Genomic DNA, 144179 nt, shown 5'->3' with positions numbered 1-144179 from the left:
CAGGACACCGGATCTTATGCTAATACGATAGTATGTAATACTTTACTGACATAAGTTTGTTTTTATAAAAAAAAGAGAAAACGTTTGCTTCGTCTTCCTCAAACTGATTTTTGCTTTTTTTTTCCTCCAGAATTCACATTCATGATAAATCGGATATATTTTGAACGTGCATGGAGGTCATTCCATTTCTCGAAAACTGGATAAGGTGGTCAAGTTTCTAAAACAAATGTCTGGTAACTATGTATCTAAGGCACTCTTTATGATATTAAAATTTAATTCAGTTACGTCTTCCCATTTTAAAATAAAAGATTAAGAAGTTTGAATTAAATAAATTGACCATTCATTAAAGTTGCTTTGCGATGGTTGTTTGGAGACACTTTCCCTCAACGTTGGCGAAATCTTATTGCGCGGCAACCAACAAAATATGGCACTGGATTTGAATTGGATTCTTTCCCCGAAGGGGATGATGCGGTTAGAGTGGGCAGATACGTTTAAAAATATGTATTTGAACCCAACCTCTCTCAGATCGGATGACCCATAAACACGCAAATATTCTCTTCTCCTGGCTCTTCCAACGAGAAATGCATCCGAAACAGAGTTACTAAGCTCGTTTTAAAATGCGTTCTCTCAGGCTTGTACGCAATTCCTACTACTAAGAACAACAAACAGACAACAGGGTTTCCCCTCTCAAATCCTGCGAAAATAAATATTGAAGTAGAACTTGCGATTCGTTAAAGGAAAAATGAAAGATAAAACAGATGAGAATGGAGAAGAAAATGTAACTTTTACTTGTTTCGAAGGAGGACACGAATTTCTAAAAAAAGTGGGAGGGTCCCTCTATTACAAAACAAATTAGAGAGGAGAGGAGCGGCCATTATCTGTTGGACAAGAAGCGAAGAAAATCTGATTGAAAAGGGGTTGCAGCCGAGGGAAATCCCCACGTGCGCAGCCATTTGGAATGTTGATACATTATTAAATGTTGCAAACTTTGGATACAATCGCTGCGAGATTCCAAAATGGAACGTTTGGCGATCCAAGCGATTCCCACGTGGTTGTCTCCCGCAACTGCTGCTAGGATCCCGTCTCCTAGTTTAGCTCTACTGCCAGTTTCCTTTCTTTAAAAAAAAGGAACCAATTTTTTTTCCAGCTGCTTTTCTGCATTCTCGCTTTACAAAAACTTGGCCCTTCCCTCCGGCGCAACGCTCTGGGATTTCCCCCTAACACCCATCCACGTGTAGGTGGTTTCTAAACGTCTCCCCCTCCTGATGTTTCTCCATTGATACATTGTTTATTTCAGAAACAAACTGGATACAAACCTGCATAAGCCTCCAATCACTTCTTTCTCCGCCTTGCGGAATTCTTGCAAGGTCTTCTGCCCCGCGTAATAAGCCATCGAACCCTTTGCATCCAGTTTCCAAAACACACACAAAAAGAGCAAAGCTGTTGTTGGCAGACTCGCGTGTTTTTATTAAAGTACGTACGCTGTTGTAGTAAAAACATTCAGCAATGGCGGGAAACAGCTGGGACCTCGTGGTCAGCTGGAGCCGCAGCACCGCTTTCTGCCTCCGCACAGCTTTGCCTGGGTTGACAGCCGCTGGGTCTTAGCGCTCGCTGGCTTCACAGTGCGTTTCCCCTCGGGCTGCTTTAAGTCGTCCCCACCGGGAAATTGCTGAACGGGTGACTGATTCATCGCCTCGGCAGCGGCTGAATGGAATTGTATTCAGGGTGGTGTATCCGGAGTATGTTTAAACGGATCAATTCATTGGAAGAAATAATCGTAATTTGTTTGATGGTTGTTGCGGGGGGAGGGGTTTTAAAATTGGGGATACTACCAGAAGTGTTGGATATTTTGGTTGTGTTGGCAACGTAGACTATTCTCCGTGCTCCACCGACGTTTCCAGCCACTGTCGCCAGAGATAAGGGTGCACAGAGTAGGCCCGGCAATGCTTTCACTGTCGTCTTGTTAGCGGTGTTCTCTGAATTTATTATCGCTGCTGAGGGTGATGCAGAGTTTTCCGAAGCTGATGTTTCCGGAGTTATTTCGATGTGAAGATGACTGGGGCAATAGTGAGTAATCCCCCCGCCCCAGGAGTGAGCTAGATTTAAATTCAGAGATAGCATGAACTGCCGATGCTGGAGAATCCGAGATAACAAGGTGTTGAGCTGAATGAACACTTTTTTTCTCCCTGAAGAAGGGTCCAGACCCGCAACGTCAGCCTCCCTGCTCCTCTGATGCTGCTTGGACTGCTGTGTTCATCCAGCTCTACACCTCGTTATCTTAGATTTAAATTCAACCCAGATTACAGGCCACATGCTGGTGAATTCCTGAGAGAAATTGTACAGTCCCAGTATAGTGTAGAATATCAGAGCAAGGAATTTATAGAGCGTTAGTCAGGCCACAGCTTGAATACAGTCTGCAGTTCTGGCCACCCCACTACAGGAAGGATGTGATAGCACTAGAAGGGTCACAGAGGAGGTTCAGCAGAATGTTGCCTGGGATGGAGAAGTTGAGCTATAAGGAGATAGATAGGCTTGGATGGTTTTCTTTAGAACAGGAAAAACCTGAGGGGGTCATGACTGAGGTGTAGAAGATTATGAGGGGTAATGATAGGGCGAATATGGAGCCGCTGATCCCCTTGGCTGAGGGCTTAGTCACGAGGGATAGTTTTAGGGTACAGGGCAGCAGATGCAGAGAGGATTTAAGAGAAAACTTTTTTACTCAGCAGCTGGTGGGAATCTGGAAAGCCCTTCCTGGGAAGGTAGTGGAGGCCAAAAACCTTACAACCTTTTTTTAAAATACTGGATCAGAACTTGAAATATCATAATATGCATAGTGCCTTTAGTGGTAGTTATTGTCAGTGCAGACTTGGTGGGCCTAAGGGCCCTTTCTGCTCTCTGTGACTCTATATCCATGATCTATAGTGTGGGTGGTGTCCCTACCTTTGAATCAGAAGCCCCAGGTTCAAGCCTTGGAGCTGAGGGCACAAGAAATGTGCGTTTCTTAACATGACCAAACTGGTTTGCTCAATCTGGAGTGGCACCTCTCTGGCGACAGACCAGCGACCTATTCCAGGGACAAAAAACCTAGACATTGGGAATGAATTGTCTGAATCCAGCTTGTTGTGGGTCAGCAGCACCAGCTGGCATTCTCATTGAGTGGGACTACCAGGATGGAGACTGGGAGCTACGGGAGCTTTCCAAACTGCCTGTGCTGGACCTGACCTGGGAGTGTCTACAGCATAAATGCACTCAGCAAGCCATTGCATTCCTGGCAGCTTCTGTTTCTGCTTTGTATTTGCACTGTTCCCCACTTGGACTGACAGACAGACAGTTTTGGTGTTGATTGTAGGAAAATGTGTCACAATTGGAGATTTTCTTTTCGTAGTGTGGATCAGGACTAAAATGTTGTACACGATCGAAGGAACAATATACACCTCTTGACATGTTTAAAACAGTTTGTTATTCTGTCATGGGATGTTTTTCTCCTAACTATGAACAGGTTGATTTTAAAAAAAAATCTAAAATGTTGGTATCACTGGCAAGGATGACATCGATTACTCATGTCTAATTGCCCTTGACTTGAGTGGCTTTTAAAAGTCGAACCATATTGCTATGGGTCTGGAGTCACGTGTAGACTTGACCAGCTAAAGGCAGCAGGTTTCCTTCCCTAAAGAACACGAGGAACCAGATGAGCCTCTATTTCAATGATATTCTCAAAATCACTGAGACTAGATTTCAGTTGTGGATTTCTATCAATTGAATTTGAACCCCTAAAAACCAAAAGAACTGTGGTTGCTGTAAATCAGGAACAAAAACAAAGTTTCTGGAAAAGCTCAGCAGGTCTGGCAGCATCTGTGGAGGAGGAAACAGAGTTAAGGGTCTCCGGACCCGAAACGTTAGGTCTGCCAGACCTGCTGAGCTTTCCCAGCAATTTTGTTTTTGTTCCTGAATTTGAACCTGTGTTCCCCAGAGCATTAGTCTGGTCCTCTGGATTACTGATCCAATGAGATTACTGCTGTGCCTCTGACATCATCACTTTGTGACATACACATTGCTGTTGCTGGCGGCCTGATTACTGTTTAGAGGAGTTTGGGAATGTAGAAGTCAGTTTCCACAAAGCAATGTTAAAACAGTGCCTACACCTCTGACATACTTTAATTGGCTATAAAAAACTTCAGGATGTTCTGAGGTTGTGAAAGCCATGATTATAAACATAAATTGTCCTTTTGGTTAGAACTATCAGCCCCTTCAAAACACTTAATGTGTAAGGCTGGTTCTAAACTGCTGCCTTCCCAAACAACTATTTGAGACATTGGCGAGTGCTTTCTGGAAGATTGCTGGGAAATTAACACACTTAATAAAATTCTACAGCATATTTGTTTCTTGACAGAATCCAAGTTGAACAAATAAACAAAAATATTCTTGAACCTTTATGGCACAGAAGGTGACCTGACTGAAGATGCCTGTGCCAAATCGATCTAAAATTAATCTTGCTGCTCAGCCTGTGTTTTCCTCCACTTCAAATGTACACCCATTTTTCCCTTTAAAAATGTAGTGATCCCTGCCTTAATTTTCCTCTGCATTGTCCTTCAAAACCTTGACTCCCTTTCGACAATGTGATGGCCAGAGTTGGATGCAACACTTCTGTTGAGCTGACCAGGAGTTTGTAAAAGTTTACAATTTTTTTTTGTTTTTACTTACAAAGTCAAAACCATATTGGCATCTTCAACTGTACCAACTTGGCCTGCCTCTTCTGAAGATTTGTGATGTGCCTCTGAAAAGAACTGACTTTGCCTGTTTATTGCTGAAGAGAGAACCATGTTGCTGAAGATTTTAGTTTTGTCTTCATCCGGACAAATGGAAAACCAACCATTTGGCAATCTGATATACTGGTGAGCAAAGGTGGGTGAGAATGACTGTGGAAATGAGGCAGATGTAGATGAGCTGCTATTCTGGTCAAATCGATCAGTCCGTTTGCCGCATCCATCTGGCAAGAGAGCCCAAACCAACCAAGTCACCAGTGCCACCTGCGTGCAACATGGGCATTGCATGTAACTATGTTGTGACCGAATAGATGTTTTTTAAAAATGAATTACTCTGATCCAGAGTGGATGTTTCCCTTTGTGGGGAAGAGCACCAGCAGAGGCCATTTAATATAAGACAGTCACCAGGGGAATTTAGAAAAAAATTTTTCCTCTAGGAATAGTGAAAATGCTGAATACTTTACCACATGTAGAGCCTGAAGTGAGTAATCTGGATGCGTTGAAGTTCAGAGTGAATGAGCAGGAAGGGAATATGAGATGTGGTAGATGACAAAAGATAGAAGGGGCTTGATTGGAGCATAAATGCCTGTATAGACGTGTCAGACTGAATGGCCTGTTTCTGTGCTTTTTATAGAAAACCAAGATTGAATCTGCTTCCACCATGCTCTCAGACAGTTCATCCATCTTCAATCCGCCTCCGTCCCTCCCTATTTATTTCGGAACCCTCTTCCCCTCCGCCTTTTCTGATGAAGGGTCTAGGCCCGAAATGTCAGCTTTCCTGCTCCTCTGATGCTGCTTGGCCTGCTGTGTTCATCCAGCTCCACACCTTGTTATCTCTCATTCCAGATCCTAACCACTTGCTGCACTAAAAGAAAGGTTTTACTTTTGTTTCTGTTAGGATCTTTTGCTCATCACCTTACACTGGTGTTCTCTAGCTCTTGGCCATAGAATCCCTAAAGAATGAAAGTAGGCCATTCAGCCCATCAAGTCCACACTGATCTCCAAAGAACATGCCAGCCAGATCCACTCCATTCCTGTAACATTGCATTTCCCATGGTTAATCCACCCAGCCTGCACATCTTTGGACTGTTTGTGAAACTAGAGCACCGGGAGGAAACCCACGCAGCCACAAGAACATGCAGACTCCACTCAGTCATCCAAGGGTGGAATCCAACCCAGATCCCTGGTGCTGTGAGGCAGCAGTGCTAACTGCTGAGCCACTGTGCCACTCATTGATGCATTATTAGGAACAGTTTCTCCCCATGTACTCTGTGAAGACCCTTCAAGATTTTAAACATTTCTAGCTCTGCTTCTATTCACATAACTGAAGTTCATCATCCCTGGCATTTTTCTCTTAATCTTTTATGTAGCATCCCTAAAGCCTTCACCTCCTTCTCAAAGTGTGGTACCTGTGTATTCCTATGTAAAACCACATGCAACTGGCTTGGAATGAACAGCAGGGGAGCAGATCGTTTTTTCTACCTAAACTATTACTGCTGTTTGAGGAGCCTAGGAGTGGGGACTGTAGTCTGAAAATTAGAACCAGGCATTTTAGGAAATTAAATACTTAAGTACACAATAGTGATAATAATTCAAAATTCTCCTGGAAGTGAACATTGATATTCCATTTTTAGTTTTAAATCTGGGGTAGACAGATTTTTGGTAACCAGAGGTATCAAATAATATGGAGTTCAGTCAAACACCAGCTTTGACCTTATTAAATGGCATGACAAGCTGGAGGAGCCACTTGTACAATGGTCTGGCGGTGAGCAAGAGTGAACGTCATAAGACAGCAAGATGCAGGAGCAGCAGTAGGCCATTGAGCCTGCTCTGCCATTCAATGAGATCATTGCTGATCTGATAATCCTCAACTCCACCTTCCCGCATTCTGTCCATAACTCTTGATTCCCCTACTGGTTCCAAAATCTGTCTGTCTGTCTCAGCCTTGAAATGTGTTTAATGACCCAGGCCTGATGGCTCTCTGTGGTAGAGAATTCCACAGATTCACTACCCTCTGAAAGAAGACATTCCTCCTCATTTCTGTCCCTTACTTAGATTTTGCCCTCTGGTCCTAGACTGTCCCACGAGGAGAAACAACTTTGAGGAGGAATTTCTTCTCTCAGAGGGCTTTGAATATTTGGAATTCTTTGCCACAGAGAAGTGGAGTAGAGTCCTTGTGTATTTTTACAGCTGAGGTAGTTAGCTTCTTGATCAGTTAGGGAAGCAAGGGTTACGTGTGAGGGTGGGAAAATGGACATCAGGAATGTCAGATCAGCCATGATCCTATGGAATAATGGTGCAGTATCAAAGGGCTGAATGGTCTATTCCTGTTCCTATTTCTTAGTCTTATGGTCTAGATGCTTAATATCTATCCAGTCAAGTCCTGTCAAAATACATAATAAATATTTGTGTCCTTAGCACTGATCCCTGTGGCACTCCACGGGTTACAGGTTATCATCCTGAAACGATTGTAGGTTTCAATAAAGTCAGCTCTCATTCTTCTAAACCTCTAATGAGTACAGGCCCAACCTACTCAACCTCTTGTCATAAGAAAATCCTCCATACCAAGTATCAGCCTGGTGAACCTTCTCTGGACCGCCTTCAATGCCAGTGTATTTTTCCTTAGATAAGGGAAGCAAAGCTGTTCACATTTAAATATGGAAAGACTACAGAAAGCTACTGCACAGAGGGATTTGGGGTCCTTGTGCATGATTCTCAAAAAGATAGCTTCCAAACTGAATGGGTAATAGGGAACAGTGCAGGGACTGTTGGTCTTAATTTCAAAGGGAATGGAGTAAAAAAAAATGCAAGTATTGCTCAAACTATACAAAGCACTAATCAGACCACAACTAGAATACTGTGAACAGCTTTGGTACCCTTCTCTAATTTAGCTTGGCCAATTCACTTAACCTGCAGATCTTTGGCAATAAAAACAGAGCTTGCTGGAAAAAGGTCAGGCAGCTTCTGTGAAGAGAAATCAGAGTTAACATTTCAGGTCCAGTGACCCTTTCCTGAGGAACATCTTTTGGAGCAGGGGAGGAAACCAGAGCACCCAGAGGAAACCCACGCAGACACGGGGAGAATGTACAAACTCCACACAGACAGTCGCCTGAGGCTGGAATTGAAACTGAGTCCCTGGTGCTACGAGGCTGCAGTGCTAACCACCGAGCCACCTTGTTGCCCTGAACACATTGTCCTCACACCAATTTTTGTGTCATCTGCAAACTTAGCTTTCACACATTCACTTTCCTCACACAGGTCATTAATATATAAAAAAATTGTCTCCTTAGCACTGATCCCTGTGGCATTCCACTAGTTACAGGTTATCATCCTGAAACTGCCCCTTCTCCCATCCCCCCATTCCACTCTGTGAGTTGGCCAATCCTCTATCCGTGCTCATACATGACCTCAATTTTATAGAGCCAAAAGTTAACTCTGATTTCTCTCCACAGATGCTGTCAGACCTGCTGAGTTTTTCCAGCAATTTCTGTTTTTGTTCCTAATATTAGGGAAGTATTAAGGAGCCTTATTATCGTAGTCCTCACTGAGGGGATTGGGAGAATCTCCTCTCGCCTCTGGGTTCTGAATCCCCATTGATGGAGGAAAGGTACGAGTGAATGCATGTGCCACACACAGGATACATTTAGCAGCAAGCAATTGCACAAGAGGTAAGGAATGTGCAGCTGTGACGGAAGCCATTCTGCCCGTCGTGTCGGTGGTCTCGATTGCAGCATAAGCTCCACAAAGTCTTGCCTATCTTCCCTGTCGGTTGCTGAACCAGAGGGGTCACTGTATCTAAACCTTCGGAAGGTTCATGACCCGGACTGAAACAAAAGGGATAGGGGAAACCAGACCATATGTCCAGGACTATGAAATACAAGACACAACGCTGCGCTCCAAAACAAGAAGTCGTTCAATTTGTGCAGCGTATACACACAGTTCCAGAAAAATTGCTGCTGTGGGAAGCACTTGTTATCGCCAGCGCCACCTTGTGTAAATTATTTCTCTCCCAACCACCCCTCGTAAGATATTTATCTCTGGGGAATCGGAAGAAATTGTGCAGCACTGGTACAGCGATGGTAATTGATATTTCTGACCCCCTCACACAGATACAACCCCACGCACAGCAGCTCTCTCTCTCTCTCTCTCTGTGATAGCAAGAACTGCAGATGCTGGGGTCAGAGACAACACAGCAGGAAAGCAGACGTAACATAAAGTGTGGGGCTGGATGAATACAGCAGGCCAAGCAGCATCCTAGGAGCACAGAAGCTGATGTTTCGGGCCTAGACCCTTCTTCAGAGAGCCTCATTCTCCAGTATCTGCAGTTCCCATTATCTAGGAAAGCTGACGTTTCGGCTTCAGAAGAAGGTTCCCGACCCGAAATGCCAGTGTTCCTGATGCTGCCTGACCTGCTGTGTTCCTCCAGCTCCACACTGTGTTAGCTCTCTCTCTCTCTGCAGCGTTTCTGTCTGTAGCTCACTGCAGCTGCGATCCACGCAGCTGACCGCAGACATTTTGTACAGATTCTCTTCCCCCGGCTGTTGTCACAGGAGGTCCCTCCTCCTCTCGACTTCTGATGTCATCCAGAAGGGGGAATTCCACACAAAATGTCTGCTTGCAGCCTGAAAACCGAGCAGGAGATAGCCAGCCTGGGTGTACAGGAGCGAGCAGGCAGCCTGGGCGTACAGGAGGCAGGCAGGCTGGGTGTACAGGAGCATGTGGACTGTGTGTACAGGAGACAGCCAGCCTGTGTGTACAGGAGCAGGCAGATTGTGTGTACAGGAGCAGGCAGATTGTGTGTACAGGAGCAGGCAGATTGTGTGTACAGGAGGAGCAGGCTGGGTGTACAGGAGGAGGCAGCCTGGGCGTACAGGAGCAGGAAGTCTCAGTGTACGGCAGTGAGCTGATTGTGTGTATGGAGCGGAGAGCCTGAAAAAGCCAAGCAGCGCAGGAGCAGTTAGCAGTGTGCAACGTGACACTAATTTCAGGAAACCAAAAACCCACAGAGTCTATGACAGGGGATGAGCAGCTCTTAAAATATCACACTCTAGCTTTAGGCTGCAGAAGTTTTGATATCACAAACTTATTTGTAAACCCAATTTTCTGATAGTTTGCAATATGGCTCTGATAGAGATGTCACCTTGAATTGAGATGCTGTTTAGTTTAAATAAATGAGTAATAGGAGCAGGAGTAGGCTATTCAACCCCTCAAAATTATTATAAGATGCTATAAGAATCTTAGCTGATCTGATTGCTGCTTTAGCTCTTGTTTCTCATGTCTTTTCCATCATAACCATTGTCGATCAAAAATCTGCCTAACTCAGCCTTGACTGCATTCAATGTTGCCTAAAGCCTTCACTGTTTGGGGAATGGACTTCAAAGATTAACAACATTCCCTCTGAGGGAAGAAATTCCTTCTCATCTCCGTCTCAAATGGGAGGCGTCTTATTTTGTTCCACTGTTCTGGATTCCTCCAGCAGTGGAAACAATTGATGCAGGTGTACAAGAATCTGAAGGAGTTAATGTTGAAATTACATTTAGTTCCACCCAATCTGATGATGTCACATTGTTTTCGGTAGAGAAATCAGGCCCCGTGGACAGAGACGTGTCATCTCTGGCTCCTGGATAATCTTTGTAATTATACCCCACAGGTCAAAGTAAGTTGTACCTATTACCATATCTTATTGTGGACACAAGTGCGTCTTCTGTCTGTGGCTTTAAGAGTTATTTTGTGCTGGTTTCTTGTAGAGGCAGATGGGGGGAGATGTGTTGTTATAAAGCGGAGGTCAACCCCCCCCCACCCCTCTGACAACTAAAACCAAAAAACCCAAACAGGGTGTCCCCAGCCTGTTATAAAGGAGTGGTTAAATAGAATAAACTCCTGACACTCTCTTTATAATCAACAAGTAACAATTAATCAGCACGTAACAATTTAACTAACTGTTAATAAACCAAATACTTTCCCTTTTAACTACCAACTATTCACAAATAAAACAAGATTCTAATGGTATGCTGTTCCAATAAATACAAGTTACACTTATATAAACCAAAATGAAAAAAAAAATAGAATTTAGTCTCTCAAAATTACTGCCAGGTTATGTCTTCTGGAAAATGCTGTGTCTTCTCTGAATAATTCTTCTGTCAGGAACTCTTTTTTGGAGAATCCTTCTGTCAAGAACACCTTCTCCGTCGAATTCTTTTGTCAGGAACATTAATTATTTGTACTAAAGGTACACTCAGTTTAGATGGAACTTACTCTAAGGCTTACAGAATTCTGTGAGAGCCACTGATTCCTTTTAGAGCTGAGAGCTGCTCTCTTGGCAGATGGTAGTTGGCTCTCTGAAAATTTTCCAACTACCCTCATCTTTTATACTCTTGAAGACATATCAATTTCTTACAATAGGATTGGACTTATGTTGTGAAAACCATCAGATTTAAAATTAATTGTTTTTTTTTGGTATCTAAGTATTTGGTTTAAATTAATTGGCTGAATTCATAAACTTGTTGTCTTGGTAAAAATGCTGCTTTGTCTGCTAAAAGTACAGCCTTTTGATACAAACGTTTCAATTCACGTGCGCTGTACATGTACAAACCCACAGGCATTCTTTTTGAATCCCTAAGCGTACAAAAAGCACATAATCTTTTAAAGGAACCGTGCAATGCTTTCCCCCTAGCATTTTACAAACACCAAATTCTGACATCCTGCTTCCCCTCCGTAAGTACTCTACCCAAGCTCACAGCGGGGATGAGGGGTCTTTGAGAAGATAAGCAACTTGTGAGGCCTTTTTTGCAGGTTGGAACAATAGAAGCATCCAGGATAGGCGTGGCCAACTCTCAGACAAGGATTTCTAGTTTTTAGTCTTTTAGCTTTGAGATTCAGCAGCAGTTGCTGTTGGGTTCTCAACAGGCTTAAAAGCTGCAGTAAATGTCTCCTGTCTGCTACTTTGAGTTTTCACTTGATATTTTTTCTCTCTGCTGCTGGATTGCATGTGATACAATCTGGTTTTGACTGCCTTTTTGCCAAGGGGTGTTTTTTATAGGAACTTACTATATTGGAACAGTTAATTAGTAATAGGCACTGTATCTGATATTCTGTTATGTTTTCCAATGGAGTTAAATTATTCTAAATTCTGCTTTCTTTTGTTGTATTTTAACTATTGTGTTTGGATAGATGGTGTTTTGCTCAACGTCAAGTAGTTTGACCAGTCAAATTACATCTGGAACACAGGACTATATATTTGCCTTTAAAGTAAAAAACAAGGATCCAGGCTACCTTCTTAAAATATTTTGAGAGGGTTTGGTCTAGTCCATAACATCTCCACCACTTCTAAATTACACAGGGCCTTAGTCCAGGGAGAAGAATTAAGGAAACTTGTGGCATAGTGGTAGTGCCTATGCCTATGGTCTAGGTTCAAGTCCCATGCAGTACAAAGGCTTGTCATCATGTCATCAGTGGAAAGTATGAGGCTTTATCCCTGGGTTGCAGGGTCAATGACTAGTGGACACAGTTTCAAAGTGCCTGGGAGGGGAAGTTGAATAGAGATGTGCGAGGTGCTTTTTTTCACAGAAAGGGTGAGTGCCTGGAACGCACTGCCAGTGGAAGTAGTTAAAGCAGGCACGATAGCAGCATTCAAGAAGCACCTGAAAGGATACATAAATAGGAAGGGAACAGCTCCTGCAAGTGAAGACAGTTTTAGCATGGAAGGGCAAAATGTGTCAGGCTGAAGGGCCGAAGGACATGTTTCTGTGCTGTAATGTTCTTAGTTTTTTGTCTCTGCGAGGGTTGGTTAAAATACATGGAAAGCAGGATTGGACACATTGGACGCAGCACACTATACCCTCAAATCAGCCACCTACAGTTGGTACTGCAATATACAACATGGCGATCAGTGAGATCGATCGGGTGGGGGGCGGGGAGGGGTTAGTTGCAGCATAAATATCTCAAGGTAACGATCACGGGGGCAAAGGAATCCATTCCACCCAGGCAGAAAAAAATTTCTGTAGGAACTGAGTTTAGTCCCTGAAGGGGAGTCAGCTTTGAGTGTGTTATTAAAGGGAAGCAACAGCACCGCTAAAATAAGAGCCGGTAGGAGGTGTAGGAGAAAAAGAACAGCGTGGTCTAGGAACAGAGTAAAAACTGGGCACAGTAGGAAGCAACAAAGTCCTTATGTACAAGCAGTGTTGGTATCTTGTCCTATTAATGTGATGGTAAATATCTAGGAATTAAAGGTAACAAGGAGTTGTGAACCGATTAGTTAACTGTATTCGAATATACATAAAGAAGAACTATCCAGAAGGTGCCACGTTTTATGGTGTGTGCTTTGGTTGAAATAAAACTCCAATTACAAGCATTTCACTTTTAATGTCTAACATTGGTCTGATGATTGAATCAGAATGTAATCTTTCAGGGTATAATTATACACCCTGTTTTCTGAATGGGAACCGTTTGACCAGTGCAAGAATGAAGTTACAATGTGGACTTGCGTTACTTCTTTACTAAAGAGGAAACAAGGTATCACCTTCACACTCATTGTGATTCAGAAGCAGGATAAGAAACAAAGCTTTTTTCAGAGCTAAAGTCTGACAATTTGAACATGGATGAAGGTTTGAATAGATTGTTGACTTTCATGAATAAAACTGATCAAAAAGATGATTTGATGAATGTTTCTGAAAGTAGGGACAGATTCTGACAAAGTTAAGAAGAGTGAATGAAGGTAATTCCATGAAAGAGTATGACTTGGAATTCAGTAGATTGTATGTAAGACCATAGAAGTTTCATTTGGAAATTCCCTAGTCTGTGCTTACATTTTAGTTATTAGACTGTGCCAAAGAATTGATATGGACAGACTTTAATTTCTGGCAGGAATTAAATTTGCAGAAAAACTCGGACTGTGTGATCAAACGTTGGAAGTACTAAGAAAAAAAGTCCTTGGAAAGCATACCTGTCTGTGGTATGAAGGGAGCAGTCAGTGATGTGTGAGAATTGGAAGACAATCATAAAAAAACTGCGACTGTTTTGAGACAGTCACAGGCAACAGTACGAAAGGAGAATTGTAACTAAAAAAAAATGAAGACAGAAATGCTTTTGATAATTTTGTAAAGCGAAGAAATTTAAGAATTGACAATAAATGAATGAGCCTCAGGAATGCCCAGGGCATAGTCAATCAATGTCTCAGGTATGATTTAAAGTACCATATGCAAAATATTCAAAACTAAAAATGAAATTGAATCTTCTTGGAGGAAGAAGGTGGAGATCTGCATCGAAATAGGCAATGTATTGGTTACAAGAAGTTTCAGCTCAGTTATGAATATTTTGATGACGGAATCTTTCAGTTGTGCAGTGTTATGCGTTCTACAGTGAGTGGTATATTCTGGCTAAAATTCTGTTGAGATTCTCTGACAAAGTTGAGCAATTTGAGACTGCTACTAGTTTCAGATTTGGGGATGATAACACACTAAAACCCTTAAAAAAGTTGTCATTCCTTGCAAAATAGCTGAATTGACCATTTTATTAGCATGGATGTAGTATGAAGTGAAGTAGATCATTGATAAAGAAATTGATGGAACTGGATATGAAAAACAACAAAACTATTGCATTTCAAATCTCTCTAAATTAGCGTTTCAGGCCTAGACCTTTCATCAGAAGAAGGGAAAGGGGAGAGGGTTCTGAAATAAATAGGGAGAGAGGGGGAGGCGGATTGAAGATGGATAGAGGAGAAAATAGGTGGAGAGGAGACAGACTGGTCAAAGAAGCAAGGATGGAGCCAGTAAAGGTGAGTGAAGGTGGGGAGGTAGGGAGGGGATAGGTCAGTCTGGGGAGGACATACAGGTCAAGGGAGTGGGATGAGGTTAGTAGGTAGGAAATGGAGGTGCGGCTTGAGGTGGGAGGAGGGGATAGGTAAGAGGAAGAACAGGTTAGGGAGGCAGGGACAAGCTGGGCTGGTTTTGGGATGCAGTGGGGGGAGGGGAGATTTTGAAGCTTGTGAAGTCCACATTGATACCATTGGGCTGCAGGGTTCCTAAGTGGAATATGAGATACTGTTCCTGCAACCTTCAGGTGGCATCGTTGTGGCACTGCAGGAGGCCCATGATGGACATGTTGTCTAAGGAATGGGAGGGGGAGTTGAAGTGGTTCGCGACTGGGAGGTGCAGTTGTTTATTGCGAACCGAGCGTTGGTGTTCTGCAAAGCAGTCTCTAAGCCTCTGCTTGGTTTCCCCAATGTAGAGGAGGCCACAACGATACAGCAGATGCAGTATACCACATTGGCGGGTGAACACCAACCTCAAGTTTACCTGGACCATCTCCAACACATCCCTCACCTTCCTGGACCTCTGTCTCCATCTCAGGCAACCACCTAGAAACCGATGTCCATTTCAAGCCCACCGACTCCCACAGCTACCTGGAATACACCTCCTCCCACCCACCTTCCTGCAAAAATTCCACCCCCTATTCCCAATTCCTTTGCCTCCACTGCATCTGCTCCCAGGATGAGGCATTCCACTCCTGTACATCTCGGATATCCTCGTTTTTCAAGGACCGCAACATCCCCCCCCGCAGCGGTCAAGAAGTCCCTTGACTGTATCTCTCGCATCTCCCGCAACTCATCCCTCACACCCCGCGCCTGCAACAACTGCAAAAAAAGAGAATCCCCCTCATCCTCACATACCACCCCACCAACCTCTGGATCCAATGCATCATCCTCCGACACTTGGGCCGTCTGCAATCCCACCCCACCACTAAAAACATTTTTCCCCTCCCCACCCTTATCTGCTTTCCTGAGGGACCACTCTCTCAGTGACTCCCTTGTCCGCTCCACACTCCCCTCCAACCCCACCACACCCGGCACCTTCCCCTGCAACCGCAGGAAATGCTACACCTGCCCCCACACCTCCTCCCTCACCCCCATCCCAGGCCCCAAGAAGACTTTCCACATCAAGCAGATGTTCATCTGCACATCTGCCAATGTGGTATACTGCATCTGCTGTATCCGTTGTGGCCTCCTCTACATTGGGGAAACCAAGCGGAGGCTTGGGGACTGCTTTGTAGAACACCAACACTCGGTTTGCAATAAACAACTGCACCTCCCAGTCTTGAACCATTTCAACTCCCCCTCCCATTCTCTTGATGACATGTCCATCCTGGGCCTCCTGCAGTGCCACAATGATGCCACCCGAAGGTTGCAGGAACAGCAACTCATATTCCGCTTGGGAACCCTGCAGCCCAATGGTATCAATGTGGACTTCACAAGCTTCAAAATCTCCCCTCCCCCCCACTGCATCCCAAAACCAGCCCAGATCGTCCCTGCCTCCCTAACCTGTTCTTCCTCTCACCTACCCCGTCCTCCCACCTTGAGCCACACCCCCATTTCCTACCTACTAACCTCATCCCGCCCCCTTGACCTGTCCGTCCTCCCCAGACTGACCTATCTCCTCCCTACCTCCACACCTACACTCACCTTTACTGGCTCCATCCTCGCCTCTTTGACTTGTCTGTCTCCTCTCCACCTATCTTCTCCTCTATCCATCTTCGGTCCGCCTCCCCCTCTCTCCCTATTTATTCCAGAACCCTCTCCCCATCCCCCTCTCTGATGAAGGATCTAGGCCCGAAACATCAGCTTTTGTGCTCCTGAGATGCTGCTTGGCCTGCTGTGTTCACCCAGCGCCGCACCTTGTTATCTCGGAATCGCAGTGGGGCCAGTGAAAGTTGTGTGTGGCTATGGGGTGGGGGGAACTTCAAAGCATCTTCATGTTGCATGTTTCCTATGTGGTGGCAATAGGAATTTGAAAACACGGTCATTAATGGGCTTAAAGCAGAATTTAAAATGGAAGTCAAGCCTCAGAAGTGTTTAAACTCTGGAATTGGATGTCAGATGATGATGGCCTAGTGTTTTTATCACTGTACTGTTAATCTAGAGACCCACATAACATTCGGGGACCTGGGTTCAAATCCTGCCATGGTGGAACATGAATTCAATAAATGTCTGGAATTAAGGGTCTAATAAAGACCATGAATCGGTTGTTAATTGTTGGGAGAAAATCCCATCTGATTTGCTAACGTCCTTTAGGGAAGGAAACTGCCATTCTTACCTGGTCTGACCTACATGTGACTCCAGATGCACAGCAATGTGGTTGATTTTGAACTAACGTCTGGGTGACTAGTGGTGGGTAATAAATGCTTTGAGTCCAAATAAAAAAGGGACTATTTTGGGAATAACATTAAATTGACAGTCTTGTCTAGACAACACTTTAGGATCCCAATAAATTGGACTAGATTTAGTTGTAAAGACTTATAACATGGAAACAGACCCATTGATCTAACGTGTCCTTGCCGACCAGATATCCTAAGTAAATCTAGTCCCATTTGCTAGCATCTCACCCATATCCATCTAAACTCTTCCTATTCATGTACCCATCCAGAAGCCTTTTAGATGTTGTCATTGTACCAGACCCCACCACCTCCTCTGGCAGCTCATTCCAAACATGCACCAACCTCTGTGTGAAAAAGGTGTCCCTTAGATCCCTTTTAAATCTTTCCCCTCTCACCTTAAACCTACGCCCTCTAGTTTTGGACTCTCCCACCCCGTGGAAAAGACTTTGTCTATTTATCCTGTCCATGCCTCATGATTTTTTAAACCTCTATAAGGTCATCCCTCGGCCTCCAACGCTCCAGGGAAAATAGCCCCAGCCTATTCAGGCTCTCCCTGTAGCTCAAACCCTCCAATCCTGGCTACATCCTTGTAAATCTTTTCTGCACCTTTGCAAGGTTCACAACATCCTTCCTATAGCAGGGAGACCAGAACTGCATGCAGTATTCCAGTATTGGCCAAACCAATGTCCTGTACAGCTGCAACATGACTTTCAATTCCTATGGTCAATGCATTGATCAATACAGGCAAGCATATTAAATGCCTTCTTCACTATTCTGTTTACCTGTGACTCCACTTTCAAGGAACTATGAACCTGCACTCCAAGGTCTCTTTGTTCAGCAACACCCCGGGGACCTTACCATTAAGTGTATAAGTCCTGCCCTGATTTGCCTTTGAAATGCAGCACCCCACATTTATCTAAATTAAATTCCTTAACCCTATTTACTAAAGATATCTCATGTCCCCTCTTTGCCCTCCTGATTTCTCTCTTAAGTATACTCCTACCATCCTTATACTCTTTAGGGATTCAATTGATCTCTGCTGTCTATACCTGAAATTCTCAGAAAAGAAAGAGTCTACAATGAAGAAAGAAGCAAACCAGGTGAGAAGTTTATTTGGGCAATTAAAAAGGTCGTGCACACAAGCTGGATGATCTTGTGAGTATAAAAGAGATATTAGAAAGAAATTTCAGAATATAATGCATTGATATAAGTAGCCAGAAAACTTTACAAAGGAAATACTTGTTCAAAAAAATTGTTGGGATGTCTTCAAACAGGAATGCCTTTCATTAAACTATTTGTGGGAACAAAGAAATATCCATGTTGCAATTGTGTTGTGTTTTTTTTGCAAAATGGGGTAGAATGTAGGGCTTTTTTTTCTACTTTATTAAAAGAGTGGTATCAGTTAGAATCTCTTTCTGTTAATTAGATACTAAAAACCTCAGAGTTGAAACTCACAAGGCAAACTGATTTTATGATTAAATGAATTAGTCATGAACAAACAGAAATAAAGTCAGCCAGGACTTGTCTGGGGTTTTATAGTGTGTAGTTTGCTGAAATAAAACTTGAAGTGGGAAGAGTTTAGCTGGACATTGCTAAATAGTAATGAGGATGTGTAGGAACAATTTGTAGCCTGGTCAGTAAAGTTAGAAATCCCTATGGGAAAGGGAGGGATGAACATTAAAATAATGACACAAAAGATCAGGCTGGGAGAGATAGAAGTGAAAAGGAATTCTGACACTTCAAAATAAGCGTTGCTGCTATTGCGAGCATGCTCCATGTAGCATGGCTGCAGTAGAGACAGAGCACATAGCTAGAGAATTAATTTAAATCAAGGCTGCAGCATCAGAAAAGTTGCAGAGTACACTTAAACTGAGGTAAGGCAATTTAAATTATTTTGAACTTAGAGTCTAATGGAAGAATTTGAAGACAAACGACATATTCATAACATAAAATTATAAATTAGTCTAGAACAATTTGTTAAGGAAACTGCGTTTATTTTTAAGGAATGTGCCAAGGGATATGCGGTTTGGTATAGATGGTGAAAGGTGGGAAAATGTCCATTTACCTGTGAAGAACCAAGAGCACCCCCCCCCCCCCCACCAAACAACCTGACGCTAGAAGTTGGGATATTTTCCAGGAAGGGAAAACTAGCATTTTGATCAGAATAAAAAACTGAAAATCACCAGTAGGCAGAGCAGCAGAGCATAGATGCAGTGTTGCTATGTTTAAAATGAAAATGTAACTTAAAATTATAGTGTTAAAGTTTTATTGGAAAAGTAGTGCAGCATTGCTGTAATACAGATATTAAAAGCTTGCAGACCAAGTATATTATTATACAAAAAAACTACAGTTTGAACATTTGAAGAGAATTTAAGAATTATTAGAATAGAACAGCATTGATTTAATGCAAGATTACATGCTTCAAAATCATAAGCATTTATCTATTGCAGACTCATTAAACCTTTGACAAAAATAGAAAAGAAACAGCATTTAGATATGACAGAATTTAAAACAGCTTTAAAGCAATAAGAATAAGTAATCATATTAAGAAGAAATAGCAGGATAAAAATAGTATTGCCATCAAGATTTAATTCAGAGTGGACCAGAAATAACAAAGGAATGGGTATTTTGAAGGAAACAGTTTCTAAGATATAGAATTATTTCAAAATTAAATATTAATTCTCAAGCTGAACAAAAATTACTATTATAATCAATAGGTCTTATAGTTAATGACATTATATATTGCCAAAATATTAAATATTATGTAAGGAAATAGGATGCTAAAACAACCTTGAAATCATGTAATGGAGCCGTACATCACTGAGTTTCAATACCACAGTGTGGTTAGAATTAGCACATTTTGGAAGAAGACTAGGTGGAACACTGAGACATAAGTGAAACTTATTTGAAGAAACACAGAGAGTGGATGATCATGAACACAAAAGGCAATTAGTCTTGACTTAATGTGACTATAAGTCAGAGCCTGGTATGTCTATATGACCATAAACAGCAGTATTCAGTATTAATGTATGATAAATAGTGTTACTTTTAAGTCTAAGCCTGAAGACAGTCCTTGACTTTGCCTCCTCCAGTCTGTGAAAAACTCAAACTCAGTATGGTGTTAAAGAACATGATAAGAGAAGGCACATGTACATTGGAAGAAGTTCTAACAAACAATTACATTCTTGAAAGAGTAAGATTTAACCAAAGTGTTCAGCATACAGGGAAATCTGTAGGTAATTTAATAGATTAGAGGAAATTTGTGACTATGGAACAGAATTCATAAAGTGTTGTTGGAATTAGTGATGAGCCTTTCAGATCTATCATAGATCAAAGAGGATTAGACTTTGAAGGAAATTACTCCAATGTGCTGGAAGCAGAAACCAGCAAAACAGGAAAAGTCCTGAAATGAGAAGGACAACCTTAACATAAAAGAGTAACAGAACATATCCATTCCATAAAAACCCTACAAGACACATGACAAATACTGAGTCAGTGTTAGCACTATGGAATAGCAAAGCCTCCACAGTCAAAGGTAATGCCCAGCTATGACTATAGAATGCTATATCAATAAAAGTACACATCACCTCAAGAAGATCTGCAGAAATGAAATACATTCAGCGGCAAAAAAAAAATGCTTACTCATATAAAGAGGTTATTATAGTAAAATCTTCTCCTTTGGAAAATAAACTATTATATACTATACCCACTTTAGAAAAGGTACCAAAGTCGTTCTAGAGGAAACTGGTGATTTAACCTCTCAAAGTTGACTGAATATGTGTATGTTCATACCATCCTGTTCATCTGAAGTTTGATATAGATGTGTGTGTCACTGTCCTATCAGATTAAGTTCTGAAGATGCAGAGTTACAACTCAGAGAGATGAAACTACATGTTGCAAGTGATGTAATTCCTAGGATTAAACATATATTACAAGTAGCTCTGTGACACAAAGAGAAAGAGAGTTGAAAGCATATAGATAATTCACAATCAACACTCTTTAACTTTGAGCCTACCATAGAAGAAAGCTTTCAACTAGTTCTAAGAAAATATCTGGTTCAGAAATACATTATTGTTAACCAATCAGTTAAGGGATAACTGGTAGAAAATTTCATTGGGCTTCTTACACTTCTGTTGGAGCCCAAAAAGAAAGAATCAATTGAAATTACATATATTGGAATGAGAGAATTGTTTCATACTGTCAAGAAGATGCAGACTTTACAAGGGTTGTGGAAATGTTTTCAACTCCTACCATCACTGAAGATAGATCAGAAGATAAAAGCCACCAAAGTTTGCCAGAAGAAGCAAATGCTGACAACAAGAATAAGCAGTACAACCCACTTGAGCATCTAAAGTTGTTCAGACAATACAACAGATCAAGCAGTTTTATCTCTGATGCTGGATGATAAGCCAACCCACGTTAGAGAGCAACATTGCAAACCTTTGTCTTTCAAGGACAAATGATCAGTATCATGAGGCTGATGGTGGCAGCGGCAGCGTCAGATAACACTCCTGTGATTAAGGAGAGAGGTCTGGAAGCCAGTGGTGACAGCAAGTTAGCAGTGACTTGTGGCTCCATGGATGGGGTCCCACTAACCTTATGGAAATAACAAACAGATGAGAGGTAACAAAGTGTGGAGCTGGATGAACACAGCAGGCCAAGCAGCATCTTAGGAGCAGAAGAGCTGACGTTTCGGGCCTAGGCCCTTCATCAGCCCGAAACGTCAGCTTTCGTGCTCCTGAGATGCTGCTTGGCCTGCTGTGTTCATCCAGCTCCACACTTTGTTATCTTGGATTCTCCAGCATTTTTATCTCTAAGAAACAGATGTCTCCCTTTCTTCTTGACTCTGTTTCTAATGCTTTTTTTAAAAAAATCTGCTTTTTGTATCTAAAATGATTGTTTTAATTTTGTATCTAAGATGGTTGTTTCTGTTAGTTTGATTTTTTTTCAACTTAAGATGGCGGCGTGAGTGGCAAATTTGTACGCTTTTCACTATACTCCTATATCCTTGAATAACTTGAATATACATGACAATAAAGCTAATTCTAATTCTAATGGATCCTTTTGTGCCATGACTGAGGTGGTAAAAATGTCTTGTTCACCAGAAAGGTATACATGGAGGACAACTGAAGATGTTCGACTTACTCAACATATTGAAGAATTCACATATGACAACGCAGATCTATCTCTCAGCAGACTGCGAGGAAAGATTTGCTTGAACAAAATGGAGATGAGCTGAACGTGACGCGATGGGAGTCAGATGTTAAAAAGAAGAAATTGCCTGGCCTGAAAATCCAAGATCCAAGTATTTGCTTCAACAGAGCAGCCATTTTCCACAGTGGACATTTATGAGAGTATTGGTCCCAAGGTGATATTATGGGAGAATTCCTAGAATTGGCAGGGGAGGGTCCAACCGGGAAGGAGAAACGGGAGATTAAATGTCTTCCAAAGACCGGTCCAGCAGAAACAGCGTTCAAGAGATTAAAGATTTTCCAGTGAAGAAAAGGTGTAGATCTATCAAGGTCATATCAGAATCAAGTTCAATAATGCTCACAAAAAACATCTACTGATCTTCCAATGCAAAAGAAAACCCATTCAGGATATCTCCAGATCCACCTACATATCTGAAGTCAGAGACCTTGGCTTAGATGAAATAGGGTATTATATAATTGCATGTATCATGTTAACTGGAGTGAGGAAAACTTGGAGGAAGATATTGTATAAGATAATGCTTCTGAAAGGGCTAATGTTAAAGTTGCGGTAAGCTTCACTCAAGCAAACACAGAATGCTGGAGAAAGTCAATAGGTCTGGCAGCATCTGTGGAGAGAAAACAGTTTATGCTTTGATCCCGACATGACTTTTCTTTGGAATTGAAGTGGGGGGAAGAGAATGGGAAGAGATGGTGGGAAAGCCTAGAGCAAAAGACAATGGGGTTACTAATAGTGTTGAAAAAGATGTAAAATGGTTGTAAATTAACATGTGGAAAGGGAGATGAAACGGGTCCTGTCAGCTGACAGCAAAGTCAATAAGGCACTATAATGGGGTGAGATTGTAAGAAAAACGAAGGACAGACATCATGTGATCAAGCTCTGAAGTTGTAAAATTCATTTTCAAGTCCTCAAGGCTATAAAGTATCTAAGTGAAATATAAGGTTTTGTTCCTCGACCTTGTGTGCTTCATTGCAGTAGGCCCAGGCCAGAAATGTTAACAGGAGAGAAAGATAGTTTATTGAAGTGGTAAGCAACTGGGAGGTCAGGGTCAGTGAGGAAGTGTTAGGTGTGATGGAAGGGTGGACCAAGTTGTCACAGAGGGACTAGTCCCTGCAGAGTTCTGGCAGTAGAGAGGTGGGGAAGATGTGAATTATGATGGTATCCCACTGGATGTGGCAGAAATGGCTTTGACTTCTCAAATTTAGGTGATCTGGAAGTTTTGCAATTTTTTCCAGCATGTGTTTCTACCCAATCAGTCTCTATATTCAAAAGCTGTCACTTGCACCACGTCTATGAGATAGAGTGGATCACAACAGTTTCATCTTATCTGGCAAGTGCACAACATTAAAGCTGACGTTGATATTCAAATGGAAATCTACCTCCAAAGAAAAATATTGGAAAAGAGATGTCATCTATGTTTGCAAGAAAGCCTGGATGGATGAAGGTAATTTGCAAGAAATTGTTCCTAAAATTGTGGAGTTTGAGACCAGGAGGATTAAGCATAGAATCAAATTTATTCATCTGGGATGTGCTCAAATCCCACCTTGTTGACATTATAGCCTGTGGCATGAGATTGACCATCATCATGGCACTCATTCTCAGTGGTCATCCAACCCTTTTGTGTGGGCATCAATAAGGTCTTAAAAACAGCTTTTGAAAGATGTGGGGCCATTAACTCTGGGGAAATGAAGGAACATTCGCTAAAGCTGGAAAAATGTGTGAGCACCTTCACTAGAACATTGTGTTAATGCCTATTGACATATGGAATAAACTTATAGAGTCAGAGTCATATAGCAGGGAACAGACACTTTGGTCCAACCAGTCCATGCCGAACATAACCCAAACTAAACCAGTCCCACCTGCCTGCTCCCAGCTCATATCCCTCCAAATCTTTCATATGTACTTATCTAAACTTGATCCCAAAGTTTTCAAAAAAATTATTTCCAAAGGAAAGAATATTGAAAGTGGGGAGTGGTACTGTGGACAATTACATGTGGAATGATAATGTCAAAATTACTACTAATTATAGTGATGATTATAAAGATGAGGATGGTCCATCCACTGCTTTTACACAGGCATTTAGAATCATAGATGAACAACACAGAATCAGACCCTTTGGTCCAATTCGTTCGTGCTGACCAGGTATCCTAAATTAATCTAGTCCCATTTGCCAGTATTTGGCCCATATCCCTCTAAACCCTTCCTATTCATGTATCCATCCAGATGCCTTTAAAATGTTGTAATCGTACCAGCCTCCACCACTTCCTCTGGCAGCAAATTCCATACACGCACCACCCTCTGTGTGAAAAAATTTGCCTCTTTGTTCATTGGGATGCATTTGTGGTGATTTTGAAGTAATGTGTTGCAGTTAATTTATATGGTGGGTTGGATGAAATGTATGTAGTTTTGTAGAATGACAAAGGGTTAGGAAATTAATATAAATTATTTAGTTCTGTGCGTTTGCATTTTAATCTTAAATTAACATCCTCAAGGACAAGCTGATCAGAATATGGAGTGCTGCTTCCTGCAGTGCAGCAGATTGTTCAATAGTTTATAATTTGGCTTAATTCTGCTTTTGGACCCTCGATAAGCCTTGTAGGATTTGTTCAATAGTGACACAATGAGGATGATTTACTATTTCTACAAAGCAGCTTTTCATTCAGCCCCAGTGGCCTAATGGATAAGGCACTGGCCTCCTAAGCCAGGGATTGTGGGTTCGAGTCCCATCTGGGGTGAGGTAACTTTTTAAAATAACTAGCATGGTGAGAGGGAACATCGACCAATTAAAAAATAGATGTAACAAGAATCTGCATAGGTTTCTGCTAGCATTAAGAGGAAGCAAGAAACACAGGATTGTGGTCTTCTAAAATGTCAACATTCCTCATTCTCTGATGCTGCCTGTCCTGCTGTATTCCTCCAGCTCCACACTATGTAGTCTCACATTCTAAACAATGTTCTCTCTAAATTTCTGTAGGTGTAGAGCTTTTACATGTTTTTGGATGGCAGCACCATAAAAAGCAAAGCCAATGTGGCACTTACCAGACTTTAGAGCCACGCACACAAGTAAGTTAGCAGCAGCCCTGGCTCTGAATTGCTGCCTTCAGGTTCAGTTTGACCATATGGGAATATGGTTCAATATTGCGACCTTCAAATAATATAGGCCACAAGCTCAGAGGGCCATTCATGAAAATGGCAGCTGTCTCCACGTCAGAAAGTCATTACCTAAGAAACAAGGGAAGGGATAATTTCCCGTTCCAGCTGGCTCTGTCATTCAGTAGATTGCAGTAGATTTTAAACCTCAATTTCATCTTCTACAATATTAATGTATCCCTTAAAATCTGTGGAATATACTCAATGACTGAGGATTCATAGCTCTTTTGAGGTGGGAAATGGAAAAATTCACAGCCCTTTGAAGAGATTTATCCTGCTCTCAGCCCTGACCTTCTAAAACTGCAAAGGACTTCCCAGCAGGATAGGAGCCTCCCACCATTGTTATTTAGAATTCAACCTCACCCATGGTGGGACTTGAACTCACAGTCTCTGGTTTAGGAGGCCAGTGTCTTATTCATTGGGCCACTGAGACTATATAGGGACAAACTTTGTAGCGATAGTAAATCATGCTTCCAAGTGTAAGTTTCATTTTTCCAGACACTGGGGAATATAGGCCTGGCCTGTTCAATCTCTCCTCTTATAAAAGATTCCTTTATCTCAGAAAACAATCCAGTGAACTTTTGTTGCATTTTCTAAAGGTGAAAGGTTTTTTTCTCAGGGTGACCAAAACAGTATCTTCTAAAAAGGAATTAGAGTCATTATCCTGAAGGAAATGTGAGAAAAGATGTTGAAGCACATCCAGGAAAGTTATCGCGGAATTGAGTCCAGTCTGAGGAAGGCATGAGAAGTGCTCTACTGGCTTATGTAAGCAATGAGACTTGGGACCACACAAGCTAACACAGGGTTTGGAATGAATACAAAACTAAACAAGCTAAAGAGTGGTTTGTGACACATTGCATCCCATAAATGTAGCTGGGAGTAGAGCTCTTCAATTTTAAAGAAACCAATTATCTTGCCTGTGCTGACGAGAGGGAATCCTCATTTACTGCCGCCCATTTTAGGGGTGTCATTAAATAAATAGGTCTGGAAAGGTTGTGAGCATCACGAGATTTGTTTTGACGTTGTTGACTGGGAGATGCTACATTCCTGAACCAACTCCCACCATTTCTCTCTCTCGCTCTGACTTGACTCCACTCTATGTTTTCCAACCTGTGGCTACACCACTGCTCGAGCTCCTCGATGGGGAGTCTTCACCCAATATCATTCGCCTAGAGATAACGCAGGTCACCACTGACACCAGGACACACCCAAACATGACAGAGCTACATTTACTGGTCCACAGAGAACTGTTCATCTCCACGTTTGGCAGCCCCACCTTCCTCCTTCTGCCAAGAGCTGGTGGCCAGAATTTTGGGACTCCTGCAGCAGACTGCACCCTATAGCTGATGGAACAATGCAGGAGAGTTGCCAAACTCTGTACAGTCATGAGCAGGCACCACCCTCTCTTTACTCATGCCAGAACAAAATCCAGGAGCTCCCAGCATTCCCAGTATGCACACCAAAAACACACTGTCACCCCGGCCCCCTTACAGTCAGGGGAGGAAATGCCACTGACCCCAGCTATAACCGACCACACCCAAGAGCCAGAGGAAGGCCATGACCGGACAGTTAGCCAAGAAGCAGAGCCCCACCACATGGTGTTCTGAGCAGACCTTGGAGTCAGTAAGAATAACAGTGACCCACAATAAAGATACAGTCATGCCTGGGTTATGGTGGAGCCAGGAATCAGTGACAGCTCCAGCAAGCAGCCTGGGAGCTTAATGAGCAAAGAACTGTTCCTGTACAAATCCTGAACAGCCTCCCAGCTCCACTTTCAGAGGGCCCTCAATGGGAGGTTCTGTAAATAAAATGGTCCATTCTTTCTTTTCATTTTAGAATTTATTTTTGCAGCTATTTAATTTACCAGTATAAGAATTTAGCCGCTTTAGGTACAGATTGTATTGCATTTCAACTTACGGTGCAGTTATAATGTTTAATGCTTTTTTCTCCGCTAAGGAGGGCTCTATGGAACCCAACTCTGGTTTTTACATTAATTTTGTTCAGGAATCAATGCTTGACTTAAAGACTTTTTGTCTAAAGTCACAGGAACTCAACCTTAACTTTAAGTGAGGACACCTTCTACTGGAATTGCATTGACATCAATTACTCCCAGTAAAATTGTAGAGTGCCTCAAAGTAGACTTCATTTATTATTGCATTTCAGACTTTGTGACGAGTGACAATGGCCCTCAATTCACAAGTGAAGAATTCAGAAATTTCATAAAAGATTGGGAAATTCAACAATAAACATCAACTCCATACTGTCCCCAGTCAAATGGAAAGGCTGAGGATCATGAAGTAATTAGGCAGATCCAGTGCAGACCTGTACAAGGCAGTCCTTAAGTGGACATATTCACTGACTGAAAGCGAGGAAAGTAATCCAGTTGAAGGATTAACGTCATATTGCACCCAAACTATTTCTCCAACAGCAAAAAATGAGTGAAGCCAGAAATAGTAACAAGACCTCAGTGTCAAAATCGAGGTGAAGTGACCTGCAATAAGGTTGGGTTAGGAAACATTTTGGTAAAACTGCAAAGTTATTTCCAGAGATAACAAGGTGTGGAGCTGGATGAACACAGCAGGCCAAGCAGCATCAGAGGAGCAGGAAGGCTGATGTTTCAGGCCTAGCAGGGATGGTTAAGAGTTAACACTTTGTGTTAATGAATGATCATTTTCTTTGTGACCATGTATATTGAGTAATTTGTAACTGAAAACAATAGAGCATGCAATTTTGTTTGCCATGTTTTCTGAAAAGTGGACACGTTCAGAGAAACGCAATTACAGTCAATGTACTCATTGGCATGATGTAGTCATGGGACCTCTAATGCAAGTGCCTTCATCTGAGCTGTTAACCACATGAACTTAAACAGCTACAATAATCAATTATAGGTGTTACAGTCACCACTACTGACATTACTTTGACATTTCAGGTTAATTACCAAAACTCAGCTATCATGGGAATGGGAGTAATTTGTACTCATGCCCTCAAGTGTTCTAGTCTGGACCCCTGGATTATCAATCCACTAACATGTATGTCCCCTACACCACCATCACCCCACAATGTTTTGGTGTGTTATTGTTCTGTGCTCTGCACTGATCCAAATCTCCAGGCATTCCAAGTACGGAATTGCCAAGAACCTCTCTGTTTAGGAGATTCTGTTAGATCTGCTTTGAAGTTTTAAAAAAACCTGCAGCCATGTCAAGCATGAGCCCTGTTGAGTCACCTGGAGTTCCAGTGGTATAGCATGCTTGAAGAACTGAATGACCTCATCCTATAGCATGGCCTCTAACAGGAGCTGGTTCTGTTATCACAGAAACTGCACATATTCTTGAGAGGCTGTTGGAAACAAGTTTATTAGATAATAGTTTCCACAGTGAGTAACACAGACAAAATAACCCTGTCCAGCTTTATCACTGTGCTCAACAAGATACCTTCGGTTCCCAAAATATGGGTGTGAGAATAATTGGATTAAGAACACATCTAGAGCTGCATTAACTGTATGTTAATTCATGGTGGTGCCACAGGTCAGTATATTCGCACCCAATGCCTACGGTAGGAAGGAATTATTTGTAATTACCTAGCATCATCTGAAATCTCAAAGTGCTTTACAGCCAGTAATGTGCAGCCACTAAAACAGAAAGCTGCAGTGAATTTACCCACAGCAAGAGCATAGAAATTAAATGGCCCACTTTCCTGTTTCAATAACATTGGTTGAAGCTGGGTTCTTGCACAACAGCAAAAGACAACTGGGATACTGAAAGAAAACACTGGTGGAAACTGGCATCAGATCAGGTAGCAGCTGACGGGGAGAGAAGCAGAGCTAAATGGCCTTGGGTGAGAGGCGGGTGTGTGTGTGAGGTGGTGGGAAGGTGCAGGTGTGTCCCTGACATCTTACTGCCACTCCCAATTTGCCACAGTAAGGAAGGCTTGCCCACTTAAGCAGTCAACTAAGGGCCCCTTTTCCTACCTCTACTGGTATATTGCCAGCTGTGGGAGGGCAACTGCACCATCCTGTGTAACTTGTACTTACTCATTTGTAAGGTCCTCAAGCTGCCTTCATTTTGCCCATGCAGTCCCAGCCATGATGGTTTCTTGTGACCACTGCTGACCCTCTGATTGGAAGGCCAGCTCTCAGAATTCAGCAAGCCTCCTTTAATAGAGGCAACTATCACTTGATTGGCCATTGATGGGAACATGGGAGAAGGAAACGACAGAAGATTGGTCCAGAGCAGGAAAAAAATCAGAGAAGCTGCGGTGCAGAAGAAACAGAGTGGTGGTGATGCTCTGAAATGGTTGAAATTATTATTAAGAACAGAAAGCTTTAAGTGTTGAATTAACAATAAGGTCAGAGTTGAATAAGAATACAAAATCAAAATGGCAGGCAGTGGGATGCCTATGGAATTGGTCAACAAAGCCATCTCCTCCACGTATAGGAGATGATTTCATGAGCAGGGAATACAGGAAAGATGCACTTGGAAACCAATGTTTCATTTAGGGTCCTGGATTGTTAGGAAGTGTAAATGAGCAGGCACATGAAGGTGCCATGAGATGGGGAGTCAGCACAGGGGAGTTATTGAAGCCCATTGTGTCTTAGATGAATCTTTCCATTGGAATACTAAAAGGGAAGGGGACAGGTTGACAAATTTGCTGGTGACATCATGGCAGGAGTCAATTGATGCCCAGGACATGCCAATCCTGTAAGAGCTATCAGCATTATCAGACCAGTCAACTTTCATGGTCCCGATGTAAAAGTACCAATCCCGTTGTTCATTTAACTATTGCTAATCCTCCATGATTGTCCAGCTTGGACCATCTAGGAATTGAAAACTATTCCCTGGGCTCTAGTGCAAGTAACTTTATATATTAATCTGGTTGAAACAACCCTGGAGAATAGGGGTTAGCAAAAAGGCTGTTCAACAGAGTTGGGTAGTTGGAACCAGGTGATAAAATTTCGAGAACTGTTGATGACATTGTTTTGTACAATACTACAGTATAAGGAGGTGAGATGTTGGAGTAGATGAGTGGGAGAGAATGAGAATAGTACATGGTGCAATGAATCCTGGGGTATTTATCCATTAATCTACATTAATCCAAAATAGATTAACTGGCCACATCTCATGAGCTGTTTGTGAGAGCGCGCTGTTTGTAATTTGGTTCTGGCATTGAAGCAGTAACTACCCTTAAAGAGTAATTAATTGGTAGAGGTGTATTTTGGGAAATCTTGTGGTCATGAAAGATGTTTATAAATAAATGATTCTTTCCAACTTACAACATTTTGAGGATGGAGAGAGGAAGGTTTAGAAGTTCAAAGTTATGAGTAAGAGTCATATTTGATTTGAAATGTTAATGCTGTTTCTCTCCACAGATGCTGCCGGCGTTGTTGAATTTCTCCTGTCTTTTCTGTTTTGTTTTAGAATCCCAACAACTTCAATTTTTTGCTTTAATTCAGGCTTCTAAAGACCACAACCTATTGTGTCTCTCTGCTCCAGGTTAGGGACAGTCATTTCTTTTGGTTTTCACACCCTTCCCTGTCATTGGATTTCATTCCTCAAGAATCTAACTGTAAAACACAAAGGCTTGTGTGTCTGTAAACTGTCTATGTAGATTAAATCACATCTCTTCCCCTCAACCAAAGTGCAGTACCCTTGAAAAAATACTGACAATTATGGACGACCCCTTGGAAATTTCTTTCTGAGACAAATTGATCAGCTGATGTTTTCTGATTTTTTTTGTTGTCATAGTAACCAGCATCATCAGCTAGGTGCTAAGTGGTTGCAATGGCCTATCCCAATTGATACTAACTGGGAAGATCATTGCTCCCTCTGTATGAGAGTAGTTGCCATTGGAGACTCATTCTGGGGCTTTTCCTGGTCACCACAGGGACAACTGTGAAGACATGGAGGTAATCTCAAACAGTTCAATCTTCATGGGTTTGGTCACTCACTTCACCCAAATGATGAATGACCCAATTTATATTTTCAGTTTTATTGTGATCATATTGTTTATTGGCACCATCATCTCCATCATTGTGTTGACCTTGTGCTGCAGTTATCTGGAATGCTTTGATTCTCCAACACATCGCAATGTCTCACCACCAGCGGAAGTCACAAAGGAAGTGTAAATGAAGGGAAGCAATGTTTGGACAAGGCAAGAAAAATGGGCAATGCCAATGCTCTATGTAACAGTATGACAAGTTAAGATATTGTTCAAGCTGCTGAACTTTCCTGAAGCATCTTAAAGTAAACATAAATACAATGCCTTCTCATTGGTCATGATTTTGAGTTTGTGCAGTGTGGTTGAAGCTCATTCCCACAATCAAACAATTTCAAAATTTCTTGTGAGCCGTTTGCCTGTTAAAACATAATCTCAGTGCAGTCATGAGCAAGTTCAGCTCTGGGCTCCCAGTTACAATACCCCAACAACGGAGTAACATCATGGTGACACTGTGACATCCAATGATGTCATAGCAATTGACCTGACATTACCGAGACAATCTGTTGGCATGGCAACTGCATGATATCAAAGCTAAGTTCTAAAAGCTTTCCTCAGGACAGATAAGGATTAACAAAAGATTGTATTAAAATTCATTCTTGTTGCAGCTGAGAATCTAAAGTACCCATTACAGGTAGATTATGATGAGAACAATATTCACACTTAGAACCTGAGCTGCAAAAATAGTTTGTCACTGCTCTCCACTATGGCCTCCTTGCTTGGGGGGCTGGGGTTTGTTACACAGGGCCACCCTGTGGTCTGCACCAAGTGGAAATCACTGTGAATGAGTTGAGGCATTGATGAATATTTTATGAATTTCACGGGCAGATCTATCCTCCAGTACCCTGCCTAAGCAGCTGTCTCATGTGCAGGCAATGAGTTATTAGTAGACTATTTGACGATAGGGTGTATCACAGCCAGTTCTAATCCTTTTGTTTATCTGCAGTTACAATGTTCACACAGGAACTAATGGGTAATGACTAGATTTATTTCTGGTAAGTGCAGCTCACTTCCACGCCAGATAGCACAGTATGCTTCGGCTACCACGACTTTCTGATGCAGTTAGCACAGCACCTCTCAGAGAAAGGACTTGTAACTGGGCATTTACAGACAATTTCACCTTATGTTCGAAAGTCAGATGGATTGAAGAGATTGATGGTTGCATCAGAATCCTCTGCATTGAAATGACTAATGTAAACAACAAGTGATTTTCAGGCAACGCTGCGCTCTCTGAATATTGTGTTAGTGACTATGACGTCCTGATCCTTTAAGGGTTCCTTATCCCAGGCAGTGTAATGGCAGGTGGCAATAATTTGACAATAGGAGATTATCATTCTGTTTCATTTGGGGTCTGAACTGTTCCTGTGTTAGTGATTGAGGATAGATCATAGAGGCATAGAGTTGTACAGCAGGAAGACAGACCCTTCAATCTAACTCATCCATGCCAACCAGATATCCTAAAATAATCTAGTTCCTTTTGCCAGCATTTGGCCCACATCCCTCTAAGCCCTTCCTATTCATGTATCCATCTAAATGTTGTAATTGTACCCACCTCCACCACTTCCTTGGGCAACTCATTTCAAACATGCACTGCCCTCTGCTTAAAAAAGTTGTGTCTTTTAAATCTTGCCCTTCTCAACTTAAACCTATGCCCTCTAGTTGCAGACTTCCCTACCATGAGGAAAAGACACTGACAATTCAGCTATCCATGCGCCTCATGATTTTATAAACCTCTATAAGGTCACCCCGAGCCTCTGACACTCCAGGGAACATAGCCTCAGCCACCCCCATAGGATAACTCTTCCAATCCCAGCAACATCCTTGTAAATCTTTTCTGAACTTTTTCGAGTTTCATCACACCTTTCCTATCACAGGAGAACAGAATTGCGCACAGTATTCCAAAAGTGATGGGTAGAAACCAAACAATATATTTCAGTGCAGTGGAAACTCATTGGTAATGAACATAGAATCCTTACAGTGTGGAACCAGGCCCTTTGGTCCAACAAGTCTATACCAATCCTTGGACCATTCCACTCAGACCCATCCGCATGTAACCCACAAACCCCTGAACAAATGCAGGCAATTTAGCATGGCCAATCCACCTAGCCTGCACATCTTTGGACTGTGGGAGGAAACTGGGGCACCCAGAGGGGGCCCACACAGACACGGGGAGAATGTACAAACTCTGCACAGATAGTCGCCTGAGGCTGGAATTGAACCCATGTCCCTGGCACTGTGAGGCTGCAGTGCTAACCACTGAGCCACCATGCCACATAATGATAGGGGCATTAATGAGATATCTAGATATTAAAGATTTCAAGGGATGTGTTGTTAATAAGGAGAAACTGGTATTGAGGGAGAAGATCAGGCATGATCCTTGTAGAAGTGTTGGCTAACAAGAGATCTGGTTGTAGGATTCAAAATCATGAGTGGTCTTGAGAGAGTAAAGGGGGAGACTGAGCCTCAAAAATGAGGGGGCAGATTTTAATTAATTTGTTAGAGAAGCAAGAGTGATATGAGAGAAAAATCTTTCACGCAATGAGCGGATGGAGTCTGGAATGCAGTGCTTAAGTGTGTGGAAGAAGTAGGTTCAATAGAGGCTTTCAAGAGGGTATTAGGTGGTAATTCGTAAGGGAAGAAGGTGCAGGGTTAGAGAAAGAGAATGCAGGGGAATGGCACTAGGGCAGGTGCTCATTTAGACACAATAGGCAGAATGATCTCTGTGATTGTGAATGCCATAAACGGACTCAAGGGGCTGAATACCTTATTCCAGCTTTTGTTTCCTATGAGCAGAGATTAACTTATCCCATCATACACATTTAATTGTCCCAAAGCCACACATTAACTAATGCTGGCAATGCTAGGTGGCTGGGAGGAGACCCATTCACAATTTATTAGCCAACACTGCAACAAGGATAGGACACAAGCAGGATAAAGTGTAGCTGACAGTCTGACTGCAGCCCTGTTAGTTGGGGCTCTTACACCTAGGATCAGATCACATTAAGTGTAGTCACTAGCATGAAACACTTAAGAAAATAAGAAATAGGGTAAGTCATTCACCGAAGATCCTTAGACAGCACTTCCAAACACATGACCACATCCACCTGCAAGGACAAGGGCAGCAGATACATGATAAAACCACCCCCTGCAACTTTCCCTCCAAGCCACTCACCATCCTGACTTGAAAGTAGATTGCCATTCCTCCACTGTTGCTGGGTCAAAATTCTGGAATTCCCCAAGGGCACTGTGGGTCTACCTATAGCACATGGGCTGCAGTGGTTCAAGAAGACAGCTCACCACTACCTTCTCAAGGGGAACTAGGGATGGACTATAAATGCTGGCCAGCCAGCGATGCCAATGTCCCAAGAGTGAATGAAACAAAAAATTCAAGCTATCAAGCTCGCACCGTCATTCCTTATGGTTACATTCAAACTCAGTTACACATTGTATTACTATCCCTATTAAATGAAAGTAACAGGGGTCCTGTCTGTCTGCTGGAGAGCTGGTGAGAGCCCCACATTACCGCTTGTGGGTAAGTGCTGCTGGAATGGCATGTTTCTCAGGTTCTTAGCCAGCCAGCAGTGAACCTTCTCTAAGGCCAATGAGTCTCAACAGCAGAAATACCAACCGACCCCTACCCATCCTGACAGCTGTTGGACAATCAGAGGTTGGCAGTTGTGCACTGCGAGCAGTGCCAATGGGAGCAGTGGTAACTACCAGGGTTGCTGAGGGACCCAGGCTGCAGGCTGGGATGGGGATTGTGAGGATGGGGTCATGGTAGAGCAGGAGGGTTAAAGGCATTGGAGGGAGGATGGCTCACAGTCAGCTCCTTCCTGTTGTCAGTTCCTGCAGACACCATGCCTTCGAATAACCTGAGTCTACATACAGTGCTGACAGGATTTGCTGAATGTCGACTGGTTTGCTCACTGTTAGCTGGACACCAATTATCTCTCCTTTTGTACTCACAACCGTGCAGCCAGATTCTGCCCCAGCTCCATTTACAGGGTCTGTTTCCATGCTGTACAACTCTAGGAATCTATTTAGCATGTGGTTTGGATAGCAATCACGAAGCTTTATTGTTGAATTTAGTTTCTGACTTCTGATATTCCCTGAGCAGGATTTCCTTCCTTTCATTTCCAGCTTTGGTTCTAATGCAGATCACAGTAATTGGCTCATCCCACGCTTCTTCCCTCTCCTTCCACCCTCTACTTCCAGGTTCCTCTTCAGTTTCTTTGAGATATCATTTAACTAGAAGCAGTAGATAAAACAATACTTTGGACTCTTTGGGAATTAAGGAGAAGTATTTTGCTCCCAGAAGTTGATGGAGGTCTGGAACTCTTAACCAAAACCCTCCTCAGTTTAAATAAAGTACCTGGATATGCACTTGGACAACCAAAAATGACAACAAAATCAATAAAGAGGAAAACAATTTAAAGCATGAGGGAAACAAAACATAAGAACAGATAGTAAGAGTTTCTATAAATATTTGAAGAGGAAAGGAGTTAACAAAATGAGGATTAGTTGAACAGGTATTTTGCATCAGTCTTCACTAGAGGACACAAGTAACATTCCAGAAAGAATGATAAATCAAGAAATGGAAGGGAGTGAGGTACTTTAAGAAAACAGCAATCACCAGAGAAATGGTGTGAAGTACATTCTTGAAGCTGTGGGCTGACACATGCCTGGGTCCTGATGGAATATCATCTTAGGGTCTTAAAAGAAATGGCTAGTGAGGTAGTTGATGCATTAGTTCCAATTTTCTAAAACACTTGATTCAGGGATTAAATTGAAAGATAATGAATGTATTTCCTTTCTTCAGAAAATAGGAGACAGAAAACCTTTGGGATACTGTGTACAGTCCTGATCACCTGGCTATAGGAAGGATATAATTGAATTGGGGAGGATGCAGAAAATATTTACAAGGATGTTACGGAGACTGGAGGTTTGAGTGGATAAGTTGGGACTTTTTTTTTACTGGAGTACATGAGGTTGAGGAGTGACTTATTAATATTTCCAGGGGCACAGATTAGGTGAATAGCAAAGGTCTTTTCCCTAGGGTGGGGGAGTTCAAAACCAAGGGGCATAATTTTAACGTGAGAGGAGAAAGATTTAAAAGGGACCCGCGGGGCAAGTTTTTCACACAGAGTATGGTTCATATGTGGAATAAACTGCTGGAGGAAGTGGTAGATGCAGGTACAGTTACAACATTTAAAAGACACTTGGACAGGTCCATAAATAGGAAAGGTTTAGAAGGGTACAGTCAAATCCAGGCACGTGAAACTAGTTCAGTTTGGAAAACTTGGTCGGCATGGATGAGTTGGATCGAAAGGTGTGTTTCCATGCTGTATAACTCTGTGACTCTAAATTTGCTAACGACACCTCTGTTGTAGTTCGGAGCTCAAACAATGATGAGATTGAATGCAGGTAAGAGATTGAGTGGTTAGTGGCATGGTGTAAAAACAACAATCTCTCCTTCGACATCAGCAAAATGAAGGAGCTATTCATTGACTTCAGGAAGCAAAGTCAACAATATGACCCATTCTGCATCAATGGTGTTGAGGTGCAGGTGGTCGAGAACGTCAAGTTCCTGGGAGTGATGATCACCAACAACCTGTCCTGGTCCACTCAAATTGATGCAATGGTCAAGAAACCACAACAATGTCACTACTTCCTCAGGAGGTTAAGAAAATTTGGCATGTCCATAAGGATTCTTACCAATTTTTATAGATGCACCACAGAAAGCATCCTACCTGGATGACAGTAGGGCAACTGTAGGCCCAAGACCACAAGAAATTACAGAGTCGTGAACTCAGCCCAGTCCATCACACAAACCAGTCTTCTATCCATTGCCTCCATCTATGCTTCCCATTGCCCCAGGAAAGCAACCAACATAATCAAAGACCCCTCCCACCCCAGTTATACTCTCTTCTACTCTCTTCCGTCAAACAGAAGGTATAAAAGTTTGAATACATGTACAAATAGATTCAAGAACAGCTTCTTCCCCACTGCGATCAGAGTTTTGAATGGACCTCTCAAATGTTAATTGTGATCCCGACCTCTGTGCACCTTCTCTGTGGTTATAATGCTGTGTTCTGCATTCTGTTCTGCTACCCTGATGCAGTTTGTATGGTACAATCTGCCTGTACTGCATGCAAAGCAACACTTCTCACTGTATGTCGGTATATATGACAGCAATAAATTAATCAATTGGTCCACAGTCATAGACTAACAGTGCTCCAACACTGGCCTTGTTCATTACTTAGTCGAATAATAAAACATGATGCTGTGCAGTTTGTATCTTTCAAAAAGAAATCCTCTGGTTTGTTCCCTTTTGCTATAAAGATATTTACTCCCTACGAGGTTCAGGATGTCGGTTGTTCTGAGCTCCAAACAAGCATTCTTTACATGTGCATTTGTTAATGTGTAGCCAGATGGCTGTTGGGGCTTTGGCCAACCAACCTGAATGGGATTTAAGCGAAATTGGCTAAAAATCTGCCAAATATACTCTATGCAGAATCCAGACAAGACGCAGATTTGATTAGGCCACAACACAAGGGTGCTAACGAGGGCTTTCTAACTCAAGCATGTGTTAATGGACAGACATGATACATGATCTTGATAGATACTAACAGCACTTCTACATTTGAACCCTTCCTCAGGACAGAACAGCACGTGGCCTTCATCATCTATGCCATGATCAAAGGAAGGAATGTAAACGATTAAAGACATGATTGTTATCCCTACACTGAAACATCAAAAATATCTCCGACAATTAAGGACTGTGCTCTGAGTGGAGGGTTTGACAGAACTTTCTGCGAATATTCCAGAAAGGTATATAACCCTGGATTTGGCCTTGGGAAAGCAGCAGAAACTCCACCAACAGAGGCACTACACCAAAGATAGAAAGTCACCCTCTATCTAAACAGCTCAGGTGGTATGAGATCACTTCTGCAGAGAAAGACACAGAGAGGGAGAGAGAGAGAGAAGACACAGATACTGAGAGATTATTGAACCTTGCAAGCTTCGCCAGCCCATCCCGAGTTCAAGCAGACATGGGAAGTATTTTTGGGGAGTTTTGGACGACACTGATTAAATGTTGAGTGAGCTACTTACTTTAATTATTTGTTTAATAACATTTGCAACTGTTTTACCGGTTATTTGACTTGTATTCGTCTGTTGGTCTCGATACTAAGATACCTCGGTAACGCGTTTAAGTGACATTTTGGTCAAAGTGTTTGCATGTGTGTGTTTTGCACAGACTATGAATGTCAGTATATTGCATTGAATGGGAACTCAGTTCTAGTCTTCGAAAAATAAACCATTTCTGATTTGTCTTTTGTTTTCCTTCTAATAACCAACCTTACCACACTGAATGCTGACTTGGTAACTAGCTCTGTGCACAACCAGGATTCAATCAGACTTTCAGGCTGAAATTACTATGTTCTGCACTGGATTCTACACTGCAAGTCTTGATCTGGGATGAGTCATTCCTATATTCATAGAATTACATAGAATTTGCTGCACAGGAAGAGATCTTTTCATCCAAAGGTCACAATGCTCCATACAAGCCACCCAACAATGTTCCTTTACATTTCCTTTGTGGTGCCAGCTTGATTGGTTCCTTTAAGATCCTAAGGGAGATGTTAGTTGTGTGTCACTTGTTTGTTACATTGTGCAGTACGTTTTGGATTACACACCGCGTGGATTACACACGCAGCTCAAAAGGAGCAGTGACCTCCCATCTTTATTCAGCTATCAGCATGTCCTTCTATTTCTTTCTCCCTCATGTTTTAATATAGCTTCCTTTATAGCATGGCCTCTTGAGCTGTGCAGTCATTAATAAATCCAACAGAAAATTCAGGAAAAACTGCTTTGTACAGAAAGTGGGTGAGAATGTAGAACTTGGAACCACAAGGAATGGTTGAGGTGCCTCCACGTTTTCAACATCTAAAATGATAGAACAGGATGTGGGTTGGAGAGAAGAAGAATGCTTATGAAAATAGTGTGGGGTAATATAAAAATCAAAAAATGAGGCTAAGTGTGTAGGCACCATTCTCAATGTCTGCCAAAGTGTTGCCACAGTTCATAACCATGACTTTCTCTTCATCCATGCATTCTTCCCCATCGGAGAGGCTGAACAGATGAGCTCCCTAACAAGCAACTATCTTCTACAAGAAAGGAGTGTACTAGTAACAGTCTCAGGAGGTGCTTGGTGAATGTTCCTGCTGCTCTCAAATAATTGGCATGTAGTTGGTAAAGTTGGAGAGGGGACTGGGAAAAGAAGATAGCAATATTAAGTTTGTGAAATGGAAGAAATGGAATGAAGTGTATGCTGATGACAGGAGAGAGAAGAAAAACAGTAGATGGGGGGGTTACCACTAGTATTGACGTTGTAGAATCGTAGAATCCTTCTCGCATAGAAGCAGGCCCACACCAAACCACCGAAGAGCATCCTATCCGGACCCATCCCCCTCCACTATCCCTTTAACCCTGCATTCCCCATGGGTAATCCACATAGCCTGCACATGCCGGGGTCATGATGGCCGTTTTAGCATGGCCAATCCACCCAACCTGCACTTCTTTGTACTGTGGCCGTAAACCGGATTACCAGGGAACCCCAGCAGATAAAGAGAGAATGTGCAAACTCTACGCAGACAGTCACCCGAGGGTGGAATTGATTCAACTGTAGGTGATGATTGTGTGAGCAGAGATGAAGACAGCAAGATTTAAGAAAGCAACATGAAGTTACTGCATGCAACCTTTGCATTGCAACCAATTCGTAAGCACTGTCCTCCTCTGCAACCATTTCTTCTAGGAAAATTGTCTGTGCGGAGTTTGCACATTCTCCCCGTGGCTGCGTGGGTTTCCTCCGGGTGCTCCGGTTTCCTCCCACAGTCCAAAGATGTGCAGGCTAGGTGGATTGGCCATGCTAAATTACCAGTAGTGTTCAGGGGTGTGTGAGTTATAAAGGAATGGGTCTGGGTGGGATGCTCCAAGGGCGGTGTAGACTTGTTAGGCCGAAGGGCCTGTTTCCACACTGCAGGGAATCTAATCTAAACTAATCTAAGTACTTCCCTATAATCTTCCTGCTCTTGGGTAAGCCAGAGTCCTAAGATTTGGGGCTCCCTTCCTGTCCTTCTTCCAGCTACTTCTATTCCTGTTTGCAGAACAAACCCCTTCCTGACATGAGGTGAGTGAAATTCAATTTGTCACTGCACACAGGTGTGGTACCAATGAATAGCATGGCCAAAGATGGTTACTGTCCTGAATTATTATGTTGTATTATGTCAGGTTCCATTTGCAATGAAACTTCTCTTGCAAAGATAGCACAGTAGGAAGCCATTTGGCCCAAAGTGCATGTGCTCACTCTTTGGCAGTGCTCTCTAATCAGTTTCCTCTTCATTTTGAATAGCCCTCAACCTTATTATTAGATAGTTGACTATCAACACTATGCCATTGCTCCTCCCTGTTTATCTATTGACTTGTTGAGGCATCTGAGGGCAATCCTGTGGCATAATCTCAGAGACAGAATCTCTGAGTTCAAGTCCCACCCCAGGACCTGACTGAGGAAAGTATGTTTACAACATGGCCGAATACATTCAGGATCAACTTTCAATCCTTCCAACACATGTCAATGACAAGTGGTAAGAGGGTCAGTTTCCTGGTCAGCCATTGGGTGGAAAGAACAATAGACCAATGACCACCACTGTCCATGGTTCCTGATCACAAGGTGCCTCACCAGGGAACTGGGTTCAATTCCACCCTCAGGCGACTGTCTTTGTGGAGTTTGCACATTCTCCCTTTGTCTGCATAGATTTCCTCCAGATGCTCCAGTTTCCTCCCACAGTCCAAAGACCTGCAGCAGGTGAACTGGTCAAGCTAAATTGCTTGGAGTGTTCAGGGATGTGTAGCTTAGGTGGGTTATAGGGGGATGGGTCTGGGTGAGTTGCTCTGAGGGTCAGTGTGGACTTGTTGGGCTGAAGGGCCTGTTTCTACACTGTACGGATTCTATGATATCGTTATATCTAATATTTGCTTTATATACTGAGTGCAGGGTGCCACCGAAAACAAAAACAAGGGCATGTTAATACAGCAATGCAGAACTCCCCGAGTGGTTCTTTAACACACAATAGCTGATGGGTGTTTATAAATTAAGCCAATTAAAGCCAAGTAATGTGACCAAAGTGGTTCAGTGAAAGGCATCTTGGCTGTAAGATTGTGCATCAAGATCCAGTCCAGAAACCGCACAGACAGCCCCAAGATCGTTGTGCAAAGCCCAGAGAACCCCACACACAGAACCAGAGAACCACATGTGGTGATAAACTGTACATAATTGGTCATAAACATACAAATTGCAAGAACTGGAGATGCTGGAGTCAAAGATAACACAGTGTGGAGCTGCAGGCACACAGCAGGCCAGGCAGCAGTTCTCAATGAACTACAGGCAAGAATGTTCAAGGTTTTAGAAAAAACAGGAATTGAGCTTTCCTGGTCTACTCTTTGCTCATTTTACATTAACATTATCTGAGCCCTGCAATTGGATATGTGCCACTTGAATGGGCATCAATATGTGCTGTGGAGAAAAATTACTATCCAACATCAGCTGATTATGCATTCCTGAAGAGCTAAATGATACAACCAAGGACTTATGAAGTTTATAACTGAATTGCCATGATCTTGGGGCACTAAATAAATAAAGCTTATTGTTGTTGCTAATAAGCATTCTGATTTATCCACCAATGAAGACAGAGCATTAATCCTTCCAGACCTCCAGGCAAAATGTGAACCAGCAAAAAGGAACAAATACAAAAAAGACTGAGGAGCCTGGGTTATGAAGGTATGTTGTCAGGGTTCATGGTTTGCAGGCTCCAAATCCCTCTGCCAATATTAAATAACTGGTAAATGAGTCACAGCCAACATGAGGGCTAATCGATTTGTGGATCTGGAACACGCTGCCTGAAAGGGTAATGGATACCCGGCATATGTTGTGATAAACTGTACGCAATCTGTCATACCCCTTAGATGGCTTGATATACCTGTTATAGACTGATGTATCTTGATTCAATTTATGCAATCTGACACATCTGCACAAGTTGTTGATCACTGTACAATATGTATGTTCTTGTATGAAATGATCTGGCTGTACTACACACAAAACATAACTTTTCACTGTACTTAGGTACATGTGGCATCAATGAATCAAATCGAATCAAACAATGGATGCATATTCAATAGAACTTTCAAAAGGGAATTGAATAAATATGGATAGGTTTGCAGGGCAATGGGGAACATACAATCAGTGTGGGACTAACAGGAGAGCTTTTATCAAGGGATAATACAACACAATGGGCTGAAAGGCCTCCTTCATTGCTGATTGTTCTACAATTCGATGACATTAAAGAACAGACGTACCACAAACGCTGGGGATTACTAAATAATTGATAAATCAAACTGCTGGCAGAATTTTGCTGTTCAAACACTGATCATCTTGATTCCTGTATGATCTATTGCTCCTAAAACCATGTCCATTTCCCTTTGAAAACTTGGCTAGACAAGGAGCTAACCTCATTCAAATCCATCCCACAAATAAGCCTCTGTTCCCAACTTGAGAAGAAGGTGGGTGTGATTATTTCCACTTGCAACAACTACCAACCTCTGCCTTTTACAGTTCTGACTGAGGTGTCCCGAGTAGACCTCCCACACTCACCTAACCAACAGACAGAGGAGCCTGACTCCTTCTATCTGAACTGGACTGCAGGTCTCAGGAACACAGGCTAGTATCTAACTCACTGTAATGTCCGGGTGATCCCTCCACACTTTCCAAAAAACACCTTAAAGATACTGTGAGACTCTTTACTCAGAGTTGGAAATAATTTACATCGGAATGGTGAGTCCATCTTTAAGGTAATAGGATTTTTAAGTCTCCTGTGACGTCTTGATCCATTCAACCAGGCTGCATTCAGGTAGACTGATGTGTTGGACAATTTCACTGGTGAAACTGTATGGTCCTTCACGATCAAACTCCTCGGTGCCTTCATCCATTGATCCTGGCTGTGACCAGAACTTGTAGACGCTGGCTTCCTTCAGTGTCTGCTCTGTAAATTCCAGACTCCCAGTTGAATGGAACTCTCTGTCAGCTCCCTTGTACCTGTGTTGTCCTCTGTGGAGATCTACATGCTGCAGTGGGTTTTTACTGTCTGTGTCCATCACAATGCTTGTCCTGGAGTGATGGTACTCACTGCGCTGGGGGTCCATCCAGACCAGCTGATCAGAGCTCAGGGACAGTTTCAAATCACAGTCTCTCTCCATTGGCCAGAAAACATCATCTTCATCTGTAATTTCTTTACAGTCTGAAGAAAATTGGAGACATAAATCTGATTAAGTCATCCTCCAAGTTCTGAAATTAAGAAGAATGAGAAGTGACAGCACTGAAACATACAAGATTCTGAAGGGGCTTGACTGGGCAGAAGCTGAGGTGCTGTTTCTACTGAAAATCTAGAACAGAAGGCACAGCATCAGGGTAAGGGGAAGGTAATTTAGGCTTTTGATAAGGAAAATCTCTTCACCCAAAAGATTATGAATCTTTGGAATTGTTTAATCTCAGAAACTGAGATGCTCCATTGTTAAATAGTTCTAATGCTGGGAAAGACAGATTTCTGCTGTCTCAGGAATCAAGGGATAAACAAGTGAGAAAGTGGAGTTGATGGCAAAGAACAACTATGATCATAGTGAATGATACAGCAGTGTCAATAGGCCAAATCATCTAACTTGTGCTCCTATTTTTGGAGTAATTCTTTCATAGAATACACAGAATATGCAGGTTGCTGTCTAACTATATATACTTCACATGAACCTTCACCCATCCTACGTTATGTCACCCTATCAGTATGTCCTTCTATTTTTTTCCCCATAGATCCTCAACTAGCTTCCTTTTCATAGAATCATGGAAAGCCTACAAGGGCCATTCAGCCCAACAAGTCCACACCAACTCTTAGAGCTTCCCACCCAGATCCATCCCCCTGTAAATCCACCTAATCTACACATCCCGGAACAGTATGGGCAATTTAGCATGGCCAATCCTCATAGCGTGCACATCTTTGGACTGTTGGAGGAAACCCATGCAGACACGGGGGAATGTGCAAACTCCACACAAACAGTCACCCAAGGGTAAAATTGAACCGGGGTTCCCCCATACTGTAAGGCAGCACTGCTAACCACTGAGACACCATGCCTTAAAACATCTATATTATTCATCTCAACTACATATGGTAGACAATATCAAATTCTTACCTATCTCTTGGTGAGGAAATTTCTCCCATGTTACCTCCTGGGTTTATGAGTATCCTGGCCTACATTTTGTTTTCCTCATCAAATTAAAACATCTTCTTTCTACCTACAGTATCAACCCTTTCATAATTTTAAAGGTTTCTATCATGTTATGTTTTTATGTTAATAAGGGGATAATTGATTAATTCTTAACTGGGTGTATGTGGAGACAAATAATCACTGGAACTGGATTTTACCACTGTGTGATCTGAAATAAAATTTTGACTAGAAAAGTATATGCAGGAACTCTGTTCAACCAACATTTTAACCAACATCCTCTTTTTGTATATTTCAAATTCGCCCTCAGGTTAAAAAAATAAGCAAATTATGCTGAACTTTCATAGAATATTGGTTAGACGTATATCGGAGTATTGTGCCCAATTCTAGGCGCTACAGTTTGGAAGCTTCTCAAAGCCATATAGAGGATTTAGGGGATATGTGGTACCAGTAGTGAGGCACTTGAGTTCTGTGGAGAGGCTGCAGAGAGTCCTATTATCCTACTCTAAGATCAAACTAATCTTTTTACCCTTCATCTTACTATCATCCATATCCCTATCCAAGAGCCGCTTAAATGTATCTGACTCCACTACCACTGTTGACAGTACATTCCACACAGTCACCACTCTCTGTGTCAAACTTGCAGATTATTTGATAATTATCACATTGCTGTTTTGAGAGAGCTTGATGGACACAAATTGGCTGCTGTATTACCACAATTACAACACTGACAACACTTACCCTGATCTAACCTACAGATAACATTAGACCCACAGCAAAGTGGTTGATCATCTGAAGAGACCTAGCTAGCAGGCCACTCAATAAATCAAGGGTAGGCCAGACTTGCCAACAATGCCCACATCCCACAAATTAATAAAAATAGACTTGGGCCACTCCAGTCTCTATCTGCTTTATTCAATTGAAGCTCACCTGGATGTTCCCTCTTCCTGTCATCAACTGGAGGACAGGCAGCAGGATTCACATGGTCTGTGACCGATTCTGGTTTCTCATTTACCCCCACGATATTCGAAATCTCCAGGATCCAACAGAGAGGTGTGCCAGTGGGAGGTTGTCTGTACCGAGCATATTGTAGTACATCTGTAATCCAACGGACCTCCCTCCAAATGTCATCCAATTGCTAATATTGAAAGATTTATTTTGTTAGCAAGTATAGCTTCAAACAGGGATGGAGTGATGAAAAAAGGGAGAGAAGGAATGGAGAAGGGATAGAAAGAGAGAGAGGGGGGGTTGAGGGAGACAGAGGATGGATAAAGAGAGAAGTTGAGGCAGAGAAGGAGGGAAGAATCAAAGAGGGAGGCAGGTGCAGGAGAGGCTGGGAGAGAGAGGGCAAGGAGAATGAGAAAGTGGGAGAGAGGGGCTGGCATAGAGAGGCTGGAAGAGACAAAGAGATGGAATGAAGGAAGGAAGAAGGGGGGAGGGGAAAGATGGAAGAAGGGAACAACGGCAAAGAGAAAGAGGGATGAAAGGAGGGATGGATAAAGGGAAAATTCAGTGAATAATTCAGGAATGACAGGGAGACGAGCAGATCTCATCAATCTAAGGGCTGTGTGATACCTATAACGACATTACTGTTTCAAGAGATGGAATGCGCTGTTTAAGGTACCATTTACCTGAATAAGGTCTGTAACTTGTCCGTGTTTCTCTTTTGCTTCAATTAATTCAGTGTCATCTATAGCTTCCCTCAAAGCTTGTTGTGACAGCAATGAGTCAAGTTCCAATAAAATTGAAGTCTGGCAGTACTTTGAAAAGAGCTCCTGCTCATAGGTTGAGAAGTGTACTGTAATAACCAGGAGGTTAATAGGATGGATTTTCATAGATGAACAAAAAATTGAACAAAAGATTGATTAGAAATATCTGTGTCCTCTTGTTTTGCAAACACTCACCAGTGCTGATGGTTCTACTGTATAACATCATAAAATGGTACAGCATAGGAAAGCATTCAGCCAGATATGTGCAAAGGTGAGTAAATGGAATTGACAGATGAACTATGATTTAATTGAAAAATAGAATAGACTCAAGTGGCCGAATGACTTAATCCCGCAAATTGTTATTTTTCAACTCTGATTATCTTAAGCACTTCAGCTGGATCACCTTGTTTTTAACCTTCTATATGCTAGGGATTACAAAATAGTTTATGCAACCTTTCCTCGTAATTTAATCCTTGTGGCTGGGTATCTTCCCAGTGGATCATAGCTGATCCTCTACAGTGACACCATTTTCTCAACCCATCCCTTATTTTCCTGACATCCCAAACATGAACTGTTCTCTTGAATATATTCATTGACTGAACATACACAACAATTTGGAATATAGAATTCCAAATTTTACAACCCTACGTGAAAAAGTCTCCTCATCCCAAAATGGCTGGCTCCTTACCCCGAGAATGTGGCCCTATCTCTATACTTGCCAGGGTCTAAGTAAGGAGAACAACAAATCTATTATTACTTTTGGAGTGTTCCTTCAATTTTTTTTTCAGAAAATGGAGTCAGTGGTACTAATTTGAATGTTGTTTTCCTCAATTTTGAGCACCCCCGATCAAAGATTAGAAAGGCTTATATTTATATCGAACATTTCATGACCTTAGAATGTCCCCAAAATGCTTCACAGTTGGTCAATTAATTTTGCACAAAAGTGACCTTTATAATATACCATGATTATTTGTAGTTTAAAACGCCACGTGTCCAATTAACAAATGTGTCTCACGCCCCCATCTTAGGACTGCATTCCCTACTGAGTCAGAATGACAATTGACTATTTTCAGACTGTGACGATACTGTGGCTTTAAGAGGTGTATTTTGTCCTAGTTTTTTTTGTGAAGAAAGGCTGAGTCAGAGGTGTAAAACAGTCTGTTCAAAACCAAAAATAAAAACAACTTGTGAGGCCAAGCTCCCACAGAACCAGGTTTTCTAGTTTTAGCCTTCAGCAGCAGTTGCAGCCGACTTGAAGCTGGATGTGGAAGCTCCGTTACAGCCAGAAGCTGGAGATCTCTTCCTGATGTTAGAATTGCATGTGAGACAGATCTGTTTTACTGACTTTGACTTTGTCAAGGGTGTGTTTATGGGATGTTACTAAATCAGAGCAGTTAATAATAGTAGAGACATTATTTTGACACCAAATCTTGTCATTTTGTTTTGTGTATATTTTAATTGTAGTGTAAAAGTAAACTATGTTTTGCTTGAAGTCAAGTAGTTTGACCAATTGAATTACATCCAGGATGCAACGCCACTTACCTTTAAAATAAGAAAAAGTTAGGGTCTAGACTATCTTCTTAATATATTTTGAGGGGATCTTATCCGGTCCATAACAAGACAAAGGCAGAATTTCTGGATGGAATGTGAAAATTAGGGCATTTGTTTTGCAAAAGGCCTATACACACCAGGCCCAAAATGTCAGCTTTCCCGCTCCTCTCATGCTACTTGGCCTGCTGTGTTCATCCAGCTCTACACCTTGTTATCTCAGATTCTCCAGCATCTGCAGTTCCTACTATCTCATCTAAAATCTTCCTGGTTCTGAGAAGAAGTGAGAAGTGGAACCTACAGGTGAGGAAGATTGTGTGTTGATCCCAGTGTTACGTTAACTGATCTCAGCTTTATGTTAGACAAGGGGGTAACGAAGATTATGAAACCAAGGTACATACATTGAAGACAAGCAGATTCTAACAGAATGTGGAACAGGCTTAATAGGCTGAATGGTCTCTTCCTGTTCCTATACTTCACATGGATGTAGATCAGTTCCCAATGGCCTTACCCACCAAGCTCAAAGATTTGAAGTGGCAGGGTCAGAAACCCTGTGGGATGTCCATCCTGTCCTGGGGCTGAACACACATCGTCCGAGGGAGGCAGCAACAGGAGGAAGGAGACTTCATGTCCAAACTCCAACACTTCCTGTGTGTATATGCGAAAATCCGCAGCCTAAAAACAGAGAAAATTTTCAGGCTACAATTTGGTGCTGACGTCTCCGTACCCAAATAAAATGAGTTGAATGGAAGTGACTCATTAATGCAAATGGAAAATAGGAGGAGTAGACCATTCAGCCCTTCAGGCCCGCTCTGCCAATCAATATGATCATGGCTGATCATCCAAACCTGTTCTTGCTTTCTACTTCTATCCTTTGATCCCTTTAGCCCTAAGAACTATATCTAACTCCTTCTTAAAATCATTCAATGCTTTGGCCTCAACAACTTTCTGTGGTAGGGAATTTCACAGCCTTACCACTCTCTGGGTGAAGAAATTTCTTCTCATCTCTGTCCTAGATAGCCTACACCATATCCTCAGCCTATACCATATTCTCAAATTGTGACTCCCTGGTCATCAGGAACATCTTTTCTACGTTTACCCTATATAACCCTTTTAGAATTTAATAGGTGCCTGTGAGATCCCCTCTTCATTCTTCTAAACTCCAGTGAATATAACCCTAACCAATTCAACTTCTCCTCATGTGTCAGTCCTGTCATCCCAGGAATCAGCGTGGTAAACCTTTGTTGTACTCACTCCAGAGGCACAGCATCCTTCCTCAGATATGGAAACCAAACTGCACACATTATACTCAAAACCTCTTACAATGAAGGGTGACATGTCATTCATCTGCTGCACCTACATACATACATTCTGGCATATGAAAGTAAAAGGACATCCAAGTATTGTTGCACCTCCACCTACTGTAATCTATCACCATTCAGATAATAATCTGCCGTCCAGATTTTTCTAACATAGTGGATAACCTCTCACTTATCCACATTATACTTCATCTGCCATGCATTTGTCCACTCACTCAACTTATCCAAATCACAATGAAGCATCTCTGAATCCTCCTCACAGTTCACCCTCTGCCCCAGCTTTGCATTGTCTAACAACTTGGAGATGCTATATTAATGATTTAGCAAACTAAATACATGTTGTGAATAATTTAGGTCCAACTGACTGTTGTGGTACCCCACTAGTCACTGCCCTGCCACTTGGGAAAAGGCCTATTTATTTCTGCTGTATATTTCCCATCTGCCAAACAGTTCTCTATCCAAGTAAGTACATTACCCCCAATTCCATGCACTTTAATTTAAATGCTAAGCTCTTATGTAGGACCTTACCAAAGCCTTCTGAAAATCCAAGCAGCTCACATCCACGAGCTCCTCCTTATTTACTCTACTAGTTACATCCTCAAAATTCCAGTAAATTTGACAGGCATGATTTCCCTTTCATAAATCCATGCAGACTCTGTCCAATCCTGTCAATGTTTTCCAAGTACTCTGCTTTTGAATCTTTTAGAATAGACTGTAACATTTTTCCCACTACTGACATAAGGCTAACCAGTCTACAATTCCCTATCTTCTCTTTGCTCCTCCATTTTTCAGCGGTGAATTTACAATAGCCAAACTTTAATCCCTTCGAACTGTTACAGAGTCTATGGAATCTTTAAAAATGACCACCAATGCATTCACTATTTCTATAGACACTTTCTTAAGTATTCTGGAATGTAGATTATTGGGCCCTGAGGATTTATTGACATTTAATCCCATTAAGTTCCTAATACTATTCATCTACAAATACTGATTACTTCATTGACTCCATTTCAGTACATCCTGTGTTTCCCAATATTTTTGGTGCATTATTTGTGTCCTTTGTGAAGATGGATCCAAAAATTTATTTAATTGGTCTGTCATCTCTTTGTTTCCCATTGTAACTCCCCCTGTCTCCTACTGGAAGGGACCCACATGTGTCATCACTAACCTTTTTCTCTTCACATACCTGCAGAAGCTTTTGAAACTAGTTTGTATGTTTCCTGCAAGCTTACTTTTCTACTCTATTTTCCCCTTCATAATCTATCCCTTTGTCCTCCTCTGTCAAATAGGCATGATTGACTGGAGTTGACCAGAAGCTCATTTGGACCTGCAAAACAAAATTTTGGCTACAAGAGCAGGTCAGAAGCTGGAAATTCTGCTGTGAGTAATTCATCTCTTGACCCTCCCCCAAAGACTGTTATCATTTACCGGGCATATGTGAGGAATATTGTGGAATATTTCTCAGATAACATTGTGTGAAGCTGAATGAACACAGCAGGCCAAGCAGCATCACAGGTGCAGGAAAGTTGACGTTTCGGGTTGAGACACTTTCTGAAGAAGGGTCTCGACCCGAAATGTCAACTTTCCTGGTCCTCTGATGCTGCTTGGCCTGCTGTGTTCATCCAGCTTCATACCGTGTTATCTCAGATTCTCCAGCATCAGCAGTTCCTACTATCTCTGGAATATTTCCCACTTGCCTAGGTAAGTGCAGCTCCAACAACATTGAAGAAGCTCAACATCATTCCGGATAAAACAGCCTGCTGGATCAGTGCCCCAACCACTGCATTAAATATTCCCTCGCTCCACAATTGATGCTCAGGAGCAGCAGTATATATAATTGAAAAGATATACTGCAGCACAAATCAAGATTTCCTCAGTAGCGACTTCTAAACTCATAACATCTACCATCTGGAAATGCACGGACTGAGGAGGCACTGCGACATCACCAGTTGCAGTTCTCCTCTAGTGAATATAACATCCTGACTTAGAAATATATCACTGTTCCTTCAATGTAACTAAGTCAAACTCCTGGAACTCCTTCCCTAACAGCACTGGGGGTGCACCTACACCATATGGATTTAAGCCATTTAGAAAGGCACCTCATTAGTACCACAAGGGCAAATTGAGGTGGGTGATAACTTGTTAAAGATGTCCTCACTTAAAGACTATTTAAGAAAAGCAGAGGTTCTCTTTAATCAGCAGTGCTTAATTTCAGAGATGGGTTCTCCCTCCTGCTTCAGTGCAACAATTCCATTGCCCACACCTGATGACCACACTGGATCAGATGGCCAACGTGGTACCTGTGTGTACCATAACTGTGAGGTTGGCTTAGAATAATGTCTCAGGTCAATTGTTAAAGAACCATAAGAAAGAGAAGCAAAAAAAAACATTTTAGATGGTAAAAACTGGAAAATAGAATATTCTGTAAATTCAGAACATGTTAATCAACACTTGAAAGGAACAGGAGGCCATTCTGCCCCCAAGTCTTTACTGATCAACCATTTAGATCCCGGCTATCTTTCGCATAATTTCATCTGTCCACTTAGATTTATAAACCTTTAAACCCTGCTCTGTAAAGATAGTTTGAATCAATTTGGGTGAAGTTCAATACTTTGTGCCACTTCTTTATCTTAAGGAAGCATTAAGGTTGTTTATCTTCTTTTAGAGATGGGAACAGACCTACTATGTATTTCCAATCAAAAAAGAACAAGCTTTGAACTAGATTTTCCATCTAGTGCTTACTGATAATAGGTTGGCTGCACAGATGAAAGTTGTTGCTTCAATGTGAAAATTATACACAGTGGAAGTTACCTGACCAAGATCCATGTCCAGTTGTTGGAGGAGGCTTTTCACAGCTGTACGTAACCCGTCTAGGAAAGAATACAGTGAGCTCTCTGTGTTCCCCTCTGTGGCAATGGAATCGGTCAAGGATGACACATTTCGCAACCATTCCCACTCCTCCCTGCAACCAACAAAATGAGGTAAGGTTTGTCACAGCAGCCTGGACTGAGACGGCCTGTATATTGTCTGGCACCACGAAGCCAGGCACTTTTTGGACTTGATTGAAATTGTTGTTTAAATGGTCGATACACATAGCCTATTGCTGTTTATGACCCTGCTTTATTTATGCCTCTCCAAGCACAGTACTTGTGATGTTTCTGTCATATACTGGACTGCCAGTCTGATTTGAAGTGCTTTGGAGAGAGATCACAGGGCTCCCCAAAAGGGCAATCTGTTTGTGAATTTCGTTGTCTGGAGTTACTTTGGTGGGTGACTGGTGTTATATATTGGTCTGAGAGGGTGAATAATGAGGAATGCCATAGGCAACACCCACTATGATGATGTCATATGGAATTTTGGGCAGCACAACTTAGGATCCTAATATCTGGTTTTCCTCAAGACCTCTGAAACAAGTGTCCAAAGTATCAATGTAATCCATAACTAATTGCTGATATGCAATGAACTACATCTTGTTAATTACACAACAGTCTTCAAGTTAGATCAGGCAGTGGTTATCCTCTACCACATTAAAACAAGCAGGCTCTGTAGTTTTCTGCTTTGAAAAGGATGGTGGCAGTATCTTCACCATTAGCAGCAGCTCACACAGTGTACAGAGATGGCATGTCTGTAACCACAGTGGGATGGAGAAGATCAGCAGGTAGGGACAGTCTGTGGGCTGGGTTGATTGGGGACAGACACAGATACATTATTTTATGACAGTATTAAACAATATTAAGAGGAGTGTCTGTCAAAGTTCAACCTGTGAGTTAACCTGTGATAAAATTTACAAAAAGATCAATGGGGATCTTTCTTCTTTATGTGGATATGGACATAGCTAGCAAGGTCAACATTTGTGGACCAATCCTACCCACCCTTGAACTGAATGGCTTGTTCATCTATTTTAGAGGATAGTGAAGAATCAATGGCATTGATTGGGGGTCTGGAGTCACATGTAGGCCAGACTAAGTAAGGACAGCAAATTTCCTTCCCTAAGGGACATTAGTGAAGCAGAGGCACATATACAATAATTGGTAATAGCTGTTATGGTTACCATTACTGAGATCACCTTTGAATTTCAGGATGCTAATTGAACCCAAATCGCACCCGCTACCACAGTGGGTATTTGAGCTAGTGTTTCCTTGAACATTAGCTGAGGCAAATGGATGACTAGCCACGATGTCACCGTCTCCTCACAATATGAACAGATACCATTGACAATCCAAACAATAGAATAAGATAAAGATTGGGGAAAGTCATTAGGTCCATCTTGGCTCATTTGTCTAAAATAACAAAAACATCCCCAAGTGTAAGATCCATTGTCCCTTAAATTATTCCAGGGAATTTTCCTCCATCATTACATCTGTGACTCTTTTCCACGTGTTGGTTGAATTTGAATGAAGATCTTCCTCATGTCAGCCCTTCCTTTTACTGGGTCGAAACAATGGTCTTTGCCTTACCCTTGTAATTTAACTTAAAGCAGTCTTACAGGTTCTCAAATCTCCCAGGTCTTACATTACAGACCAGAAAACCTCTACTTTCACATATCATGAACACTAGGAGCTCTTACCATCTGGAAGCAGAAATCCATCAGCCAGAAGGTGCCCAAGTCACTGAGGCGATTTTAGCTGTGGCTGGTTGTATTCCTGGAGGTAATATCACATGACCCTCCTGTCTGCTAACCACTCTGTCCCCATGTGCTCCCAAAATTGGTTACTTAACACGGCCATCCATTCAGACCAATCCCAAACAAGTAGCCCTCTCTATTAGCCGATTAATGGATTCTGGTTGCAGGGAGTGCTCTCCATGTTTTCTTCAGTTCCTGGAGTCTCCGGATCTGTTGGTAACCTTAGGCTGGAATCTTGGGTGGGAAACACCATTTAGACAATTGATACGAGCTTACAAGGAGAGGGACGGGGGACTTTGGGTGAGAGAGGTAATTGAGCTGGGGGCATGAGGATCAGACTCATTGTGGGACAAAGTCTAGTGAAAACAAAGTGGAAGTAGGAAAAGAGAGAGCGAGTTTGAAGAGCTGGAGAATATAAAGAGGAAAATCCTGAATATTTTCCATTACCTGGATACGTTCTTGTTGTCCCGTATCTTGGTGTGACAGAGCACATTGGGCACCCTGTAAGGGACAAGCACTTTAATCTGATCCACAGAGCTGTAGAGCTTTACATAACCGAGGTAGAGGCCTGGGGGTAAGGCCTGTTTGACTCTCAGGTGATAATCGAGTTTATCCTGAAGAAGAAAAATAAAAGGGTCAAAGAGGTTTCTTTTCTTGTTAACAAATAAACAAGAGATCCCCTCATCCTACGCATTCCAACAAACCAGATTTAAAGGTGGAGCAATAGTGATGGTTATGAAAAGGAAGGGGGCATGCTTTGTGTGACAAGACAATGGATTATCGTGAGATCCAGGGTAAGACATTGGGTACTCAGGAGTTCAATGAGAAGGAGCTCGAGGGGGCAGAATGTACATCTCATAGCCAGGACACAGTCAGAAGATGGTTAAAGGGCAAGGAAAGTAGAGTAGAGAGACCAAGAAGGAGACCCAGTTTCAGGGCCAGCACAGAAGGAGCCTTAGGCGTGTTGGGTTCAGTGAGCCATGGGTGGGTTAGAAGGAAACGAGAGGAGCGACAACGGTGTACTGGTAATGTCACTGGACATGTGATCCAGCAACCCAGATTAATACTCTGAGGACACAGGTTCAAATCCCACCACAGCAGTTGGAAGAATTTTAAATCACTTAGTGAAATGTGCAACATTTGGGGCAGCACAGTGGCTCAGTGGTTAGCACCGCTGCCTCACAACACCAGGGACCCAGGTTTGATTCCACACTCGTGCAACTGCCTGTGTGGCGTTTGCATGTTCTCCCCTTGTCTGCATGGGTTTCCTCCAGGTGCTCTGGTTTTCTCCCACAGTCCAAAGATGTGCAGGCGGGGTGGATTGGACATACTAAATTGCCGGTAGGTTCAGGGATGTTTAAATTAGGTGTGTTATAGGGGGATGGTTCTGGATGGGATGCTCTGAGGGTCAGTGTGAACTTGTTGGACCTAAGGGCCTGTTTCTACACTGCAGGGGTTCTATGATCTCATGATCATAAAGCTAGTCTTGGTGATGGAGACCACAAAATACCATTGATTGTTACTAAAATCCATCTGATTCACTCGTGCCCTTTAGAGAAGGACATTTGCTGTTCTAACCTGGTCTGGTCCACATTTGACTTCAGACCAGCAGCACATGTGGTTGACTCTTAACTACCCTCTAAAATTGACTAGCGAGCCACTCAATTCAAGGGCAATTAGGGATGAGCAACAAATGATGCCCTTATCAGTGGCACCCACATTTCAGGGAAGAATAAGGAACTCAATTTTCATGTTGTAGAAGTCCGTGAGGGGGTTCACATTTATGAATTAAGTTTGGTTTATCCATTATAACAAAGTGGAGCTGGATGAACACAGCAGGCCAAGCAGCATCTTAGGAGCACAAAAGCTGACGTTTCGGGCCTAGACTTTTCATCAGAAAAGACCCTACTGATGAAGGGTCTAGGCCCGAAACGTCAGCTTTTGTGCTCCTGAGATGCTGCTTGGCCTGCTGTGTTCATCCAGCTCCACACTTTGTTATCTTGGATTCTCCAGCATCTTTGGCTTATCCTTTGTTCTGTAACTGGGAACGGACAGGGAAAGCATTTTCTCCTCAGCCATCCTGGGGTGAGGTCAAGTCTGCAATGGAGTAAATTATATCATATCAATGGCTGAAAATGTGTTGAATTATTAGTTATTGATCCAGAATTAGAGGAGGTGGGAGAGAGGCGATTTTTTTCTTTGAGATCTGTACAATAAAACTGTAAATCCTCTAACACAGGACAAACATTCCTGAAAGGGGTTAAAGGGGGCAGAGTGACCATCATATACGGCATATGTATTTATATAAAACAGATAATATAACGCTTGCTGCTGCACTAGCTTTAGCCTACTGAAATTAATGGGGATGTTGTTAAGAGTCAGAGTGGAATTGAATGTTTGTACATCTTTGTGATTCAAGTCCACGCTGAAATAGGTCTGGAAAATGAGGGGTTAAGTGAGAAGATAATAAGGATTATGAAGCAAAAGCAGTGAGGGATGTAACAAAACTGTGGGCAAGATTTATTCATCTTAATGTCCTTTTAAAAGAGAAGATTTTACCTTCAAAGTCATGAAGAGCATGTCCAGGGCAGTGAAGCTCTCAAAAGCAGAGACAGATTTCCGATAGTTATGAAGCTTTGAAAGTGCAATCCATCGAACATTCTCCAGCACCTGGGATGGCCGCAGCTCCTTGATGGTTAGGATCAAAACATTCCCAAGTTTGTCCTTGATTGGTTCAAAGTGCACCTGGCCCAAGTCTTGTGTTCCCAACGCACTCTGGAGAACAGGAATTGTACAACTTAAACTCCCCTCCAACATGATCAGAGGAATTAGGAGTAGATCACTCAGCCTCTCAGCCTTTCTGAAGAACGGTCTAGCCCGAAATGTCAGCCTTCCTGCTCCTCTGTTGCTGCTTGGCCTGCTGTGTTCACCCAGCTCTACACCTTGTTATCTCAGTCTCTCAAACCTGCTCTGTTGTACAATAAAATCATGACTAATCTGATAACTCCATTATCCCATCTATTCCTATTAACCTTTCATCACCTTGCATTTCAAGGATCTATTGATGTATGCCTTAAAATATTTCAAGACTCCACTACTGAATGCATGACCTTCTGTGGGAAGAATACTCTCCTCTTCTCTGACTTAATGGGCGATCTCTTATATTGAAACAGTGGACCATATTTCTAGATTCTCCCACAAGCAGTCACATCCTTTCCAAATCCACCCTCAGGTTCAACACCTTGTACTCTCCCAAACTCTAGTGGATACAAACTGAGCTGTCCAAACTTTCCTTATTATGGCAACTCACCCATTCCAGGTATTAGACAGATAAACCTTCTCTGAACAGTTTTCAATGCATTTACATCCTTTCTTAAATAAAGTGACAAATACTATACACAGTGCTCTGAGATGCGATCTCACCAACCCAATATTATGAAACATAACCTCCCTACTTTTGTATTCAATCCCTCTCATAATAAGTAATAACATCTATGGGCTTTTCCAAATATTTGCTTTCCCACATATTATAGTTTTGTGATTAATACAGTAAGACTGTCTAGACCCTCCCTGCATTTTGGAGCTCAGTTATCTTCCACCATTTAAATAACATGCTTATGCAAATTCTTCATGCCAAAATGGACAATTTCACATCCTGCCACATTAAACTCATTTACCATAGTGTCCACTGACTACCTTAATCCTACTAAAGCAACCTCATATGTTCTTAACAACTTTATTTCCTTCAAAATCTTTGTGTTATCAGCAGATTTGGCAACCAAAGCTTCAATCCCTGCTGCTCAGAGCTGTGAGATGAATTCCCTGGCTCATAGACAATAGCTGAGAACAAGAACTCCATAACTTAGAATAAAACCACAAACCCATATCCCATCCTTGAAGACTGATCAAATTTGCGGTGATCTGGAGTGTTACAGCTCTCTGGGAGAGTCTGGGCTGCTATGGCAACATGCACTTTTACTCCAGTGATAATGGGAACTGCAGATGCTGGAGAATCCAAGATAATAAAATGTGAGGCTGGATGAACACAGCAGGCCCAGCAGCATCTCAGGAGCACAAAAGCTGACGTTTCGGGCCTAGACACTTCATCAGAGAGGGGGATGGGGTGAGGGTTCTGGAATAAATAGGGAGAGAGGGGGAGGCGGACCGAAGATGGAGAGAAAAGAAGATAGGTGGGGAGGAGAGTATAGGTGGGGAGGTAGGGAGGGGATAGGTCAGTCCAGGGAAGACGGACAGGTCAAGGAGGTGGGATGAGGTTAGTAGGTAGGAGATGGAGGTGCGGCTTGGGGTGGGAGGAAAGGATGGGTGAGGAAGAACAGGTTAGGGAGGCAGAGACAGGTTGGACTGGTTTTGGGATGCAGTGGGTGGAGGGGAAGAGCTGGGCTGGTTGTGTGGTGCAGTGGGGGGAGGGGACGAACTGGGCTGGTTTAGGGATGCGGTGGGGGAAGGGGAGATTTTGAAGCTGGTGAAGTCCACATTGATACCATTGGGCGCAGGGTTCCCAAGCGGAATATGAGTTGCTGTTCCTGCAACCTTCGGGTGGCATCATTGTGACACTGCAGGAGGCCCATGATGGACATGTCATCTAAAGAATGGGAGGGGGAGTGGAAATGGTTTGCGACTGGGAGGTGCAGTTGTTTATTGCGAACCGAGCGGAGGTGTTCTGCAAAGCGGTCCCCAAGCCTCTGCTTGGTTTCCCCAATGTAGAGGAAGTCACACCGGGTACAGTGGATGCAGTTTAGCAGATTGGCAGATGTGAAGGTGAACCTCTGCTTAATGTGGAAAGTCATCTTGGGGCCTGGGATAGGGGTGAGGGAGGAGGTGTGGGGGCAAGTGTAGCATTTCCTGCGGTTGCAGGTGAAGGTGCCGGGTGTGGTGGGGTTGGAGGGCAGTGTGGAGCGAACAAGGGAGTCACAGAGAGAGTGGTCTCTCCGGAAAGCAGACAGGGGTGGGGATGGAAAAATGTCCTGGGTGGTGGGGTCGGATTGTAGATGGCGGAAGTGTCGGAGGATGATGCGTTGTATCCGGAGGTTGGTGGGGTGGTGTGTGAGAACGAGGGGGATCCTCTTTGGGCGGTTGTGGCGGGGGCGGGGTGTGAGGGATGTGTTGCGGGAAATGCGGGAGATGTGGTCAAGGGCGTTCTCGACCACTGTGGGGGAAAAGTTGCGGTCCTTGAAGAACTTGGACATCTGGGATGTGCGGGAGTGGAATGCCTCATCGTGGGAGCAGATGCGGTGGAAGCGGAGGAATTGGGAATAGGGGATGGAATTTTTGCAGGAGGGTGGGTGGGAGGAGGTGTATTCTAGGTAGCTGTGGGAGTCGGTGGGCTTGAAATGGACATCAGTTACAAGGTGGTTGCCTGAGATGGAGACTGTGAGATTCAGGAAGGTGAGGGATGTGCTGGAGATGGCCCAGGTGAACTGAAGGTTGGGGTGGAAGGTGTTGGTGAAGTGGATGAACTGTTCGAGCTCTTCTGGGGAGCAAGAGGGGGCGCCGATACAGTCATCAATGTAACGGAGGAAGAGGTGGGGTTTGGGGCCTGTGTAGGTGCGGAAGAGGGACTGTTCCACGTAACCTACAAAGAGGCAGGCATAGCTGGGGCCCATGCGGGTGCCCATGGCCACCCCCTTAGTCTGTAGGAAGTGGGAGGAATCGAAAGAGAAGTTGTTGAGGGTGAGGACGAGTTCGGCTAGGCGGATGAGGGTGTCGGTGGAGGGGGACTGGTCGGGCCTGTGGGACAGGAAGAAGTGGAGGGCCTTGAGGCCATCTGCATGCGGAATGCAGGTGTATAGGGACTGGACGTCCATGGTGAAAATGAGGTGTTGGGGGCCAGGGAATTGGAAGTCCTGGAGGTGGTGGAGGGCATGGGTGGTGTCACGGACGTAGGTGGGGAGTTCCTGGACCAAAGGGGAATAAATGGAGTCCAGATAGGTGGAGATGAGTTCGGTGGGGCAGGAGCAGGCTGAGACGATGGGTCGACCAGGGCAGGCAGGTTTGTGGATTTTGGGAAGGAGATAGAAACGGGCCGTGCGAGGTTGGGGAACAATGAGGTTGGAGGCTGTGGGTGGGAGGTCCCCTGAGGTGACGAGGTCATGAATGGTGTTGGAGATGATGGTTTGGTGCTCGGGTGTGGGGTCGTGATCGAGGGGGCGGTAGGAGGTGGTGTCGGAGAGTTGGCGTCTGGCCTCGGCGATGTAGAGGTCAGTGCGCCATACTACCACTGCGCCACCCTTGTCTGTGGGTTTGATGGTGTGGTTGGGGTTGGAGCGGAGGGAGCGGAGGGCTGCCCGTTCTGTGGGGGAGAGGTTGGAGTGGGTGAGAGGGGTGGAAAGGTTGAGGCGGTTAATGTCTCGACGGCAGTTTTACTCCAATTCCTTTCTAGCTCCTGGCTGACCACAGGTTGCTCCCTCTCTTATCAGCTGCATTGGTGTGTACTAGGAGGAACTGTCAGCTGATACTCAACCTGTTTGGCTGTTGTAAATATGCTTCTGTGGCCAACAAGTTCTGAAGTGAGTCTTGAACCTGGAGCTTCTGGTTCACAGGCAGTGTGCCACCACTGCCCCATAGGACTGGGACAAGTACTAATATTGGAAGCACAGTGGATCATTAGGAGGATCAAAGGAGGGCACTAGGGGTTGGATATGCCTGATGTGAGCAATGCCTTTCAAACTGTATAACCAATCGTCTTTCACTTTCCTTAAAAGAGAGTCACCTACTATCTCTCAGGAGTAATTATCTTCCTATAGGTTGTGGAATGTAGTGATTGAACCAGAAAACATTCCTTAGGATAGGTAAAAATTGTAGTTAAAGGAAAATTGATTTATGGGTTGAGGAGATTGCTGAGTGACAGAATAGCTGCAGTACCATTTGGTGACACCTTGTGGCACTACAAGTTAGCATTCTGAACAGTGTCAGCAATCATCTGAACATTGTGATGTATAGATTGCAGGCTGTGCATTCAATCTGAAGCTGAATCATAGGAAATGCCAGCGTAGATAGGGATTTTAAATCCAACTTTGAGTCGTGTTCCTTCTGCTTGTTACACTGATGTAAAACCAATTCCATTTTGGAGGAAGCATTCTTTCTGTGCCACTTTGGACCACTCCACCATCATTCTTAATATCCGCCATTTTCCAGCCACCTAAGGAACCTTCTCATGCAATTACAGAACGTGTAACACTTGACCTTTGACCTCCTTCCTGTTCAATGCCCCAAACATCTTCCAGGTGAAGCAGCATATTACTTGTACTTCTTTCACTCCAGTTTACTGCATTCACTGTTCACAATGTGGTCTTCTTTGCATTTACAAGACCAAATGTAGACTAGGTCACTGCTCAGTGGAACACCTCCATTCTGTCCTTAATAATTACCCTGACCCTCCAGATGCTTGCCATTTCAATAAATCACCTAGCTCTCATTCTAACTTTTCTGAACTGAACCTGCAACGTTATTCCAACAAAGCTCAATACAAGAGGAACAACACCTCATTTTTGGCTTAGGTACTTTTCAGCCCTTAAGTTTCACATTGAGTTCACCAACTTCAGATCATCACCTCTGGCCTCCAATCTGACTGCATTCCTCCACTCTCTGCTGTGTGCTGTTGACTTTGCTCTTTGCATAGGGGACTTATTTACTTCTTTTCACACCTTTATTTATGCCTATTTTATATCTGTACTCATCTTTTACCACCATTAGTGCTGTGCACTCTCACCATTTCTTCCCCTCACTCCTTACCCCCGTCAACAAAATAAAACGCCATTTTCATCCCTTAAAGTTCTGCAGAAGTGTTGTACTGAACTCGAAATATTAACTGTTTTTCACCTTTCCAAAAATGCTGCTAGACTTGTTGAAATTCTCCAGCATATCCAGGTTTATTTCAGATTTCTAGCATCTGCAGCTCTTTTTTCTTTTAAGAAAACCAATGTCATGGTCCCATTCTCTCCACATAGTCTTATCTGCCAGTGCCTCAAACATTTATCCAATTTTCCTCTCAGTTGCAATAATCTCTAACCTCATCATTGCCTTCGGCAAGGTACTCCAACCCTTTGTGTGCAATTCAGTTATTACCTTAAATATTCATTGACTCTCCAACCAGAAGCAATAGTTTATTCCCCTGTTCACATTTATCAAAACTGTCCAAAGTATTTGTAGAAATCCTTATTAATTATGTTTGTTCCTTTGTCTGCTCTGCTGGGATTCTTCAGAATTGTAAATCTTTTGTTAAGACCTAGCTGATATAATTACTGGACAAGTCAGTACCCAGACTGAAATTTGGCTTGATAGATCACGTTTTTAAAAAAATTAATGATGTGGTCTTTCACTAAAATAAGCTGCTGTGCTGTAGATTTTGTTTTAATAGTAAAACAGAATTTTATTACCCAAAAGATAGTATAGAATAAACTAATCAATTAACATATAACACAATTTTAGAAGATGTTGAAGCACAGTAAAATTACAATATTCTGTCTACCCCAACAACATTCCTTTACAGTACTCAAACAATACAGAGAATTCCCTTCTCTATCACATCTTAAAAAATTGACTTAACCCAATTCCTGGTCTTGTGAGTCTAATAGCCTCTTATTTAAGTATTCACACAACTGAACTTAGACTTTCTCAACTTCAAATAATTCCTTCGAGGTTCTAATCAAACACTTTTGGTCTGAAACTTTCACACCAAAACCCTTACACCAAGGTAATCTACTTTCAAACCTTTAGGAGCTGATTTCTTTCTCTAACAGAAACTATTTCATTTATCCAACTTCTAGCAGGATTTCTGTAAGCTGAAACAAATGCTTTCCAAGCTATGGGGGCTTTTCCCCAAGTAAAAAGAAAATTAATTCCCAATCCTTTTAAGTGAAAGCAGCCTTATATTCTTCAATGTTTATTTCATTCATGACAATGTAATTGTACTTCCTAGTTTGTTGCCTGTGAGAATCCATCAACGCTATTAATTGCTTAGCCAACCTGATGGCATCACTGTTTCTGGATACTGGAGATGCCCTTGAACAGATACTAAAATCAAAGGAAAAGTGAAATCTACACTGGGTCAATTACCAGATCTTTGAGGTCACCAGTGAGTGCAACCATTCTGTTGTTGACGGAGAAATCCTAGGCCAATGAATTGAGATTCTTAAATTATCAACACCTATTAGGTCTTCCCATTACATCTACACATTTCTTCCTCCTCTGAAAATGTATTAAATCATACTCCTCCAAATTAACTTGTATCTGATACCAATGTGCACATTGCATTGATCTGCTAGTGTCTTCCTCAACTCCACTACAGCCCTTTTGTTTCTTAAATCTATTTTCATGTTAAATTTTGAGACTGTGTTCCTGATATCCAAATCTTTCATTCACACTGAAAACAACAGTGAATCCAGCACTAATTTGTGGATCCAGTGAAAACCCATTTGCTTCATCTCCTTGATTTCTGTTACACCTCCTCTTATATTGTATGCCTAGATTTTTCCATCAAGCTTCTTAAAGACAACACAAACTGGCTGCAAAGAGTTATGGACAGGAGATGGGGATAATATTAGCATTGATGAGGATTGGTCAATTGACTAAAGGCAGGAAGTTTTAAACTTGAAAGGTTATAACAAGTGAATTGGCACAATGATCAGTCTATGGCCTTGCTAATTACAATCTAGATTGATGACTTAGATGAAGAGATTGAAGAGGATTGCATCCAAGTTTGCTTTTATTACAAAGTTAGGTAGAATTGTAAACTATGACAAGGACATAAAAGGGTTGCAAAGAGACATGCACAGTATAAGTAATTGGCAAATGGGGTTCACTGTAGGAATGTGTGAAATTATTCAGTTTGGTCTTACATAAATACAGATATTTTAAGAAGATGCAAATCTTATAAATGTTGATGTTTACAGAAACTTGGGTGTACTCATAAATGGAACGTAGAAAGTTAGCATGCAAATATTCAGGAAGATGAAAACTATATTGTCCTTTATTGCAAGTGGTTTGGAATACAAGAATTTGGACATTTGCTGCAATTTACAGCGATTTGGCGAGATCATGCCTAGAATATTGTGTCATGTTTTGCTCTCCATATTTAAGAGGTAGTATAGCTAATTTTCTCAATTGATTCCTGGGTGAGATGGTTGTCCTATGATGAGAGTTGAGTAAATTGCGTCTATATTCTCTGAGATTCAGAAGACTGAGAAGTGATCTGATTGGAAAATACAAGATTCTGAAGGGTCTTGATGAGATAGACAGTAAGTAGATGGCTAGCTGGGGAAGCTAGGATGAAAGATAAAGGACCAACATTTTAAAAATAAGACAAGGAAAAGTTTCTTCTAATTGTCAAAATATTTGAATTACTGCAATCTTTGAGAGGTTATAGCTCCTTGTTACTTTCTCCTACGGCAATGCCTTGGCTAACTGGAGTTGATTTTCCTGTAGTATAAATTGCGGTGATATGCAAAATTTGGCATTTTTGCAACTGTCCCGGTGAGTGCAAGATGAAAAGCTCCAGCAATATACTTCTCTTTTCAGCAACTGGTGTAGATAAAATAGTCAGAAGATTTAATGAAATGAGATCCTAGTGCTGAGATCATAAACAACTTCATACCTGGAGCTGGGACACTGCTAATAGCATTTTCTGCCTGGTTTGGAGCACTGACGAGGAGGAGGAGAGTGCTGAGTTCATTCCCTGCTGCAACCACTGGATGTCCTTCCACATACAGGAAAGCTGGAGAGAAGTCACAACAAATCCTCCAATTAAATATTGGGAAAATACAACTGTAGTCTTCAGACTCTGCTACAACTCCATTCCCTAGTTATTGGCACCATTCTTGATCGAAGCTATTGCCTGAGGCTGATCTAGGCTGTCCACAAGCTCTGTACTCTATTCAGTATCATTGGACTAGTAATACTCAGGGGACTTGAGTTCAAGTCCCATCCCTAAATTTAATTCACAAATTCAAATGATGTAAAGGAAATGTAGAACTAAAAGCTAGTCTCAGTAATAAGAACCTCAAAACCATCATCAATTGTCATGAAACATGATTTGACTCACTTGTGTCCTTTTGTAAAGAAAATCTGCCTTCTTTACTTTGTTTGGCCTATATGTGACTCCAGGCTCTTAACTGCTCTCAATGTCTGGGCAACAAATATTGACTTTGCCAGTGACTCACAAATCCTTTGAATGAATAATTTGATAACAATGCTCCAGCACTGATACATTGACAGGGGCTGCTGACCATGTGTAGTATATCAGAAAGCAGCTTCATACCTTCGAAAACCAGAGGATTTCCTGCATGTCAGAGCCAGAACAGGAGTTGTCTATCTCGACGATAGGGATTTGATCCTCATTTGTGACCAGGATGTTTTCCTTGTAGAAAAAAATGGCAGCTAAATACACACCCCTAAACAAATAAAGACAAAGTGTTAAAAAATGGTGTCTATTAATGTCAGAGACATAGCAAACACAGGCGGGCTGTTCTGAGTTTTTAAAAGGTGAGATGAATTTCCTTCCACTGGGTAATCCCAGAATTTATTGCTCTCTGTCTTACGGGTGTAGAATAGATGCACAAGCACCAAGTGGTGGGATATTTGCCCACTTACTTGCATTCCATCCGAGATGTAAAACCTTTTATCATTGTCCGTTGTAAAAGTAGAAAGTAAACTAAAATGTGTCCGAAAGTGAAGCCAAGAGCAGCAGGAATGTTCCTGACAAATTTACAGCAGTAAATGTAAATAGTTAAACACTTGAGGCTCATGAGCTGGGTAGGCTGAGTGCAGGCATATACTTTTCCAGTCAAAGTATTATTTCTAGATCACACACCACAAACGTCAGTAGCACCAATTATTTCCTCCTGATATTTACATATAACTCTGGTCAAGCGCTCACCCTATGATCCCTTAACTAACATTTGGTATCTCGTGTTTCCTAGTTCCAATTCGTCTCAGGCATCCATGCCAAAGCCTATTTGATAACAACATCACAGCTCCTTTCCACTGACATTCTCCTGTTCACTCACTCAAACTCAAATCGCCCCTTCCCACCCAATTGTTCCTCACATCCACCTCCTAATTTTTCTCTTCCTCAATTTCCTCTCTCTGTCACCATCCTTTGAAAATCCCCTACTTCTCTATACCTTCTGTTCTTATCATCATCCTTTCCCTTGTGCCACTTTCTGCTAACTGTTCTACAGTCATGACTGCCCTTCTATCTCCATCTCCCAATTTTCCCTTCCCTGTCCAGTTCCACACTTTTGATTGCTTATCACTGAATGTCATAGCCCTTCCCTCTCCTAAGCACACCTGTGCCTCTCGATTCCCCCTCCCTACACCAGCAATCCCCCACCCCTGAAGTATGCTACTCAATTTACATACAATTCAAGGCCCATTGCCACAAGATTCATAGAAAGCAGATGCTTTGTTTCACAGGCTCACCAGAATGATTGTGGGGTGGCAACATTGTCTTTTGAGGAGAGATCAGACCATAAAACCATTATACCATAAGATATGTAAGCAGAATTAGGCCTTTCAACTCATTGAGACTGTTCTGTCATCCAATCATGGCTGAGATGTTTTTTAATCCCATTCTCCTGCCTTCTCTCCACAGCCCTTGATCCCCTTTCTAATTAGAAATCTATCTATCTCTGTCTTAAATACACTCAATGACATGGCCTCCACAATCTTCTGTGGCAATGAGTTCCATAAATTAACCACCCTCTGGCTGAAGAAATTCCTCCTCATCTCAAGTCTAAAGAGTCATTCCTTCACTCTGAGGCTGTGTCCACGGTTCCTACTCTCTCTATATCCAGTCCATGCCTCTCAGTATATTGTAAGTTTCAATGAGATCCCCCATCATCCTTTTAAATTCTATCGAGTACAAACCCAGATTCCTCAAACACTCCTCATTTGACATGCTCTTCATCCCAGAGGTCATTCTTGTAAACTTGCTCTGCATCCCATCCAACACCGGCACGTCCTGCCTTAGATGCAGGGCCCAAAACAGCTCACAAATATTCCAAATGTGTCTTACACAGCCTCAGCATTACATCTCTGCTCTTATATTCTAGCCCTCTTGAAATGATTGCTTACATTGCTGATGCCTTCCTGACTGCCAACAGAACCTACGTGTTAACCTTAAAAGACTTCTGAATTATGGCTCCCAAATACCTTTGTGTTCAGGTTTCCAAAGCTCTTCCCCATTCAGTAGATAGTCTATTCTTCCTACCAAAGTCCATAACATCATACTTTCCCACATTGCATTCCATCTGCCAATTCATTGCCACTTGCCTAGCCTGTCCAAGTCTTTCTACAGCCTACCCACTTCTTCAACACTTCCTGTCCCTCCATTTATCTTTGTGTCACCTGCAAACTTTGCAACTATGCCTTTGTCCAGACTATTAATGCATAATGTGAAAAGTTGTGGTTCCAACCTGTTGTGGTGACCCCGGGGAATTTCTGGCTGCCATCTTCAAAAAGATCCCTTTATCCCCACTCTCTGCCTTCTGCCAGTCAGCCAATCCTCTACGCATGCCAGTGCCTTGCCCCTAACACCATGGTCTCTTATCTAGTTGCCTCCTGTGCGGCACCTTGTCAAATGGCTTCTGGAAATCCAAATAGATTGCATCCATTGGCTCTCCTTTGTGTAACTTGCTTGTTACCTCCTCAAAGAATTCTAACAGATTTGTCAGGCATGACCTCTCCTTGACGTAGCCATGCTGATTCAGCCCTATTTTACCATGCTCTCCCAAAAACTCTGCAATCTCAACTGGATCTGTATTCATTGCAGTTTCATTAAATACAAGGGAATCTCATTGAAACATAAAATTCTGACAAAATTGTATAGACTGGATGCAGGGATACCATTCGTCTTGGCAGGAGTGGGATTCTGCAATGGGTCACAGCCTCAGTACATGTAGAAGGTCAGTTGGCTCTGAGAGGGAGAAAAAAATCTTCACTCAGAAAGCCCTGGAGGCCAAGTCACTGAATATATTAAAGAAAGAAATAAATTGATTTCTAAGCACCAAAGGCGTCCAGGGATATGGGAAGAGGGTACTGGATGCGGGATCAGCTATGACCTGCTTCTATTTTCTATGTTTAAAAGAAGTCCAATACTGGGTTTGCCTACCTGTACCCAAATCCAGTTCACACCAGCAGGCCTGCAACATTCAGTTTCAGCCCCAATGAAGTGTTCCAGTGAGTAGCTCAGATGCATGGACTGAAAGTGCCAACTTCAACCCCTGGGCAAAGGCAGATCTTCAGTTTGTCACTCAACCGCCCTGGTTACTGTCTGACAGATGTTTGTGGAAATAAACTTGTTCAGTTTCAAGATGAGGCAGCTGATCTGCGGCAGGCATCAAGTTGAAAATCCACCCCCTCACAATTCATAAAGAAACCACAGTTGTCCAGAAAATATTACAGGGTGTGATGTGGGGGAGAAATTAATTATGTGTCACTCTTAGTTTATGCCCTTTCCCCGATGGTGCGTTGTTGGCGGGGGAGGGGGTGAGCGCAGGTGGAGATGAGTGGGGTGGGGAGGGAGGTCAGGAAGTGCTGTGTACCTGTAGTTGATATCAGTGAGTATTGGTGTGCCGTTCCACAGGTAGTCACCTGCTGGAAGCTGTCCTTGTACTGGAGAATGATGTCTGCTTAGGATCTGGATCTTTGCTGTGGGTCTCTATGTGGCTGGGCAGCCAATTCCTGACCCACAGATCTTTGGGGACATGAGGGAGGATATTTCACAAGGAAGTGAGATTCAGCATATTGGATATGCTTCCTTTTCTTCTGCTGCCACTCTCCATCCTCTTTGAGGACTTTGGACTCTAAGCTCACTGGACAAATTGTCACTATTTTGAACGATTGGTAGCGATCATTGAGGTCAATGGGGCTGCAGTTCAAGAACAGTTTCAGAGTGTTGTTGAAGTGTTTTTCTCCTCCTCCCCCAGAACCCTGGACATTTGAGAGTTGAGGAAGTAGGACCCAGAAGGGAAGATGGCTTTTTGGCATCCCAGCACAGTGCTCTTTCCATCATTGTTGATTTTGAAGGAATTTAACTTCCATATCTATGGAGCTGACCTCAAAATGTACACTAATGATCCATGGAACTGCTATTCCAGTTGAATGTAAGTCTGTTTAGCAGAAGCAGCACTATGCAAATGTCTTCCCAGAGTGTGTTCAGAACAGGAGTACAGAAGAAATAGAAGGAGGGTTTGGTCATTGACCCTCTCAAGTTTGCTTATCTGTGCAACATAATCACGACTGACCTTCTACCTCAAAAGCACTTTCCCATCTAATCCGTGCAATCGTGGATTCCCCTCATGTGGAAAAATCAATCAATCTCCATCTTGAAAACAGTCAATGAGTGAACACTTGGGGTCATTTTAAAACCCCACCCATGAGAAACCCAGCAGGAGCTGGATTTTACATTACTCAAAATATTCCGTTCCATTCAGAGATAGGAAACTAGTGTCACACCTGATCCTGTCAGTTAAGGTTAAAATTACCACATTTATTTCTGGTAGCTGGCTTTCAATCCATCTCAGACCGACAGGATGCAAAACCCTTATCTCTCTCTGCTCGCCTGCAAGAATTTCCCTGTAAAATGAGCTCAGCTGAATTTCAATCCAGCTCACACTCAGCAAAACTCACAGAATAGAATTAGTGATACTGTATGTTAGAAGAAAATACTTTTGCCCTGCGCTTTATCTATTGCTTTCTCTTTCAAACTGATTGCGGTTGGTAACTAAAACTCCTATTGTGCTACACACATATATACCTGAAGCCTCAAACTCTAGCCTCATTCTTCCCACTGCCATTACCTCCTAAGTTTTTCATTCTATTTATCCCATTCCAAACCCCACACGTTTATCATTTTGCTCAAGGAAATTCACAAAGACAATGCGTTAGCTTGGTACAGTGGCCAGACTCACCTCTGCAGGGTCTTGACAAACTTGCTTGTGTTTTGAAAGAGGTACTTTAGGCTGCGAGAGACTGAGAGCTTCTTACTAGGTGTGTGACCTGTGCAGGTTTCTGTAGAAGACAATGTGGAGGTTTAGCCTGGGCATTATGATCCGAACTCAGGCAACATGGCCAAAGATGGCCCACAGCAGGCCAATCTCTTCAAAATAAACCTGGAAGTAACACTGTTCATTATTGTGCTATTAGCTTTCACCCTGGGCCATTGTTTTGTCTCTTTGGTACAAACGTTACCATTCTTTCCGCCTTTTATTCCATGACATCTTTGATTCCTCACCTCTACATTATTCAAGAGTTTCCACTTCATTCTTACCCCCTTCTCCAATTTGACAGCATAGAATCCATCACATTTCTACCTCCGTGCAGCTCTGAAGAGGAGTCATACTTACTTGAAATCTTATTACCTTTTCTCTCTCCACAGATACAGCCAGAACTGCTCAATATTTCCAGCCGTTTGCTTTAATTTTGGACTTCCGTCAGTATTTTACTTTTTTTATGATGGAAGTATATGAGATTGAAAACAAGACTGCCAGAAGTGGGGTTTACTCCTGAACAGGGGGGTCCTGAAGGATGGGCTTTTAAATTCACTCATGGTGTGGGGGCGGTACTGGCTGGACAAGGATTTCTTGTCCCAGTAGAGTCATGGTATTAGATTTTGGGGTCAAGACAGCAATAGCAGACATGGAACTCAGATCGAGCTTTGATGGCTATGAGGTCCCTTTAAATGTTTGTACTTCTTGTTTTTGGCGGGGGATGGGGAAATTTTCTGTTCTGACATTGTCTGGTCTACATGTGACTCCAGACCAACAGCATTATTGTTCACCCTTAACAGCCTCTAAAATGACTTATTAAGACATTCAGTTCAAAGACAATTAGGGACCAGCAACAAATGCTGGTCTTGTCAGTAATTCTCGTGTGTCATGAAAGAAAAAAGAATTTAAAATGGCAATCTGTCAGTAGTATTGTCAACTCTGTGAGCCAGCACTTTTTGTAGTGCTCAACTGTTTTCTTGTGTTTGATTATGAGAGTCATTTGTTTTGGTAACGGCTGTGCATCACAAATCAGAATTCCTTCAACCTACATCAGTCACTTAGAATTACATTTAGGCTTCGGGTTATGAGACTTATCAAAACTTTCTAATGAACAGATAAGCAGCCAGAGAATACATGCAGAACTGCCCCTCTGAAAGGTCAGTTTTGCCATCTTAGGAAGATGCGACTGGGGCAATGATCCGGTGCGAACATTGTATCTATCTATATGTCAGTTTGCCTATCTATCTGATTACTTATGACATCCTGGTAACTGATCCATACTTATTGTGCTTGACTGGTGAAGTCTGGATGTGGCATCAGAGTAATCATTAAACTATTAGAAGCTGACCTGCAAACATGGTTGCAGATATCTTTTAGAAACCCTTGTAAATAAACTTATTGCACATTTCGAAAATCATGTAACCTCTGCACAGCTGTGAGAGATATACATATAACATAGAACATAGAAAAGTACAGCACAGTACAGGCCCTTCGGCCCACGATGTTGTGCCGTGGATTAATCCTAATCCAAATATAAAATAACCTAACCTACATTCCACTCAATTTGCTGCTATCCATGTGCATGTCCAGCAGTCGCTGAAATGTCACTAATGACTCTGCTTCCACGACTACCACTGGCAAAGTATTCCATGCACTCACAACTCTCTGGGTGAAGAACCTCCCTCTGACATCTCCTCCATAACTTCCTTCTAACACCTTAAAACTATGACCCCTCGTGGCAGTCAATCCTGCCCTGGGGAAAAGTCTCTGGCTATCGCCTCTATCCATGCCTCTCATTACCTTGTACACCTCGATCAGGTCACCTCTCTTCCTCCATCTCTCCAGAGAGAAAAGTCCGAGCTCAGTCAACCTCTCCTCGTAAAATAAGCCCTCCAGTCCAGGCAGCATCCTGGTAAACATCCTTTGCACCCTCTCCAAAGCCTCCACATCTTTCCTATAATAGGGCAACCTGAACTGGACACAATATTCCAAGTGTGGTCTCACCAGGGTTTTGTAGAGCTGCAACAAAACCTTGTGCCTCTTGAACTCGATCCCACTGTTACAGTGTATATGATATTGGTCAGTGTTTGATGGACAACAGGCGACCATTCCAATTTTGTATCTGGCTGTTGATCAACTCATACAGCTCAGGGAAGTCACACATTGGAGCTTCATTGATAAAGCCACATAAGACAGTGTACTTGTCAAATAATTGTCAATTCTAGGAGGGAAGAGCATAGTTTTCGGAAGTGACGTTGAGCTCCAACTGCACATGGCTGCAGTTGTGCAAAGATTTTATATAGTACCACATGACATCCATTCAGCCATCTGAGCCACAGATAGCCTTGTAGTTTTATTACTAGACTCAATCAAAAGACCTAGGTAATGTTCTATGAACCTGGGTTTGAAGTCCAACATGGCAGATGGTGGCATTTGAATTCAATAAAAACCTGGAATTACAAGTCCAATGTTGACCATAAAATCTTTGTCGATTGTTATGAAAAACTCATTTGGTTCAACAATGCGCAATGAAGGAAATCTGCCATCATTATGTGGTCTGATCGACATGAGACCCCTGCTTCACAGCAATGTTCTTGACTCTTAACTGTCCTCTGGGCAATAAAGGCTGGGCAAAGAATGCAGGCCTAGCTGGTGATGTCCATATCTGTGAATGAATAAGAAGAAGAATTCATACCCAGACCTGGATATCTGAGCCAACCGATGACAATTTCGTTTTGGTGTAGGTAGTTTAGGCCATGACAATGAACAAAGTTTAGATTCACATATGGGCTCACCTAAGAAGAAGCTCCGATGACGAGGAGCCTTTATCTGCTCCAGAAGTTTCTGCACTGCTTGGCTTTGGTCCTTCTGCCTCAATTTAACATCAGCACATTCCTTCCAACCTGCACATTGATAACAAGCCATGGTTAAACATCCGCAATTCTCCTGAGTAGTAAAGTTTCTTCACAGGTTTTAGGATAGACAGGGGCGACAGTATAAAACAGGGGATGCCACATCAGCTGTCCATTAGACAACACTCCTGATTTTCATCTCTCCATAATGGGTTGCTGATTCCATAAACCAGCTTCTAGACTATAACTTACACCCACTTCCATAATGCTTCTTCAGATTGATAGATTTTGCTTCTGTTTGATAAAAGACAATGTTGTACCATTGGCACTAGTGTCAACATCAAGTGTCAGCAACAGGATGAGTAGAAGCAAATTAAGTCTCCTCTGTCTTGGCAACCAACTAAACATTTCTAATACAAGGCACTCATGTGTACCATAGCAGACCAACAATTATTGCTGAACCCTAACTGTGTTTAGAGCAACGGATGCATGGGATGAAATTTCTGACAGCTCCTTTGGGCAACTGGGCAGCCCCCAAACTGGGGTCTTAAACAGAAATGCTAGCTCCCCATTCAGATCACTATCCCTGGCAGGAAAATACAATCATATGGAGATCAAGTGGAAGTAAGAGTGACTCCACAAATAAATCGTTAAACTCATTGCCTGGACTCATTCATGGGAAGTGCCACTGTAGTGAGATACAAACGTGCAGATGAGTATACAAATTAGGAGCTGCAGTAAGTCATTCAGCTCCTTGAGCCTGCTCCATCATTTAATATGATCATGGCTAATCTGACTGTGGCCTCTACTTGCCTTGCTACCCTGATGACTAATCCCAGGGGGATGCTATGTTTACAGGACCTGGGCCTGGATTGTATCAGAGGGGCTGTGGATTCCACTGTAAAGGTTGAAGTGAGACTATCATTTATGCGGGCTCACCCTGCACCCTTTCAACCACCATTAGTGATTTGCTAGCTTGAGGAAGGCTTTCTTCTCCCATTCGTGCTGAAGGCTCCAACTTGAAGGTGTGCACAGAGTCTCACCAACGCCAGCCTGACAGGCTCTGGTAGTGGCAGTGCTAGGGATTTGGGTCAGGTTGGGTTGACTAGCATGAGTGGAAGCACAGATTGAGAATTGTGAGGAGGGTGGCAGAGTTTTAACAGGCAGAGGAGGCCCTTGGAGGAGGTTCCCTACCTTTTCACTTGACTGGCCACCAATTTTAACAGTGAAACTAGCAGGGTTGCACACTCAGCATGGACCTCCCCTGAGGCACTCATGATGGGATGGCCCCATGGACAGTAGGGTTTCCTAACCCCTCCCAGCCACCGGTAAAATTATGGCCAGGTGGGGCAAGCAAGTTGGTGCTGGGAACGTACTCTCCCAATTAGCATGGCACTCAAGCTTTTGACCTCGCTCCTGCCCAGGGAGCTGTAAACTTCACTTGAATTTTAAAGAGAAAAATAATTTCACAACAAAAAGACAGTAGAATATAAATTTGCCCCAGTGCGGGCAGTATACCATTGCACATCAACCTTATGTCCCAAATAAAAACCGAAAGAACTGCGGATGCTGTAAATCAGGAACAAAAACAAAGTTGCTGGTAAAGCTCAGCAGGTCTGGCAGCATCTGTCAAGGAGAAAACAGAGTTAATGTATCGGGTCTGGTGACCCTTCCTCAGAACTGGACCTGAAATGTTAACTCTGTTTTCTCCTTCACAGATGCTGCCAGACCTGCTCAGCTTTTCTGGCAACTTTTTTTTTGAACCTGATGTCCCAAATGCCCCAACTATATTGTTTTCTACAGACCAGAGTCTGAGGCAATGCCTAATGAAAGCAAAATATTATGGATGGAGGAAAGCTGGGACAAGCACAGAAAATGGTGGAGAAACCCAGTCGTTCTGACAGCATCTGTAGAAAGAGAAACAGAGTTAACATTTCAAGTCTGGTACGGCACAGTTCTGAAGAAGTCATACTGGACTCGAAGTATTAACTCTGTTTTGCTCTCCACAGAATCTGCAAGACTGGGTGCATTTCTCCATTGTCCTCTGTTTGTTCTGATAAGTTACCTCCTGCTTTGTGCTTCTCTTTGGGAAGCATTTGTACCCATTTCTTCTTCCATTAAAATACCTTTGTACTCTTCCAGATAGTAGCCAAATGGTGCTGAACTGTGACTCAGTGGCTAGCATTTTCACCTCTGAATTGGAAGGTTATGAATTCAAATCCCACTACACATACTTGTGCACAAAAATCTGGGCTGACACTCCCGGTATAGTACTGAGGGAATGTTGCAGAATTGGAGGTGCCAGTTTTCAGAGAAGACATTACACACCAGCTTTCAGAGAAGACATTACACACCAGGTGGAAGCAGAAGATCCTTTGGCACAATCTAAAAAAAAGAGCAGGGGAGTTACCCCAGTGTCCTGGTCACTTATCCTTGAACCAACATAATACACAGATTAATTGGTTGCTAACGCATTGAGTATTTTCACAGGCCCAGTGGAGGCCAAGTGCAGGTAGAGGAAGCAGTGTGCAAAAACCCAAAAAAAACTCTTCAAATGCCACTTGTGGCAGGGTGTGCAGATCCAGTTCCTGTCTGTATAGCCACCTCAGGGACCACAGCACTGGAGTGGAAGAGTCATTCTTGATTCTGAGGGACTGTCCAAGAAGTTGTAGTTTGTGGGAGCTAGCTGTGCACAAATTGGCTGTATATCCTACATTTCAAGAGTGAATGTGTTTTAATAACTGTAGGTGAATGTTGTGAAGATGTGAAAGGGGAGTTATAAATGCAAATCTTTCTTTTTGAGGTTAATCAATAATAATCAGCATCACTTACTGGATGGAATAGCACAGGGAGGAGTTGATACCTTTGCTGGTCCCCAGCCTTTCACATTATAAGCCGAAACACGCACGTAGTAGAGAGTTCCCTGAGGACAAGACAGAAGACTATAAAAGTTATGTATCTCTAATTCTGTTTTACTGATTTCAATATTGATTTTTGGGGTTGCAATTTGGGCTTCAGTGCCCATGGGGAAAAGAGAAATGTAATCTGTCTGGATTCCCAGTGAAATTTAATGGCTATCACTGGAAGATTGGTCAGTCTAGGGGCAAAGTTAGATCAGTTGCAGGGAGGAAAATAGGAGAAGCGGCGGGAAGAATATTAATGAAATAACATTAGCCATTGTGCAGAGAGGCCTCATATTTCTTTCACAGGGAATAAAGTAATCTGATGAGTTACACTGTTTCACTAAATGATCAGCTAGAGAAAGCAGAGACAGATTCCACACCGATTGAGATTTCTTTATTCGTCCAATTCTTAACTAAGTACATCCTTGATTTTCAGCACTCTGCCATTGGCAGTTGGAGCTTTAGTTGCCTGGGTCATTATCTTTGGAATTCACTCTATGATCCGCTCTACCTTTCTATATCAATCTCCTCCTTTAAGGCTCTCCTTGTGTCAAGGTAGGCAAGAAAGTCAGTTGTCAAATGGAGGTCGAGAGTCTACAAAGAGATAGTTATTTAAATCAAGTTGTTATCTTATGACGCATATCTGAGGCAGCTGGAACTTGAATCTGGGCCCCTGGCTCATCTGCAAAGGGAAATGGACTGTTTAAGTGAGAGGGCAAAAATTTGGCAGATCAAATATAATGGAGGAAAATGTGAACATTTCTACTTTGGCCGGACAAATAGAAAATCAGGATATGATTTAAATGGAGTGACATCACAGAACTTGATGGTACAGTATGATTCTTGTACCCTCATGCATGAGTCACAGAGCATTAGTTTACAGACATAGCAAGTGATTAAGAAAGCAAATGGAATGCTTTGCATTTATTGCAAAGGGAATGAAATGCAAAAGTAAGGAATTTCTACTGCAGCTGCACTGGGCCTTGCTGAGAACATATCCTAAGTACTATGTACACTTTTTGTCTCTATTGGATAAAGGATTTAATGCATTAGAAGCAGTTGAGGGGAGGATCAATCAACTCATTCATGGGATGAAGGTGTTATCTTACGAGGAAAGGTCAGACAGGCTGGGTCTGTATCCATTGGAGAAAAATGAGAGGCGATCATATTGGAACAGAGTAGATTCCTGAGGGGATTTGACATGAATATTTTTCTGTAGGAGAGACTAAAACTAGGGCACAGAGCTTAAGATTAAGGTGTCTCACTTTTAGGATAGAGACGACGAGCAATTCTTTCCTTCAGAAGGACATCAGCCTGTGGAATTCTTTTCCCTGAAAAGCAATGGAGGCTGAGTCCTTCAACTATTCAAGGCTGAGTTGGATGGATTTTGGATAGACAAGATAGCCAATGATTATGGCAGGCAGTCAGAAAGGTGGAGTTGAGATCAGAATCCAATCTGCAACAGTCTTGTTAAATGTCATAGCAGGCTTGAAGGACCAAATGGCCTATTCTCGTTCCTAAGTTGTTTGTTGCCATGTCCGGGTTAAGTTCTACCATTTTGGTCAAAATTTATATTGCTAATCCTAATATCTGTTTTTGTGGTTTGCTGTCTAATTTTGTTTGATAAATGCTACTATGAATTACCTTGGGACATTTCATTATATCTGTCCAATGAGGCTGTCACTTTTTCCCCAGGGATGTTGGAGTGAGGTGGTGTCTGAGGCGAAAGTGTTCTGCGTCGGAAGAGACCCACTTTGTTCTTAACACTGCTTAGCTTTTTCAAGGTAGTGAAATGGAAGCATGTGTATTTCTGGTGAGCAATGAGGAGCAGGAATGTTCACTCACCTACCAACTGCTCTCTCCAGTCTAACCATTAGACGCCTTATCACAATCTCTGGCTACACTTCTGCTAATCACAGCCTCTCCGCACCACTGTGATCCACCCACACTTGAATGTTCAAAGCCATTTCCAAATTACATGAAATAATTTCTATGACCTTTTCAAAACAGTAACTATGTGATGATAAAGTAGTTTAATTACAAGGCAGGAGCATTAGTTTTGGATGAGTTGCCATCCTTTGTTTTCCTTTCTTGATGGCCTTCGATTATATGCTACAGGGAATTTTCTATCCTTAGACATTCACTCTTTTGGTCAAGAGAAAGGGGCTGGATATACCATTCATGATGTGGCTCATTAGTTGTAGAAACGATGAGATTGCTGTGGACCTCCATGAGGGATGACTGACCGATTAAATGCCTCAGGTTCTGGCATGTTACTGGCCAATATCCAGTCCTCTCTGAGAGTGTATGTTGATTGTTACTTGATTTATCTTGTCTGTTGTCTTTTTAAAAATATTGGCATTGAACTAAACTCAACAAACTCAAAACCAAGCCATTCATCTTAGTCCTTGTATCCTAAACTGCAACTCCTGATTCTGGACTCTCTGGTCATTGGAAACATTCTTATTGCATTTACTCTGTTTACTCCTGTTAAAATTTTATGGCTTTCTATGAAACTTTCCTTCATTTTTCTAAGCTCCAGTGAACATAGTCCTGACCGATTCAGTCTCTTTTCATATGAGTCCTGCCATCCCGGGAATCAGTCTGCTAAATGTCACTGAACTCCCTCCATAGCCAGAGCATCCTTCCTCAAATATGGAGACCAAATACACATGATAGTGTGTACACCTTGCCAAAGCCCTGTACAATTACAGCAAGACATCTCTGCTCCTGTATGCGAATTCCTTTCGCTATGAAGGCTAACATATCATTTACCTTCTGCATCATCTGCTGCACCTGCATGCATACTTGCAGTGACTGGTGTATGTGGTCACCCATGATGCATCACCATTCAGATAATCTGCCTTCCAGTTTTTTACTACCAAAGCGTTTATCCTCATATTTGTCCAAATTATACTTATCTGTCATGCATTTGTCCACACATTCAACTAACTCCATCTTATCAGACTGAAACATCTCTATCATCCTCACATCTAGCTTTGATTCACATCATAACGATATATGGCCCATTTTTCTTCAGTGTCACACTTCAAGTCTGATATATCAGAAACCCTAGTCCAGCATAAATAATAACTGTGAATGATGCAACATTTGAAGTATGCAAGTACTTACATATGTATAGATGTAACGAGTTGTAGGTTGAAATGCTGAATTCTAACCTATAAACATGAAGCTTTCCCTGTGCATTAACACAATATGAATGAGAATACCAGCCAGACAACCAGAACCAGTTAGCTATGAGGTCAAAGTTCTTGCGAATAGATATCAAGGAACAGCCATGTTGGATCTTCAGCAGTTTGGGCTATGAATTGGAATTTACACTTTCAGAATCAACAATGCTATCGATAAATAAAGAAAGACTAAACACAAGGCATACTGCCATCACTAACCGTGTTGAGGCCTTCAATTGCATACTGCAGTGTCTTCAGATCCTCAACAGTAGCAGCTCCTACAGTAGATTCAAAGTTTTCGGTGTAACTCCATTCCACTGGAAGAGATGAATACTAAGATTGTCAATCTAGGGAACTCACTTGCTGCCACCACCGCCCACCTCCCAACGGTCTGCGTATGGCCCTTTCCTGCGCGGTGTTCCCTGACTTGCTTTACTCTCTGTCCTATTCTGGGCAAGGCATATGTCACATAAACATGTATACATAAGCATGCATAGTCACACTTGCATGAACATGTTCATGCACCTGTACCTTAAATTACATCCGCAAACATGAGCATCCACATGCACACATAAAAACACAAACACAAGGCCTGAAAGGAAAATCATGGGCCCTGGTGATTTTCCCATTTCTGTGCATCTTATATGTCCCCTCAACCCAACTTTAACTTTTCCACTCACATCCTTAAGAATTGGAAATGGGTTATTTAGTTTTTCTTCTAGGGCTCTTCTTAACCATTCTAACCATTACATAGTAATTAATGAAGTTAGATGTAACAACACCTTCTATGTTTATTGACATGTGGGATATTTGGACTCATGGTGCAGCATTTTTAAAGGAATACATCAATGGCTTTAATAATTACCAAACCTCCATTAAAGTTAAAGCCACAATAAACAATAATTTTGTAGACTCCACAGCATTTAAATTGACAAGAAAGAATAGGCAAGTGTTAGCTACAAAAGTTTGTTTCAAAACAATTGACACACTTCTACACACAAAAAGCCATCACCTTACACACCCCTATCACAGACAGACTAGATCACAGCTAATACATTTCCATTGCATTTATAGACAACTGGAAAATTTTAACCAGTTATCCTTCTAATTACGTCTCGGATATCAATCTCAATTGACACAGTGTTCACAACAATAATATCTGCTATAATTCCTATTCCCTAACATCATAGCTCCTCAACATATGCAGCCTTAATGTAGAGATTTTCCATTTGGAGTATTGCCACCTCCTCTGTCTTTCCACTTTCCTTGCAGGGTCCTTCTCTCTACTCCTGTAGGTTCTGTGCAACTTTCTACCTCCTCCAGCCTTCCTCTCCTGCCTTGCAGCCTCCCTCTATCTCTTTCACCATCCCTCTCTCCATTTTCTGTCCCCTAACCCATACAGCCACCATTCCCTTTCTTCCTGTACCCTGATCCCTGCAGCCTATGCTACACTCTCCCTTCCTACCTTCCAACTCATGTAGCCTCCCTCCTTCAATGCTACAGCCACCACTTCTCTCTAACCCTCACTAATCCCTGCAGTCTTTTCCTATCTCTCCCCCAATAACTCCTGCTTCTCCCATCTCAACACCAGCCATCCTTCCTCTTTCACCCCTACAAACCCTGCACCTCCCTCTTTCCCTCTTCTTTCAATGACTCTTGAAGCCTCCTTTTCACTCCATCTTCCTTGAGTCCTAAAGTCTCCCCTCCATCTCTCTCTCCCCCCAGCTGGAGAAGCCTTGCCCCTCTCTCTTACCAGACTGACATCTGCTACTTCTATCTCTCTCTTCCCTGATCCCTGTAGCCTGCCCTCCACCATGCCCCCCGCCCCACCAGTGATCCATGAAATCTCTGTCTCTCATGCCCTTCCCCCTCTAACCCTACAGATTCTTTCTCCCTCTTTCTTTCTCATCCTGGGGCCTGCAGCCTTCCCCCTCTCTTATCCCAATTGGCTCCTGCCACCTCTATCTCTCTCTCTTTCTGCACTGACCCCTGCACCTTCTATTGCTTTCACCCCCTAAAGACCTATAACCTTCCTCCCCTCTCTCTCACCCACCAACTCCTGCTGGCCCTATCTGTCTCTCTGTCTCTATCTCTGCCTAGCCTGGCAACTCGCTTTTCTCCAACCTTCTTTCCCCAGTCCTGGCTCCACTTCTCTGACCTCACCCCTGCTTCTCTGGACCACTATTAGATTGAAAAGAGTCCCAATTTGTTCAGGATTTTGTAATAGATATAGCCTCTCAATCTTTTCCTTGTAGAAGTAAGGTGATGATAGCAGTGGAACATCTGCACAGGTCAGCGATTGGCAAAATTACAGCAATTTCCACTAATGGGTTTAGATATTCCATTGGTGGATGCCCAGAAAGGATGGTAGCCTTACACAGTTTTGATAGCCTTAATATTTGCTGCTGGTGCAAGGTTTTGTGTTGGAAGCATCTGTTTATAAAGCCATATCCTCTGATCTACCCTACAGCATTTGGTAACCATAATATTTTAAAATACAGGAGCAAGGATATGTCATTCGGCCCATGAAGCCTCCTCCTGCATCATAGCACAAAAACAAAATAAGAAACAGGAGCTGGAAGAGGCCATTTGGTCCCTCGAGCCTGCTTTGCCACGCAATAAGATCCCAGATAATCAGTTTGATATTTCAACGCCACTTTCCTTCCTACTACCATTTCTCTTTACTCCCTTTGGTCAAAAATCTATCAAATTCAGTCTTGAATGTTTCAATGAACCAACCTCCTCTATTGTCTGGGGAACAGAATTCTAAATTTTTAGACAGTGTCTCCTTGTTCCAGATTTTCCCATAAGGAAACATCCACCATTTCAAACCCCCTCAGAATCAATATGGGCTTAGCCTGAATAAAGTTTCATCACATGACAACTCCTTCATACCAAGAATGTGAACCTTCTCTGAACTGCTTCCAATATAAATTTATCCTTAAGGGAGGAGATCAAAAGAGGAAGCTTGCTCTTATCAGTGCCATTTATAGTTGTAACAAGAAGTCAGTACTAGCAGAGTCGAAAATGGCAGTTTGATACTGTTGGATTTCCTTTTAAACAAATACTTTTTTCTTTCCCATTTTCTCCCAACCTCTTTTGTCAATGGTGCACTTTGTTGCTCAGTTATTTGCCCTCTGGTCTCTTGCCCATGTTACCATTCTTACCATCTGATACTATGCAATGAGTGTTGGCAGGTTTTATGACCACTAGAGTAGAGACCATAACTGAGCATAGTCACATGCTCACTCAGTCTCTCCCTCGCTCTCTCTCACAAACACACTCAGTCAAGGAATCATAGAATAATTTGACAGTGATTAGAAGCTGCAATTTTAGTTGATTTAAAGCAAGGGACATTGAGGTAAATTGGAAAGTTGGGCCTGATTCCCTGAGAGACTGATTAATATAATACAGTGTATGGATTGACGTTGTTAATTTCCTGTGAAGGATTATTCAGTTACTCACAGTCTTGCCTAGAGACTGAAAGAAATTCTGCAAAGCCTGCTCACAAATTAAACAGTTGGCAGCCCTATCGTGGATAAGTTACAGCAGTGACTTCTAAAGCAATTATTTCAGATTACCTTTATAGCGGGTGATTATCAAGGTGCTGTTCCTTGCTGGTTCCTGGAATGTGACTCGAAGGGATGTACTACCAATTACTGACAAATACACTTTCTCTGGAGAATCAGGGACATCTGTCAAGGAAAGAGATAACTCATGTCATCCCATTATAATGTTGAAACGAGTCTGCCTGAGACAGTCGACACACAGAGGGAAATGGTTGTCTTCCTCAGAATGGTGGTTTATATTGTGAGATCAGATTTGGGCTGTTGACAGAAAGTAGCCCACTTTCATGTCAGGGAACATTAACAATCTTTATTAAATATTTACACTTTATACATGTGACATTTAGAAAGGACATCTCTGAAAAAATACAGTGCAGATTTAGCAATATGTGATCTGATATCATCGTGACATAGTTCCTCATACATGTGCTCAGTAGCTATTATTACAGCAAAACTGTAGTTAATCCTTTTCTCTATATCTTCCCCTAAGTCTTCTCTTCTCACAAACTACTAACCTCATGAACTATTTACAATTTCCATCCTACTTCTATGTTCCCACTGCCCGAAATCTCTTTTGCTCTAGGTGTTAATTGCAACAGTGTTCTTGGCCCTCTTGGAGGATGTGTAGGATGTTTGTGCTCTCTGATCATTTCCTTGAATGCCAAACACATTGTTGGGCTGGGATGGCAGCTTCTCTTCTGGACCTGGGTTGTGACATATGTAAAGGCAGCAAAGGCCAATCAAGAAAAAGCTGATTAAAGCAATAAACCTCCAGAACTTGAACAATCACAAACCCTGAAGAACAGAAGACAATGAACAAAAATTCTCCCTCGATAATAAAGTGTGAAGCTGGCTGAACACAGCAGGCCAAGCAGCATCTCAGGAGCACAAAAACTGACGTTTCGGGCCTAGACCCTTCATCAGATATAAATCAGATGAAGGGTCTAGGCCCGAAACGTCAGCTTTTGTGCTCCTGAGATGCTGCTTGGCCTGCTGTGTTCATCCAGCCTCACATTTTATTATCTTGGATTCTCCACCATCTGCAGTTCCCATTATCTCTGATACAAAAATTCTCTCCCTTGTTTCATTCTGCACTATACACTGGTCTAGAGATTAATCTAGTAATGAAAGGAAGAATGAAGAGCATTCTGAAAACAATTCTGTGGTGAAAAGAGTCCCAGCGTATCCAGCCTCTCCTTATAACTCAAATCCTCCAGACCCTGTTACATCCTTGTAAATCTTTTCTGCACCCTCTCCAATTTAATAATATACTTCCTTTAGCAGGGTGACCAAAACTGCGCATAGTACTCCAAAAGTACAACTGCATCATGATTTCCCAACTCCTTTACTCAATGGTATGAACAATGAAGGTAAGCTTTTTTAATGGCAAACACTTCCATTGGATACTATTGTAATCTTTATAGATGTGGTACAGCATTTGTGCATTATTGTGCTATAATACATACTGTACTGTGATAACATTTTTTGGGACCATTTTCAATGTGTGAATCCCTGTCTGTGGCTATATAGTTCTGTGTCACTGTTGATAGCTAAGCTTTTAACAGCTCGAGTCAATGTTTGACTTTAAATGTTTCTGAAGTATTCCTGAGCTCTCAAGCTCTGTTTGGGCCTCTCCTGCTTTAATGACAGAAAACTCGAGTATTTCTATGGCTTGCTGATGAGACTCAGTTGCAGACTTCAGCTGACATTTCTGCAGATTTATAATCTTTAAATGAGCAATATTGGCTTACTGTATTTGGGCTTCAATATCTCCTCCCTTGATAGTTTTCCCAATTGCTGCCTGCAATTGCCGAACCACCTCCTGGTGGTCTGTTTCAGAGATTTGAATTGACAGAGTCCACCTGAATGTTCTTTGCTCACTGTTTTGTCATGACAGTGTATTTGTAATACTATATAATTTTGCAGAGAATGTTATTTTGCCTTTTTTAAAAATAGACACTGAATCTTACAAGATGGATGCTAGAAGTCATATGACTGTTTTTGTTCATTCAATACGGCCCAAAATTTCAGCAGCAAATCATAAAGAGAGACTCTCAGAATTTAATAGCCTTTAACAACTCATTGGGTTTTCTAAAACTGTGAGAATTCAAAGCTTCTGATAGAACAGGAGTCTAGAAGGACACCACAGCCTAGCATAATTGACTTTGCTTTGTGGAACAATGATTGCGCAAAATTAATACTGTAACCCTTTTTAGTTTTGATCTGCATTAGACAGGCTGTGAATCACCATTTTGGACAGCACTCCAAGAAGAGTTCTGAGGGGCCTTTTTGTGATACAGTAGAGGCCCAGGTTCAAGTTCCATCTATTCCAGAGTGTAAAAATATTTCTGAACAGGTTGATTAGGAAAACAGATTAATAAAAAAAAAGCTGTTCAACTATAAAATCCATTACAGCTGCTGAATTCTGACTTCAAATTTTAAACCTCTTGACCATGTAAAGAAAAATCTATAAGCAAACCAGCCTTTCAATAACAGACCAATACTATTTTCTCATTTAGAAGGAGCTTTCATCAGTACCTAATTTTAATCTTTGTATCTATAATGTGTATATCCGCCTCACTTTTTTACTCAGTAACTTTTAGCATTTGTATTATAAACTAATCTTTATCTTATTTGAGGCTACAGTTTTGTTAGTGGTTGCTTTTGAAGTGGAACATTTGAAAACTGAAAGAAGATGAAACATGATATACAAATTCACAGTTCAAGGACCATGCCGCAGAATATCAGGCATGGTTGTGACAGCTGTAAGTTTATGTCTTATGCAGTTGATTTCTGTCAAAAGAAGCGTGGTTTTGCTTTGGGTGCTCTGGTTTCCTCCCTCAGTCTAAAGATGTGCAGGTTAGGTAGATTGGCCATACTAAATTGCCCATAGTGTCCAGGGATGAGTAGGTTCGGTGGATTAGCCATGGGAAATGTAGGGTTACAGGGGCAGAATACGAGGGGTAGGTCTAGGTTGGATGCTCTTTGGAGGGTTGGAATAGACTCAATAGGCCGAATGGTCTGCTTCCACACTGTAGGGATTCTGAGATGGTCCAAATCTGTACAGGCAAGATACCATCTATCCTCTTTGAATCTTCAATACTCATAAGTCTGTGTCAAAGCTCTGAAATCTCCTTCATGTATGTTTGAAGATCCCTTTCTAACTCCATAATCTGAGACTGCTCAGATATTGTGGCTATCTTACTGCCTGAAATAAGTTCTGAAAATTCACTGGTGTTCATTTGTGAGTGAACATAGTTTTCATCTGTTTTCCCACCTACTTCTCAAGTGTCTACAATTACTGTCTGTCCACTGCACTTAGCCTGAAACACTGGCAGGTCTTCTAGTTTCACTGAGTTTCCTGTAATTTTGTTAAGTTACTTGCCATCTTCAGTGGGTGTTCTGTATGGCTGGCAGAAGTGGAGACTTCAGCATATCAATCTCTTTTTCCTTCCCTTCATGGCTTCTGACATTCATTTGAGGAAAAAAAATATCCATATCCAATTGCATTTGCTGTTGCTGTTATTTTTATCAGCGGGCTCACTAGACTAAATAGATCAACACACCTCTTCGTTGCTTTGTTCCATAAAGGAATGATTCTGTTCCAAAGAGATAAACAGACTTCATGATTGTTGGTAGTGAAGTCAAGAAATATAGGAGATTCATGAGATAACAGGGCATAGAGCTGGATGAACACAGCAGACCAAGCTGCATCACAGGAGCAGGAAAGCTGACATTTCGAGCCTAGACCTTTTTCAAAATTGGGGGAGGGGAAGGAGGTTCTGAAATAAGTAGGGAGAGAGGGGGAGGTGAATAGAAGATGGATAGAGAAGATAGGTGGAGAGGAGACAGGCCAGTCAAAGAGGCGGGGATGGAATCAATAAAGGTGAGTGTAGATGGGGCAGTAGGGAGGAGATAGGTCAGTCCAGGGAGGACGGACAGGTCAAGGGGCAGGATGAGGTTAGTAGGTAGGAGATGCAGGTGGGACTTGAGGTGGGAGGCGGGGATAGGTGGGAGGAAGAACAGGTTAGGGAGGTGGAGACGAGCTGGGCTGGTTTTGGGATGCGGTTGGGGTGGGGGAGATTTTGAAGCTTGTGAAGTTCACATTGATACCATTAGGCTGAAGGGTTCCCAAGTGGAATATGAGTTGCTGTTCCTGCAACCTTCAGGTGGTATCATTGTGGCATTGCAGGAGGCCCAGGATGGACATGTCGTCTGCGGAATGGGAGGGGGAGTTGAAATGGTTTACGACTGGGAGGTGCAGTTGTTTAGCACGAACTGAGCGTAGGTGTTCTGCAAAGCGGTCCCCAAGGCTCTGCTTGGTTTCCCCGATGTAGAGGAGGCCACAACGGTAACAGCAGATGCAGTATACCACATTAGCAGATGTGCGGGTAAACATCTGCTTGATGTGGGAAGTCTTCTTGCAGCCTGGGATGGGGGTGAGGGGGGAGGTGTAGGGGCAGGTGTAGCACTTCCTTTGGTTGCAGGGAAAAGTGTCGGGTGTGGTGGGGCTGGTGGGGAGTGTGGAGCAGACAAGGGAGTCACGGAGAGAGTGGTGCCTCTAAAAGGCAGATAAGTGTTGTGAGGGGAAAATGTCTTTGGTGGTGGGGTCGGATTGCAGATGGTGGAAGTGTCGGAGGATGATACATTGGATCTGGAGGTTGGTGGGTTGGTACATGAGGACGAGAAGAAATCTGTCTTTGTTGTTATTTCAGGGAGGGAGTGTGAGGGATGAGTTGCGGAAAATGAGGGAGACATGGTCAAGTGCATTCTCGACTACTGAGGGGGGGAGTTGCGGTCCTTGAAAAACAAGGACATCTGAGATGTACGGGAGTGGAATGCCTCATCCTGGGAGCAGATGTGGCGGAGGCGAAGGAATTGGGAATAGGGATGGCATTTTTGCAGGATGGTGGGTGGGAGGAGGTGTATCCTAAGTAAGTATGGGAATCAGTGGGCTTGAAATGGATATCGGATTCTAGGTGGTTGCCAGAGATGGAGACAGAAAGGTTCAGGAAGGAGACAGAGGTATGAGAGATAGTCCAGGTGAATTTAAGGTTGGGACGGAAGGTGTTGGTAAAGTGGATGAAGTGTTCGAGCTCCCGTGGGAGGTAAAGTGGATGAACTGTTCGAGCTTCTTCCACCCCAACCTTAAGTTCACCTGGACCACTTCTCATACCTCTCTCTCCTTCCTGGAGAGAATGCATTAGACCGTGACTCCTGCATTTCCCGCAACTCATCCATCACACCCCCTCCGCAAAATAAACAAAAACCAAAACAGAATCCCCCTCGTCCTCACATACCACCCTACCAACCTACGGATTCAACTCATCGGCCTCCGAAACTTCCATCATCTGCAATCTGATCCCACCTCCAAAGACATTTTTCCCTCCCCACCCTTATCTGCCTTCCGGAGGGACCACTCTTTTCGTGACTCTCCTGTCCGATCCACACTCCCCTCCAGCCCCACCACACCTGGCACTTTTCCCTGCAACTGCATGAAATGCTACACCTGCTCCTACACCTCCCCCCTCACCCCCATCCCGGGCCACAAGAAGACTTTCCACATCAAGCAGATGTTTATCTGCACATCTGCTAATGTGGGATACTGCATCCGCTGTTCCCATTGTGGCCTCCTCTACATTGGGGAAACCAAGCGCAGGCTTGGGGGTTGCTTTGCAGAACACCTATGCTCGGTTCGGAATAACCAACTGCACCTCCCAGTCGCGAACCATTTCAACTCCTCCTCCTATTCCTTAGATGACATGTCCATCCTGGGCCTCCTGCAGTGCCACAATGATGCTACCCAAAGGTTGCAGGAACAGCAACTCATATTCTGCTTGGGAACCCTGCAGCCCAATGGCATCAATGTGGACTTCACAAGCTTCAAAATCTCCCCTCCCCCAACTGCATCCCAAAACTAGCCCAGTTCGTCCCCACCTCCCTAACCTGTCCTTCCACCTATCCCCTCGTCCCACCTCAAGCCCACACTCATCTCCGACCAACTAACCTCATCCTGCCCACTTGACCTGTCCATCTTCCCTGGACTGACCAATCTCCTCCCTACCTCCCCACCTACACTCACCTTTATTGGCTCCATTCCCGCCTCTTTGACCAGTCTGTCTCCTCTCCACCTATCTTCTCTATCCATCTTCTATCCACCTCCCCCTCTCTCTCTATTTATTTCAGAACCTCCTTCTCCTTCCCCAGTTCTGAAGAAGGGTCTAGGCCTGAAACGTCAGCTTTTTTGCTCCTCTGATGCTGCTTGGCCCGCCGTGTTCATCCAGCTCCAAACCTTGTTATCTCAGATCTCCAGCATCTGCAGTTCCCATTATCTCTAGGAGATTCATGATGCTGATTCCACTAAATCAACAACACGAGTGGTGGTTCCATCCTCTGCCACTCTTTCCTGAAAGAGTAAAGTTTAGAATGTCCTCTTGCTGCTAGCCACCTTCATCCTTCTCCCCATACCTTTTGCCTTGGGTCAAAGAGAAATGAAAGTTCTACACTATTTTCCTGTAGTGTTGCAGATGGAATTTCTGTCATGGACATTAAATTATGATGTTTTGAGTCAATTTCATTTTCTTCTCCATTTTCAAAACAAAGAAGACTCAAAACCTAAAAAGCATCTCCAATTAATGAAGAGGAATGGTGAGTGGGTATGATGTACAAATATCTTTCTCTTTCCCAACATGATGGCATTTAGCCTGTATCTACCCTTCCACTCTGATTTGAATACCTCCTGCACCCTGCGTTGAATTAAAGATACGTTGAGACATTCAGGTTACAACCAGGGTGTGGAGTCACACAGAATGGACACAGATGCCCCTGTATCTAACTGAAATTGAGTTTTCCTGTCTTTAACCATGATATCTGTATACCAGAAACCACCTTGTGAGTCTACAACTTCCTCCAAGAAGAATTCAGCATTTGCAATTTCCTTGAAAATTGTAGACTTGAATTGTCTGTGTCTAAATTTCTGTCCTTCAAATGGAAATCCTCTACTCGTGTTTGAGCAAATCACTTTAAAATAGGCTCTCTTTTGATGTACATGGCATGCTCCCTTGATAACTGGGCAGGTTTGCCTCTGGTGAAGATATCTCCCCACCACCCATACTGCAAGGTAGCAACAAAGAGGCAGCCGGTACCTAACTGCACATCTCTCGCTGCCATTACATTCTTGCAGTTCTGCACTCTCCAAGCTGAATTGCACAAAACAACTCATTCCCATTCTTCTCCTTCATGACCTGTGTGTGCATTTTACATTCCAGAAAGCTCCAGAATGGGGTATGTTAAAGAGTACCACTAATCCAAGTTAAGATTTGGATCTCCCATGGTCTTGCCACTGGGTGCTGTTTGGCCTTTTCTCCCCTGCAGTGTGATTGTCAGATTGACTTTAAAGTCCTCCACTCGGCTTCTCTTCAGGCACATTCTTGCCACTTGCTGTTGGTTTTCTGGCTGTGGTCACCACTTGCTACTATATAGTAAGATCAACTCTGGGTTATTGATACAAGATGATCAATAGCCATGTCAGTGAACATCATTTGGAATATTGTCAGCAGTTTTGGGCTCGGTATCTAAGGAAAGATGTGCTGGTGTTGGAAGGGGTCCAGAGGAGATTTACAAGAATATCCCTGGGATGAAGGGCTTGGCTTATGAGGAGCGGTTGAGGGCTCTGGGTCTGTACTTAAGGGAATTTAGAGCAAGGGGTGATCTGATTGAAGCTTACAGGATACAGAGAGGCCTTGATAGAATGCACATGGAGGGACAATTCCATTAGTAGGAGAGACCAGGACCTGGTTGCAGGAGGAAGGTACGATACTTTAGAACTGAGATGTGCAGGAATTTCTTCAGCTAGCTGGTGATGAATCTGGAGCTCCTTGCCACTGAGGGCCATGCAGACCAAGTCATTGAGTGCTTTTAAGACAGTCAATAAATGAGGGAATTAAGGGTTACAGCGAAAAAGAAAATAGGATTGAGAAACATATCAGCCATGATCGAATGGCAGTGCAGACTATTCAGCTTCTATATCATATAATCTTATGATCAAACACCTTTATTACGTATATACACCATACATGGGAGACAGAAAGAGAGGATGTCTCTGGGTTCCTTCACACTCAGGTCCTAGTTCCATTTCATCTGATGACATCTTTACATAGCTACTTATGTAAATGTTTAGTGGCTATCATTAGAGTAAAGATATAGTTAACCCTTTACTCCCCAGTTAATGGTCCTTAATTTAGTTTGTGTGCAGTGATACTAAAGCAAACATTGCAGCGAATGAAATTCGAGCGAGGGCGGCAAATCAGATCAGTTTGGAGGAAGGAGAGAACAATGGTTTGTGACAGTATCTTTCAAACCCGTTACCTCTTCCACCTAGAACGGCAAGGACAGCTGATGCATTGGAGCACCACCACCTGTAGGATCCCCTTCAACCCACACATCACTCTGACTAGGAGCCACGTCACTGTTATCTCGCTGTCGCTATATCAAAAACCTGGAACTTTCTCTTTAATAGCCTACACCACACCACATGAACCTGTTCCATATGAATGGCAGTGGTTCAAAAAGGCAGCTCACCACGATCTTCTCAACAGCAATTAGGGATGGACCACAAGCATTAAAGAAAAGACAGTTTCTCAGTGTGGCTATTAGTGGGCAGTGACGTCCCACACTCCTGTGGGGACCTTGTGGTGCCTGGAGATGAGAAATCACATGAGGAAACCATCAGGATTACATATAAGTAGAGCTGGCACCCATACCATGAAATATTGCCATAGCTGAATTTAGTTTGGCTTCTTTTGATTTTCTTGCTATGTAGTGAAAGAAACAAAGAAAATATCGAGCTGGTACAGGGTTAAAATCTGCAGAACACCACATAGGCAGCTACAGAAGTATATCCATGCGATCACACCCCATAGGAACAGCCAGTGTGTGACTTTACAGCAAAATTCTGTGTGGTGTTGTGGGCTTCAATAAAAGATTAATAAGTAACACTTGCTAACTTTGGTGATTATATTATTCTGGAAGAATGAACTTTGCTGATAGACATATGTTAAATAATATCTCAAAGCAGTGATTTCTCGGTCTCTGAAGCAGTTTCACTGACTTTATGTACTTACATGCATTCTCAAAAGCAGCTTTCATTTGCTTATACAGCTTTTGTCTGAACTTCCAAGTCCGGAGTTCCCTGGTCTTACTGTAGAAATCAGCCTCTGAAGTTTCGGTCCTGAGTTCCAATAGTTCTGTGATTTTCTGCGTTGCTTTTCTCACTAAAGTGGTCAGGTGCATGTCCCAGTTGCCTTCATTGACTAGAAGAAGAAAACATCAGCATGAAGAATGTTGAGATAAAGAGAATGAAAGAACAAATAATACAGGACTGAGCAAGTTGATAAACTGTCATAGTTTTTACACCAGCTTCAACTGAATTTTGGGGAGTGGGGGGTGGGGGTGCGGTGTGGTGGAGGCAAAATTACTTAGCAATGTCACTACTGCTACATTATCCACAATGCAAATGAAGGAATTGCATCCTCTGATATATGTTTTTCTATTTATGACTGAATGCTGTTTGAAAGGTACCCAATATTGTAAGATAAAAGCAGAATACTGCATATCCTGGAGATTAGAAATATAAACAGTAAATGAAACTCAGCAGCTGTGGCAGCATCTGTGGACAGAGAAAAACAGAGTTAACTCCTCTTTGGAACTCAGAAGACACCTACTGGAGTTAACTCTGTTGCTATCTCACTGATGCTGCCAGACCCACAGAATTTCTCAAGCAATTTAATATCTCAAGGTTAGGTGAGGGACACAGACAGGGACTGTGCATTTGCTCTCTGATTGATGGAATGGATGGTGCTGTCTGGAACTGGCCATTGTTATCATTGTTAAAAATTCTTGCAGCAAAACCTCACTCTAAAGCCCAAGAGGGAAGGATTGCATTTAAGATTAAAATAACCAGAATATGGATGATTGGCTGGGGTCAAACTTCACCAGAATGGCATACTAACCCCAGGATAATGGGCACTGCATAACCCAGGACGAATTCTATCATGGCTTATGTGACTGAAAAGTCACACTGCTTTATGCATAAATTCTATTTTGGAGAACTGAGCATAAAATCTAGGCTCACTATTCCCATTGTAATGAAGAGGAAGTGCTATATTTTCAGAGCTGTTGTCTTTCAGACAAGATGTTAAACAGTGTGGCCAACTGTCCCAGATGAGTAAAGGATCCCATATTTACAATATAGAGCAGGGGTGCATTGCCTGGTATCTAGTCAATATTTATGACTCAGCCAACATCACGTAAGTAAATAATCTGGTAATTATTGCTGCATGTGGTTCTTTGCTGTGACCAATTGTCTGTTGTGTTTCTTACATTCCCAGTAACTACATTTTATATTACTTCACAGACTGTAAACTTCATAACAATGGAAATGGTCCTCTTTCTTTTATTTTGTTATCCATTTTCCAATCTCTTCTCTTAAATGTGCTATATTTTATATTAGCAGCCTCCCAGCTTTTCAACTGAGGTGTCATTTCATGTGGGTTAGCTTAGGCAAGACTATTTAACCATGGTGGTTTTATAACTATGCTCAAACCTGTTAACACAGGATCCTCAGATTGTAATCAGAAATGGGAATCCTGAATGAATTCTTCCTTGGTTAATCTAGGCTGATTGAAGTGCAACTCTAACCCTGCCACGGCTCATTTAACTCCACACAGTTTGGGGAATCAGAAATGGATCCTCCTAGTTCTGGGGAGAGCTTCCATTTTAATTTAAATTCAATAAGTGGGATTGATCTTTTTCAACTTGTTCCAATGCCCTCCTGTCCCAACTGGATTGATTAAATCAGCAGTGAAAGCAGTTTGCACATTGGTTAAGGGAATAAGCGTTTGCCAATTCTTAACATCAATTCTAGAACTCAGTAGGGGGAACTTATGGAATACTTAACCTATAATAAGAAAAGTTCATTTTTCTCACTCAGGCCTACTGCAGTAAGTACAACGTTGAATCTTGTAGTGGTGTTACTGCTGATTATCAGTTACTTCCATCACAGACACAAAGAAACAAGAAGAGAATCACAGTGAAGCCTTCAGCATTCTCTACTCACATTGATGGTTATCCCTGGCTCCAGCATTCATTAAGATGCTCGCCATTGCGATGTTATTAGTTAGCACAGCAATATCCAGTGGTACAAGTCCATTGCTGGTAACCTCATTCAGGTCATCCTGTGTGCCTGGCTGGTCAAGTATCCGTTGAACTGCATCAAGATCTTCATGTTCCACAGCATCAAAGATTGAATCATACTGAATATTCTAGAATTTGAAAGGTAAAACACCCTCATGCAATTTTGAAATACATCATTCTGTATTCTGATTTTGGAGTTTACAGAGACCCCAACTCAGCAAATTTGTTATTTACAATTATAGAAAGCATGGAACTGCTTTGACGCCTAACAAAGCATCCACTGGAAACAGATACCAAATCAGGTTTGCCTAGGATCCATTTCAGACTACCTGCGTATCACTTAGTAAGTTTAGCACAAGCGTTACAGAGCCTCTCTACATCTCATTCATGTAGTGACTCACAGACTTTCCCACTCACTGTGATCTCCCTCTGTCTCCTTTTTATAAGAAAATCCTTTAATAACATATTTTATGTCACCCAGTTGCTGGTCCTATATAATTGACTTGTGCTTGTGGTATTGCTATAAAGAATGCAGGCTCTTTGACCCAGCTCAAACTCTCTGAATTAAGAAGAAGTGTATGTGTCACTAATAGCTCTACCATGCAGTAAATGAATGCGTGAGGTCCTTGCTGCATTTTGCCAGCTCCAGCTCCAACCTCCTCAACGCACTCCCATTTTAATTTCCAGTATTTAACAAACAAGTTTGCAAAAAAGTCAGGCAGGAGCAATCAAACATTTGTGGTCGCTGTCCATGCATACAAATATTTCTTGTATTATCCCTAGGGTTAGAGAGGTAGTGGTGAATGATATTCTTAAACTGCTGCAATCCCTGGAACATTAAAAACACCCTCACTGCGACTAGGAAAGGTGTTCTGAGATTTTGATCCAGCAACAAGTAACAGCAGTACAGATCCAAGTCAGGATAGTGCGGTTCCAGAAGGAAATTCGCTAGTGGAGGCATTCACATGCATTAACTGCCTTTGTCCCTCTAACTGGTAGGAATCATGAGTTTGGAAGATGTTGTTGAAGAAGTTTGGGTGACTTGGTTCAGTGAAGCTTGTAGATGCCACTGTGTGTCAGTGGTGAAAGGAGTGTACATTGAAAGTAACAAATAAGATGCTAGTCAAGTAGGCTGCTTTGACTTAGATGTGGCTAGCTTTGTGAGTGTTGATGGAGCTGCATTCATCCAGGCAAGTGGTGAATATTCTATCACACTCCCTATTTGAGTCTTGTAGATGGTAGGAGACATATGACAGATGGGATATAAGTTACTTTGAACAGGATTTCTAGCCCTTGACCTACTCTTAGAGCTACTGTTTTTCTGGTGCAGTTCAGTTTGTGGTAAACCCCAGGACATTGAACCACAGAGATCCCTCTATGCCATTACTAATACCTGGTTAGCCACTGAGCTTTTGGCTCCCTTAAATATTTTTGTTTTATGAATGATTTCATTTTCAGGCTCCTTTTTGTTATTCTGTTAACATCCAGTTCATGTGGAACTGAAAGATGGAAAGAATGTTGGAAAACCTGGCTGTGACTGGTTTCTATGGTAATAGCAGTGAGAGACTCCATTCTGTAGAGCTAGGGAGTCAGAGAGGCAATGGTGCAGCTTTCATTTCAACCTACCATATGAGTCACAATGCGGGTATATTTTTCCAGTGTGAGTCATTGCTCTGTGGCATTTTACTATCATACTTATGAGGTGCCAGTGTGCTCTTCGAGTCATACTGTGGTTTAATAGAGTGGTGTTACATTGAACCTTATAGTGTAATTACATGCCGTGGGCTTATTACAATCCAGAGACTTAACCATCTCAGTATCTGACATTGAAATTGAGATTTTACATTTTAGGCACTTAAATGTTCTGAGCAAAGATTCTTAAGTTAGAACGTAGATCAAAATGCTTTAGTCTGTGGTAGTTCCTGAGCTGGTCACCATTGTCACTGAGATTCTGTCGGATCTGACAGTGGCAGAGATATCTGCACCATTTTCAGTGGTACGTACCTCACATTCCTGATTAGAAATATATTAATGTATGTACTGGTGTGGAACATAAACAATGAATGAAACGGCGAACAGCCTATTGCAGTATTGCAAATCCAATTGGCTCTTAATCACAGTGACCTTAGAGAAAATACTGAGAATAATAATGGTTACAAGGAAGTTTGTAGGGCCCAGGATTTATACTCAGAATTAGCTTCCTTTTTTGTTATTCTTTCCTGGGATATGGGTATTGCCAGCAAGACCATTATTCAGTGCCCATCCCTAACTGTCCTTGAACTGAATGGCTTGCTAGGCCATTTCAGAGGATAGTTAAAAGTCAACCATATTGCTGTGGGTCTGGAGTGATATGTAAGCCAGAAATGTGAGAATGGAAAATTTTTTTTACTGAAAAGGATTTGTGAACCAAATGGATTTTTATAACACTAGCGTTATATTCCAGTGTTATTAAGTGAATTTAATCGAACAAAATTTATTGTTGGATTTGAACCCATATCCTCAAGACATTAGACTGAGCTTCTAGATTTCTATTCTAGGAATATTACATCGACTTCTGCAAAAGCTAATATAATAAACTGTTGACAATCAGATCAAATTGTGAATCCACACCAGGGATGAAGATTTCTTGCTTCTTTCTTTCTCTATTTTTTTGATGAGGCAGGCTTCATCTGAGCTGGAACCACCCTTCAGTCTGAAGGACAAGTTGCGATATAGTCTCTTGGCAGCATTTGGAGACATCGGCCCAAGTGACTTCCTCCTTTGAAGAGGTTCCCTGATTGGATGTGTCATTTTACTCTATGTGCACCTGGGAAGAAAGACATTTCTTTATTTATTGTGCCACGATTTTTACTGAAAAATTGACATTGTTTCAAAATCAGAGAGATTGCTGTGTCCTCCCTCTGCTCTTTCCATCAATCCATGACAGTGACAAGTCTCACTACAAGGGGCAGACTAATCCCAGATATTCACCAGAGGTGCTCAGAATCAAACCACTGAGTGGTGTATATCTAAGAATCAAAGAAACTATCCTCCTGACTTTTCCTCCAACCCTGCAAGGAAGGTTCAGAATCTAGTTGACACTGTTTCACAATGCTGAGATCAAGTTCTGGAGCTCAAAGGGCAAAAAACCACAGTTACAGCTCATGATAACAAGACTGTTTCTTTTCATTTACTTATAGGATGCGGGCATTGTTTAGTGTTTATCCTTAACTGCCTCAGAGAAGGTATTGTGAGCTTTCTTTTAAAAGCTGTACTCCTTTTGGTGTAGGGACAACAACGCAGTTTGAAAGGGAGTTGTAAATTTTTGACCCAGTGACTACGAAGGAACAATGACATATTTCCAAATGAGTAAAGAAACTTGGACGTAGTATCTATGCATCTACTGTCTTGATCCTTTGAGATGGCAGAGCTGATGGTATCACTACTGTTGCAACTTTCCTCCTGGCAAGTTCCTGGCCAAAATCCTTGAAAGTTTGTAAGGACACTGTTCCAAAATGGCCCCAGACTCCTGATTCTGATTCAAAGATCCTGAGGGGTCTTGACAAAGTGGATGTGAAGAGCATGTTTCCTTTTGTGACAGAATCTAGAACTAGAGGTTACTGTTTAAAAATAAGGGAGTTGAGGCAGAGATGAGGAGATTTTATTCACAGAGGGTTCAGTCTTTCAAACACTCTTCCACAAAAGGTGGTGAAAGTAGATTCTTAGCATATTTTGAAGACTCATTTTCCAATGAGCAAGGGAATAAAAGGTTATTGGGAAAAGGTGGGAATGGGCAGCTAGCAGATCAGTTAGGACCTTATTGAATAGTGGAACAGATTCTAGGAGCTGATTTGCCTACTCTTGCTCTTAATTTACATATTGGTATGTATATTCGATTCTGAATATCTAGCTCCTGAGCTCAGCACTCACCATTTTCTTTGAATGGGTAGAGAGGAAACAAGGGCAGGGTGTATTTCATGCATCTATGGAGGTAGTGTTAAATTTCAAAGTGAAGCTACTGCAGTTAAAAGCGAATTTTTCATCATTGAAGTTTCTGAAACATGAATTATGGGATTTGCAATTTTGAGAATTTGACTCCTTTTGGATTGTTATCAGTAGGTAAGAATGGATTCGATCTGTGGAACTGCCAAGGTGTGAAGTATTTTAAATCGCCTGCTTATTAAATTTTAAAAATTAAAAAGCCTATATAATTAAGTGTTACTGACATCAGCCTGAGAGTATTGTAATGCAATTAGGTTACGGAAGAAGTCAATAGGCACTATCATTATTGCAGCGGGGGGGGGGGGGGGGGGGCATCATAAATTTACAGTTTGTTTGGTTGCTCGAAGTGATTATAAAGGGATTAGCTGATTTTGATGTATAACTATGGTAAAAATCTTTGTTATTACAAGGAATCGAGAACATAAATGAACTCAAATCTACTGAATGAGTTCTTATCAATGAATGTGTTTCTTGAAATATAGTGAAGCTTTACTATATTTTGGCATAGTTTTTGAGGTTCGCTCATGATGGGTACAAAATGTGTTGGCATGGAAGTTGTGAAGGCAAAGGGTAATGGATGGGAGGGGTATGGACTGGAAAGTTGACATTGAGGTTATAAAGGGCTATGGTGTGAATACAGGGGCATGAGATATCCTGGAGGGTAGGTTTGCATGAAAAGTGAAGAACCACGGCTGTGGATAGAGGGGCATAAGCTCCTCTATCCACAGTTATAGCAATTGTTATAGCACAGTTATAGCAATTGTTATAGCACAGAAGGAAGCCATTTGGTCCAACATGTTTACATGTTGGACCAAATGGCTTCCTTCTGTGCTATAACAATTCTACAAGTCTTACAGTTTAGCAAGAAGGTTTTGAGAAGATACAAGCATTGGGTAGGAGGGATGCGGTGGCATGAATTACAATGGATGGGCCGAGGCTAGGAGAGAAGTCTTGGGCCCCGTTGCTTTCCTTGTTCCCAAGTCCCATAAAGCAACCCTCCTTTTAACTTTCACAGTCTTTGTCTTGCACCTTTGTAATGTACTTTGGATCCTATAGAATACAATAATGCAGTATAGAAGGAATCATTTAGTCCATTAAGTATGCATCAGTTCCTTTCAAGTAAAAATCAGTATGTCCTCCTTTCTGCCTTCTCCAACTTATTATTTACCTATATTTTTTCTCCAGGTATATTTTCAATTTTCTTGTGAACACAAATGTGAATCTGTATCCAGTACAATATTAGGTTGGTTGTGCATTCCAAATTCCAATCCCTTTTTGTGTAAAACTTTTTCTGTGGGCTGTCTCCAATTTTATTGCCAATCAACTTCTGAAAATAAATCTGAGCCATCTGCTTATTGATTCGTCAGCCATTTGAAACAGTTTCTATTTATTCTATCAACGCTTTACGATTTTATACATTTTAATCAAATCCCCTCGGGCTTTTTTGAGTCTAATCTCAGCCCGTTTGTAATTCCTTATTCCAGGTCAATTTCTTGTAAAATCTCTACAAAGCCTTCACAATCATTCTAATGCCCAGAAATTAAAACCACAGTCATTGCAAGGTCTAACTGTGTTATATCAGTTCAACAAAAATTCTTTGCTTTTGAACTCTAGGCCATTGGAAACATGAGTTTCAATGTGCTATATTTCACAACCATGGTTTTGATAGACAATTGCACACTATTTGGTTGTTCATATCATGTAAACAGTTCCACTTCTTTGAATATGGCCTTCCACCAAAATAGTTTTTCAGGGGTTTTTCTTAAGATTTTTTCAAGTGCTACCTTTTGATTTCCCAGGGCTACTTTTACTAGGTGTTTGCAGCCACGTAGTAACAATACCTTCATATATGCTGTATTTGGACTCATACAGAAGCAGAATTGAAGAATTTGTCAATTATCCTCAATTAAAGCTAATGTAAAGCTGAAGCACAAAACAAAAACATTAACTTACTAGATATCACAACATTTAAATGGGCATGAGGCAAGAAGCATAAATTAATGGAAGTTTTTTCAAAATGTCTATCAAAGAAGCCAACATGCTAAGTACACCTTCCACAGACAATTGAGGTCACAGTGAATGCATTTCCATTGCAAATAGACAGAGATGGAGTATTGTAACCAAGGCATTACTACAGCTCTTCGCAGATTCCGTTCCTCTCATGTTTGGGATGGCCTTGCTTTGATTGGTCACGCTGTGATGGAGGGCTGCTGCTCAGGTTGGAAATTTTCCCAAATCCACATATCCAATTCAGGGGCGAAATTTTGGCCCCATCCTAGTAACTTGAGCAGAATTAACATGAGAAGTCTCTGCTTTAGAAAGAGAAGCCATTGCCAGCAGGCTGACAGCAACTTAAAACCCTCAGTAAAGGTAAATATAATTAATAATGTGCGTACAGCATAAAAAGATCAAAAAATTAAAAATAAAAGCCAACATAGCCTCAATTATGTGCCAAAAAGTCACTGAATAATTTAAACTTCTCTCTTCTGACTGAATTTCTGTATTTTGAGTTGTGTTTCTGTTTGTTTTGAAAGCCATGGCCTCATACATGACATACAAAAGTAAATTACGACAATGGGGCTACAGTGGAACATGAATCAGTCATATATCAAGTAGCAGCTATACTCAAGAAACCTGCAAGATTCTGAGGGGGCTTGACAAGGGTAGATGTTGACAAGATATTTTAACTAGTGAGGGAATCTCGAACTAACAGACATTGTTACATAACAAGGGGACACACATTTAAAACCAAGATGCCAAGGAATTTCTCCTCTGAGGGTGGTGAATGTCTAGAGCTCTCTACTCCAGAGAGTTGTGGAAGCTAGGTCATTGAAAGTATTTAAAGAAGTGGTAGACAGATTACTGAAATAGTGTGGAATCTAGGGCTATGATAAACTGGCACAAAAGAGGAGTTGAGGCCTGGGGCAGATCAGCCATATCATACTGAATGGCAGGACAGGCTTCAGGGGTTGAATGGCCTACTCTAGCTACTGTTTCTTATGTTCAATATTACATTTGTTGAGGAAGAAGTAAACAGAAATACACAAGTAAAATTGGAATACTTACTGTTATGGATTTACATATTTTGAAAAGAGTATAATACACATTGAAAAATTACGCAAAATTCATCTTGGTGGATGGGGATGTTCTTCCAGAAGTCAAGTAGTAACTCACTTTAGTCTGGCCGAACTCCCATTGATCAAGTTAAACCAGTAGATGAGGGGCAGATACGAATGGAATCTCCCAAGCTCAAAATCCTTGCTTAGGTAGCAATTCCTGAGCTTCTGAGCAAATACTGGAAAGTCATGTTCCAACACTTTATCCTGAAATGCAAAGATGACAAATTCATGGTGATGTCCAGCACTTGCAGCGATTTAGTGATAATCGTGCTGCCCTAATTGGCAGAAATACTGGCACAGCAGACAGCTCAATTCAACATTAACAGAGATGCTGTTTTGCAATAAGTTTGGAAAGGGTTGGAGCATGGGAGTGTTTGTTTTGTTTTTGTTTTCATCTGTGCAGACTTCTAAGTTGCACGCACGGCAGCTAAACGTCAATGCTGTGACTGTAGCATGGCCCTGTAGCAACTAGGGACCAAGGAAGCTGCTTATGGCTTTTGGGGCTCAATTATCTTAGCCACAGATAACTGAGCAGATGTTCCTCAGGATTACTATTACTATCACTGAATCCCTCATTATTGCATACTATCCTAGATTTACTGTTGACCAGAAACTAAACTGGACTAGCCATATAACATCAAAATCAAAACTGGGAATTCTGTGGTGGGTAACTCACCTCTTGACTGCCCAAAGCCTGTCCATAATTCAGGAGTGTGATGGAATACTCACCACTAGCTTGGATGAGTGCAGCTCCAAAGGAAGTTTGATGCTACCCAGGAAAAGGCAGCCCATATGACTGACACCCTAACTAACACCTTCAACATTCATTATCTCCACCACTGTGCTCAATGGTAGCAGTGTGTGCCATCTACAAGATACAATGCAAAATCACCAAGGACCCTGCAACAGCATTTTCCAAACACGCAACCTCTACAACCTAGAAGGATAAGAACAGATGCATGGGAACAACACCACTTCAAAGTTTCCCTCCAAGGCACATACCATCCTGATCTGGAAATATGACTCCATTCCTTCAGTGTTGTTGGGTCAAAAATCCAGGAACTTCTTCCCTAAGAGACATCAATACCACATAGACTTTTTTGTATTCACTTGTAGAACATGGGCATTGCTGGCTGGCCAGCATTTATTGTCCATCCCTAGTCACCTTTGAACTAATTGGCTTGCTAAGCCATTTCAGAGGACAATTGAGAGTCAACCACATCTGGATGTGGAGTCACATGCTTTCCAGGCCAGGTGAGGATGACAGATTTCCTTCCTTGAAAGACATTAATGAACTAGATGGATGTGTTTTTCCAACAATCTGCAATGATTTCATTTGAAACCATGTCCCTAAAACATAACCTTGAGCCTCTGGATTACTGGGCCTAGTGATATTATCACTGTACCATTATCTCCCTACCGTTTAAAGCAGAGCTCCATTTTTTTTGGAAGAGGCTGGCGTTTATGCTGGTTTCTTACCCAAATTCATCTCCTTCAATTCATCCAAAATGGGGGTTCAGGTATGCCACCATAGCATCTCTCTAAATGCCCTTCTCACCTCAAAATGCGCCACAAGAAAGGCCTTAACATTCCAGCGACCTTAAGTTTTTAAAATGCTGACTATACTTTAAAACTAAAATAGTACAATAACTGCTATAAATATATTGATAATATTTTCCAGTACCAATCCTTCACCCCCATTCCTCCCACCACTCTATACCTGGTGTTTGCATAAAGTCCCTGAAAAACCACATCAAATTAAATCTGATCACTCAGCAAATAGCAGTGATAATGGGGCACAGGAAGATGTACTGTACTTGGATTTACATTAGACATTTGATAAGGTTATTGCAGAATGGTGCTCATGATGTAGGATGTAGCATATTGGCATGGAAACAAAATTGGCTGGTTAATTGTGAACTGGGGATAGGCATAAATGGGCACTTGTCAGGTTGGCAAGATATTACTGATTTCGTGCCACAGGAAACAGTGTTGGCACCTCAACTATAAAATATTTATAAATATAAAATGTAAATATATATACACATGTATAAATATATACACACATTATATCATCAATTTATTTATGACTCAGATTATGAAACAAAAGACTTGGTGTTGAATTTGCTGATAACAAAAGGTAACTAGGAAATTAGTTTGTGATGTGGACATAAGGAGGTGATAAAAAGGTATAGATAGTTACGCGAGTTGGCAAAGACGTGGCAAATGTAGAAATAATGTGAGACAATATGAAATTGTCCACTTTGGCAGGAGGAATAAAGCATATTATTTAAATGGTGGGAGATTATAGAGGTCTGAGATGCAGATGGACCTAGTGATCTCTTGCATGATTTGCAAAAAGTTAGCATAATGAAAGTACAGCAAGAGATTAGGAAAACTAATTGAATGTTATAATTGATCACAAAGGGAATTTAAAACAAAAATAGGGATATTATTCTTCAATTATATGGGGCACTATTGAAGGACTGTGCACTGTGCTGGTTACCCTATTTAAGGAAGGATGTAAATACATTTAAGGCAATTTAGCGAAGGTTCACCATCTGGAAGCAATGAGGGATGGGGGATCTCTCATGAAGAAAGTTTGGACACACTAGGCTTGTATCCACTGGAGTTTAGAAGAGTAGGAGGTGACTTTACTGAAACATAAGCCGTCAGGTGTTGACAGGGTAGATTTAAAAAAATTCTTTCCTCTTATATAGGAGAATGAGGGGCCACTATTTAAAAACCAGGGTTCACCAATTTGAAATAGACATTAGGCATTTTTTTTCTGCTATAGGCTTTTTAGTCTTTGGAATTCTCTTCCTGAAAATGTGGTGGAAGCAGGGACCTTGAATATTTTTAAGATAAAGATGGATAAATACTTAAATGAAAATAGAAATTGCTGAAGAAACTCAGAATATGCAGTGAGTGAAACAGTGTTAATGTTCTGTGCCCAGTGACCCTTCTTCAGAACTGACAGGATCAAGGAAAATGTGATATTTATCTTGATGACAGGGCTGTGAGCAAAGGGGTGAATTGATTGATGGAGACAGAGCCCAGAGACAGGTGGGAAAGTTAGGCAGACAAAGGCATTGCTGATAGCAACCAAGGAAGAAGAAAAGCTAGACAGGTGAAAATAGGGACAATGAGAGGGTTAAAATGGGTTAGCTGTGCTGAAAGGGCGTGGGGTGTGGCGATGGGTAAAGGACATAAGAGATGTTCAGGCTCTAAAATTATTGAACTCAGTTTTGGGTCCTGAAGGCTGCGAAGTCACTTGGCAGAAAATGAGATACTGTGCCTCCAGCTTGCACTGAGCCTTGCTGGAGCATTGCAGCTGGCCTGTCTTGGATTTTTCTTAAGGAACCTTTATTTCAAATTTCTAGCATCCCCAGTTGTTTGTTTTGTGGATAGATTCTTGTTAAGGAAAGGGATGAACGGTAGGTGGGAATGTGGACTTGAGATTACAATCAGTTCAGTCATGATCTTACTGAATAGCAGAGCAGCCATGAGGGGATGAATGGTGTACATTTGCTCCCAATTCATATTATTTAAATTATATGTTGACAGCTTAATGCTTTCCATAGTCTTATTCAGAATGCAAGAGCTCTTACACTGTTCCAATGAAGTTCAATGGAAGTTTAAAAAATAGAAACTCATCTTTCAGCCTTCCAAAGTCCACACTGAGTTCAACAATTTCATTGCTCCTGTTTCTCAGACCACAGCAATTGATGATTTTGCTGTTGCCATACACATCTTCTATAGAGCCATCAAACCATTCATCATGTGTTACTTTATTGATCCCATCACCTGTTTACTTTGCTTTGCCTCATCATCCCTTTTGTCATGTTAAACCTCTATTTTCCATCTTAACACAGGTCTTGCCATTTTGTTTTCTTTACCCCCATTCTGAACCTTTCCCATGTTCGTACCTACGTGAAACCTGTAACCACTCTTAAGCACTGTCAACTGTGATAAGATGGTTAACAAGCTGAAACAATAACTGTTTTCTTTTCCACAAATGCTAACTAACCTGCTGAGCACTTCTGCACTTTTTGTTTTAATTATGTGTATATCTCTTGTACATATCTGTGGAATAATTAGGGTGAATGGAAACTTCCATGCGTTGCAACTGTATTGAATTCTGAATGGAGAGGGATAATGGGAACTGCAGATGCTGGAGAATCCGAGATAACAAAGTGTGGAGCTGAATGAACACAGCAGGCCAAGCAGCATCTTAGAAGCACAAAAGATGCTGCTTGGTCTGCTGTGTTCATCCAGCTCCACACTTTGTTATATTGAATTCTGAATGACTAGTTTGTGGCCTCATGCTTTATTCAGTGTTTTGGAGCCGGCTGAAGCTGCTCGAGGTTCAGAACCAACTGAAATAATCGCCCACTGAATAGTGCAATATCCAATTGCTCAGAAATGTTAAATGTCCTCGAGAATGATTTGCGCAGTTGACAGAAATACAAAGAAGTCTGAGTTCAGAGTTCCAGATTACAATATGCATGTAAGAGTATAAGCTTGCCACAGCAATTCCGATTCCTTAGATGGCTGGATAGTTAGTGTGAATTAGATTGTTGCCACAAGCACAGGGGTTAATTCCCATTGTGGCTGGATTGGCTTCGGAATCTGACGCCTTGTTCTATCCATGTTGGAGACTGTGGTGCTGTGGATCAGATCAGCCTTTGGGCAGAGGACTCAAGAAGGCGAATGTTGTAAGGAGAATGAAATTAACTGACCAACTCTTTCAAGGAGCTAACACAGGAAAAATAGACTCAATGGCCTCCTACTGTGATATTATTATTGAACCTTTCCTCAATATGAACAGCATGCATTTTATGCTCAGGCCTAATAAAGTCCTCATTATGCAGTCATCTTACTGACAGGAAGAACAAAAGGAAGAAGGAAAAGGGATGCATTTATACTAGGAACTTTCATACATTCACAATGTCCCTCAACAGTTCATAGCCAATGATAGACCAACAGGAGGCTGGAAGAATACAGCATGCCAGGCAGCATCTGGAGGAAAGAAGTAGTCAACAAATCGGGTATTACCCTTCTTCAGCCTCCCGTTTGTCTACCTTGGATTCCAACATCTGCAGTTTTTTTTTGTCTATATTCAATGATGGTTCTCTGTATAGTCACTTTTTAAATGTAGGATTTGTGATTGCAAACTCCTGTAAACAGCAAAGGGATAAAGACCAGGAAATCTATTTTAGTGGTGCTTATATAAATGTTGGCTAGGACACTGGATATTATAAGAGACCTCTTAATCCTTTAAATTTCAGAACAGGCAGAGTCAATGCTTTATCTGACCATGATAGTATGCCATGGGTTATGTACCTTTAGAAATAATTGACAAGTGCAGAAATAAGGAACAAAGCTGATTTGAGTGTTTTACAAAACTTCATCTATAATCACCTCTGTGGTTCGCAAACTTTCCCAGTTAGATTGTGGAACTTGCTGTCACATGGACTAACTGAGACAGATAAAGATGAAATTAGATATACACATAAGACAGAAAAGAATAGAAGGTTGTACTGATGAGATAGGGTGACCATACAGTTAGTACAGGGTCTTAGGGCTAGGAAAGAACTACTTGTCTTGGGTTTTGCACTGTATACAATTTTAGCTTCTTTATTGTAGAAAGAGTACAAAAACCCTTACAAAATGTGTAAGAAAGATTTACAATAATGTTATTGGGCCTTAGAGTCTATAATTATCAAGAAAGACTGACCAGATTGGAGCTCTCTTCTCGAGAAAGACTTTGGGTTTATTTTGATAGACCTTCAAGTTTATGAAAGCGTTTGTTAGGGAAGTAGATGTTTTCAGTAATGAGACAGACCAAAAGAGTCCATAAAAATCAATATTTCCCAAACCTTTCCCCAATATTACACCACTTTCAATACTTGAAAATTGACATGCTTCCCACAGTAAGACCCTGTGAGTTCATGGTGGGGATACAGGGAGGGAGATAGAATTGACAGTAGGGTGCTGAGTTGAGACCAGTGAGAGTGGCGATAAGGGAGACATATAAGTGTGAAGTACAGAGCTATGAGAACTGGGGAGGAGGGCAGCGAGAGAATTGAGAGCAGATGTCTGTTGGAGCAGGAGCACACCTGTTGTAACTTGGATGGAAATTTATAATGGCTATCACTACATCAGAGCTCATGGACAACAAAATTTATAACATGGTGTAGAGCTGGATGAACACAGCAGGCCAAGTGGCATCTTAGGAGTAGGAAATCCCCCTCGTCCTCACGTACCACCTCACCAACCTCCAGATCCAACACATCTGACCCCACCACCAAAGACATATTTTCCTCCCCACCCTCGTCTGTTTTCCGGAGAGACCAATCTCTCTGTGATTCACTTGTCCGCTCCACACTCCCCTCCAGCCCCACTAACCTGGCACTTTTCCCTGCAACCACAGGACGTGCTACACCTGTCCCCACACCTCCTCCCTCACCACCATCCCAGGCCCCAAGAAGACTTTCCACATCAAGCAGATGTTCACCTGCACATCTGCTAATGTGGTGTACTGCATCCGCTGTTCCCATTGTGGCCTTCTCTACACCGGGGAAACCAAGCGGAAGCTTGGGGACCACTTTGCAGAACACCTACACTCGGTTCGCAATAAACCTCCCAGTCGCGAACCATTTCAACGCCCCCTCCCATTCCTCAGACGACATGCCCATCCTGGGCGTCTTGCAGTGCCACAACGATGCCACCCGAAGGTTGCAGGAACAGCAACTCATATTCCGCTTGAGAACCCTGCAGCCCAATGGTATCAATGTGGATTTCACAAGCTTCAAAATCTCCCCTCCTCCTACCGCATCCCAAAACCAGCCCAGCTCGTCCCCGCCACCCTCACCTGTTCTTCCTTTCACCTATCCCCTCCTCCCACTTCTACCTACTAACCTCATCCCGCCTCCTTGGCCTGCCCGTCCTCCCTGGGCTGACCTATCTCCTCCCTACCTCCCCACCTACACTCACCTTTAATGGCTTCATCCCCACCTCTTTGACTTGTCTGTCTCCTCTCCACCAACCTCCATTCTATCCATCTTCGATCCACCTCCCCCTCTCTCCCTATTTATTTCAGAACCCTCTTCCCTTCCCCCATTTCTGAAGAAGGGTCTAGGCCCGAAATGTAGCTTTCCTGCTCCTAAGATGCTGCTTGGCCTGCTGTGTTCATCCAGCTCTACACCTTGTTAGCTTGGATTCTCCAGCATCTGCAGTTCCTATTATCTCTGGGCAAAATTTATGTCCCACCTATTCCCATTTTGGGAAATACTATCGCAGGATAGCCACAAATAAATCAGATAAGAAATTCAAGCAAAACTTCTCAACGGCAATGAGAGATGGACAATAAATCTGGCCCAGCCAGTGATTACCTATCAGGAGTGTGGAGGATGCTGAGTTCAGTATCACAGGGAGTAGCTGAGGTGAATAGTATAGATGGTTTAAAGGGAAGCTCGATAAATACTAAGGAGACAGGAATAATAAGATGTACTGATAGGTCAAGACAAAATAGAGTGGGAGCAGATTAAATAGGAAGTGGAGCAACAAGCAACAAAGTTGGTTTGAGCTTTTTACAGAACTTTACTCTTTGCCACTTCTGCGCTTTGCAAACTTAAGTTGGTCATTTCACTGAACCATGACAAATTTGAATTACCCTTGGAAAAGCAAGCAGGCCACCTGCTCCTGCACTGTGCATTGCAGCCTGTTGTCTACAGCTGATCTTTGAAACAAATTAATACTTTCTGCAAAATACAGTGTTTTAGGTTAAAATAACACTAGGGGGTAGCGACAGTCACTGATGACGGTAACGTGCACTCAACTCCTACACAAAGCCTTTCTGTGTCTGACTCAGAGTTTCTCAGTACGACAGACCGCAATGTTATAGAAAGTGAGACACGAATGGAAACTCATCCTTAGAACAAAACAAGAGTCACGAACATCAGGTTCACCACAATGACGGGCCGAGGGTTTAAATTCCAACAATTCCAACTTTTTCTACCCTATCACAATCATTGCTTTTTAACTTACCATGTCTTCCATTCAACCTCAGACCTCCTGCTGTCTAACCCTTCAATCTGTTGCTCAGTAGAAGTCTGACAGTACAGTGAGATATCTAACAAATGTACTCATGCAACCGTGTAGGTCATACAGTCATACAGCATGGAAACAGACCCTTTAGCCCAACTCATCTGCGCCGACCAGACATCCCAATCTGATCTAGCCCTATTTGCCAGCATTTGGCTCATATCCTGCTAAACTCCTCCTATTCATATATCTGTAATGGTGTGAGTTTGTTGGTGTAATGGTGAGTTTACTGTTTGATATTGCATCCTTACACCAGCATATTCCCTTCATCACATCATCAGAATTTTGATTATGATCCAGAGGTAAACTGCTTATATTCATAACAGTCAATTTTCAATTAATTTACTCTGACCATTCAGAAAGGTACAGGCCCAAGAATTTTGGTTGTAATACTTCAATTTTTGGGCTGTTCAGAGCAGTTACAGTGAGTAAAACGGAGCTGTGCAGTTAGTTGCCAAAATTTCAACTCAGAGTTACTTGCTGGAACTATCAATATTGTTCATTACCTGTTCCGAACACACTGGGGTGCATGTTAATCAAGATCTATGGGAGCGATCAGATTGTTTTAAAAGGTTCTCTCTTCTTCCAGAAGCTAAGGGGGAGTTTTGCTAGCTGAAGACTGCAGACCTGTAACCACTACAATAAAAAACCTCAATACTATTTGCAGCAATGCAGGTGGCCGCAGTCTGGACTACTAAATATGGTAGCAGTGGCAATTACCAGAGGGTGCAAATTTAAAATAACTTGTAAAATAAGTAGAAAAAGCTGGACAGGTTTTTTACTTTACTTAATGTGTTGTAATCTGGATTGCATTACCTGAAAGAACAGTAGAAGTAGACTCAATAATAACTTTCAAAAGGGAATTGGATACATGCTCAAAATAAATATTTGGTGGGCTCAATTATATATTAACTGGAAAACATCTTCAAAGTGTTGGCACTGACACAATGAGCCAAAAAGCCTTGTGTGGGGGAGGCAATGGTATAGTGGTACTATTGCCAAACTATTAATCCAGTGGCTCAGGTAATGTTCTGGGTTCACATCCTGCCATGGCAGATTGGTAGTTCCTAGTAGTATAGAAGTCGAATGTTTTTGGAAATAAGAGACATGCCATAGAGCTTTTCATCTTGCACTCATCAGGACAGATATAAGAATGCCAAATTTCAATGGGAGCAAAAATTTGTGTTGGATGAGGGAAGGGTAGTGATTGACTGTCAAGTTGACTCTGATTGGCTCAGGTGTTGTCATGGAAACTGTACTAGGGAATTATTATCTTTTGCTCATGCAATATAAATTGTTGCCCATCCCTAATTAAACATTTTTGCACTTGTCATATTGAGCATGAGATGAAAAGCTTTGACAGAATGACTCTTTCCCCACTAATGAGTAACAAAAGTAACTGCCACTGCCTATAGTAAATAACCTTTTTAGTTTAACATACTAAGTATACAGAGAATGAGCAGTCTAATTCTATGGAATAACAGAATTTGTAAGTAGTGATTGTCAGAACATGGTCAAATTGGGAGCCCCATATAATAACTGCTTTGGTTTCCAACAGCAGGAAAGGAATTCATCTCCATTGACATTCAGTTTATGTATGATGCCAGTAACCTTATCCTGCAAATGAGCACTCACAACTCAAAAACCTGTCATAGCACTTTTATCACTTAACAATCCACTATACCAGTCCTGATGATTTCAAACTATTCAGCAGGATGGTTAAATGGTAATGAGGATTATCACCTGCAGTTATGGGCAATAATTCCAGTTCAGCATCCGTAGACAGAACTGGCAACACAGATAATGAGGCCCATGGGTTTACAGGATAAGTGATGTCAGTCATTAGAACTGGAAAATATGGTGGAACTTTGCAGTCCGACCTAGCAACAGGTATCTTCCTAAAAATTGCAGGATCTTAGGTGGTGATACATAATGTTTCTATGACACTTCTGAAACTGAGGTGGACAATGAAGAAGCATATCAAAGAAAACTTTGTGTACATTAACATCACGAGGAGGTTGCACAGGAAGAGTTGGAGGTGTAGCAAGAGAACCAACATCATGCAGCCTGAGTATAAAGCAGCAGCTTAATGCTGATTGGTTTCATCTTTGAAAAGTTGTGAAGAAGAGACAAAACATTTTTCCTTCATTGTGGATCACTCCCACACACACCTCATTAAGATGTATATTTTTCAAAGGCATTTGCACCTTGTCTCTTTAATGGAAATCTCATACTTTGAAATTCCAACAACACAGTCTACCAAATTTAAAAGATCCAGAAAATGCTCTGCAGATGTCTACAGTCAGTCAATTCTTACTTTCCAGTAACAATCATTTCCAACATTAATTATCATTATTTTTTACTGCCAAAAAATCTGTTTCTTCTCCCTCTGTGATTTTGGCTGAGTGATAAATATTGTTTAAGGGCTGGGAATAGCTCTCCTGGCATTGTATAATATAGTGCAACGGGGCCTTTCATATCTACCTGAGAGGAGAGAACAGGCTTTGTATTAAAAAAATTAGCACCACTCCCTCAGTAAATACTGTAGATTCAGCTTATACCTTGGTGTATAGGTCTTGTAGTGGGACTTGGCATCTAATTTCAAAGGCAAAGCTACTATTAACATAGCAAGTTAACTGCCACAATTATGCAAGACAGTGACATTTGTTAACGATGATGTTCTGAGACAGAATATTTCAGTATGATGACCCAGTGATAATTAAGAGATGTCCAAGTCAGGATCGTGTGTAACTTACAGATGAGGCTGTCCCAGTGTCACTGTTCTTACCAGTCTTGGTGATAGAGGTTTTAAGGTTTTAATTCCAGTATGCAGAGCTGGGCTGAGAAATGGCAGATGGAGTTCAACCTGGATAAATGAGAAGTGATGCATTTTAGAAGGTCGAACTTAAATGCTGAATATAGGGTTAAAGGCAAGATTCTCGGCAGTGTGGAGGAACAGTGGGATCTTGGTGTTCAAGTACATAGCTCACTCAAAGTTGCCACCCAAGTGGATAAGGTTGTTAAGAAAGCATATGGTGTTTTGGCTTTCATTAACAGGGGTGATCGAGTTTAAGAGCCGCGAGGTTTTGCTGCAGCTCTACAAAACCCTGGTGAGACCACACTTGGAATGTTGTGTCCAGTTCTGGTTGCCCTATTATAGAAAAGATGTGGAGGCTTTGGAGAGGGTGCAAAGGATGTTTACCAGGATGCTGCCTGGACTGGAGGGCTTGTCTTATGAGGAGAGGTTGACTGAGCTTGGACTTTTCTCTTCTCTCTGGAGAGAGGGAGGAAGAGAGGTGACCTGATCGAGGTGTACAAGGTAATGAGAAGCATGGATAGAGTCGATAGCCAGAGACTTTTCCCCAGGGCAGGATTGACTGCCACGAGGGGTCATAGTTTTAAGGTGTTAGAAGGAAGGTATAGAGGAGATGTCAGAGGGAAGTTCTTCACCCAGAGAGTTGTGAGCGCATGGAATACTTTGCCAGTGGTAGTCGTGGAAGCAGAGTCATTAGTGACATTTAAGCGACTGCTGGACATGCACATGGACAGCAGTGAATTGAGTGGAATGTAGGTTAGGTTATTTTATTTTTGGATTAGGATTATTCCACAGCACAACATTGTGGGCTGAAGGGCCTGTACTGTGCTGTACTTTTCTATGTTCTAATTACACTTTAAAAATTCACTCTCTCTACCACTGTGCAGTGGTAGCAGGGTGTATCTTCTAGAAGACACACTTCAACAAATCACTAAAGCTCCTTCAACTGCACCTTCCAAACCTGTAACCCCTACCAGCTAGAAGGATAAGAACAACAGGCACAAGAGAACATTACTGTTCCTCCTGTGTTGCTGGGTCAAGAGCCTGGAATTCTATTTCTGACTGCACTGTGGGTATACTGCACCATTTGGACTGCAGCAACTCAAGAAGGCAACACACCACTACCTTCTTAATTAGGGATGAGCAATAAATGCAGGCCTAGCCAGTGACGCCTGTGTCTTGTGGAAATAACTGGAAAAACGAAAGATGCCACAAGAAAAAAAAATGGGTGAGTCATTGCAGTATATCCTGTAAATTTATTTATGGTAGCCATAGTGATGGACAAGACCATTGAAAGGAGGCATCAATCAGATAAATTACTGTACCTTGTATGGCATCAAGGAGCTGAAGTTATGTCTGGTATGAGTTGTTTCATGAGCAAGACTAACTGTCATTTTAAAAATTTGCTTACGGATATGGTTGTCACTGACCAGGCTAGTATTTTTTTTGTCCATTCTTAATTAAGAGTCTGTCACAATTGCTAATGGTCTGGAGTTAAAAGTAGGCTAGATCAGAGAAGGATGACAGATATCGTCCGCTCAGGGCATTAGTGAACCAGATGAGATTATACAAATACTGACACCAGTTATATGTTTGTCACTAGGCTAATGTTTAACTCTAGATTTAAAACAATATAGAATTCAAATTTCACATTTACCATGGTGGGATTCACACACTTTTTCCAGAACATCAGTCAAATGTCAGTGCCTCCTCTCGATGGAGTATGTAAATGCTATTATCTCACTCCGGACATTGGAATAAAGGGAAGGTCACTGATATCACACATAAGGTGTTTGGGCCAGCAGGAACTCTTACAGTGATGTTATGGGTCTCTGATACTCATAAGCATGTTCCTTTGTGTCAGATAGACTGCAGTCATTGGAAAGTCTTCTTTTTGGATTCCAATGAACTCAATTGTTCTAGGGCTTGTCTGGTTTCATATTAGTCAAAGACTGCACGATATCAAATAAAGGTCTATCTTGTGTTCTTGCTTTCATATCTGGGTCAAAGGTGTGAACAGGGTCTACAGCTATCAATTCTAGCATTGGGGATAAGCACAATATGGAAGAACTTGCATGTATAGATATTTTATAATCAACCTGTTCAGCGATGTTACTACACAGTGCTGAAACAGCTGGACATGAACCCAAGTCTTCCGACTCAGAGATATGGACACCACCACTGCATCATAGATGCACCAAGAGCAAAATCTTGAACTTATATCATATATTTGATGACTGAGGATGCCCCAAAGCACTTTAAAAGCAATTAATTCTTAAATGTAACCACTGATGAAAACATGGCTGCCAATGTTAATACGGCAAGATACAGACTAAAGATCCTGTCTTAGTGATCAGAGATAATGGGAACTGCAGATGCTGGAGAATCCAAGATAATAAAATGTGAGGCTGGATGAACACAGCAGGCCCAGCAGCATCTCAGGAGCACAAAAGCTGACGTTTCGGGCCCAGACCCTTCATCAGAGCTCTCTAATGGCAACATTGCTCCAAATCTTAGTCTTGAATATGAAAATTTTCTTATGTAAGCAAAACCTGTTTGTACTTTTCTGCTGATATCATCTTTCAGGCCCTCCAATTAGCTGTGCAGCCTCCTGCTTTTATGTCCTCAAATATTCAAAAGTGGGTGCAACACAAAAGTGTTGTCTATGGCTCAGTGGGTACCTCATTTAAGTCTGCACTCCAAGGCTCATAAATTTAATACTCCTGTCAGGGGCTTGATCTCAAAATCTAAGTTGATGCTCCAAGTGCCGTTTGTTTGTCAGTGCTTTCTTGTAGATATGTTAAACCAATGTCATCTCTGCCCTCTCAGGTTATGGTCAAAAATCACGCAACACCAGATTATAGTCCAACAGATTTACTTGAAGCCACAAGCTTTTGGAGTCTTGCTCCTTCTGCAGGTGTCAGAGAGAGAGGTGGCGTCAGACACCTGTTAGACTACAACTTGGTGTTGTGTGGTTTTTGACCTTGTCCACCTTAGTCCAACACTGGCATCTCCACATCTCTTATGAAGAAAATCCTCTTCATTATTTCAGAGACATGTTCACTCCAGTGTGTTGGTCAATATTTATCTCTCAACCAACATCAGAAAAACACACCAACTGGGCATCACACTATTGTTTACTGATCTTTGCTGTGTGCAAATTAGACCCACAATTTTGATAATGCATAACTAACTATGCTTTTTCTTCTTTATTGCTTTCTTGCCTGTGGTTGTTTGCACTATTATCCTTTACAAGGGGAGAACACCTGAATCAGGTAATGCTATGTCTTTTCCTAGGTTTTGGCATCTTTCCTGAGCATTATGCTTGGGGGTGTGGGCTATCTTTGAGAAACCTCATATTTGAGGCTAAACTAGAGCTCTAGTGGCAGTATGATTTGAGACATTGTGTAGTACTCAAGAAGTGATTAATGGATGATGAAAGGTTCCTTTCATCTAAGTAATCTCACAAAGTGATTTCTCTCTATCAAAGTAACAAGAACTGATGACCAGCAGTTCTACTGTTTTAAACTCAGCCTACATATAGAATTATAGTCACCCTGGACAAAGCAACTGGTTAAATAAAGTTTGGCTTACATTAATTAAGAATAATGCTATTCAGAAACTCAAGACATCCTAAAGTGCATTACACACACTTTGTTTTTCAGGCACAAGCTGTTCCAGTACAATTGCAACACTGGCATCTACTCTGCAACATGGAAAATTGACCAGGTACGAAATGTCCTCTGAAAACATGACAAATTCAATCTGGCCAACTACTACACATCAATTTACTCTCTATCATCATCTAAGTGAAGATAGGTATCATTGACAGTGCTTAATGTGGCAATTACTCAATAATAACCTGTGCTCTGACACCCAGTTTGGATTGTGCTAGCCTGACTCAGTTCCTCACCTCATTACAGTTTCTCCAAAACATGGTGAAATCAACTAAACTCAAAAGTCAACATGAGGGTATGGTCCTTGTCATCAAGGAAGTATTTGACCAAGTGTGGCATCCAGGAGCCCTGGCAAAACTGGAATCAATGGGAATCAGGGGAGAAACCCTTCACTAGCTGGAATCTTAGGTAGCACAAAGGAAGATAATTGTGTGCTGGAGGTCAACTATCTCAGCCACAGACATTATGCAGGAGCTCTACAGGACAGTAAGCCAGGCCTAACCATCTTTTGCTGCTTCATCAATGACCTACCCTCTCTCCTTAGAGCGTTGGGGATAGTTGCTGATGATTGCACAATGTTGAGCATTAGTCATATCTCCTCAAATGCTGAAGCAGTCTGTATACACATGCAACAAGAACTGGATAACACTCAGCCTTGAGTTGATAAGTGATAAGTAACAATTGTGTCCCAAAAGTGCCAGGCGATGATAACTTTCACAAAAGAGAATCTACCATCAACCCTTGACATTCAATGGCATTTCCATCATGGGATACTCCACAATCAACTTTGGAATTACATTGGACCAGAAACTGGCTGGAACAATGACATAAATAATGTGGCAACAAGAGCAGATTAAAGGCTGGGACTTCTGTGACAAGTAACTCACCTTCTGACTTCCAAATCCTGTTCACTACCTACAAGGTACAAGCAGGAGTGAGATGGAATACTCAGCAGATGACTCTATGATTACAGCTCCAACAACTTCAATAAGTTCAATACCATTCAGGACAAAGCAACTGGCTTCACTGACATCACATCTAACATGTTCAACATTCGCACTCTCCACCACCATTACACAGTGGCAGCCAAGGGTGCAATCTAAAAGATGCACTGCAGCAACTCACTAAGAGTTCTTTCACAGCACCTTCCAAGCCTGCGACCTATATAATCTAAAAGAACTAGGGCGGCAGATACATGGGAACATTACCACCTGCGAGTTCCTCCCTAACCACACATTGTCCTGATATGGAAATACAACACTATATCCTACTTCACTGTTGGTGGATCAAAATCCTACTCCTTCCCTAACAGGATGGGGCAATGTCCCTACAGCGTATACACTGCAGTGGTTTGATAAGGCAGCTCACCACCACCTTTACATAGGCAATAAGAAATGAGCAGAAAATGCTGGTCTTGCCAGTAACACCCAAATCCTGTGAATGGATAAATGAAAAGTATTTTTGAGCTGTTATCATTGTTTCAAGTTCGCAGCCAAGTTGCATAAAGCAAGGTTACACAAGCATCAATCTGAAAATGATTTGAAAACATTCACTTAAAGATAAAAATTATCCAGGAAAACTCCCCTGCTCTTCTTTGCATGATCCCTGTGTCCACTTAGGAGTGCAACATAACCTTTACCCAAAATCTGGCACCTCTGACAGTGCATCACACATTCAGTACTAATCTGAAGCATCAGCCTATATCTTACACTTGATCTCCTGGATTGGCATTCAAATCCAAGGGCATTCTTCCTCAGAGATGAGGGAATACCAGCATATGTACCACAACTGACACCTGCGTTTGCTGCAAGCATATGCACAGAAGTCTTGCTTCTTCCTAAATTTTACAGGAAATTTACAATTTTGCTTAAATTACACCAGTAATAGACTAATTTGTAGTTAGGGACAGAGAGAGGTGTAGAGTACATAGCTGACTGCTCAAATAAAATGACCAGAAAAAAGTCAACTCTTTAAACATTAGATGTCAAGTAGTTTAACCTTAGCATTTCAAACAGAACTGTTGCTTTCCTCTTGCTGTACTCTAAATATGCACAATGTGCTAATATATACAAAACCTACTATTTAACAGTGGCAGGCAGATGCAGTGATTGAAAGTATCAGCCCCAAAACGTACTTATTTCTGAGCAAGATTATAACTAGAATTTTTGTGTTATATATAACTGATAGCAAATTGTCCCAGATTTCAGATCATGATTTTAAAAGGGGAGAGGACAGTCAGTACACTTGAGTCTTTACACCGAAGTTCTGAGAAGCAAAGACAGAAAGAAGCCCTAAAATAGGTATTTAAGTTATGAAAGTTTTTAGTAGACTAGGCACAGGTGGTCCATTTCCACATGAGGAAGAACAAAACTATGGGCCATGAGCAACCAGAAATCCAACTGAACATTCTGGAGAAATGGTAAGTGTATATCACAGGAAACAGTCGAGGCATACATCATGGATGCAGATAATGCAGACATTCTAACAGAACATTCACACTGGTAAGGACCTTCTCATTTCATTATTCTACCCTAGGATGTAGGCATCACCAGGATTTGCTGCCTCATACCTAAATGTCCTTGAGCCATTTCAGAAGGTAGATAAGAAACAACCAATTTGCAGCATTCCTTCTAACTTATTTTTCTTTTACACAGACCTCCAAGGTCTGAGCATGGCAGTGACTTCCAGAACCAGAAGTCAATGCTGTGATCCACGTCGTTATCACTGATTGCCATTTGTGGAATGTTGAAGCAGCTGGACATGTGTGTTGATTTACAGCTTAGAGAGAACGCTGCCACATTGCTGTGGGTTCAGTGTCATATACAGGTCAGACCACTAAGGCTGGCAAATTTCGTCCCCTAAGAGAGCAAACCAGTTCTTATAAGAAGTAACAGTGGTTGTCACATTCACAATGACTGAGATTAGCTTTCAATTCCATATTTGTGAATTGAACATAAATTTCTCCAAGTGCATGGTGGGATTTGAATCAGTGTCTCCAAAGCATTAGCCTGGGCCTAGGATTACTAAGAAAAGTATAAGCAAATTCAAGTCAATAATATGAAAGGAGATATCTTTGAACAGTGGCCACCAGGTAAGATGCAAGATTTGTTTAGGGAATATAGAATACAGAATACAGCCTACTACAAAAAGCACGTTATAACTATCCTACCATCTGCCCTGATTAGGCCAGATGCCCTGCTGTCTATAGTTTATTTGTTTATGCAATATGGGCATCACTGGCTAAGCCAGCATTTATTGGCCAGCCTTAATTACAGATAATCATTTTAATTTCAGTGGTGGGAGAATTAGTAATCACATGTAAAAGGTGGGTTGCTTAGGAAAGGTCAGCATGAATAGCTAAAGGTGAAGTTATGTCTAAACTTCTGGAGTAGTTTTGAAGAGGTAACAGAAAGGCTGCCCCATGTCCCAGCCCCCCACCCCACACACCAGGCCTTGTTACCACATAGCTTGCCACTCCACACTCCCCATTGTTAGTCACTAACAGTCTCCATTAATAACTATTCACCCTCCCAGCCTGATCGTTAGCAACTCCTTTGTCTGTCCAACTGTCTTTCTCTCTCTTTGGGCTCTATTCTATTGTTTACTCCCTACTCCACCCACCTCCCTATTCTCTGCATATAAACTGACGTTTTCCCAGCCACCATCAGTTCTGAGGAAGGGTCACTGGATCCGAAACGTTAACTCTGTTTCTTCTCCACAGAAGCTGCCAGACCTGTTGATCTTTTCCAGCAACTTTGTTTTTGTTCCTGATTTACAGCATCTGCAGTTCTTTTAGTTTTTTTTAAACAAAAAGGCTTGATATGAGTAATACTGTTGATGTGGTATACATGGATATCCAGATGATGTTTAATACAATGCCACACAAAAGATCTACAAAGTTATAGGTCATGAGATAAAAATGACTATAGCAATGAGGATACAAAATTGGCTGGATGATAGAAAACAGAGATTGGTGGTCAATGGATAATTTTTGGGCTGCCATACATTTTGTAGTGAAGTTCCCTGGGGTCAGTGATAGATCTTTTCTTTTCCTGATATGTATTAATGCTGTTCATCCTGGTGTTATGGGAACTATTTAAAGTTTGCAGAGACAAATTGGAAGGATTGTGAACTGTGAGGAGGATATGTGGAACCCCAAAAGGATACTGACACTGGCATTTACCTGACAATGTAGAAAACTGCCCATGTCTGTCCTGTACACAAAAAGCAGAACAAATCCAATGACTGCCCTATCATCATCAGAAAAGAGATGGAAGGTGGCATCAACAGTGCTATCAAGCAGCACCTGCTCAGGAGTAAGCTGCTCGGTGACACCCAGTTTGGGTTCTGCCTGGGCTACTCAGCTCCTGACCTCAGTAGAGCCTTGGTTCAAACATGGGCACAAATGCCTTATTCCAGAGGTGAGGTTAGAGTGCCAGCACTTGACATAAAGGCTGCATTCGACCAAGTTTGTTATCAAAGAGACCTAGCAAAACTGAAAGCAATGGGAATCAGGGGACAAACTCTCCACTGGTTAGAGTCATACCTGGCATAAAGGAAGATGGCTGTGGTGTTTGGAGGTCAATCATCTCAGCTCCAGGAGTTCCTCAGGGTACTGTCCTAGGTCCTACCAACTTCAGCTGCTTCTTCAATAATCTTCCCTCCTGTAGTGGCTGTAATGAGGTCAGCCAGGTGAATCTGATAGAATATAAATTCCCAGATTGGGGCTGTTAATCTGGTCAATTCAGGGACCCCTGGATGATAGATATAAAGAGTGTCAGAGATTCTGTTTACTCTGAGAACTGGCTCTGAGGAAGCTGGATCAGTGTCAAGGACTTTTCATGTGTAAATAAACAGCAACTTGGTGATGGGATGCCAGCCTCTGTTGCATTAAAGCCACCATGTCAGAAGCAGAGTTGGAGATATCTGACCCAGTACTAAAAAGCCCCAGGAGGAGCTACAAAAAAAACACACATACATGTCCTTGGACTTGGGTGTGGGATGTAGTGACTGTAACATGGTCAGCCAGGTGGATCTTGTAGAATATGAGTTCCCTGATTAGGGCTGTTAATCTGGTCCATTCAGGGAGCTCTAGCCAACAGATATAAACAGGAGTGTCAGAAGTTCTGTTCATTCTGAGACCTGAATTAGCATGAAGGACTTTTCACATGTGAATAAAGGGTGACTTGGTGATGGGATACTGATTTTTTTAAAATTCATTTTATGGGATATGCATGTCACTGGCCAGCCGGCATTTAATGCCCATCCTTAGTTGCCCTTGAGAAGATGGTAGAGAGCTGCCTCTTAAACTGCTGCAGCCCTTGCTGTTGGTTAACCCACAATGCCATTAGGAAGGGAAGTTCAGGTTTTTGACCCATAGTGAAGGAACAGCAATATATTTTGAAGTCAGGATAGTGAGTGGCTTGAAAAAGAACGTGATGGTGCTGATGTTCCCATATATTTGCTGCCCTTGTCCTTCTAGATGGAAGTGGTCATGGGTTTGGAAGGTGCTATCTGAGGAGCTTCAGTGAATTACTGCAGTGTATCTTGCAGATTGTACACACTGCTGCTACTGAGTGTCAGTGGTGGAGGGAGTGGATGCTCATGGATGTAGTGCCAATCAAGCGGGCTGCTTTGTCCTGGATGGTGTTGAGCTAGGCGACACTCATCCAGGCAAGTGGGGAGTATTCCATCACACTCATAAGATATGCATTGTAGATGGTGGATAGGCTTTGGGGAGTCAGGAGGTGAGTTACTCACCACAGTATTCCTAGCCTCTGACCTACTCATGTGGCCACTGCATTTATGTGTTAAGTCCAGCTGAGTGGAGTTATTTCACCACAGAAATGGGGAGGTTTGATGATGATTGCACAATATCCAGCATCATTCGCAAATCCTCAAATACTTAAGCAATCCATGTTCAAATGCAACATGATTTGGACAATATCCAGGCTTGGGGTGGCAAATATCAAGTAACATCTGCATCAAATAAATATCAGGCAGCGATCACCTCCCATTTGAATTAATCTAATCACCACTCCTTGACACCAATTGTGTTACTATGACAGAATCCCCCACTATCAACAGCCTGGGGGGGGTTACCATTGACCAGAAACTCAACTGGAGATGCCATTTTAAATACAGTGGCTACAAGAGTGGGTCACAGGCTGGGAATACTGTGGGGATAGAAAGTGACTCATCTCTTGACACTTCAAAGCCTGTGCATTGTCTAAGATGCAAGTCATGACTGAGATGGAATACTCCATACTTCCTGAATGAGTGCAGCACCAATAACACTCAAGAAGTTTGACACCACACAGAACAAAGTAGCCCACTTGTTTGACATCACATCCATAAACATCCACTCCTTCCACCATTGATGCTCCGTGGCAGCAGTATCTTTGATCTATAAGATGCACTTCAAAAATTCACTAAAGATCCTTAGACAAGACCTTCTAAATCCAAGACCATTTCAATCTAGCAGGTCAATGGCCGAAGATACGTAGGAACACTACCACTGCAAATTTCCCTCGAAGCCACTCACCATTGTGTCTTGGAGCTTAATCCTTCCCTTCACTGTCGCTCTGTCAAAATCCTGAAATTCCTTCCCTAAGGGCATTGTACAGCACATGTACTGCAGCGGTTCAAGAAGGCAGCTCACTCTCACTTCTCAAGGACGAATACAGACAGGCAATTATTACAGAGATAGTAGGAACTGTTGATGCTGGAGAATCTGATATGACATGGTTATAGAGCTGGATGAACACAGCAGGCCAAGCAGCATCAGAGGAGGAGGAAAGCTGACTTTTCAGCAACCCTGATGTCCCATGCATGAATATAAAAAGAACTCAGCTGCAGTACTGTGATTAGAGATAATGGGAACTGCAGATGCTGGAGAATCCAAGATAACAAAGTGTGGGGCTGGATGAACACAGCAGGCCAAGCAGCATCTCAGGAGCACAAAAGCTGACGTTTCGGGCCTAGACCCTTCATCAGAGAGGGGGATGGGGAGAGGGTTCTGAAGTAAATAGGGAGAGAGGGGGAGGCAGACCGAGGAGAGTTGCAGTGGGAGAGAGATTCCCTGAGGCTGGTCCGGAGGGTGGAGGGTAACTTCTTCAGGTTAGGCATCACTGGAAGAGGCTTTGCAGTGAGGTTAAAATTGTGATAATTTATTTCAGAACCGTCTCCCCATCCCCCTCTCTGATGAAGGGTCTAGGCCCGAAACGTCAGCTGCATATTGTGTACAGTTTTGGTCACCACATTATAGCAAGGATGGAAATACAGAGAAAAGGTAAAAGTGATTTACAAGAATGGTTCCAGAGATGAGAAATTTCAGTTAAGAAGATAGACCGGACAAGTTGGGACTGTTTTCCTTGGACAGAAGAAGGGTAAAAGGAGATTTGAAGAAGGTTTTCAAAGTCCCATGGGAACAGGACAGGCTAGACAGGGAGAAATTGTTCCTGCTCACAAAAGGATCAATAAAAAGGGCACAGATTTATGTTGATTTGCAAATGAAGCAAATGCAAATTGGGAGAAGTCTTTTTCATACAAGTAGTTAGGATCTGGAATGCACTGCTTGGAAATGAGGTGGTGGCATGTTCAACTGAAGCATTCAAGACAGCACTGAATGATTATTTGGATAGAAGTAATACACAATGGTATGAGGAAAAGCAGAAGAGTGTCAGTAGGTAATGACACTCATTTGAAGAGCCAGTACACATGATGGATTTAATGGCCCCTCTCTGCAATGCAACACTTCCGTGATTCTGTGAACTGCCCTGGAGAAGATGGTGTGGAGCTGGCTTCTTTAATCACTGTCAGTCCTTAAAGGAAGTCTGAGTGAAGGCAGCTTTAGTGGTTGGATGGGAGGTAACAATTGTGAAGTAAGGTGCCCTTTCTGTCATACCTTCTGAAGCTGTAACTTTATCAACATTTATGACAGAGTAACAACAGTAACCTGAGGGATCCAATCCAAATTTTTGACCTTGGGAAAATAACAACAATATCTTGCATTTGTATAGCAACTTTAATATTGTGAAATTAACGTTTGAACAGAAGGAAGTAGTGATGGGAACAGTTTATGGAGAGAATTCCAAGGTTTAGGGCCTAGACAACTGAAAGCATTGTCACTCATGGTTGAGTGGTTATAAGTAGGGATGCCCAAGAGGCTAGAATAGTAGGAGCACCGAGACTGCAGAAATTGAGGAGATTACAGAGACAAGGGAGGACATGGAATTGTTAAAAAATAATAGTGGACATTTTAAAAATCAGCAACCCTACCATGTTTTAAGTGATTAAGGAAAACAGCAGGTACAGAATGAGACTAGCACACTTTTATATTAAAATAGCACCTACTTGATTTTAAAATTCGACTGCTTTGTGTTTTTTTTTCTTTCTTAGTAACAGGTTGGGGAATTTATGATGCTTCCTGTAGAGACAGGTTTTGCTCTAATTCCAGGCTGAATGTGTGAAGCATCTTCCACACTCAATGTTCCAAGTCTGCAGGTGCTGTTGTATGAAAGCCAATATCACTGGCAGCATCTCAATCAATCTGCTTACAGAAATCTGCTGCCAAGAAGTAGCTAGCTGTAATTTAGCAGCCACGTAAATCTCTGTATAAGTATGTTATATATTCCCTTAAACGAATGCAGAGGACATTCAGTTGTGAGATTTGAACAGTTCTCCACAATGGGCTTTACTTAAGAATCTGAATCAGGAGAGGACTGGACAGAGTAGATAAAATATGTCTTCCTTCTGGACTAAGAATGAGTGGGCACAGATTTAAGGGAATTGGTAAAAGAAACAATGGTGACATGAAGGAAAACATCTTCAAAAAGCAAATGGTTAAGATCTTAAATGCATTGTCTGAAATGCAGGTAGGTTCATTTTAGGAATTTAAGAGAGAATTACAATGATTTCTGAAAAAGAAAAATGTACAAGGCTGTTGAGTGGCACTTGATAAATTGTTCCTCTGCAGTAGCCAGTGTACATATAACTGGGTGAGTAGCCTCCTTCTGAATAGTAACCATTCTGTGATACAGTGCATTTGTACTATGGATATTGTGCCTGACATTTTATTATAGTAAAGATGATCTTGTTGCTAAAATGTATTTGGATGTTCTAATGGCAGAAATAGGTCCCACAAGGAAGGGTCAAATGGCATTCTTAACATCTTTATGTTTCTGAATATTAACTAAGGGGGAAATCATCTGGGCCTTCTGCTTCAGACTGCTTCCCAGTGACTCCCACTGGGAAGAGCATCTGTGTGCACATTGTGTTAGGATGTGATCACTCCGTGCGGCAGTGACTCTTCCTGCATTGTCTCAACAGAGTTGCCAACTTTACTTGGGCATATTTATTGAAACATAAAAAATTAGGACACAGGACAAGGTCATTCAATTCATCATGTCTGTGCCACCTGAACAAGAGTTGCCAGTCTAATTTGACTTTGAGGTTCTTGCTATTTAGTCCTGTAGGTTACAGCACCTCAAGTGCAAATCCAAATATTTATTAAACAAATGAGGGTTTTAGCCTCTACCACTGCTTCAGGCATTGAATTCCAGATCCTCTTTAACCTCTGGGTAAAAATGATTCTCCTCAAACTCTCTTTAATTTGTCAACCAATTAATTTATTCCCCTAATTAACGTAGACCCTTCCTTTTGACCTTAGCTATGCCCTTCATAATTTTTGATACCTCAGTTAAATCTCCCTTCTGTTGCAGAGAAAACTATCTAATCTTTGCACATCACTACCTTTTATTTTCCCTTTAATATCCTTATAAATCTCCTGTGTACCTGCTGTAACATGATCATATCCTCTTCTGTGATTATGGTGGCCTGAGTTCTACACAGTTCTCCAGCTGTAACTAGTGTTTCACACATTTCTATCATGATTTCTTATACTTTATGCCTCAGCTAACAAAGGAAAGTATTCCATATGTCTTCTTAATTATCTTACCGACTTGGCCTGATAGATACATACTTCAAGGGTCATCTGTTTCTTTACAATTATCATTGTCCCACCATTTGTTGCCAACTCTCTGGCCTTGCCTGCTGTCTCCATTGACACAATAGTAAGGCGTGGCAACTGATGGATCTGCACACAGTGATAGCATACTGATACCATTTGCATCACTGACTCCAGTTCAGGAAACAACTGCTACGTACTGACCTTGGAGGTCCATACAGAAGCAAAAGTAATCAGTGGGAACAGTAGTCATGACGATGTCCTTACTAATGTTTACTAATGGTTCACTGATTTCTTCAGGCAAAGAAATCTGCCATCCTCACTTGGTCTGGCCTACACGTGACTCCAGACTCACAGCAATGTGGTTGACTCTCAAATGCCCTCTGTAAGCGGCCTAATGAACCACTCTGTTGTATCAACAGCTCTTTCTGAAGGTCAGCTAGGGATGGGCAATAAATGCTGATGCAGTGATTGGAACTAGGGCCAGGTAGATCTCATTAATTATGAGATCCTTGACTGGGTTTGTTAAACAAGGCCAATCATGGAGGACTAGCTGATGGATATAGGCAGAAGACTCTTCAGTCTAGGGTCTGGCGTTGACCTGGCTGGTCAGAGACCATGAAAATAAAGGGCGATTTTGTGATGGGATACTGGTCTTTGTGCAGTTATTTTAGGTGGCCAGACACAAGTGGTAAAAAAAAGTCCTTTAAAAGGTAAATCGCATATATAACACAAGATCCCGCCTCACCCACTGATACTTACTTCACATTTCTTTCAATTGAATTTAATTTGTCATTTATCTACCCACCATACCAGTTCACTGATATCTCCACTTTTCGTTCTTATTATCAAACACATGGCCATCTGTTTCATTTTAAAGTTGTTTAATTATGCCTTCTAAATTTAAGCTTAAATCTTATATATGGGTGAAAAGCACAGGATCCATGTCAGAAACTCAATAAAAATAGGATTTCAGTTTTAGGATAACCATTACTTTGAGGTTTATCACATAAGCATCTCTCTCTAACTAGCTGGCCTCAAATCCTGCCTTTAGTCATCTGAGGCATTCAGCCTGGCACTGTCCTGCCTTCCTGTCCTAATCGGAAAGTAGCCTTTTTCTGACTGGCTGTCAGTCAAACACCATTCTACAATCTCAGATATTTTTATTAAGAAACAAAGAAACAAGTTGAAAGAAATACATCATTTTAGTTTTTATGTTAATGATTATTCTTCTCCCAGGGTATTATTTTCAGAATAATTTTCAATTCTGTGTTGCTCCAGGAGATTCCTGGAGGATTGATGATTCATGTTGATATATACATCCATTTAACTTCACTCTCAGAAAATGAAACCTGGACAAAGCATTCAGGGTATAAAAGGATATGTATAACTTCCTCCTCCCTGAAACCAGACTCAACTGCAAAAATATTGACCAGAATTAGGTTTATTTCATATACTACACTGAAGCTTACGTATCTATGTGGTACTGACCACATGTAAGCGAAGACTGCAGGTTCCTGTTCCTATTTCACATTAGTAACCGTTATATATGTGTGCTCTTGCAAATTGTGTTAACCTTCATTGCTTCAGCTGTTTCATACACAACCTCCAACCTTCAGCTCAGGGACAGCACGTAGGCAACAGAGCTTATAGAAACATGCTGTTCAAAGTTGCAACTCACAGTAATTAGCTTTGAAGCCTCGACAGAATTAATGCAAAAGATTTGCTGGTTATGCGACACCACAACCTGCAAAACAGAACTGCTGTTGTGCTGGTATACTCCTTTACTTCCAGCCTGGAATACCAATAGATCCTGAGCTGAGCTCACAGGTCTTCACTAGGTCCCAGTCTGATATTGTCTCAATTTTAAAATGCTCATTCATGCTTTCAACTGCCTCATTATCTTTTCTGATTCTAAAGTTTTCTAACCCAGAACATGCTAAACAGGATTGCTACTGCCACATAAGTAAAGGTTTGGGTTTACATTATCCTTTATGGTGAAACAGACAAAAGCAGTGCTAGCAGCAAAATAACACTATGGTCTCTACAATTCTTTATCTTATTGTGCTCTTAACAAATATTCACAGGTAATGCTGATTAAGAAAAACATTTATTCCATTTCAGACACTTTACTCTGGTTTCATCTTGCCAAGAAGTTTCAGGAGACAGTAAGATCGCTTCGATGATGATGATGTATACCATATCATTAGTAAAGTGCTCAGTCAGATTTAATCAAGAACACAGGTCTCATAGAAACATTCACCAACAGATGCAACATGGTCCTAAAACTGGCAAAGTTACAGAGAGATTGTTAGAAGGTATGGTCATGGGTCACTCAAATAGCACATATTGACTTTGTTTCCTCACAACCCCCCTCCACCAAACATGAATTTTGTTTATAAAAGCAAGCTTGTTTCAATTGGTTCCCTATTGCCTTTATGAAAGCCTTTTCACCATAAAGCAATTGAATAAATATCTGAGAATAAAATATTTTCAGTGCCGTGGGGCAAAGGGTGGGGGCAAGTTGTTGTCATGGGGAGGTAGGACAGACAGAATGGATTAAATGGCTTCCTTTTGTGCTGTTCCATTCTATGATTCCTCATATCAACAACATAACTTAACCAACCTCTTTAATGCAATAGAACCCAGGAACCCTGCAAGGGTAACTGACTGAAGTACGGTTGTGTGAAGGTTTGGAGGACTTTTGTATTTTAAATCCATCTTTAGTTTCCAAGAAGCTCCAGGCAGTGGCCAGGAGTTTCCAGGAATTGAAGATTTCCAGGAAAGTGCTCTGTACAACCTTGGAGAAAAATCATAGCAACACAAATTTATTTTTTCCATTTTCAAAATGATTACATTGAAAATGATCCTTATGTACTAGGGTGGATTTGTTGCTTATAGTCTCTTGAGTTTAATCTAATTGGGGTGTTTAAGATGGTTAAAGAATTTGACAGTGTTGATAGAAAGAAACCATTCCATCTCGCGCGGAATCTGTTATGAAGTTGTGTATTTCAAGTATTAATTTATAATAACATTAACTTGAATGTATTTATAATACATCCTGAACTTTTGAAAATTGTCACTTTACAGAGGAAAAGGCATTCGATACATCAGCAACAATGTTGTGTTGACAAGGTAGAGAGGATCTGAATATAGACATCTAGTCTAGTTTCAGAGTGGTCACATGACCTAGTTTGTGGGTGGAATAAAACTACTTAATTTTAAATCTAGAGGCAGAGAGAACCTGAAATATTTGCTTGAGGAGCAACAGCTCTTTGCCCCTTTTTTCTACTTCTCTGCAACTTCCACCATCAAAGTGATGAACTGAAAACTCGCTTGAAATCATCTTCATCACTCTTGCTGGGTTTCTAAGGAAGATTTCAAAACCTACCTTGCTGACCTTAGAACAGAAGATTCTGATAACCTCAACTTTTCCAGGGAAGATGCCTCAGTGCCTACAATTTGTGTGCATGCAAAGCTTTTTTAGTTCGGTTACTCAACACCATTTATGACAATCTGTGAATAAGTTTTTCTCCTGAGTTTAAATGTCACTTGACAAAGAACTCTTCAGACAAGACTTGTAGAACTTTTGAAATTTTACATTTCCTGTGTTGTGTGCACTTGTGTCTTCATGATGGAGTTACATATATTTGCATTTCCTAAACATTTTTGTCAATGATCTTTGCATTCTTGTTTTAAATTTTGTTAGGAATAAACTAGTTATTACTTGTTAACAAAAGAAAACTGTTTAACTTGTTTCTAATATTGAACCAAATGCAGTGTGATACCATATCACTACGAATAGTGCTGAACATTGTGCAATCATCAGTGAGAATCCTCCCTGCTGACCTTATGATAGAGGGAAACACATTAGTGAAGCAGGTGAAGATGGTTGGGTCTGAGATATTAGTCTAAAAAATGTCTGTTTCAATGTCCTGGGACTGAGACAATTAGCCTCTCAGAGCTACAGCCATCTTCCTACGGTTTCTTGATATGCCATAGTCGGTCAAAAGTTACTTGATGTCAAGGTCTCTCAATTTCACTTCACCTCTGTAGTTCAGCTCCTTTGCTCACGATTGGGTCAGGGCTGTCATGAGGTCAGAATGTGAATGGCCCTTGTGGAACAAATGAACAGCAGTAATGGCTGATTAATACCTTTTGTACCGTATTAGTACCTTTTGAAAACACTGTCACACCACCTTCCATCACATTGTTGATGATTTTACTAATGGGTTGGTAATTCACTGATTTATCTTTCATTTTGTACACAGGCCATGCCTAAGTGATATTCCATTTTGTCAGTGGTAGTAGATGGATCTGCTTGGTTAGAGATGATACTAATTCTAGAGCACAAATCTTCAGTACTATATCTGAGATACTATCAGAGTCTATAAATTTTGCACTCAAGTGTTTCTTGGTATAATTGAAGACTGTAATGGTGTGGAGCTCAGGGGGAGGGTGAAGTGGATCATCCACTCAGCACTTCAGGTTGAAGATGGCTGAAAATCCTTTGACTTTTATATTCATATGTCATTACTGAGAATGGTTATGGCAACACCTCCTCCTGTTGTTCAATAGGTGTTTGCCTTTCAGCACTGGAATTCACAGAATTACAAAGTGTTGAAAAAATCCAACAGTTGTTGAACTGACATGACCCTAGCTGATAGAACTATTGGCCAGGTCAGATCCCAGAATCTTATGGTGATTAATGTGGTGGCTGATCATTGAAATATATTTGCTCAAGGCTATAGAATTTAACAGCATAAGATTACTAACAAAAGAAGAAACAAAAAAAGCTATCCAACTATCAAAGGCAGTTAACAAGATCTAAAACACACTGCAAAATAAAGTTTCAACCAATTTCTCAAAGCTATCCATTACAGAGACTCAAGTCTCGAGATTTTACACCCCAGGTGTCCAATATTTAGGGTTTTATTTAAGTGACTCCTTACAGTTCCTAGGCCTTGGGCTGGAGAAACAATATAAGAGTCCTTTCTAAATCTGCCAACATGAACTTTTCACAAATCTGAGAGCCCAACTGTTCCCAGTTTTAACTACTGTGAATTTATGATCAAATTCTCCTGACTTTGATATTTCGTCAACCAAACCATTTGCTGAGATAGCTTATCCCTTGAACTGCCCTGTATTCTTCTTCTAGGAGAGAAATGAACATTGCTTCTAAACTGGACAGTAGTGTCTTCTGAACCAACAGAGAAAAATGCTTCTAAGCAGAATTTAAAACAAACTGCTTATCCTAGAATCTCATGAAAAGAAAACAAAATTAATTGCCTTAAATATTTATTCTGTCATAAACCCAGCAGTATAAAATCTTTCTATAGTTATCACAAGGGTCTGTAGTCACCTTCTTGCTAACAAATCCTGGAAAGACTCTCTGATCTTGGTGATTTTTATCAAAAAGAAAACTATTCACAGGAGTAACTAACATCCATATTCCACATATTGAAATCCAAAATCTATACAATATTACATATGTTTCATCACAGAGTTTATTAGCTCTGTATGTTGCATTAAGGTGTTAAACATGTATATAGCTCCATGTTGGCACTTCATTTTTTAGTGCACCTGGAATTGCTTCTGGATGTCTTTTACACTCTTTGTTGAATGAAACTTGGACCCTGACATGATGTCATGAGAGTCATGACATATCATTCTATGAGGTTATGTATTCTGGTGAAAAAATACTCTACAGCTGATGGTTCACAGCATCTTCATGAATACCCAGTTTTAAGCTGCTAAACATGTTCTAAATCTATTTAGTTCAGTTTATTGTGAGATGTTGGGTCACTTCAGTTTGAATATGGTGTTGTGTTTTCAGATATCAGCATTTTCATCATATCGATTCTTCCATTTACCAACAACATGAATACAGGAAAAAGATAGAGTGCTTACCAGCATGGTATAAGGACAACAATCTCTCCATCAATGTTAACAACACAAAGGAGCTAGTCATTGACTTCAGAAATGGGGTGGAGGACATGCCCTTCCCTGCATCAAGGATCCTGGGGTCGAGATGGTTGAGAGCATCAAGTTCCTGGGAGTGATATCACCAATAATCCTGGTCTATTCATGTCGACACAATGGTCAAGAAAGCACAACAATGTCTCTACTTCCTCATGAGGTTAAGGAAATTTGGCACGACAACAACGACTCTCAACAATTTTTATAAATGCACCATAGAAGGCATTATATCTGGATGCATCACAGCATGGTTTGGTAACTGCTCTTCCCAAGACCAGAAGAAATTACAGAGAGTTGTGAACATAGCCCAGTCCACGACACAAACCAGCCTTCCATCTACTGACTCCGTCAATTCTTCCTACGGCCTCAGGAAACCAACTAAAATAATCAAAGATCCCTCACTGGGTTATACTCTCTTCCACCCTTTTTCTTTAGGCCAAAGATATAACCGTTTGCACACACATATGAATAGGTTCTAGGGCAGCTTCTTCCCAGCTGTTAGACTTCTGAATGGACCTCTCAAATTTTAAGATTAATGTTGATTTTGTTCTCTGTGCGCCTTCTCTGCAGCTGTAACACTGTATCCTTCACTCTGTTCTATTACCCTTTTCACTTGGTACAGTATTATCTGCCTGTACTGCAGGCAAAACAAAGCTTTTCACTATATCTGGGAAGATGCGACAATAATAAATCAAATCAAATCAAACTGGTGCCTTGTTATTGGGGTGTTTGCTGCCACTAATTTTCTTTTCTATGCTGAGTCTAAGGGTCTGTCTAATGAACATAATAGACCACTATAGATTCTTAATAAGAGATCATTATGTAGGTGCATGATGAAAATCCTATGTAAGAAGATACAGTTTATTGGATGTTACAAATAGGCATAATCAATAATAATGTTTTCGGCATAATTACAACTATCAAAAACCAAGTATGTCACATCTGTCTCCTTTGGGGCCTCATGCAAGGCTAACTACTTCTCCATCCGTTGACATACTCAGGTTGGATGCGGCTAATGCAACTTCAACATTAGCTCTTTCACAGCCAAGGCCTTGTACAAAATACAGGACTTCTCTGCACAGTAGTATTTGGCAGTTCATCCTAAAAAGATGTATCATGGACAGACACAGCAGTTATAGGTACATTGGTGAGGATGAGGTCAAAAGGACTTTTTCTTCCTATTGGCTTAATCAGCAATGCTGCAGACCCAATCTGGTAGTTTTTACCTTAAGTATTCAGCCCGGTGAGTCAATAGTGAAGCTACTGAAGCACCTGGTGATGGACATTGATACAGAGTACATTCAGTAGCATTGTTAAGTTCAATATTTCTTCCAAGAGTAATCAACATGGAGTACTGATTCATCAGCCAAGAGAGGGTGGTAGGTTGTAATCAGCAACAGAGTTGCTTGCTCTTGTTTGATTTGATGCCATGACAACTTGTGTGATCCAGATTTAACATTGAGAAATCTCAGAGCCACTCTCTCTTGACTGTACACCATACTGCTATCACCTGCAGTGGGTATGTCCTGTCAGTGAGATAAGGCATATCCAGACACAGTGGTGGGGGACCTGGGACATCAGCTGAAAGTGATGATTGTGTGAATATATCTATGACTTACTGTTGCTTGAGGTCTCTGGTACAGCTCTCCAATTTTGCTGTTTCCCCAGTGTTAATGATACTAGTGAGCAGGGCTTTGCGGCCATTAATTAGTTACACTCTCTCATTCTTTCCTTTGGCTCTGCACATATTTGTTACATCTGCACATGCCAGCAATTCAGGCATGTATTTTAGATCATAACATGCTTACATTCAAGGGCGTTTTTCCAAATCTAGTACTTGTCCACATGTTGACTTAAGCAAGGGGTAGACAGGAAGTGGTAAACAAAAGGCAGACTGAATGTGGGTGGGAATGATATTAGTTCATGCATCACCGTAGGAAGTACAGGAAGAAGAGGGAGAGAACAGGAACTTACATTTGAAATGCGAATAAAATCAACCAAATAAGACTCACGGATGATATGTTAATGTCATAAATAATCTTCCTTTTCTTCAAGCTTCTAAAATAACTTCATAATTTGGATACCCCTATTGTGTCAGATTGCAAATTGAGGTGATTTAACCTTTTTCAACTCTCTTTTAATTTAGAGAGAATTTACAGTTCTTTATTTGGCCTGTACTCTTGGCTCAAATTGTGTGTATGTTCTTTTTTACTGGCTGACTCAGACCTGCTGCAAAACACTGCTTCACAATAAGCTAATTCCTTCATATTGTGAGTGTCTCACCAAAATGAGAAATATTAGTGCAGGGAAATAGATCATATTCATATTTTTCCCACCTACTCTGGATATCAAGTGCTTGCTGATCAATATAAAATAGGCAGATGATATTGAAGGTACTTCTGTTCCAAAAATTAATTACAATTAAAGATGACCAGGCCAGTCAGTGTTCATATCACACTCCTGAGACCATCTGTCCTTTTGTGAGAAACAGTTAATTAAATACCAATTCTTAGCTGTACTCCAGCCAAGACAATATTTTCTTTTTACAAAGGACTCGAGGAGGCAATTCAGCACCTTAAAACTGTTCTGTAGTTTTATTAAATCATAGCTGATTAGTATCTTAATTCCATCTACCTATCATTGTTCCACATGCCATAATACATCTGCCTTTCAAAATTCTATTAATCTTACTTCTGAACTTTATGACTAACATCAAGATTTTTTAAAATGGAGCGAATCTAGCTTTGCACTACCCTTGTATAAAGAAACACTCCTGATATCGCTCCTACATGGCTTAGCTGTAATTTTAAAGTTATGCCTTCTTGTTCTGAATTTGGTCTCCAACACCACCAGAGGAAGATGGTCATTTAATCCCAAATCATTATCAAATACTTCAATTATGTTGCCTCTTAATCTTCTGTAATCAGGGAGATATTAGAAAGGCATATGGATGATAGTATAAGGTAGCATGGAGCTTAGATAGACCTTAGGTTTAGGGTAAAAGTTCGGCACAACATCATAGGCTGAATGGCCTGTACTGTACTATACTGTTCTATGTAAATACAAGCAACCTATTCTACATTTAACCCTTTAGCCCTGTTACTATTCAGGTGCATCTGCAACACATATCCTCAGGGCATTCTGTGAATTGTCTCAATCAAGGAATGCACTAATCTCCCCACAACTGAGTTCTCATCCGGACAGCTTCAGAGAGAGAGAGAGAGAGAGAGAGGGACAGACAGTCAGACAGACAGAAAGTGAAAAGAATTATAGCCAGACCCACTGATGGTAGCAAAATAGCCTAGAAATTTCCTTCCTAGGAGCAGTACAGACTCCCTCTGACTATTGATTCCATTGGTGATCCTATGTTCAACTTTTTAAATTAATTTGACAGGATGAATGAGGATTTGTTCTTTGTGGTTGTGGGGTCAAAGCAGTGGCCACAAGTGGGATCAACAGTTAAGAAGCTTACTGCCTTGAAGAAGCTAACTATGATATAATGATTAAAATCCTACATTGAGGGACTCTCTATTTCCCCTTCAGGCATCTCTAATCTTTGGTAAAGTGACATGAATGATTGCTACTGCCACAGAAGCGTGCAGAAACCTGGCTACATACCTCCTGCACTGCCACAATGATGCCACCCGAAGGTTGCAGGAACAGCAACTCATATTCCGCTTGGGAACCCTGCAGCCATATGGTATCAATGTGGACTTCACCAGCTTCAAAATCTCCCCTTCCCCTACTGCATCCCTCAACCAGCCCAGTTCGTCCCCTCCCCCCACTGCACCACACAACCAGCCCAGCTCTTCCCCCCCACCCACTGCATCCCAAAACCAGTCCAACCGGTCTCTGCCTCCCTAACCGGTTCTTCCTCTCACCCATCACTTCCTCCCACCCCAAGCCGCACCCCCCGCTACCTACTAACCTCATCCCACCTCCTTGACCTGTCCGTCTTCCCTGGACTGACCTATCCCCTCCCTACCTCCCCACCTACACTCTCTCCACCTATCTTCTTTACTCTCCATCTTCGGTCCGCCTCCCCCTCTCTCCCTATTTATTCCAGTTCCCTCCCCCCATCCCCCTCTCTGATGAAGGGTCTAGGCCCGAAACGTCAGCTTTTGTGCTCCTGAGATGCTGCTTGGCCTGCTGTGTTCATCCAGCCTCACATTTTATTATCCTACATACCTCGTGGCCTTGTTCTTCTTTGTCACCCCTTAATAAAACCAGAAAGATGGCGGAGCACTGTAGAAATGTCCTGTCTACAAATTATTTACTGACCTTGCTCTGTGTGGGCTTGCAGGCTCTGCCTGATTTGCTTCTTTCACTTAGTGCCTGATGAAAACTGGAAGTAATTGCATTTCCAAATGTTTTTGTGGATAACCTTGCTCTTTACCATTTTGAACATCCTTTGGTAGATTGCATGAAAGAAGTTTAGATGAGAGATGACCTGAAGAGATTGGGGCACCAAGGGCCAGATCTGCCCTCAAACAGAGAACACGAGAAGAAGAAAAGAAGAAGGACCTGTAGAAGGGTTAATCTGATTTATATCCAGAATGGATTAACAATCAGACTGACTTCACTGTGACCACACAATCTTGGGGCTTGGTTTTCCTCTGGACGTTCGATCTAGATGATGCTAGGGAGAAATATCTTCCACTGAACTTATATTTAAACACAGGTCTTAAGTCCAAAGTGGGGTTGTTTTCCTTGAAGTGGAAAAAGTAGGGGAGGTAGATGTATTCTAAATTATGAGGGGCTTTTTATGGAATGGATAGAGGAAAATGTTTCTATTGGCAATAGGTTGATAATAAAGGGACATAAATTAATTAGAAAAAATCTAGCTGGGAGAGAAATAGAATTCTTTTTTATACAGTGAGTTGTTATGATCTAGACTGCAATGCAGAAAGGACAATGGAGGTAGAATCAGTAGCAGCTTTCAAAAGGGAATTGGATAAATAAATTGGAAAGGGTAATTTCGATCAGAAAGATGAGGGGACTGGGGTTAATTGGATTGTCCTTTTAAAGAGCTGGCACTGAATTGAGGGCTGAATAGCTTCCTCCTGTGCTGCATGGTTTCATAATTCATAAAGTTCTGTGATTATGAACCACTGATTCTATTACGGAATTATTAAAATAGGAACATTTGCTCTCCCTCACCACCGTTTCCCCTTGACATGAATAAAAGTCACTTCTAATACAACACATTGACTTTGTAGCCTTCCTAAATGTCACCAATTGACATTAGCCCCTCACTCTGTGGAGTCTGCATCTATGTTACAATGTCATGTAATTACTCTTATTTGATTAGCAATTGCACAAAGGATTTCATGTACATCCAGATATTAATCATGGTCTACCAGATAATTAGCTGCATGTATAGGAAATTGATAAGAAAATCTGATTGTATCCTCCGTCATGCAGTAATAATTGTACAATGCTCATTATATTACTGCTTTTCAAAAACAATACACAGAGAAGCCATTCTCTTGTTAGCACCCTGCACATTCACATACATTCACATCTCATTGTGTCTATAGGATTAACAGCCTCTGAATCAGTATGGCACTGCACATTCTGATTTTAGTATTGGGTGTTTGCTGTTCTGCTAAAACAGCTATCATGCTATGAAAATAATGCAAATGTTAACTTTAAACAAAAATAAAAGAGGAGAAAAGGCTCCATCATGGAGTACCTACCAAATTCTGCCATTCAGAGTTACTTCCAGCAGACCAGTTTGAAATGTGGATCCTGACAGGTGAGCAGCACAATCCTTAGTAGAAGCACAGCGTCACTGTAGTTTCCTGCTTTCAGTGAAGCAGAGGAGGTTGAGGCAGAAAGCCTGCAAGCTTATCACAAAAAGTGTAGAATTACGTGGGAGGTCACATACTAAACACTGACTAAATCAGTGAACAAGCATGTTCGAGAGGAAGTTTGGTTTTAATAATAAACAATTACCTTAGTCTCTGCAAGGCGGGCACAACCAATTAGGATCATTCTAAATGCAATGCATATGGTAATGTTTATTAAGCTAGATTTTTCTTTTGGCAATCCACAGAGATAAATCTTGTGAAAACGTGAAGTTAAATTTTCCAGTTTCCTGTCAATGTGAAATCATGGATGACGTCTTAGTAAAATGGTATTCATATTGAGTGCGATATTAGTGTTTTGTTCGCTGGTGCTTTACTGTCTTTTCCTGGTATCCTATCATGTTGGTATATGGTCACAGGACAGGTCGTGCTCTGCCAAGAAAGCCAATTTCCTTATAAGAACGTAGGAACTAGGCAATTCGGTCCCTTGAATTTGCTCTTCCATTAAATACAATTATGGCTGATCTCATCTTGACCTCAACTCCACTTTCCTGCTCATTCCCATAATCCTTTAACCTGCTACTAATGAAAAATCTATCTCCTTCTTAAATTTATTCAATGTTCTGGCATCCCACCACACTCTCCACAAATGCACCATCCTTTAAGAGAAGTGATTCCTCCTCATCTCTGTATTAAATCTGCCACCCCTTAGCCTGAAACCTCTCATTCTAGGTTGCCCACAAGGATTAATTATGTCTATGTCTACTTTGCCAACCTCCTTTAATGTCTTACATAATTAAATCATCTTTCAGACTTCTGGACCCTAGCAAGTATAGGCCTAAAATGTTCAATCATTCTTCATAACACAAACATTTCATCTCTAGAATTATTCTAGTGAGGCTTCTCTGAACTGCCTCCAATGCAATTCCATCCTTCCTCAAGTGAGGGGTAAGTGAGTTAGAAGACTGAGTTTTAAGAGACACCAATTCTTGCCTTACACATCTTCCATCTTTATAAAAATCGTAAGAACTGTGGATGCTATAAATCAGGAACAAAAACAAAAGCTGTTGGAAAAGCTCAGTTGGTCTGGCAGTATCTGTGAAGAAAAAAATCAGAGTTAATGTTTCAGGTCTGGTGACCCCTCTTCAGAACATGTCTGAGGAAGGGTCACCGGACCCAAAGTATTAACTCTGATTTTTGCTTCACAGGTGCTGCCAGACCTGCTGACATTTTTCATCTTTACTGGGTATTAATCAGATGTAGGATCAATGTTGGCTTTTCAGTTCTCGAAGTATGGATCCTAAAGCTACCTATAGCAATCCAACTGCAGACTGCTTGAAATTGACTAAACACAGGCAAACCAACAACTGATTTTTCTTAATGTGAATATCTCACTGTCATAACCAAATGAGTCATTCAGGAAAACAGTGGCAAATTTACAAACCCAAACGATACCGACAGTGTTAAAATCGCATCCTGCAATGAGCTAATTTTCATGAAGTCCATGGTATACATTCATCTTGACTTTTCAGATACTTTTAGTATAGTAGAGACATTAAAAGATAAGTTGATATCTCAGTACATAAGAACATAAGAAATGGAAGAATATGCCTGGTTGACTCCTAAACATGCCCCATCATTCAATAAGATCACGGCTGATCTACCTAGGCTGCATCTTTCCACACTATCTCCATATCCTCTACTGGAAACTGTACTTAGTATTCAACAATCTGTCATTATCTGACTTGTAAAGTATTCAAAGACTGAGTTTCCACAGCTCTCTGTGGAGAAGAAATCAAAAAGTTCACTAATTTTGAATAAAGAAATTTCTCATTTCAGCCGTAAATAGTCAAACCCATTTTCTAAGGATGTTATCTTTTGTTCTATACTGCCCATCATGGAACAAAACTACACAACATTACCTTCCTTGATGATACAGCTGGGTATGATGGAGAAAAGTACAAAGATTTCATTTGGAAAGTGCATGCTGTTAGCAAGATTTTTAATACCTCATTAACTGCTCTACACTGCAGACAACAGTCATAAAATTACATAGGACACAAGAACAAGAGTAGGTTATTCAGATCTCTTTCACCATTCAATGAGATCATAGCTGATCTGTGGCCTAATTCCACATACCTGCATTTGGTCCATATCTTTGCTTTAGAAAAATTTATCTACCTCAGATTTAAAGTTAATAACTGATCCTGCATTCACTGCTGTTTGTGGAAGATCGTTCCAAACATGTACAATCCTTTTTGTGTATAAGTGCTTCCTAGTATATTTCCTGATTTGGTCTGGCCCTAAATTCCAGACTATGCTCCTTGTTCTAGAATCTCCAACCAGTGAAAATGATTTATCTTTATCTATCCTGTATTTTCCTATCTTGAAGACTTTAATCAGTTCTCTCCTTAATTTTCCAAATTCTGGATAAAATAGTTCAAATTTATATAATTTCTCCTCATAGCTTGGCATCTGAAATCCAAGTAAACTTTCATTGTACGTCCTCTAAGGCCAATATATCCTTCCTAAGGTGTGGTACCCAGAGCTGCTCACTGTGCTCCAAGTGAGGTTTAACAGGATTTGTGTAATCATTCTCTGTTTTTGCTTTATTCTCTGTCATTCTAATCATTTGATTCTATTCTCTTCCTTCATCCCTTCTTTTTCATTTAGTTGAAGGATGACACAATGTAGCAAAGAGAGGAGCTATCAACATTGTAAGCTTCATTTGATATGGTTAACTGAACAAAGTATGGCCGCATGGCTCCCTCTCATCCCACAGCTGGTCACCTATGTTTACCCCTAGCTCTATCATATTTCCACTGCTTCTTTCTAACTTTCCTTTCACTGCAATTACAGGCACATATTCAATAACATACACGTTCAAAAGCTCTATCTTCAGCTCCCGTTTGTGGTTCTGATACTCACGTCATGTTTAATTCTTTACCTCCCCCAAAACTAGCATTTTCCTCTCCCAAGAGTAATGGTAAGAAGGTAGATGCTTCTTGAAGTAAACTCCTCCCTAATTCTAGGCAATCATTTCCTGATGTGCTTCCCTTTAAGTGGTTTTATTTTCTTTCAAAATCCAACTTATATTTAATAAATAGGCAAATTAGGGTTTCTCAAGTTGCGAGTTCTGAGCCAGAGATGAGATTTTGGGGTGGCAAGCTATGAGGCAGTAATGACCCCATGGAGCTTTGACTGATCTTTTACAGCAGCAAGGTCCCTTGAAATCCACATATTTTTAAAAAAAATAAAAACTGAAAGAACTGCGGATGCTGTAAATCAGGAACAAAAACAAAGGTGCTGGCAAAGCTCATCGGGTCTGACAGCATCTGTGAAGGAAAAAACAGAGTTGACGTTTTGGGTCCAGTGACCCTTCCTCAGAACTGATGGTGGCTGGGAAAAGGTCAGTTTATACAGAAAATGGGGGAGGGGGATGGGGTAGGGAATAAACAATAGGATAGAGCCTAAAGAGAGAGAAGAGCAGTTGGACAGTCAGAGTTGGTAACTGTCAGATTGGGAGAGCGAATAGTTGTTAATGGGGACCATCAGTGACTAATAACAGGTAGTGTGTAATGGCAGGCTAAGTGGTAACAAGGCCTGATGTGTGAGGTAGTGGGCTGGGACATGGGAGGGTTTAGGCCCTAAAATTATTGAACTCGATATTGAGTCCGGAGAGCCGCAGTGTCTCCAAGTGGAAAATGAGTTGTTCTTCTAGCTTGCGTTGGCCTTCGCTAGAACATAGCAGCAAGCCAGAGATAGACATGTTGGTCAGGGAGCAGGGCGGTGCATTACAGTGGCATGCAATGGGTAGTTCAGGGTCTTTTTTACAAGAAGAATGTAGATGTTCTCTGAAGCAGTCGCTTAGTCTTTTTTCGTGGTGGGTGTGTTCTAATGGACTACTCTTTGTGACTCAATTGCTGCTGCAAAAAATTATGCAAGGAAGATTTTTTTTGTAGTAAATCTACTTTTTCAATAATCAGAATCATAATGCTTCACAATGTTTGGCATCCTAATTCATCCATCATCAAATTTCTCTTATATGCATACTAAATATCTTATGAATGCAAAATTCAGCATAATATTACATTAAATATCAGAATACTAAATATTAACAGGAGTGCCTATTGCATCAATCAAATCTTATTTCATAAATATTCAATGTTTATTATATTAACAATTAGGGTCTAATTGCTCTAGATATGTAGCTTCTATTGCACTAATAATCAGGATCCACCATCTATTGCATTTGACAACTATCATAACCTGAAATTTTCACTCTGGGGCACAGTGATTGGATTGAGGTTGGCTAGGTGGATTCACTGAGTATGAATTCCCTGATTTCGGCTGTTAACCTGGGCCAATCAGCAAGTCCTGGCTGACAGATAGAAACAGGAGTCTCAGGGATTCTCCTCACTCTAGGGAATGGCTCTGATCTGGCTGGTAAGAGTCCACAAATAGTGCACATATAAATAATGGGTGACTTGGTGATGTGATTATGGCCTCTGTGGAGTTATTTCAGTGGCAACAAGAGAAAACAATATGTTCCTTGCGAAAATTCATTCGCAACAGACACTTTTGAGTTGGATAAGCATTTCTGGCATCATGCCATTATTTGGGAAGCTTGACACATTCAATCCTGCTGTTGAAGACTGAGCCCAGTATGTGGAAAGAATGTGCTATTTTTTTCCAGGCAAATGACAATTGGGCAGATGGAAAGCAATGAATAATTCTTTTGACTGCTTGCGGACACACAGCATTTTAAGTTATTAGGAGCTTAATTTTCCCTAAGCACCAGATACTAAAATCTTTCAAGCAATGATGGATTTAGTTAAGGAGTATTACAACTCCAAACATCCTCTAATTCTGAGACACCACTGGTTTTATTTGGCAGTTTGAGAACCAGGGGAATCCATACTGGAATTTTTGATGAGGTTAAGACAACTAGCAGAGGCATGTGATTTGGGATAACACCGAATGAGATACTATGAGACTGTTTGGTTAATGATTAATGATGTAACCATGCAAAAGCACCTAATAGCTAAAGCCCAACTGGACTTCAAACTGGCACTACAACTGGCTTGGCATTAGAAAATATGGCAAGTGCAGAATGTGAGCTACAGTGTATCCCGAATGAAGTGGGTACCCTCACCTGTCTGACTGAGCTTGTGGAACGCCACTTGAGTGCAGGCAATCGCATAGCCTCATGCAGGACACATACTGAGCAGAGGGACCCTAGGTCAGCCCACAGCAAAACCCCATAACAAAGCTGAGCTTCAACCAAATGGCTAAAATGTTCCTCAGGATCTGGGCTGGCAAACTGGTTACTACCAGTGTGTGGACTTGAGACAGCAGATGAGTCCTAGGAGGCACATCCTGCAAAATCCACCCACAGCTGTTTTGGAACAGTTACATTGTTTAGCAACATCCAAATCAGAACCAATCAAAATAAATATCTGGCTAAATGGTTACCTGGTTCTAATGGAGGTTGATACCGGTGCAGCCATATCAGTGATTGCAGAATCAATCTTTAACAAAATTCTCTCTGGACTCCAATCCTTAAGTTTGTGCAAGACCTCAGCCAGACGAGAATGTATACTGGTGAACCGTTACAGATTAAGGGTATGACCCTTCGGTTTCTGTCTCCTATGAGAAGTAGTTGGTGCATTTACCACTGATTGTTGTAAAAGGCTTGGGCACAAGCTTGATAGGGCAGAACTGTTTGCGAAAACTTCATCTTGATTGGCTCAAGGTTTAAATGGCTGCCTGAGGGAAGTCCTAAGTAAATATCCAGATGCTTCTCAGGAAGGTCTACAGACTATCAAAGGAGTTAAGGCAACCTTACATGTTGACTAGGGAGCAATTCCGTGATTCTGCAAGGCCCGCCCAGTGCTATTTACGTTACAGGCAAAAGTAGAGGCAGAAATCAGGAGGCTGGAAAATGAAGGAATCACTGATCCAGTCATTTGTGAAATGGGCAGCACCAGTTGTATGGACTGTAAAAACTAACAGGTTGGTTTGCTTTTGAGGGGGTTTTAAGCAAATGGTAAACCATTTCTTGCAGCTAGATAAATACCCCATTCCTTACATAGAGGACATGTACGCAAAAGGGATTGGGTGGGTCTGCCCTTCACAAAGCTGGACATGAGCCATGTACACCTGCAATTGTGCTTAAATGAGGAGTTGCAGAAGTATACCACAAATAATACCCATAACGCTGGTACCAATACACGAGATAACAAGGTGTAGAGCTGGATAAACACAGCAGGCCAAGCAGCATCAGAGGAGCAGGAAAGCTGACGTTTCGGGTCTAGACCCTTGTTCAGACGAGACTGCCATTTGAGCTAACATCAGCCTGCATCCTTTTGCAGCAGACAATGGAGAATATTCTACAAGCTATATCCCAGATTGCCACTTATCTGAATGACATGCTAATAACCAGGAAAACCAATAAAGAGCCCTTAGAGAATTTGAACAAGGTGCTTAAGTGTTTCTCCCAGGAAGTGTAATCTTAGAAGGAAAAACAGTGTGCTCCAAGCACCCCAAGTGAACTACTTTGGCTCCAGAGCTGACAAAAGCGGGTTATATCCATTGGGAGATAAAGTGAAGGCAATCAAAGATGTCCCAGCTCCCGTGTCTGTACCAGAGCTTAGGTTTTTCCTTGGATCAGTGAATTATTACAGAATTCATACGTAAGCTGGTCTCCATTGTGGCACCCTTACACCTGCTACTGAAAAAGGGTTAGCCTTGGAAATGGTCACATAGCCAAGAAGAAACCTTGAGGGAGAGGAAAAGTAGCTATCATTGTCTAAAGTGTTGGCCCACTATGATCCCAAGTGAGATCTGCTACTGACAGGCAATGCCTGCCTGTGCAGTATTAGGTAGTGTTGGCTCACCAGAACAGAATGCCCGAAAGCATACCAGACTTTGGTTAATGCTAAATGCAAATACGCCCAGATAGAGAATGAAAATTTGGTGGTCACCGTTGGCATGAGCAAGTTCCACCAATACCTTTACAAGACAAAAAGTTGTTAAAGTAATGGACCACAAACCCCCTGCTAGGGCTAGTTAAAGAAGACAAGGCTCTACTGTCCATAGCTTCTGGTTGAAGTCAGCAGTGACCTTATACTTAGTGTATACATTTGCAAGTTGGAACACTGTTTGGGAGGGCAAATGGCAAATGTGGATGCCTTGAGCTGCCTCCCACTGGCAGATATGCCAC

The 144179-nt window shown here is 41.8% G+C and overlaps 2 protein-coding genes and 1 non-coding gene across 7 annotated transcripts in view; 1 reads left to right on the top strand and 2 right to left on the bottom strand.

Annotated features, from left to right (window-relative positions):
- Positions 1-1535, bottom strand: part of LOC125447164 (transcription factor AP-4-like) — a 24315-nt gene extending 22780 nt beyond the window's left edge. Inside the window, exon 1 of the mRNA XM_048521351.1 lies at positions 1317-1535. Coding sequence (XP_048377308.1) covers positions 1317-1393 — 77 coding nt within the window. The 5' untranslated portion in view covers positions 1394-1535. The remainder of the gene's footprint in view (positions 1-1316) is intronic.
- A 23248-nt stretch (positions 1536-24783) lies between these two features.
- On the top strand, positions 24784-24856 carry trnar-ccu (transfer RNA arginine (anticodon CCU)). Its single transcript has one exon. It is a non-coding gene; the product is annotated as a tRNA-Arg (tRNA).
- Positions 24857-25718: 862 nt separating this feature from the next.
- LOC125446988 (ankyrin repeat and fibronectin type-III domain-containing protein 1-like) lies at positions 25719-136982 on the bottom strand. Of its 5 annotated transcripts, none has more exons than XM_059640499.1 (20): positions 136844-136982; positions 119745-119896; positions 100653-100801; positions 96108-96303; positions 93421-93625; positions 91427-91615; positions 82320-82433; positions 78958-79055; positions 75477-75567; positions 72588-72695; positions 69715-69814; positions 65061-65193; positions 64398-64517; positions 56345-56560; positions 54233-54399; positions 51973-52123; positions 48358-48517; positions 46217-46383; positions 45516-45723; positions 25719-43612 (listed from the first exon to the last, which is right to left on the bottom strand). In XM_059640499.1, exons 4-20 carry the CDS (start codon positions 96285-96287, stop codon positions 43179-43181), a joined length of 2841 nt encoding a protein of 946 aa, XP_059496482.1. In that variant the 5' UTR covers positions 96288-96303; positions 100653-100801; positions 119745-119896; positions 136844-136982; the 3' UTR covers positions 25719-43178. The 5 variants fall into 5 exon arrangements, with proteins under 5 accessions (XP_059496482.1, XP_048377017.1, XP_048377016.1 ...); XM_048521060.2 differs by lacking the exon at positions 119745-119896 and adding an exon at positions 111463-111572; XM_048521059.2 differs by lacking the exon at positions 119745-119896 and adding an exon at positions 111495-111572.
- Between the last annotated feature and the right edge of the window lie 7197 nt (positions 136983-144179).

Source organism: Stegostoma tigrinum, chromosome 38, assembly GCF_030684315.1.
Source record: "Stegostoma tigrinum isolate sSteTig4 chromosome 38, sSteTig4.hap1, whole genome shotgun sequence".
Lineage (NCBI taxonomy): Eukaryota > Metazoa > Chordata > Chondrichthyes > Orectolobiformes > Stegostomatidae > Stegostoma > Stegostoma tigrinum.
The sequence above is the reverse complement of the archived record's forward strand: the minus strand, read 5'-3'. Positions and strand labels throughout refer to the sequence as shown.

What these genes read in the sequence shown, in the direction of transcription:
- LOC125446988 (XM_059640499.1), bottom strand. Translation starts at nt 96,287, where the DNA reads ATGACACATCCAATCAGGGAACCTCTTCAAAGGAGGAAGTCACTTGGG. An exon ending in GACAACAAGAACGTATCCAG is followed by an intron (nt 52,124 to 54,232) that starts GTAATGGAAAAT and finishes TGTTGGTTGCAG; the next exon opens with GGAGGAGTGGGAATGGTTGC. An exon ending in TGGACATGGATCTTGGTCAG is followed by an intron (nt 48,518 to 51,972) that starts GTAACTTCCACT and finishes CTCTGTTTTTAG; the next exon opens with GCTGCGGATTTTCGCATATA.